Source organism: Ammospiza nelsoni, chromosome 2, assembly GCF_027579445.1.
Source record: "Ammospiza nelsoni isolate bAmmNel1 chromosome 2, bAmmNel1.pri, whole genome shotgun sequence".
NCBI classification, from domain to species: domain Eukaryota; kingdom Metazoa; phylum Chordata; class Aves; order Passeriformes; family Passerellidae; genus Ammospiza; species Ammospiza nelsoni.
The window spans coordinates 70,893,221-71,037,399 of NC_080634.1; the positions used below are offsets into that span (position 1 = coordinate 70,893,221).

Below are 144,179 nucleotides of genomic sequence, written 5' to 3' on the forward strand. Positions count from 1 at the left end.
TCAATGGGACTTTTCTCTTGGCTTTACAGCAGCCAGGATCTCACTTTTGATGCTTATCACTCATGCTTGACCTTGCAGGCAGGGAAGTCATTGCAATTTCAAGTGCCTCAGAAAAGAACCTGTGCCACATGACTGTTGGGCTGGGTATGAAGCCAGTCTTTATGTGTCAGAAAGGCAGAGATACACAATGCATCTGAAGTGCTTCAAAGTCAGATTTCTGTATCAGATCCCTGTGTTTACAGAGCAGGAGGAAAGCTGGGCATGTCTGGATTTATCCCACATGTTGACTCACAGCTCTCCTATTCAGAGCCAAAACCACTCCTAGTAACACTTCCAGTCACCAACAGCACTGCCAGCCAGCAAAAGCAGATAACAGCAGAGGTAAACTTCCAGTTTGCTTTAGCCTGAAAACTTGAATCTTGGTGGAAAAGGGATTTTAGATGTTGGAAGTAATTGGAAACACATCAGGCATCTTCTATTCAGTGGTCAAGTCTTCAAAGGCTTTGTGAACAGTGGGAGTTTCTGCATTGGAAAGCCCTCCTGAGCTACAGTCTTCAGTGCCAAAATTGGTAAGTCTGTGTTGTAGCAATAAGCTTACCTGAGGAACTTAAAATGGGAATGAATTTGAAATAAAAAAAGAATATCTGTGCTTGACTTGCACTGTTTTACATATAATCTCTGTTTAATTTACAAGTAGAATTTCCCCTGTACTCCTGCTATCTGTAATGTGGGCTCTGACTCTCCAGAAAGGTACTTTTTTCCTTCTTATTTCAGAACCAATACGCGAATTCTTTAAGTTGCTGTCATGAAACTTTTCAGTCATGTAACTAGACTGCTAAAAAGTCCCATTGATACAAAATCCAGTCTCTAAATACTTAGCAGATTTGGAAAAATAGAATAAATTGAATGCATGCCAGTATCTTCTGACACTATTTCAAGCAGAGATGATAGTGAATGTACACAAGAACCTCTTAAAGATGTGTTTAACAATTCCTGTACTTTATTTAGGAATTCATCACCTTTCAGTTGTAAGTAAAGGATGAATGACACTCTTTTATTATATTGCAAGGAGATTTTCATGCTATTTAATGTGTGTCTTCTCTAAAAGATAAACATAATTATAAGGATTGTGATGACCACCTCATGAGGGACAAAGGACAAAGTAGACACTATTTGTCTGATGGAATTTATTATTTTTTAAACTATTTTCAAAAATCTTTGTATAAAACATCTTTCACAATATACAGTGTCCCACTGGCAGGTTTAATTTAATGGCAACTGGCACTGAATTCCTCAAAACCTTTACACAACCTAAGGTTTTACTTTATAATTGCATTAATGTCTTGACGTATCTAACCTTCATGGTACACATCATGCACAAACTTCCTTCAGGACTGTGGACAGGAGGTTTATGCACCTACCTGATATTAGCTCTTAGAGTTTAGCTTAGCATTTGCTCCTACAGAGTTTAGAAAATGTGTTTGAAATAATTTAATCTTATTGAATATATTTACCCAGTAGAAAGAAGATGATATTTTCTTGGATCTGGAACAATAGTCTTAGTTACCCCCAAGCTTCAACAGGTTTCAAGTTCAGTTCAGCTTTTGATTTGAATTCCATCAGTATGAGTACTTGCTCTGGCATCTGAGCTGATTGACTAAGTCACCTCAGGCAGTTGAAATCTGCTTCAATTCGTAAAATTGGCTTGAGATATGAGTTCTCTGGCTTCTTCTTCATTAAAAGGTGGGCATAGATGCAGAACTTGGGCAAACATGTATAATGAAATTGAGCAGCTTATTGGTAATCACCAGTGTTTTATCTAAAGAAAAAAAAAAAGAAGAATTTGGAAGAAGTGAAAATGAAACAGGGTAGCAGTCACAAATGAAACAAGAGATGTCCCTTGCTGTTGTACCAGCTTCTTAATCCAGACCTTTCAGGCTCTGCAGACAGAGTGAAAGGGTGAGGGATGACCAGGTCAGGCTCTTTTGAGGCTGCATAAATCATGACTACATCCTTTCAATGGATCTCACACCACTGATCTTGGAAGTAACATGAGAAGGCCTGGGTGTCCCATCCTGCCCATGAATGCTTGGACCAGAACTGCTGTGGTGGGTCTCACTTCTGCTTTGTGGTTTCCAGTGTAATGCCACATCACTCCTCCTCATTTCTGTGGGCTTTTGCTGCAGTTGCATATGGACTTTTCTGTAGCCAAGTTTTCCACAAGCAACATAATATATAAAATATGGCTGCCATCCAAAGCTAAATATTGTTCCAGTTCTCTTTCCTGAGATGAAAAAACCCAAAAAACATTATGATAGAGTCTCCTAGAACTGTCTGATAAAAGGAGCAAAATTAGGGTAACATTTCTAGCTCTGATTTTCTTGTTGCATAAGCAAGTGAAAGGAAAGCATTACATTTCTATTTTCACTATTTTGTTGGCTTAGAATCTATACCAAGGAAATGGGAGCAGACAAAAGCAGCAGTATATGTTCAGCATAAAATCTTGCAACACTGCAATAGCAATAGAGGAAAGATTGCTTTGTGTCTAATTTCCATGGAAAAATTTGAAGAATAGTCAACAGAAATGTATCTGAGCACTCTGAATAATGGTATCCCAAAATTTAAGGCAAGAAACTTAAAAATCAATTTTAAGAAGACTAAGGATAAGATTTTCTCTCATTTGTGTGTGACAGAAGAGAGAATGACAGAAGCCCCCCACCAAAATGAAGTGGATTTTAGCTGCCATTCCTCCCTTCTGGGATCTGTCACGTTTGTTGAGAAAAGCTCTTCCATTTCTTGTGCAGAAGGGTCGATACTGGGTCTCATTTCCATTGCTCTGTTTCCACCTAGTGCTCAGAGTGCACATTGCACCAAGCTGTGCGTATGTTCTAGAACCCAGAACGGCAGTTCGGTGTCGCTCTCTGTTTTCGGGGAATCTGCAGTACAAATAAGCAAATGTGAGATTAAATATCACTTTTATAAAAAGCACCTGTTCCTGGAACAAAATCTGTCAAGCGTCTGTATGGTCTTTGCCGCATGATCTGTGCAGAAACAGGAGTGAGAGTTATTTGGTTTAACTCGTAGAATCCCTCTTGTGGATGCATTTTTTTGGTGGTAGTTCTCTTTTTAACTGAGGACAAATAAATGCATGTGGATAAAAAGGATCAAAATAATTGAGAGACATTCATTATGCTCACAGGAAAAAGTGCATGCTCAGGATGCAGACTAGAAAGGGATTGCTAAGACACCTGGAAGCTCTGAGCTGGACTCATCTGGATAGTCTTTCCCCATATAGTTCAGGGTATAAAACACCTTTCACAATTTATAACAATCATAACTTCTTAGTAACACAACTGGAGGATTCAAAAACCTGATGGTGTTGCAGGATGAAAAAACGGACAGATTTTGTGATGGACTATGAAATTTGTATTTTTTTTTCAGGAGGTTGAAAAGAGCTAAAGACAACTTATGGATTTACTTTGTCAAATGTAGCAGGAGGCTGATGGACAGATGCAAGCATGCACAGACAGGACAAGTGATGTTTTCAATAATTTTCAGGTTCTAAGACAAAATTTTTATGGTATATATGGTTATAAAAAGCAAAAAAGCTAAATAACTCCTAGCTGTACCACAGGCACCATCTGAAAAACACAGGATAGTTATTTCCCCTGATGTCTGATGTGTGGGAAGACGAAACCTCCTGTTCCACAATTTGTAGTTTGAACATTTTCTTTGGAAAAACAGCTTGAGCTCCTGCATTTCTGTTGTGCTTTCGCTTTGAGCATGTGCAAAATATGGATGAGGTAATGCCCAGACTAAGAAACTGCCATGTCCTTGGTTTAGGAGAGCGTAGTAAGCTCTGCTTTAACAGGTAGGAGGCAGCACAGCTGTGGCCATCTTTTCTTGGGTAAAAGCAGGGTACCAATCACAAATGAAACGTCTTAACTCTGAATAACTGAGAGGCCCCTTCGTACTACACCAGTTATGATAACATTTGTTTTATAATAAAGCTTCTGCATCTCCTCTGGTGTATTATGTGCCCAGCACTGACTGCTGCATTAAGCCACCCTGAAAACCTGTAGTGCACCAAACTCCTTTTAGGTCATCTGGGTACTCCTCTCCCAGTTTAGATGAGAGGCAGACACCAAGCTATTTGCTACAAGCCATGCAGATACCTCTACAGAGGCATATATGTATGTCAGTAGGGAACTCCAAATACAGTGAACTTCCTACAGAATTTACATTTTTCTGGGTAGAGGCAACAGGCAAGCTGAGGTTTTTTTACAGTTCCAGTTTTAGATTTAAATTTCATTTTACAGAACAGCTTATTTAATCTTACAAAAGACTAAGTGCGTAGGACTGTATAGGTGAGCATTTTTCTAGCAGAACCTCCTTGTTAAAATACTGTATCTCTTTTAGCACTGTGGACATTGCTATGAACTCTGAGCTACAGAATTGTTCAAGTTTCCACCAGTTTCTGTTATGCAACCTTCTTGCTCAAATAGCAAAATCAAAATTTATTTAGAGTCAAATTCTCCTTATTTGTGAAATAATATTAATTAAATAGTGTTTTTAATGGAGAATGCATGGGGAGGTATAAGTGTACTGTACTATTGTATTATACTGTTGCTACCTGAGCTCCTCATTCCTGAAAGAAAGTTTCCTGCATTGAAGTGTAGCTTTGGTTTGAGTCCTTAAATGATCTGGCAGGAAATGTAAACAAGGGAAGGGATTGCTGTGGATGTAACTGCAGTAGAGAAGACAGCCCTTGAAGAGGGCAGGGTCTGTATGTGGGGTCTGTGACAATGTCCCACCCCTCTGGAACCAGCTGTTCTTCTCTTGGATCATAGTAAGGCGAGAGGCTGTTTTATTCTCTACATTTGCCCAGTCAGGCGAAGACTGAGTCTTGTATTATTTCAGAGAGGGTGTGTCTTTCCAAGGGGATGGAACACATGACTTTGTTACAGGAGAAAAACCTACTGCCTGTGTCTGAAAGCAACTACCAAGTGGTGCAAGCAGAATAAATTAATTTTTTAAAGAATGGGATGCCTCAGTATTATCCAATATAATTAAAATTAGTACTTTTACTTCTAAATAATCTTTTGTAATAATATGCTTAGAGTTTCTTGCCGTATCATCTTTCAAGGAACTGCTCTTGGCAAAATAAAAGCTTATTTCCTTAGAGGACTGTATTTATGTAAATACTTAATAGATGATTAAATTAAATTAGCACTATGTCTCCTCTTCAGACTTGTCTATATAGTCCTGTCCTGTGATCTTTGCACTAATGAGTATTTGGATGAAAATGTGTTTTTGATTTTTTTCTAGAGAGAGTGTAGAAAATTAAATCAATTAAATTAATTATCACACTTAAAAATGAGGCGTAACCCTGCTTCAATATTTGTAACATTTCAATGGCAATATCTTGGTTTGAATCACTGTTTTCTGTTGCAGAGGGTGGTAGGAAGAAGCGCATTTCTGCTTTTAATGTTTTCCTTTAGAGAGGCACTGACACATTAGATTAGACCTACCCACCATCCAGGACAGTAATTTGTTTCTGATGGAGCCTGGAGGGAGATGCTTCAGAGGAAGGTGCAAGGACCTGCAATCAGAAGTAAGGGCACTGCTCTTCCTCTAATATTAAAATTAAAGTAATACATCTGTCCATACACCTTGAGCAGCCTCCTGAAAATTCATCTTGTGGTGCCAGAAATAATGAATAAACCCTTCACAGATTTTTCTGTTTATTGCACTGAGTGATTCTGAAACAGCAGAAGCTCTCAACTCTGATCCTTCTTTGAAGCTTCAGTGTTACAAAATGAGGTGGCTGCTGAGACTTGAAGACACAGCATGGGGCTAGGAGGCAGGGGCAACAATAGCTGGGGCACGTCCCAGTCCAAGATCTGTAAAAATTCACACCTGGACATGCCTAGGTATGTTTACAGAAAATCACTATCCACTGAGAGAGGTGAGCAGATATTTCCTTGTGTCTGTTCCAAGGGATTAATCTAATCCCTTGTGTTTGGTGTTGCGTTGTGATGATTTCAGAACTTGCACTTTTCTTGGTCTTAATCTCAACCTTCTCCCTGAATTTATGGATAGAACTTTCAAAGGTCTCAACAATAAAATTAAAGAAGTTTGAGGGAGGTCAGACATAACCAGAGGTTATGTGACCTCACCACACCAGTGACTTGTCTGCCACTTTACACTCAAACCTGAGTCAGGCCGTCTCCCTGCCTTAAATAATGCATGGAGCCAGAGATCCCTGATTATGGAGCCACCTGAAATTCCCTTTCCCTTTGTGCAGTCACCTAGGAGTGGTCAGTGCAGAATTACTGAGGGCAGAGGATGCCTTACATCTGGCTTGCAGGAGCCTTATTGTGAACTGTACCCATCTGGAACTGGATTCAGGTGGGTGTTCACCACCGTTTCCTCAAGGTATTATTGACTAAGGACCACTCCATTAACTACAAATTGATGAGAAAGTAATAGAAAGGGCATGTGGCCACCTTGGTGTCAGAGACTGCATGAAAGGCCCAGGGGCCAGAATTGGGACTCCACCCGATTGTACGGTGGCACAATTTTCAGGACAACTGTAGAGAAAGCTTGTCATGTGGAACTTTAATTTTGTACATGACCATATTTAAGCTCAGTAAACTAATATTTATATTGTACATACATTAAATTTACTGTGGAATTAAAACACATAAATAGTGCTTAAAGTTTCACTCATCTGCATACTATCTATGAAGTCTGCTTCTAGTGTGTGGTCATGTATTTACCTGAATGCATATTCTGTACCTTGTTGATAAATCAAAACAGTTGTTTATTTTACCTTCCATAGTACTATTGCTAATGAGATACAGTACATCTGTACTCTGATTAACTTGGATGTTCATCATGGAACAACTTCTCTAGTACTTACACAAAACTGCAACTGATTAAATACTTCAGTGGAAATACTGCAATAAAACATGCCTATTTATTATGTTCATCTCCTTTGCTTCTAATACAAATTTATGCTTACATTTAAACATCTTCCTCTGTGTGAATTTTGGATTTTGGGCTTCTAATATTCTTTCTTTTTGCAAACTTTTTAATAGTAATTTCTGTCATAACAGAAGAATAAAAATAAATCAGTACATTTTAGTAATTAAAAGAAATTATTTAGAAGGCAGTAGTGAAGATGGTTTACATTTAATTGACTTTATAATTATAGAGTTGCCAATATATGGGTGATTACCTCCTTCCTTCTTGTTTGTTATTAAATGAAGGGTTCAAGGAAGCCCTTAATTTTTTCTGCATGGTTGTCAGAGATGGGATGTGGCAAGAATGGAACAAAATGAGGAAGGAAGCAGGTTAATGCTGTCACATAAAAAGAAGATCTATATAATTAAAGAGAGAAAGCATGGGCTTCTTTTCAAAGTTATTAATTCTGGCTTGGTCTTCCCTCTGGGTAGTAGCAATTTATATGGTGTACATGCTGCTTAGGGAGAAGAGAAATTGGCTTTCATCACAAGAAGCAGGATGGTCACAAGTGCTTTAGAAGGTTGGATCTAATCTGGTAAAGGCACTAGTGCTGCATGCCAGGGCTTAGTGCTGGGGCTGATACTGCTCTCCATATTTATGAGGGATGAGGACAAGGGGCCCAGTGCACCTGCAGCATGTTCACAGCTGGTACAAACTGGGCAGACTGGCTGGTGTGCCAGTGGTGGTGCTGCCATTCAGAGGGACTGAAGCAAGCTGGAGAGCAGGGCAGAGAGGAATCTCAGCTTCAGCAGTGGTAAAGGCAAGCCCTTATATCTGTGCAGCAATAACCCCAAGCACCAGTACATGCTGGGGACATGCTGGCTGAAAAGTTGCTTTGCTTAAAAGGTCCTTGGAGTGAAAGTTTTCAGAAAATGGAAAACCAGATGATCATGAGCTGCCAATACACCCTTCATGGCAAAAAAGGCCACCCTTCCTGGGCTGCATTAGTAAGAGCATTGCCAGCAGGATGAGGAAAAGGATCTTTTTTCTCTTCAATGTTGGTGAGGCCACATCTGGAGTACTGTGTCCAGTTCTGGATTACCCAGTACAAAAACAGTGTGGTTCACTGGAGTGAGTCCAGTACAGTGATGATTAAAGTACTGCAGCACTTTTGACTACTATGGAGGTCAGACAGCTTCTTTTAAACCGCAAGTGACAATAGTTCCTGTCATTCAAATCCTATCCTCAAATTTTACCCTTCCCAGAAGTGCCTGAAAGATATCAAAGACCATTTATATGAAAAAAGTGTTGATATCAGACAAAGATGCTCCATATGGAAAAGGACATGAATTGGTAATAATTGGCAAATCACCCATACATACCAAATTATATTTTTATAGCCTTTCCCATACGTATGCATGTAGAGATCTGAACAAAATGTGATTTGTAGATGAAAGAAAAGCTAACGCAATACTTCAAGAAACTTTGGACACCGTCAGAAAGGCCACAGATGGTTCCTTCTAAGTGCTAGAAAATCCTTTCAATTGAAATCCTGTGGGACACCTCTTGTATTAAAAACACTGTAGCTGTTAGGGGAGGGAAATTACTAATAACAATCACTTATAACAATAGGACTGAATTTAGAGAGAGGTTAAAATATTGGTTTTGAGGGTTTTTTTTGGTTCCAATTGTTACTAAATTAAGGTGCTAACTTGAAAGAGCTGGTTTCCTGACTGTTGTAAACCACCCAAACACGCTCTAGCAATGGAATGGACTTGGTCTACCTGAAATATTTTTTTCTCCACATGCTTTGCTTCAGTCCTTTTGATTATGAGACTTGCAGTGAATTAAATCTTAATATTTGGTGATCTGACCAAAGCAATCTAGTTGGAGAGCACAGCCAAAGGCAGGACAGGCCAGGCACAACTGTTACTTTTGGTGGGAATGTGGTACTAGATCAGTTTAAACTGATAAAGAAACCAACCCTTGGTGTTCATTGCCAAACCTATTGTCAACACCCATTTACTGGATCACTTCTCTGTACAATTAGATAAATTATAGAGATATACTGGTTCATGACAATCTCTGTGGTATTTCCTGAACATGCAGTCCCTGCAGTGATACCTTTGGCTGTTTAGGAGGCTGACCTTGCAAAACCCTGAGAAAAAATTGTATTGAGAGGCTATAAATGCCCTTGCCCTCGTGCCCAAACTTCTGAGTATTGCTTGTTTGCGGCATTGTCTTCCAATCACTTGGTTCCCTTGTTTGTAACTCATCAACCCTCTTTCCTCATCCTCTGTGTTTGCCTTTATTTGCTCCTTCTACAACATAATTCAGATATTAATCTGTCCCAAACACAAGCCATGTGGATGGAATAGCTGACATACCATGCATTGTTCATGGCATAGTTCTCATGCTCATCCTGTCTCTCTTCATTTGATTGCAGTTTTTCTAAAGTGTACAATTTCCAGACAAAGAATTTTCTATTTTTTACACAAACATCTCTACCACTGCTTAAAACAGAAGGAGACATTAATCTTCATTTACAAGGATACTGTTCTTGAAACCCTTCATGAACACTGCCATGGAGGATTTGCATTGTCAGGATATGAAATCAGACTGATCTTTGACCTTTGAGATCCTTTCTTGCTTACTTCCATTTTTTCTTTGGCATAGTTTTCCTTCATTCTTATTTCAAATCCTCTTCAGTTACTTTGATACCTGCTTCCAAATTTCAGTCTCTCTCTGCTCTGTGTCTTCCCAGCAGTGGCACTTGCAAGGCACAACTCCACTCTCCTCTTTTCATGGACTAAGTGTTGTTCTGGCAAACAATGATTTGTGAGCTTGTCATGGTGCTCCCTTATTACCTTTGGAGGGAGAATTTAAAAGATGTATTTACTCAAATAACTAAATACTGAACAGGTTTCCTGGGAAGAGGTCATGACACAAAGCCTGCCAGAGTTCAAGAAGTGTTTGGACAATGATCTCAGTCATGGGGTGTGGTTCTTGAGGATGTCCCACGCACGGCCAGGAGCTGGACTCAATGATCCTGTGTGTCCCTTCCAGCTCAGGATATTCTATGGTTCTCCTGGACCTTCTGGCATTGAATGTTTTTATTTTATTGAATTTTGAATAACATTGCAAGTACTATAGCATAATGCCACAGGAGAGAGAAATAAAATTAATAGATTTACCAGCTTGGGGAAGAAAAAGTGGTTTCAAAATGTTGCCTAGAGAATAACATTGAATCCTTCCAAAACAAAGACTTCAGTGTTGTTTGCAATAACGGCAAATGGCTTTTTGTATGTACAGAATTTTGTATATACACTCTGCTCAGCTGAGTCTATTCTCCTACACTAAACAAGCTATTGAAATGGATATTCCAGACATCTCTTGTGAAATCTGTTTAAGAAAGTTTACTCTTATTTTCAATTCAATTGGAATTTTCCTTGGTTCCAGTAGGATATCCAGAAGAAGGAAATACCCACTAGGTCTCCAAGGCTCAAAATCAGTGCTATGTCTATAAAAGATTTAAAATTATGTCAATTCTCCATGCAAAGCTTCCAACAAACAAAAAAGATTTAGGTTCAAAATCATGTCACTTTTCCAAGGTTCCTGGGAACTTGCAGCCCAGACTTTGTACTGGGGAGTTTCAGACCTTGAAGTGGTGGCCCCAGCAACACTATCAAATAACTATTGTACAACTCTGAGCAGAGAAATTGTTTGATCCAGAAGCTGCTTGTCCTCACCACAGCTATTTTTTGCAGAAAACCACAAGATTTTACTGGCTGAATTCAATGGCATGTGGATTGAGCTCTCCAAGGAGTGCAGAGAACAGCAATTCTGGCAGTTTCGTTTCCCCGCTGATGGCAAAAATAAAGAAAAAAAGGAGAGCAACAGTGTGACACAAAACTGCTACACTGGATTTTATGGTATTGCTTAAACAGAGAGTCAGTGTGCAACTCAGCTGTTTGTAACCACAGGAACAGAAAATGTTATTTGGAAGGAGGGAGGATGCACACCAAATCTACTATGTTTCAAACCTGACAGTGTTTCTTTAAAATGTTCTTAAACCTGTTTAACACACCCCTACTTTTCACCACTCCCTGGGAACATGCACCACTTATAGCAACTTGTAAATCAAGAAAAACCAAACCCAGCAATTTATTCTCCAGTGCACACTGGATATTTTCACACACCCAGCTTGGCCATATAATTAAGTTACAACAAAGCTCACTGGCTTGGAGGTTTCTGCTTCAACCTAAAATGAGTTCAGCACTGTGAGTTTAGAATTCTCAAATATTCCGGAGCAGAATTGCTTATTTCAAAGTTATATTAAGAAAACTAAGAAAAAATTTAGAATTCAAAGATTGTGATTATGTACAATGCTATGAGGTTCTATTCACAAATTCACAGAAGATGCCAAAACTCATTTATACTGTTTTATCTGGAGGTCAGGGATGTGAACACAGTGAATATAGACACCTACAAGTAAAGTAGTTAAACACCAAAATTCAAGTTTTACTGTTGCTATAGCTAGAGGAGTCAAATGCAGAAAAATAGGACATACTCTTTCTAAGAATAAAAGTAATATTTCCTTTGTACCCGTGAGTGAAAGGGATGAAACTGTCAGGAAAGCACTTTTTTGTTTGTTTGTTTTTCTCTCTTCTCTATTCTCTCATCTTACAATTTCTTTGTGTGTTAGACTCCTACATGGCCAGATTATAGTTTTCTAGACACACTTTTTGTGTGAAGGGCTACAGTGCAGTAGGGGAGCATGTTTTTATAGATGCAGTACTGTTGAGGCTGCAGAATAAGCTTGAATTTTTTCCAGACAGAGAGAAAATAAACCCCTGCATCCTCATTTCTTTTTCCTTTTAATTTGACAAGAAGCCATTGCTTTCTGCAAGAGAAAAAAAATATTTGAAATTCTGCCATTACATGGAATTCATCTGACATGTATAGGTATCTACACTGTAGGTGCCTAAATCTGACTTGTCATTTTTAGGCTTCCTTTCAAAACAGTGGAGAGAAATGGTAACTTTCACAGCCCAAGCCACTGACCTACTTTAATCTGCTTTTGTGTGAGATTACTTTAGGGGTGTCTTGAGTGATGAATTTAGAGATAGGAGCCTAGCTTTTGATGTAGTCTAGCTTTTTTTGCTAAATAGGGCCTGTGATGGAAAGTCTCGCCCAGCTCTGAGGAAACAAGTGGTTGAAAATTGCTGTCACTGCTCTCTTGTCTCCTTCATTGAGTAGAATTCAAATTCTTTACTTACACATTAATTGGCATTTACCTCTCCCAGACTAATAGCCTGAGAGATCCAGAGAAGATGAGCTAATGGAGAGAGAGATCCAGAGAAGCCTACACCTGAAATTACTGGGTTCTTCATGTTATGCTCTTACTGCACTGTGGCAGGATCTGGAACCTGAGGAACTTATCTGGGCCTCTGTGATTACATCCAGATAATTATAATCATTCTGTTTTGATTCTTTCCCTTGTAATATCACCCAAATTATTTAAAAATCATCCCATTTCAAAGCCCACCCTTGTTTTAATTTCATTTAGCAGCAGCAACAAAAACAAATTAAAAACCCTTCAATTCTCTTTCATGTACTGAACATTAAAACTCCTGTAAAAGTTCTTTTTTCTGCCAACATTCTTTCCAAAGTACTCATAATTTGGAAAACAATTTTTAGAAGAATATAATTTACTCAAAATAAAAGGGAAGGAAAAATTGATATTTAAAATGTACTGAGTTTGATATCAGTCTATTGGCCAGTTTATATCAAAGGACAAGTTTTTTGAAAAGGCAGGAAGAAAACTCAGTTATTCCTTCAGCTTCCCAGCTCATAAGGCCCTATTTACAGATGTGTTGATTAAGGAAATGTATTCTCCTTTCCCTCACATAGTTTGTGATTGAAATCTGCACCTGAAGTTTATTCCTTGGAAGATGCTTGGAAATGCTACTAAACCTTCTAATTCTGTGGATAAGGGAGAACAATAAGTCAGCTGAATTATTTTGCAGGGAAGGGGAATGTGGAGGGCTGATGCCATTTCCATGGTACCACTTTAAATTTTACTCCTGCAGATGAACTACATAAATCTGCTTTGCTATTTTTTCTGTTATTTGAACAGGTGAAAAATTTTTACTGGATTGCAAAGGTATTTATTAGCAAGGAAAGTTCGTACACATCTTAAACATGTACGAACAAAGTAAAATTCTCTCCATGTTTACATATTTGCATACTTTCCACATTTGTCATGTAAACAAAGACAGTCTGAAGAATTAAAGTGACAATGCTCTATGACTCTCAGTTGAGGGACTGAATGATAAATCCTTCGCTAAGATTTGTTTTAATACCTGACAAATCAACATTCCACAGAAAAAATGGTATCACTTTGATTGTATTGATAATTGTTTGCATTATCATCAAATAATTAGGAAAGAATTTTAATGCAATTGAAGTTATGTGTGTTATACAACTTTTGACCATAGAGGCATAACATGACAGTGGCACTCCTTGGTCAGCCCCGTATTCTGTCTCCAACAGCTGCCAAAAGCAAAATTCTGAAATTAAGGAAAGAGTGGAAGAACAGGGAGAACATTTAAGTTGCTTTCCCTAAGTGTCCTTAGAGTCTCCATCAATTTGCTTCTCAAGGTCCTCTTTAGCCCAATGGAATTTCTGTTTATTTAGTAACCATCACTGCTTTTCTATTCCTCAAGCTTGTGTCTCATTCAGCTATTTGACATATGGGTACACACACATGCCTATATAAGTACATGCTTGCATACACACACACATGCACAAGTACAGGCAGGCATGAGTATAAATAAACTATTTCATAAACTATTGGAGATACATCTTCTTGCAGCAAGGAGAGCTTACATCCTACATACAGAAAGAGACACCTCTCTTTTTCCTTCTCTTCTCTTCTCTTCTCTTCTCTTCTCTTCTCTTCTCTTCTCTTCTCTTCTCTTCTCTTCTCTTCTCTTCTCTTCTCTTCTCTTCTCTTCTCTTCTCTTCTCTTCTCTTCTCTTCTCTTCTCTTCTCTTCTCTTCTCTTCTCTTCTCTTCTCTTCTCATTGATGCCAAATAGCTCTTGTACTGGGGAGAATTGAAATACACCCTTCTCATACTGTTTATGATGTTTTTATACTTACACCTCCTTTCACCACACTAAGACAGTCTTAGCTGATGCATTTGTTCAGTGTGGGGAGAAGTAATTATGCATCTTCAATCATCTTTTTTTTTCTTCTCTGAACCTTTTTAAGTTCAATTCTATCATTTCCGATTCACGTTTTTGGTCTGTGTCTTATTTTTGCAGTTATTGATTTTAGAACACATTTTCTACTAACTCTTTTAAAATAAGCTGTTCTGTGCTAACTATACCACAGCCAGCATCTTCTAGGAACCTTCCTTTCTTCCATGTCCACATTCAGCTTTGATGTGGATGGAGAAAAGGATCACAATCTGTAACATTTGGCTATCATGCACAGCAGATAAGTGAGCTGATAAAACCAGTATGGAATGTACATCAAAGGAAGATTTCAGTAAATAGGTGGGATATTGGTTTGTTGGGTTGCTTTGATTGGTATGGAATTTCCATGTAGGCTTTCAAATGACAATCAATTTTTCAGTCAACTAATTTGATCCAAATAATAAAAGAAGGAATTACAAGAGAAAGCTGCTTAGGCCTAGCAGAAAATTAAAACACAATACCAGGGCAAGGAGAGGAGAACCAGTCTATCAGATAAGTGTAATGTGAACTTCCCCACATGGATATCATTCTTTGGGGCAGATACATCTCCTTATCTGCACCATAAAAAAGAACAGCCTGTGGGGGTTGTCTCCTATGTATTTACAGTGCCCATGACAAATTAAATGCTATAAGAAAATTTCAGACAAGGAGCAGGAAAAAACTTTTCTCTTTTTAACTTGCCTCTTCGAACATATTTTAGAGATGTCTTTTCCTGAGATCTGCACTGTTTGTTCTTTCCCAGTGCTCTTTCAGTGGGGATTTGATAGAGATATTACAAAGTCACTTTTTAATGAAAAAAGCCCATCTAATCCTAATTCTCACACTCCCTCTACTACTCTAGGTCACAATCTGATTCTTTAGCCATCTATGTGAATGTCCTTTGTTAATTCAGAAACTGGTAACAAATTAACAAATAAGCTATTTATCAATGACATAAGCTACAGAACTGGTTACACCCATTCATCTGGTGCCACACAGATGTCATTGGACTTAGCCAGATTTTCAGCACAGTTTTCCTCAAATAACTGATCTTATCAGTAACTGATAACACAAGTAACTATGTTCTTTAGTTAAGGCAGTAATAGCAGTGGTGCAAGATCAAAATACTCAAGTTTAGCATGCTATGAACTAGACTTTTGGGGACTTCTGAAATATATTTTACTTATTTGCAGAGTCAGGACCTATTCAAATTGTGAGAAAATCAGGCCCAATAACATTAAAGACTGTGTACCTCCATGAAATGCACTGGCACCTGCTATGAACAGAAGACACTGCTCAGACATTTTCTGGGGCAACCAGAAGATGTGAAAATTTTGAGACACTTTGCATAATATTTATGACATTTTTTCTTCCTCCTTTAGTTTATGAACTTTGCCACACCCTTTTGGGAGAACAATGGGCTGCAAATACATCTGTATTGTGACTAAGGTTTTCTTAGCATTCAAAAAATGCATATGAAAAAGGTCTGACAGTGCTCCTTCCTGTATTCAGAAAGGTGTGGTTAAAAAAAGATTGCATGCCTTAATTTATCCAGTTGAAAGGTCTTCCCCAGGAACAGCAACCTACAAGAACTAAAGGAAATGGCTTGGCTGGCAAAAGTTAATCCATAAACACAACATTATCTCTGGTGCATTATGGTATTTCATACCAGACTTTATGAAATGCTGTTCTCACTTTGACAGTAACTTAATCTAGTGAAAGTGTTTATAAGTTCTTCTGCCTCTGTACAACAGCTGTTGCTACACCATATTACAAAATAATTCTTATGTCTACCTATTTTAATCATTCAAATGAGAAAGTGCTGAGAAATTTCAAAAAGAAAAAATGAGAAATCCATACATATTATCTAAATATTCATTTTGACAGTAGTGAGGCGAATATTTGTATGCCATAGTAAAAGGGCTATACCATTATTCTTTCTCCAGTGAATATTTAAACTTTCAGGAGGTAAAAAACCCCAGGCAATTGTGTTCCCTTACACAAAAAAATTATAACTCAGTGGTTAAGGTAGTCTGCTGGTAAAAATAAGCTGTTATCAAAAGCAGGAATTATTTGAACTTGGGTTTAGTCATATGCTAAGTGACTCTTCCAATTGGTGAGCTGTTCCTTTCTTGTCCTGTTCTTTGAGAGAGTTGTGTGTCGAAGAGTTAAAGAGCACAGTTGCCTGTCTCAAACACTGCTAGGCCACAGAAGGAACTTGCCATAAAATAAGCCACCACAGTGGGCAGAGAAGGGATGAATTTGAGACAGGAAGGCCCTAATTTCAGGCCTGGTAAAGGCAAGATCTGGTCAGCACATTCTGGTTAATGGACCTGGACAGAAATTTTCACCATGGCAAACTGTGTGAAAAGAAACAATGGCTAACAGGCATATCACTGGTCAAACAAGGATCACCCCAATTATGGGACAGATGGCATCTGAGACCACCAGTGGCCACCAAGGCCCCCCAGATATGTCTCTGTGGATACCTGGAACTTGGGCTGGATAAAGGTAGTACTGTTGTCTGTGTGCTGGAGGATAAATTACCTGTCTGTAGAACTTGCTGAAGTTTAGGGCTTGACACACTTCAGTGATCTCAGGCCTAGGGGGAGGTTAGCAAAGCTCGGGAAGAAAAATGTATCACTGATTGCGGACACAAAGAATGCAGAGTCTACAGGCTACAAGGACATTTGGCATACCTCCCAAGATAAGAAAGACTAATAAACACAATTCACAGGGGAGATCATGACAATCAACTCATAACCCACTGACCCATGAAACCCACCAACTCAAAAGAAAGACTGAGCATGCAGACTAATTTGCTTTGGAGTAGAGGGGATTGTTTAACCAATAGAGAAAGAATTCTAATTAATAAGAGATGTATAAATGGGGAAAAGTTTTGAACAAGCCTGGGACCCTCTCTCTAACTCTCTGTCTCTCTCTTTTTCCCCCCATCCCTCTTGTCCCCTTCACCTCTTTTCCATTTATTTCTATCTCTCTACCTCACACTCATTGTTCAAATAAATCTGTATCATTGACTTGCGCATATGGTCTCTGCACCTAAACCTGTGCAGAGGCATGTCTTAATCATTGGGTTGTAAAAGCATGAGCCTTGCACATGAATTAGGCAGAAGAATTCTAATTTTTGAGCATAAAGGAAAGAACAAAGTTGTTACAAAGTACTGCAGGTAGTTGACACTGCCAGTAGTTGCCCTTTGCAAGGAAGCCCAGGACATGGTTTATTTACCTTTAAAACCCATATCCTAGAAGGAGTAAGGAAGCCCATTAAGAAAAGGCCTTTCCATCTCATTAGTATCATTAGATCTAATGATAGAATCATATTAGATTATTTTATTTTGTCTTTCAAGGAGCACGAGGACCAGAATCTTCAGGGGGAATTTATAATGTTAGAATAACCGGCCATGGGAGAAAGTCATACTTATTTCTCCCTCTCCTTTGTGTTGCAGCCATGAATGTTGGGATTCAGATTCATAGAGACATTCATAATCTGGTTCTGAGTCACACATACCTCTTGGTAAGGTACCTATGCCTACCCATAGGCAATATATTATCTTGATTAATTATTTTGACCAGAGTGAAAAGTAACTCTGTATAAAGACCTAACACAGGTCTCAACCATCAGCTTATTTTATGCAGGGCTGGACTGGGAATTTAGGGAGGAGCAGGCTGTGTGTTAGTCACCTTCAAGAGGAAGGTGTCATCCTATGCATGAGCATCACTTCCTTTTCTATTTGCTGCACTGGGTTTTTTGCAATAGTGACCCCTTCCCTTTTGACTCAACCTGTTGGAACTGCTGTCTATGTACATAGGTGAGCTGACACTAAGCTTAAGCAAGAAAAATGTGCAGGTGGCACAGATGTGCAACCAACATCCCCAATAAAGATTACATTAACAAGCTGTGTTAGTTTGCTAAATGCTGCCTTGCACCATCCACTGCCTAAACCTATCTATGTGTTTCAGAGTGTTTAGTTTTAGTCATCTTTTGACACGAGATCTATTGAACACAATTAAATTTGGAGAAATCAGGGCCAATTATTAGGACCATACTAGTTAACTTAGTAGGAATAGGATCTGGACCTGAGCAATATCCTCTGTTTGTCCATATTATTATCACACACAGTCCTTGACACAGTATTGTTAATGACAATTATCTGTCTCTGAAAAAAGACTTAGGCATGGACAGATCTCCCTGTTACAAGCTCTGGATTGCTTTCAGCAGGAGTGTGGATGAGACCACACAGTTCTTTTTGAAAAGCAACTTTAGTGATACAGGTACAGAACATGCTGTGCTCCTTGTCCTCAGGCCAGATAATGGGCTTTGGTATGTTTCATTTAATAGCTTAAATGTAGCTGCTTTAACCTATCTTGAAACTAAAAAAAATGAATATTATTTGCTAGGCTGTCGTCAAATCTTTTGGACATACCAGTTATAGAATCTCCTAACCCATAACACCACAGTTAACCTATCCTTCTTGGAAAGTCTGAAGTATTACAGGACTTCTCTTCTGGAGGACTGAGTGTATTAAAAAATATATTCAGTAAAGTATTCTTCCCTTTTTGGGAGGAGTCACAGAACCTTATTTGTCTAAAAATTTTCTTCTGAGTCACTGCTCATTCCCAGCTCTGTGTTGTGAATCTACATAAAAGCTCAATAGAGCTAGGCTACACTATGCTATTTTCATTATGCTGTCTTATAAACCTTAACAAAGATGTGGAGGTAGCACAATATTTTGCAGTAGGGTTTGTACTGAAAAATGGAAAACCAACAAAAATTGACAAGAAAATAATGTAGAGAAAAATGTATTTTATTAGCAGTCAAGGGACATAGAATGTCTAGAAAAGTGGATAAGCTGAAGCTAAGAACACTGAACACAATCATCTTGTTCAGAAAACTGTGAGAGTTGGGAAGTATGGTAATGTATTACCACTGTAGGGTGCTATAAGCTTTTGACTTTAATGACACTGAATAAGCTACATGTTATACTGAGGTCCAAGGGCAAAGTTTGAGTTCCTCTGAATTTCTGAAAGCTGAATTTCTTCAGAGTATGAGAAGTTTTTCATGGAAAATAGTTATGTCATTTTCATTGTTATGGTTATGCTGAAACTGTTCAATTTCTGATATACATCACTGCATCATATATTCTTTATTCCCTAGGAACATTATTTGCATGTGGTTACAACACAGAAAATGAGACAGACTGTTTATAAGTAAGTCAGATTTACTTCAGTCTAAAAAAAGGTTGTATTATTTTTTACAGCTTTGAAATATTAAGTAATCAGCATAACTAACACCAAAAATTCCCTATCCAATGAATATAGTGGTTGTCACTAAAAGACAGCTGGCCTGCTTTATTCCTAGGCTGAGGTCAGCACCACTGCTGGAATTTCATATGTATGCATCTTCCTATAGGCTGTCTACTCTGCCACACCAGACACCAAAGACTTAGCAAGGACTGCCTTAGAATAAGCCTTGGGCTTATTTGGGGTAGCAGAACTGGCCTGCTCTGCCCCAAAGTTTCTTCTCTGTGTTCAAAGGCCATACATACAGGAAAATATAAATGTAACTTCTCCAGACTGTATTGTTTGCATCTCTATTTGTGTTTCCCAAACACTTTGGCGAAAGAAGGTAGTGCTGTGAGACAGGTTAAGCATATCTCTGATTTACAAGTGGGGCTTGTCTGGTTGAATGGAAACTGATAACAAATTCATATCACGTAGCACCTGAATTTTGAAAGAAAAGTGTTTCGAAAAGAAGATTTTCCTACTCTCAGGTGTTACTGTGAATAAAAGCTAGATGTCAATTTCAAATTAAAGTGTATGTACATTTTTTAAAGCTAATTCCCATTTAATGCTAATTCCTCATTTCTTATGGGGAAAGATATTTGTTTCATATCAGAGGCAACTAAATTCTCAATGTGTTTGTAAAGACACGTATTCACAAAAGTTTCTTCTTGACTGTAAAAAGATAAACACATAGTACCTGAAAATTCCAGGACTGCTGTAAGTATTTTTGACTTGAAGAGACACAGACCCTGAGATGTACAAAATTTAGAAATGTGTGCATGCTTATTTTCATTAATTCTGAGATTTGTGGTAGTTAATAGTTTATACTATTAGTGTAATATGTTGTATTTTCTTGTCTGCTGCTCTGCTTCATCAGCTGTCTTTTATCAAATAGAACCAATGTTTGGAGAATAACTTCATACTACTAAGTACCAAGCCTATGAAAAGGTAACCATTGAGAGAAATACAGGCTATTACTAAGTTAATTCATGCCAGTTTGCCTTTTTGTGTTCAAAGAAATTCTTAATTTTCACAAAAGATAATAGGACTAAAGGTTGCTAAATGATCTCTCACATATTTCAATTCAAAAGCTGCCCAAATATAAAATAAGGTGGGCTTGTACAAGATACATTAAAACCAGCCTCTGTATCTTAAAGAAAAGCACGGAATTGTACACAGTATACCTATAAGAAAAGTACTGATTTCATACTGCTGTGTTTACTAACAGTAAGGCAGTTCTTAGCCTACAAATCTATTTGCAGCCATTTTAAAGAAAGAAAAAAAAAAAGTGAACACAAGTTCTTCCCTCCTTTGTTTATTGCTGGCAGTACAGAAGGAGAAATGCAAATGTGCAGAGATAAGAGAGACATGCAACAAGATCTCACGTGGGAGGGATTTCCCCCCAGATCTTTTGCCTCTGCCCACGTACCCAAACGGTGCAAATAATGCAGATCAGATCCCAGCATGTGATACCCACGTAACACTTCTGCAGAACTTCTCTTTGGTGAAATGTGGTGTTTCTTCATGTTCATCCCTGTAAATACCTGCAACTCTGGCTGAGAGACAGCCCTATAGCTCTGCAACACGTATTTCTGTGGAAAAACCAAATTACTCTAGCATATTTTTCGAAATGGTAATTGTTTAGTTTTCTGTTTTCAAGGTCTGTGAAGGCAGTTCATTTTGTGAAACCCAGCCCTATTGCACTTGAAAAGAACAGCAAGCACAGAAGGACAACAACTCACCCGTACTCTTAATTGATCTGGTATTTCTACAAGGTGCCACCCTTTTCCACACCTCCTACCTCCTCCTTAAGTGACTCAGCCTCTGAAGGAGAAATCTCTTGACTTTTCAGACAGCTGGATGGGGAAGAACAGTTCAGCTCTCAGTCTGCTTTGATTGCGCCTCCCTTCCAGGCTGACTAACCACACTGAGCCACACTAGGACACGAACTTCTGCCATACCTAGGTAAGGGTGTTAACTGTTCTGGTTTTATACTGTTCCCTACCATGTTGGGAAATTCCTACGTTTTCAGTTGTTCTGTGATTTCTTACTGTCCAGTTTAGGATGCCATTTCAAAGGATCTGATTTTCAAGAAGTATGAAGAATTTGACTATGAAAATGCAGCTCTGAAAGTTATACAGTTTTCGTGTTCAGATTCCTGAGAACTTTCTGACTTCTGTCCAGACCATATTAATTATTTCATTATTTATATTATATTGCTAATTGTATTTTATTCTAGTGATAATTCTCTGATAAATTCACTGTTCAGACCACTTTTCATGAATTGCTGTTTTAATGTCATTTTTGCTCTTCGGTTAATTTTGTTTGTTTTTTTTCATTGTTTGGATTTTTTGTCTAAAACTAATGAGCATTTACTCTTTTATAATTTTCTTGAATTATTTTTATTATTTTGGGGGAAAAAAACCCCAACCCCAAAACAACAGTTGCCTTTAATTTTCACCTTTGCAAAAATACCCATTCTACTTAAATGCAAGGACTTAGCTATACAATGACCTGAACACATGTATAAACAGGAAGTGTTCTTCATCAAAAATCTAGTGAATTGAATGACAAAGCTGAATAAAGAAAATTAAAATTATCACCCCCTTTTCTACACTCTATTAAAAAAAAAAACCTATATTTACAACTGAATGAGTATTTCTAATTTGAAAATTCATACAAATTTGGATTGTGATTTAGTTGATTTTACATTAGTGACAGCTCCACAGCTTCTTTCAAAACAGAATCTCCTCCGCCCACATCTTGAAAAACCAGTTTTGACAGCTCTTTCAGCTACAAATACGTGAATGATTGCTGTCATATATTCACGTGGCCTCTAGTCCTATCTTGCCTTTCTTTCTCACACAAATACACGTTATTTTTGTTTTCTGTGTGAATTCTTTTCTGTATTATTAGTTCTGTGGAAAAAATGGTAGAGTAAAATATTTATTTAAACACAAAAATGTGTTATTTTCAGAAGTTCACAAACGTATTATATGGCTATTGCTCTGATGTGTAACTCTTGAAATAAAATCTGTCTAGGAACACATTTTTGTGATTGTTTAATATCTGTAAAATAAATGTAGCAATTTTTAAATGTAGTTTTCAGCAAAAGGACAAAAAGACTAGCTAATTGCCAAACAAACAGAATCATGTTACATGCAATTGTGTAGGGAAGAAATTAGAGCAACAGTTATATATAGAGATCTGCACCTGACAGAGGGGGCCTTTAAAGCTGTTTGAAAAGATCATATTCTTGTCTGTAATAACAAGTTCGGATTTATGAAGGATTGTACAGCCTTGAATGGTTCTGGCTGTGATAGTGATTTGCAAAACAGCCTCTATCTGCAATCAGGAAATACTTATTTGAGTGTAAGTGTAGGTAGGCAGATCTGACAGCCCAGTCACAGCACTCTTATCTGAGGGGAGAAAGGATGGATGTGAACAACAGCAAAATTGCTATTGACTTCCAGACCAGTAAGATTTTACCTCACAAAATTATGGGTACTTGTCTAGAAGAAAAGCTGCAATTATGTGTGTCCTCAGTGTCTTAGTAGGGCTTGGAAATCTTTATCCTGTATCAAGTCAGGATTACTTAATTCAGTTGCTTGCTCACACTAAATTCAAGAGAAATGAGGGAGGACATAATGAAGTTTGCTGACTTGAAAGTTGTTAACTGAAAGCAAGGAAACTCTGTTGTGTCTTTCATAACTGTGATTCAGACCAAATGTGATTTTCTTTAAACCATGGTATTCTCTACATTCAACTCACATAAATGAAAGATAAGCCACATACTATAGAATTGAGATTAAGAGTTACAAGGGAAAACAAAAGGTAGAGCTGAAGTAAGTCTTCAGTTCTAATGGAATGATTCTACAATTTTGAGTTCTGGTTTCTGACAGGATACTGACTGTTCAGCTTTGTTCAGAGCAGAAAAGTTCTTCAAGAAAATCAAATTTTGGTGGCAAGCTTCATATTTGGGATAAAGAAAGAACAAAGTATAGGCCAATTTTTATTTTCGCACGGCAAATATTAGATGCTTTCAGAAAGCTGGAACTTGAAGATCATGTCGCAAACAGCAGCCAGCAAGCTGTGGTTGTGTAGAGCCATATACTGAACCCGTTTATTCCAGCTGGTGTTTAATGTGCTCATGCCAATCCCAGCAACTTCTCTACAATTGAGGCTGGTTTAGCAATACAGCATGAGAAGTTGGATGACAGGCAAATTCTGGAACATTCCTTTTTTTAACTCAGTTGTTCAGTTACCACTTTTTGTATCACCCAGTTCATTAATAATAGTGGGAAATTTGACATTTTAGGCGTTTGAATTTGGCAATGCTTTATATGAAAAGTCTCAGTATAAAAACAAATATTTTGACTAAAAAGAGAAGAAGGTGTATCCTTCTTGACACTCCTTCAACATTTACTATGCTGAATTCCTTATTATACAGATAATGCAGAGGCCTCTTGCCTCTAAGCTGTGGAAATTAATCTTGTTTTATTAGAAGCAAAATACATATCAACTGTCTTCTTATGAATAAGGTCTTAATGACTGTCATAGCTAGAAGCCAAAGAGCAAAGATTTTTGTGTTGGAACTAGTTCAGTCTGATGTGGAAAACATGAATCTTACAGGAAATGCTTCTATTATTATGTATTTTTTAAATACAGCAATGCATATGTGTGAAGCCTAATCACACAGACAGCCACAGCCAAGAGCAGAAGGAAGGCAAAAGGACTCTGTGGTGGAGGAATGGGTGTGGTCAGATGATCTGAAAACTAGAAGGTCTGGCTTTCAGAATTTAAGGCAGGCCTGAGGTATTCTGCTGATCAGTCACTGCAGGAGATGAAAAGGAGATGCAGAAGTGTAAATATAGGTATTTGGGATAAAAATAGTATTAGAGACTTGTGCTGCTTTTGGAAGAATTTCTTGCAGGTTAGATGGACCTTTACGTTCCCTGAAGCCATGTCTGAAGTTTTTCTGAATTTCATTGGGATTATGTTTGGATTTCCCACAAAATGTTTGAGGATCTGAATCTAGGACTGGCATGTCTTAAAACCATTTAGGAGCTGCTTACTGGACTGGCCAGGGCAGTTTTAATTTTCGTTTAGAGTTTCCTGACGCTGTTTTTAAATTCAAATTACACTGGAGTTGCATTCCTGTTTGTTTCTGTTTTGCATTCCAGCTGAGTTGTTTTGCTTCGGTGGTTCAGATCTTATTAAAAATGTCTGAACATAATTTACTACTACAGCATAGTACAGAAAGCTATAACTCAGCTTTCTCACAATCTCATTTACAAAGTTAAAAACTTTTTGTTTATCTCCCTATGGTCTGAAGATGAGCTGTTCTCTGACCTATGTGAAAAACGTGACAGTTCCAGATTTTTATGAGCTGATATTTTTAAACTAATGGGATCCTCATAATCTCTAGTCCACTCCCCTTTTCAAATACAAACACACACAGTTCAAAATAGTGAAGGCCAAGGAAAAATGTTTTGATGAGCTCTATTCTGCCTCTTCATGCAAGATTCTTTTCATTTCTAAGTCCTAACATGTAAATCTTACCCTGATGATTCTTGATTGTCTGTGCTACAGATTAAAGTAATTTTTTTTTAAATTTGCATTTTAAATTTTAATGAATTAATCTTTGATATACATCTTGAAAGCTCAGAGGTAAGAGGAAAGCCTTAAGGACAAAATGGCAGTATTCTGTAGGGCTGAAATGCTTGGGTTTAAAATTTCAGACTACCTGGCACATTTTCAGTGCTGACTGTAAAAGGGAGTGTACCTGTTTCTTAGATTCATTTATGCATACTGTTTTTGGGCTAGGACACTATGCAGCAGTTTATTCTGAATGCTGTGCACATGTGAAACAGAAATATTTTTTTGCCCTAAAAATATTAAAAAATTAATATAGGATGAGAAAAAGCCCAGTATTAATTAAATGTTGGAGGATGAAACAAACACACTGGACTCTTATGGATACAAGAGGAGTTGCAAACCTCTTTATAGTTGCTTTTAATTTCGTTTAATTTTCACAAAAGAAGTCTCCTTTTTCAAAGTTGTATGATTAATTTCCCTTAGGAAATGGCTTTAAAAGTACTTAATAGAAAATAAATCCAAAATCCTTCTATGCAAACTACTACTTCTTGAGATGAAGAAGTTCTAATTCTCATTGCTTGAAAATGTACTGAAATATCAAACTTTCTATTATCCTGGGAATGACTGCATCAAATGTCCAGCTGTACCTAAGCTGAAAAAGTAAACCAGAGGCCTCTGTATCATCTTGGGACAATTCAGGAAAATTTATAGTGAAAGTGGTAACTACCTAAAAAAACTGATTGCTTTATAACCTACCTGAACAGTTTCTAGGAAATTCAGATCATATATGCTTAAAACCTTACATAAATATTTTTAAAAGGCATTTTATAACCTATTGCAAAATAAATAAGCCTCACCATAGCCCCGAGCATATTTTTATTGTGTGGGAACCCGATCCAGCAGTCACATGTTTTCTACACACACTGTGCCAATGCTTGCTTGATACCAACAACTAAGGTTAAAAAAAATGGAATGCGGGTAGGAGCCTTTCAAAATGCCAGAATTTTAAACTCTAAGAAATATTTGGAATTTCACAACTGGTTAAGATACATGCAGACTTCAGACTGCAATGTTAGTTTTTTTGTTTATATCTTTACTTTCTAGAAAGATCTCTAGTTGTTTAATACTTCTTTTTGTTTGTTTATGTTGGGATATTTTTTGAGATGCTATTTTTTGGTTGGGATTCTTTTTATGTTTTTTTTTTTTTTAAACCATAAGCTTTTTTTAGTAATAGTTGGGCAGCAAAAGAAAAATCTGCTTTAAGTTCAATCCTTTGTGGCATCCACAATGTTTTATTGTGGATGTAAGTGTAAGCATTATTCTTAAGCTTTTGCCAGAATCCAAAAGCTTCACCTTCCATCAGTAAAGAAAGAGCCACAGGCCTTGGTATCGCCACTCTATTTTACATATGTGAACAATACACTTCACATCTTCAAAAAGAAAACAAGGACAGCTCTGTCATCCAGAGAACCAGGAATGTTTCTGATTTTTAAGAACTGTTTCTGTCAGTTTTCTGATGCTTCTGTAAATTTTAGCAGCCTGACAGTGGTGCTGGTTGTGAGCTTTCCAGCACAGCACTGTTTTCTTGGAAAATGCTGCTTTACAAAAATTAATCCAATAGGTCAGTTTTGCCCAAACTCCAAAGTCAATGTTAGCATTTGGAGCTTTTTTAACTTAAAGGAAAATTTTCTGTCATTAAAATGTCGTCATGTTCTGCTTGATGCTTTCTCTAAGAATCCTGGTATTCACAATCCACTTTCAAAGCAAAACATTAAATCTTTTGAGTAGCTCAACTCCCAATTTTGATTTTTTTTTTAAATCATCAGTCTTGGAGGCTTTTAAGCTGATTTGAATTAAGGGGAGAAGTCAGTGACTTGAGCACTGTTGCAGAGCAGCAGAGCTGCTTTCTGTCCTGCCCCTTGCATCAGCTGCTGGCCACTGAGCCTGACTGACCCCTGAGCAGGGCTGGAGGAGCTCAGTGTGCCCCGGGTGCTGTGCCAGGGACTGACACCATCTTCCCCTGCAGCTTGTCACCTCTGCCCAGCCTGCACTGCTCCTCTTGCCCTGAGGGCTCCACCACACCAAGTGTCCCCAGGGCAGGAGCTCCCAACAGGGAAGGGGCAGGGTGACAGCAGAGGGGAAGGGCAGGGATGCACAGAGCTGTCACCAGGCAAAAGGGAAAAAGGGAAAAGCCACCAGATTTACTCTGAGCATGGCTGTGGGCAGCCCTCAGCCATTCCAGCCTGTCAGACTAAACTTGTGCAAGGAGATGACCAAAGTGGACAGCAAACCTGACCTGCCTTTGGGGCCGACTCCTAATGTGGCTGACAACGCTGACTTCCTTTCTTTGTCACTTTTTCTTTTAGATTCCCGCAAAAGGACGGAACAATCGCACAGGACAAATGTCAGCTTTCAACATACGGAAACAGTCTCCTAATCAAGGAGGTAACACTGAGTCTCCTCCATTTCCTGCTCCAGGGGCACTACAGGCTGAGGCCTCGCTCCTGTCCAGGCCTCTCCGTGCCCCTGGCACATCTCCCTCACAGGCAGTGGCAGGAGGGTGACCAGGGCCACCATGACCTGCTTTAGATGCCAGACTCTGGGTGTTGTGCATGTGGCTGGCAGGGATTGAGGCCACAACATCCCATGGGGTGTCAGAGTGTGGTGGAGCCAGGTGGTGAGGACAGGGTGGTGTGGTTGTCATGGAAAAGCTGCAGGAGCAAAGTGGCTGCAAGGGCAGTGGGAAGATCCACTGGTCTCCCCACCATCTCTTTGACTCACACAGGGAAAATGAGGAGAAACTGAGAAAATTAGAATGAAGGAAGGGGAGAAAAAAGCTGTTTAATCATTGTCTGGTAGGATTGTTTAGTCCTCTGGAGGAGTAAAACTCGAGGAGGGCTGGAATTTGCTTTCTGTGCAGAGAAATAACCAGAGGCAAATTAGAAACATGATGAAATTTTCCATTTTCCTGAACCTCCAAAGTATTTCTAATGACTGAAAGGTTTTGAGATGCATGAGGGCCTGGTTCGGGTGGGATATGCCAGGCTCAACTGCACCAAAATTCACATAGACACAGCAGGGAGCTGCTTGGCTCTGCTGCATTAAGGACATAAATTTTTATTGTCAAATAGAGACAGGGATGAGCTGCATCTGCCTGTGCTCGTGTGACCTAATCTGTTGGATCAGATCTATGTTTAATTTTTTAGCTGAAGCTTGGGAGAAAATTCATTAGGCCAGAAAAGAGTACTTTTCTGCTAGCCCAGGGCCTCAGGCATTAGCAGATTGCTTGCTAATCTGCTAAACACTTGTCAAATGTTTCTTGACAAGAAAACAATATATATTCCTACCAGCTGGGCTACCAGCTTTACACAAGGTTTCATGAAACATTCTTTGCATTTTGCAATTTAAAAAGCCATGATTTCTGAGAAATCCAAGTGATTTTTGACAACCCACTGAAGCTATTCAGGCAAGCCTGAAATGCTATCATTTTTTTGAAGTCTTTAAAATCGGATTTTAATAAATATTTTTAAGATAAAAACTAGCTTAATAGGCAGTGAACAGGCTGATGCAGAATTCATGCAGTGAGGATAGATTAGCTTTTGTTAATCTACCATGATTTTCAGCGCATTCTTACAAACAGCATTGTCCCTGATCATTCATCAATTGGCTGGATCTATGCTGCTTAAAAAGAAGAAAGCCAAACCTGGGTATCAAGGCCAAGAGATGGAAGCACACACCTCTGCTATCACAGCCATGGCTCCTAAAACACTTCTCTAGCACCTCAGTCTTGGAGAGAGCAAGTCCAAGACAGAACCAGAGAACATTTGTAACTAGGCAACATCAGTGATGAGTCCAAACCTTTCATTCCTTCTCTTTCACTAGGCAGGATGGACATGTCTATAGGGAATTGAAACAGGCACAGTTTGAATTAGAGACATTCATACATTTTTAGAATGAATTTTATTTCTTTTTACAGATCTGTTTTTATTCTTTTTACAGAATTTTATCTCTATTTTATCTACTTTTAGGAAAAAAAGTATTTAAAAATTCGCTCTTGGCTATTGTCACGAAAGATAATTGTTTTGATGTTTTATTACAATTCGGTCTTCCACTCAGTGTAGCTATTTGTCATTTTTTCATGTTATCACTACAGGTGAAGTTCTTGTATTAAATACAAGGAGTACATTTTCTTATAAATCAGAGCAGAATGCCAAAACACAGCTCTGAAAAATGATATATTACTGTCTGCATGTGTTTTCTCTGGAGCATGTTCTTTCTGCACACAATATTTACAATCTAGTTACTGAACACCAGATAGTGATGTCTCCTGAACTTTAAAAATCCTTTTACGTGAATGCTCAGAGAGTGAGGAATTAATGGAGAAATCCATGAGGGTCTTTAGAGGAAAACACAAGATCCTTTGTATTTTCCACATTTTTTTAAATTATTATTTGGTTGTATTAATAAAGGTTTTGCATATCTAATATTTCACCCTCTCTTCTCTGGAAAAATTTGGGGCAAATATAGCAATTAAAAAGATGGAATTTCTGTTTGGTCTTAACTTCTATATTATCATTTTAATAGGCCATGTTAAAGATATCAAAAAAATATTTCCTCTTACCTCAAACAGGCTGATGACATGAAACTTAGGTGGACTTATAATGCTAAGCAATAGTAATTGCATATTTTGCTTGCAAAAAGAGCCAAAATTCTCACGAAAAAAACAAAGGAGATAAACATCAGCTTTCTAATACACTGAAGAATCCATATTCTCCCAAAAAAAGAATCCAAAAGATTCTCCCAAATCAATTGAACATCATACTGTTACTTTCCCAATACACTAAATATCAGCCTTGTTGGACAAAGATATTTTAGGTTGTTTTCAAAAGTAAATAAGGCTTCCATATTTGTTCAGCATGTCAGTCTGTCTCTCCCAAATAACCTTTGAAATCATACAACAATTTTAGTTAAATTTGGTGTAAAGGTATTGCTTTGATCAAAGTTCAGATTAAGATTAAGTAACTGACTAGTAAAGAAACTCTGTTTATTCAGCCTTTGAGGAAAAAGCTTCAGAGGGAGTCTGACTCCGAGAAACATGAAAATCCACATATTTTAAGCTGGGTGTAGTAGGAGTGCCACGTGGTCACCTCAAGTTTAGCTGTCATTCAAAGTTTGTATCCTGTCTCACATCTGCAAATACAAAACCCACAGACAACACCCCAGGAAACAGGATTCATTAGTTTGACTTTCCTGGGATTACTGTGGTATGCAAATTTCATAATTGCTTTATCAGATCTGTGAAATGTGTTTACATTAGAAACAGGCAAAGCATTTTCATATTAAGGATGAAACTGAATTGAGTTTGCTAAGCTGGGCTTCTGCGGGCCCTTCAAGGTGAAACTGCAAACTTTTCAGGAAGCAATCTGGATTAAACAGGTGTGATAACTGAAAATTCAATTGGTTTTAAATTTCTACCTATTTCAACCGATGTAATAATAATTTAGATTGACAAAATTTTTCTACATGTTCATTTTCAAGACATGTTTCTCTGCATTTGCAGATAAGAAGAGCCCCTCTGTTGCAATCAAAAGCAGACAACAGGCTACTCATGATATTAATAAACGACGGACCCTTTTGCAAGATAACAGCTGGATAAAGAAGAAGCCTGAGGAGGAAAGGTAAGAAAAACGTGAAATGCATTTCTTCCATATTTAGTTCAGTATGCCATGTACCTTTGCATGGAGCATCTACTTTTGCATGGATGGTGTCAACCAAATTAGGGGAATTCAATCAAATAACTCTTATTTATTTATCTTTATGAGGTATTGATTGCCTTTTGGAAGTTTTAGTTTGATGAATATTCACTGACTGTTGTTCATTGGGACTTTTGAGTGCTGAGTATTTAATGAAATTCTGCCCTACAAGTAAAATCCTTCATTTTACATGCAAGATTATGATCTTTTTATAAGCAAGAGGATTATAAATCTTGGCAAGTTCTTTTAAGGACCCTAAGGCAGAATCAGTTTAAATTTCCTCTAGTGTAAACTAGGACTAAAATTACAGCAGAAACAATGCCTTGAGACCATGTTATCATTATCTGGTCCATGAACAGCTTGTAGGAAGAGATAACTCTTACTCCAAAATTTCTGGAGTTTTCTACTGCAGAGTTCTGCAGCTGGTGCAATTACAGTGGTAGTGGACAGCTGTGAAATCTGATGGAAAACAGAATATCTTTTGCCAAGAAAAAGTGATCTATTTTTAATACTTACTGTTTTCCTTTTGCTTGAAGTGCTGATGAAAACTACGGAAGGGCGGTGCTTAACCAGTACAAATCCCAAGATAGCCTACACAGGTATGGTGGAGTATCTGAGCACCTTTCTAATTATATTACCAAAAAAACCTGAGTATCCTTTTACTATATCATGAACAAAGCAAAGAACTTGCTTTGTTCAGTTTTAGTCTATACATATTTTCACTGTAAATCTGACTCCAGTGTCAATAAATGATCACTGCAGTGGATCCAGAGTTTGATCTGTTGACACCTGGATGGTCTAAAACCCTGTATGATACTTTAATCTGAGACATAGATAGTCTTTCATTAATGAAAGTTGCTTAATAAAATCAGTGACCAAAGTGGCATTTCTAAATTTTTTATTATAGCAGTAGCACAAATGGAAAGGAAGATCAGAAAGGTGTTCTTGGACGATACAGATCTGATACTACCTTGGACAGGTAGGACTCTTCTTCTGGATGTATTGAATGTTGTGATTGTCATACCAGTGAGAGGTCTTTAAAAGGAAAGGACGAATGAAGTCAGTGCATTTTTAAAGTTTTTTTATTTATTAAGCTTCTAAGCAAAAGACTTTGAATGATATTTGCATGAATTTTCAATGGAATAAATGAAAATGTGATTTGGGAAAAGGTTCTTTTGATATCTTCTTTTTTTGGTACCTGTTTCTGTGTATTCTTGTTCTTATAAATGCAAGTAGCTTTCCACAACTGATAACCACTCCTACCCAGTTTCCTCCTTTTCAAATTCTAAACCCAAGTCCTATCTCCAATAGCTAAGCATAAGATGGCTTAAACCATTGTTCTTTGCAAATACTATGATCAGTACCAATATCAGTCATGCTTGTCATACAGGTGCTTAATTTGAACTTTCTGTTCATCCTTGACCTCTGCTGAGTGAAGACATGACCATGCTTGTGTTTGCAGATTCTTTCTGTGTTGCAACTTCATAATCCAGCTTCCATTAACGTGTGGTATCCAGAACATGCTAGGGCTGTGAGAACCAGAACTTAAATGCACACTGTGGGAAAAGTCCACTTTATTTAGCTGGGGTTTAGCACTGTGTTATTTTATTTTATGATCCTTAATTGTCTTGTAAGAAACAATGCAATATTGTTACACAAAATTTACCTTCTCTACAGGAGTTTGAAAAAGAATAGGCTAGAGACCTGTACAGTACCATCACCCTGCCTATTCTTGTACAGCCCAGTGAATCCTGGTTCACTGCATTGTTTCATTCATCATGAGGAAGCCATTCTATAACTTCAATTTACCTGTTGCTCTTCTTTGTATCTTTTCTATTTCCATATTAGTTTTTTGATGTGGGAATCCAAATCTCCATGTAGGTATTTAAGATTTGTGCACACCTTGTATGTACACAGAGGAGTAATAACAATGATTTCTATTTCATTTGCAATTCCTCCCATTGTACTTCATAACATTGAGTTTGCTTTTTTGAGTGCTACTAAGAATTAAGTTTCAATTTTCACAACATTATCTGTGTAATTCCAAGATTTATTTTCTGCATGATAATTGCTGGTTCAGAGATCAGTTGTTTCTCTTGGCAGACATTACTTTGCATCTAAGAAAAGTGAATGTCATCTGCCATTTTAGAAATCTGACATGTTAGCAGATGACTTCTGAAAAGCTTTGCCAGTTGCCATTTGTTTTGACTACCGGGAAGTAATGACATTGGCAAGCAACATCATCCCACTCTCCTTTATTCCAGATAAATCATGAATGTATGGAAGAACACAGGTTTTGTACAGATCTCTCCTTCCACTCTGGAAACTTGCCATTTATTTCAAACCTTTGTTTCTTACATTTTAAGCAGTTTTTTTTCTATTACCCATGGGAGGTCAGTTAACTTAAGAACACTTAAAACAGACTTCTATGAAGTTTTTTGGAAATTCAAGTAGCATTATAGCATATATCACCTAAGTCACACCTATCCAAGTGGCCACTCACTTCAAAACAATTTTTAAAGCTTGACTTTCATGTCTCAAACCCTAATTGCTAATTTAGAAGTCATAGGACAAATCCAGTTTCTACAGGGTCACTGAGGAGTACTGTTCTTTTGTACTTGATATCTTTTTGGTTTATGCTGAGATATTAAAGTATCTGAATTATTTCAGGTTGTAAACTGACTACCTTTGTCTTTTCATACACACAAATATCTAACATAAAGGGTTCTTGAAATGCAACTGATGACAGAGTACACCAAAAGAGGACTTTAGGTGTAAATAAGAATTGTACCAAGTGGAGAACATCCTTCCCAAAGGAAACAGAAATATTATTAGAAGCTAACTAAGTATTTGACAAAAGATGAGACAAACCTTATAAGTCAGGTAGGGATGAAAATTACAATGCTATTTTTCCATGTACTAAATAATCCTAAATCCAGAATAGTTTCCAGCAACACTAAATCCCAACTGCATCTGCAGCAATTAGATCTGGATAGATGAGACAGAAGTAAATTACATACTTCAATTGTTTGCTTTATTAATGATCTAATACTTTGGAATGATAGAAATTACTAGGATTGGAGAGCAAACCAGAAGCCATTGCAGTGTGTGGTATGAACCTGCTTTCCACATCTTGAATGCTGCATGCATAATTTCACTGATGTGAAGAAACTACAATAGGAACAGAAAAAAAAATTAAAGAGGAAGGTGAGAAAGGATGGAATAGCCCTTATATGAAAAATGTCTAAAAAGACAAAAAGTCCTCAGCTTGGAAAAGTATAATATAGGGAAACTGAATAACGAAAGAATATTTTCTATTTGTTATACTGTAAGAATGGGGACATAATCTATAAATGTTTGGGTAATGAATTTTAAAAAATGAAAGAGAGAAAGAGCAAAAGAAAGAAAGAAAGAAAGAGCAAAAGAAAGAGCAAAAGAAAGAGCAAAAGAAAGAGCAAAAGAAAGAAAGAAAGAAAGAAAGAAAGAAAGAAAGAAAGAAAGAAAGAAAGAAAAGAAAGAAAGAGAAAGGAAAAGAACATTTATTTTTCCTTAATGCACATATTAATTGTAGGAGTCACCACCACAGGATACTGTGGAGGCCAGAAATTTAACCTGATTCAGATAAACATTACATGGGACCATTGATCCAGTGGTGTCTGTTGGAAACAGCGTCGTGGGTGAGAACAGAGGATATTCTTTCATTCTTTATCAGAAGCTCCAAAGTTATACAAGGAGAAGTTAACACAACGCCTACCTTTCTTTTACTTTTTTTTTTTTTTTAAGTAAAAAAAGTGCTGGCTTTAAAATAACAAAATACAAAACTATGTAAAACATTGTGCTGGAATTTTGAAAATACGAGATGCAACGTGAAAGAAATGCTGGTTCGCTGGCGAATGAGAGGGAAAGCTCGTGTTTGCAGCTTTCTGCAGCAGAGCCAGCCGGGTTAGTGAGACCTCTAGTGACCTTCCCGGCAACTGTAGCTGCTGTCACATCCCGTGCTGCCCTGACAGGAGAGGGCTCTTCGCAAAATTGCGCTAAAGATTTGCAAAAGACAGAGCACACGCTAGTGCAGATTGTGTCCCAGAACTCCCCGGAAGGCTTCTCATTAAATACAACACGATCCTGTGCTGCTTGAAGGCAGGACTCAAAATATTTTATATGTAACATCAGATTACAGTTCTACGATTAATTATTTTTGCATCTATGGCTTCAGTTTATAGATGAGAATAAATAATCTAAAAAATATATGTAAATGGTAGCTCAAGATGTGTTTCAGCTGATTTAATCCAATATTTAAGATCACTCTCTCAACTTAGTATTTGTCCTCTATTTCAGTATACATCGGTTTAAGCTTTTCCGAGTCCCCCAGTCCTTACTAAAAAATATTTCATATATAGGAAGTAAACTGGAATAAAATAAGAACCTAATCTGCTTCAGCTATGATAGCTACATGGTCTTTTCTGTGAAAATTTTGAAGGCCTTAGGCAACAACTGTAGCATACATAAAGGGCTTGAAAAATCATGTGGTTGTTTCTTCATGTAAATTTCATGGCTTAGTGAAATCAGTTCAAGCACAAAGAATCCAACTTCTTTGATAGAAATTACTCCTGTAGGTCAATACTATGCTTGGCCAGGGATTTTGCACTAGATTATTTTTGATTTAATTGATCTATTAAATCTGTAAATAAAACAAGACTGTTGCATCTCTCTAGGAATGGTGAGGCAGAGAAAAAGGCAAGAGTTCTGTGTGTACTGCTTGACTTAACATTGCTTTCTTTCCGGTATTTTGACCTAATTCAAAGGAGTTGTAATAAATTGTTAGCAACAGAGTGGTTTAATACAGAATGGTTTGAACATCATCTTGGAAAACTTGTTCAGTGAGCTACTCATAGTCTCAGATAATAATACACTAAATTTATATAATTTCAGCTTCTGTTCTCCACCTTTAGTGATACTGGGATATTGTGACACTGGGATATCAGTACACAGGGAAAAGTGGTACTACATATTTTAATTTAATTGAAAATGGATTAAAAAAATAGGGCGTTTATTATAAATAATTCCTGTGTTTCTGACAGAATTCCAGCCGGAAGTGATACTAATAAAATAAATAAGTCCCCAACTCTGAACCATAAGCAAAACAACAGGTATGAATTTCAGAACCATTATCATCTAAGTATTATGTATTATAATTTATCATGTATCATTGATCATGCATTATCATTTAAGTGTTATATATTACCATAACTTTAGAATTAATATACACACCAAGACTATACAGAGAAATTATTTGCATGGCATATGGCCTGGTTTAGGCTTCATTTGACCACCTGACCTCTGGAATCTAAATTATCTCTTTTTATTGTTGGTGAGGAGAAAAAAAAATCATTAAAACCAGAAGAATTTTCCTTAAAGAATCCTTTTTCTCCACACAGTTTAAAAGGGACACCACCTCAGATTACACATTTACTCAGCATAATGATTATTTAATAATTACAGGATTTTAATACAAAATAAAAAAGAGTATTATGAAATGTGTGTGTGTTCTAGAGCTCCAGAATTCCCTGCATAAAATCTACCAAATACAATACATAATTCTGAGGAAGATAAAGAAAAAAAATCTATTTAATGCTTTCAGTAGAAAATGCTATTGTACACTGCCAGTGGAAAACCTGAGTACCAAAACATAAAAAATAGGTTTTTGATAATTTAGCTGATTTTTCCAGTGGAAACATTTTCTTTGGTCAGAAGGCCTGTCTTTTGATTAAAACAGTTTTAATTTAAAAGAGGTTGCTATGACATTTTTGAGACATTATTTAAAAAGTTGCTATGATTCAGAAGTGATCACTTTATATATGTCATGTAATTCCACAAGAGTGAAAAATTATTTTCTAAAAAACTTCCACCTAGTACCTGATTGAAATTTTCATTATTTAAGGAAGTCAGAAGAGCTCAGCCACCATACTTGTAAATGCATCACTTTGTGTCTTCATCAGTGTCAGTAGAGTTGTGTCAGTAATAAATTACACAGAACATAGTTGCTAGAGAGCACAGCAATTAAAAGTCATCTTGTGGAGAATTGAGATATTACTCTGAAGAGAAAATCAGTACCTCTGGCATTTAAAGGTCAACTGAGGTCACTCTTTCAAATTATAATTTCACACCATTATGTTGTAAATCATGCTGATGATGACACATGAAGCATCATATAAATTGAATTTTATAGGGTGCTTTTTGGAGAGGGTTTTTACAGACCAACAATTAATTCTGAAGTGGGACTTAAGAGAGACTTAAATTGTATGTATTTTTTTTTCCTGACAGAGAGCAAAATGATTTATAAAGCACTCTTCTTCAATTACTGTTATTATGAATTGCCAATTACTATCATTAAGAATTGCAGAGGATAAGACAATAACTTTTTGATAAATGTTATAAGAAATCACCGGCTTGGATTTTTTATAGTTTAGTTTTACAAATATATACTAACCTAAAGCATTCTAATTGAACAAGAAACAAAATTTAAAGTAAGAAAATGAAAGTTTATTATTATAGTGTTTGGAGACTAAAGTATAGGTACAGAAGTAAAAATTTTAAGAAGTCAGAAATTACTTTGGATATCAAGTAAAAATGCAGTTGTGTAAACATCGGCACCCCTTAAGGTCTCCCACATCTTGTGTCCTTTGAAGTATATAAACATAGTTATAGCATTTACCATACCCATTTGTATCATTCTGAAAGCAGAAATGTGATATTTTTTTTCTTTTAATAATTTAAAATTATGCTTTTTCTGAAGATTAACTCATTAAATATACTTCCTTAACAGACAGTCTTGGACTCCTAATGCAGCATCCACAACCACTACAGTCGTTGCTCCAGTCAAGAAAAAGAGGTATTCATTATCACCACTGCTTGGTTGCCAGGGTGTCTATAGCACTGTGTTAAACCTCAGTAATGTATCACAATTACATGAAAAAATTACCTACTTCCTCCTTCAGCACGCTCAAACTCCTCAGCAAGCTTCAAGAATTAAACTTTTACATCCTCTGTCTTTTTCCATGGGATTTACAAGTTTTATCTCTGTAGAGCCTGTTTGGTGAGCTATGGCACAATAGGTGCTAACTCTTGGCTGCAGCCCCTAACTCAGCTGGTGTACTCATTTTCAGAGTCCAGTTTTAAAGCATTGTAGCTCACTGTAATTGTGAAATCTCTGATGCCAAACTTGACCCTGTGCTGTTGCAGTGCATGTGAATCACACAGTTTTCTTAATGATACACAGCTACCTTTAAAAATCTGGATTTCAGATACCATTATCTAAGCAAGAATAAAAACAGAGTGTGCAACTAAATGCATTTTTAATTTAAAATGTACTGCTGGTGATAGCCATAATTTTCTGCATCCTTCCCAGCTGCAAATTCTGTTCATTCATGATTTTCTATTTTATATTTAATGCATAAAAATGTGATCAGTAGAATAATGAATGTAGAAATGAAAATGTCTCTGTATTTATATTAACAGACCTGTTTAGTGGAAGTTTATGCTGTTTTCAGTCCAGTAGTTTTCTTCAGGCTCTTGGAAGATATGGAAGATATGCAATGAATTGCACTGCTTCTGGTGTAATTGTTTTTATCTTAAAAACAATTGCTGGATTGATAGTTGTGAGGGTAAAAAAAAAAAACCCAAACAAAAAAGGAACTGAAAGTGCTTGTGCTGTTTATGTGATCTCTAATAGCCTGATTGTGTTTCTTGTGTTGATACTTGACACCCTTTGTGCATTTTATGTGGTTGTCCATTGTTGTTGTTATCTTATTGTATTTCATATTTCTGGAGTCCCATCTTAAAGTCCATACCTTCTTGATGGTCCTATTATGCAGCTCCTCTCTGCAGCACAGTTCCTCATGGCTTCCATAGGGGCTCCTCCTGGGCTCTCGACCCAACCCCCTTTTATCCCAGAGGCCTTCATGAGCTACAGCTGCTACCCAACCAAGGATCCCACAGCTGTAGCTCATCCAGAGCAACAGGACCCACCTATCTAATACATAGGACTCTCACTACATATATATATATTCACAAGGACTCCTTTATAACAATACATATATTCAGGCCCCTACATTTCCCCCCTTTTCTTTTAACAATTTCTCCATTACACAGTTACAATATCCATATCTGTCCCAGCTCTCAGGCTGCCACAGCTCTCAGCTGTCCTATCTTCCACTGTCCCAGCTCTCCGGCTGCCACAGCTCTCGGCTGTCCGGGGGATTCCATACCTAATACATATATTCAGGCCCCTACATTTCCCCCCTTTTCTTTTAACAATTTCTCCATTACACAGTTACAATATCCATATCTGTCCCAGCTCTCAGGCTGCCACAGCTCTCAGCTGTCCTATCTTCCACTGTCCCAGCTCTCAGGCTGCCACAGCTCTCGGCTGTCCTATCTTCCACTGTCCCAGCTCTCAGGCTGCCACAGCTCTCGGCTGTCCTATCTTCCACTGTCCCAGCTCTCCGGCTGCCACAGCTCTCGGCTGTCCGGGGGATTCCATACCTTCTCCTTGGCTGCATGTTCTTTATCACGTCGGGGTCACCAATTGTTGTTGTTATCTTATTGTATTTCATATTTCTGGAGTCCCATCTTAAAGTCCATACCTTCTTGCTGGTCCTATTATGCAGCTCCTCTCTGCAGCACAGTTCCTCATGGTTTCCACAGGGGCTCATCCTCATGGCTTCCATAGGGGCTCCTCCTGGGCTCTCGACCCACCCCTTTTATCCCAGAGCCCTTCATGAGCTACAGCTGCTACCCAACCAAGGATCCCACAGCTGTAGCTCATCCAGAGCAACAGGACCCACCTATCTAATACATAGGACTCTCACTACATATATATATTCACAAGGACTCCTTTATAACAATACATATATTCAGGCCCCTACAGTCCTTTCCATTTATTTACAGCACTCAGATTGCAGAAAAAACCACTTTGAGTCACAGAACATTTTTCACAATAAATAAAATTACTGTACTATTTCCTGTTCCATTCACCTTTCTGTCAGTAAGATCTAAAAATTGTCAACATGCAGTCTTTAAAAATACTGATAATTTAAGAAAAGTTCCAGGTATTTTTACATCACTTCTATTCTAACATTCACAGTGTGCTGTTCAGGTCCAGAACATTAAACTAATACTGAAAAAATTATTTATTAAAATTTACAGGCAATCTTGGATGCCTCCCCCAGTTTCCAGTAGTAGGACTCCAACAGAAAGAGTGGAAAGCAAACGGTGCGTATCAGTGATCGCTGGCTATTTCCTAACTCTTGGCTAGAGCTCATTTTGGGAGCAAGAAAGCAGGGCAGTCCTTTGGTGTGGACTGAGATCGATGCAGAAGATGCCACACAAAGAGAAAGCATCCCATGCCTAAGTACCTGTTTGGGCTCTTGGCAGCCTGATGCCCAGCATTGACTGGGGCCTGGGCATATGAAAGGCCAGCAACCTCTGTTTACATGAGTGATCCCAAAATTTTTCTATCACGCTTGCAATTCTTTCTTCACGGTTTCACTTTGGACTATTCCAATTATTCTCCTCGAGGCAAATGTTTTGCAGAGAGACTGGCCATGAGGGCAGGGATCTGTTGGTGCCATTTGGATTCACAGTCAGGGCTCACCCTTGGCCCTTTTTGGTATCAGTGTGAACAAAACCTCAAAATTTACTAAGTATCCTGTCATCAAAGTATCCAAGAACAAACAATCAGACTAAAGTTACTTGCAGATAAATGTTTGATGTTTATTTCTGAAGTTGCGATTGTTTTCTGGGAGAGAGAAAATAGGGAATGTTTCTTGTGCTTTTATCTAAAAGCAGAATTTGGATGGTTTAAAATATTAATAAATAAACCTTCATGATCTTTTTTTCTTGTGCCCACTATTTGCTGCCATGTGGCCTTCTGGTTCCCTAATTTTAACCTGAGAAATTTCCAACGTGAGTCTCATTTGCAGCAATGATGAAAATTAAATGATACACAAATGAATGGATACACTATGATATTAGATATAAGCCTTGGTAGACTATTGCCCTAGGAGTTTATGGAATGTCTGGAACTTAAAACCAAGTTTAGCAATTATTTTTAATCTTATGCTGTGTTTACTACCCTCTATCTTTTTGGCCAAGATTCAGTCACTCTCCACCCAGAAGAAAGATGGCTCCAAGATGTTGAAGTTTATTTTCTTTGAAGTCTTCTCAATGTGTCAAATGAGAAGAATTTATCTGGCTTCCTTTCAATATCTTGCTAAGATCATAGTAATTTTGAAAGCATAGGATAATGCTCTATATGGCATCCACCCAGCTTCCAACAGCAAGCTGGAATTCCTGTGTTCTTCTCAACACTAATTATCCAGTTACTCCTCCAGTCTCACAGTTCAGAGAAGACTGAAAACAGGCATATTCTTTCTGAAGCTTTCATGAGCCTTCCTACATCCTCTAACAATGCTGCCACCACAAACAGCTGATAAAAAAAAAAGTGATGGGCATGTAATGATTACTTGGTTTAGCTTTTAAAAGTGCTTTGAAGATGTGAAAGCTATTTCAACTTGTGAATATTATAATAACCAAAAATAGTTATCAAAGGAAAGCCTTTTACTTGCCTGTGAGTTTCAAGAAATAAAGTGCCACACATAGATGCTAATAAGCAGAGTTTCTAAAGGTCACTATCCACCTTAAAGACTGAGCAAAGAGATATTTGCTATTTGTGTCTTTTCTTCATATTTGAGAATGGCTGACTGCTCTGCTATCCTCAGGAAGGGAGTCCTGCAACCATGGATATGTGGGTTTTCTTGGTCACGGTTTATGTACTTTTGTGATTCTGAGATGTTCTAGGCTTTTATAGTTAAACATGATATATAAACTTCCAGAGTTCTTTGCCTCAGTTTCAGCTGATTAAACACACTTTACAGAACACTTGGAAGAAATTGCAGTTGGAGCTACGACTATAAGCAGCTCACTGTATTTGAGTTTTATGGTTGTGGATTATGTGTTGAAAACAAAATACTATTAATCAAAGTGATTTATTGGAGAATGTTAATTGAAGAATGATTGTCTTAGTGATATAAAGAATATGGCTTGAATTTAGTATTATGTTTCTTAAGTTAAACATATCCTCTACATTTAAAAAAAATTATGTTGGAAGGAAGGGAAAGTAAAAGTAATTGCTGTTGCTTGAAATCTTGAATCTTAGAAATATACTAATCTTGCAAAGTGCTTCAGTACTAGCATTTGGCTACTTGGTTTCTGAAATGCTTACTCTTTTCTTTCTCTAGAACCGCTTCAGAAAATTCAGAGGCTCCAACAACGTATGTCTTACTTTGCTTCTTAGAAGGTTTAGAAATTTAACACGCTCCTTTGCATAAACCTCAATTCTATTTTACACTTATTTTAATACAAACACTGTATAATTTACCTGGGAGGGCTTCTCTGTAGCTGACATTGCAGAACTGCATGAAGAAGACTTCCTTCCCTGCAGAAATGCAATTATTTGCATATAGCTTAAAATATTTCACTGGATATTTATTCAAATTGAAAAGAACATAAAACTGCATAAAACATTAAAAACTGCTTTGCAGTTTTAGTTCCACAGTCATATATGTTGCTAATGCAAATACTCTTTTATATAGAACTGCTGCTCTAAAGTCAGTGAAAGAGTGTGAGCTATGCAAAGAAAAAGAAACTGTTAAAGTGTGTAAGCAATGTGAATAAACAGAAAGTTAATGCAAGAAGCTCTGCACATGCAAAGGCTTGTAATAGAAGGCATTAAGATGTATTGATGCAAAGTACTCTAAACTTTAGTATCTGCAAAGATTGCTCTAATTTTAGAAAATAAATTTATTAAATTAATTCATTCATTAAATGTCCATTTAACATGGTCTAAATTAAGAAAATATTACTTAACCAGCCTGCAATTTCATGACTTATAATTAAGACAGCTATGCAACTTGTCATGGTTTAGTTGCCATACTAATAGAAAAACACTCTAAAGAAGCAGGGTAACCCTCATTAACTCTATCTGCCACCTTCTCCTTTTCTTATAATTACTTATAATTTTAGTATCCCTGTAGTGACCAATTTGATTGGTCACATAAAGAAAAATAGGAAAGTGTAAATGTTTATTTATTTAGCTTTTTAAAAATTGGTACTTTTCTAGTTAAATAAAAGTTTTGTCTCTACTAAATAACATATATTAGGAAGGAGGTTTTTTGAGTTTTTTTACTACTAAAATAATTTTTGAACAGTAAAGGAAACTCCACTTTATTACTAGATCCATATTAGCCAAATAACTAGTCCAGGGATATTCGTTTTTCAAAAGGCTCAGTGGATGTGGTAATCTAGTGAACTAAAGCATTACATTTATTTTTTAATAAATGTATAAGTCTTTATACACATATTATATATAGATAAAAAAATTATATTTAACAAAAAAAACAGAAAAAATTTCTCAAAGACAATGTGAACTCCTTGTAGTTATACCTGAAAGAAGGTGTAGTATCTACAATGATAAATCATTTAAGTGATACAATATTTTCAAATGTCTTCTTGTGCCTTAAATATGTTTTCACCATTCCTGTTGCAGGGCTGCCCCTTCATCAGAACAGGTGATCCCTCAGAAATCAGGGACTGATGTGGACAATCAAGCTACAGCAAGGTAACAGAAACAGGATAATCAAACCAGTGTTTTCATAAGCATTGGTTATTGGGATATTAAGTGCTCAGTTTGCTTTACTTCTATATTTGATACCTTGTTTGGACATAATGTGTGATTAATGCAACATTTAAACAGTCCTAACCATTGGCCTGGAAGTCCAAACTCTGAATTCCCTCTCATTGACTTGCTAGGTTATAGCTGTTTAATTTTTTAATCTTCCAGTCTGTCCAGCCTGCATCCTAAAAAGCAGCATGTTTCTTCAGTTGCTGTAAATGTTTGGAAACAGAAAAATCAGGGTAGTATGGATTATACAGTGTATTTTCTTTGCATTTCAGACATTATGAGAGGGGTAGTAACTATACTTTACTATGTATCTAAAAATACCCCAACTTGTGCACTGTGGTGTAAGCATTTTGAATAGTGAAAACCCAATATATACCCTTTAGAGTGACAAAATTAGCATGTCTCAACAGATGGCCTTGTTTCTGAGGGATAAGTTAGATGCCATATCAACTAATCCTTGAAAGTCTGCAGAATACCATAAAAATTGTTGGTGGAAAAGACACTGGGGCTTTTGGGGTTTTTTTAAACATTTTTAAACTAGAATTTCAGGAAATTGTAAGGTCCTGTACTGATAGAGATGTTACATTTTTCAAAGCAATCAGTAATAACTGCCCCATCCCTGGAAGTGTTACAGGCCAGGCTGGATGGGGCTCTAAGCAACCTGGTCTAGTGGAAGATGCCCCTGTCCAAGGGAAGGGAATTGGAATGGGATGTTTCTTAAAGTTCCTTCCAACTCAAAGACATTCTATGATTCTATGATTCTATAAACATGCAAAAAATTTTACTCTGTGACCCTGATCAGAGTAAAATGCCTGAACATGCAATTATAAAATGAATTAAATTAGAAAGAGATTTCTAGATATGCACTGAGAATTACAATACCTCATTTGCAGTTTTTATGTGGAAATATTAAATGGTGCAAACATTAAAATTAATTTAAATTAGTTAATTTTATTTAATTTGATTCATAAAGCTCAGTTTTATGAGATCTGAAGCTAGTCTTTACTATTTTGAATCCTGTTCCCCTTCCCCAAAGTCCTAAAAATGTAAAACCAGTACAAAATGACTAAAAAAGCATCCCAAAGATGTCTGACAGTGTAATCCATAGGAAAAGAGGGAAAAAAAGGGCAATGTTTCTGTGAAACATTTTCCTGTCAACAAACGTGGAGGATCTTAGAGAATTAAATATGACTAGTATTAAGTAGGGAAGTCACAGCCATTCTTCACTGCTAAGGGCTTGTTAGGGTCTGACTTAATCCTCACCCTCAATCAGTTCACATTAATCATCCCCTGGTTGCTCTCATTACCATACCAAGCTCTGTATTCCTGCCCCTTCATTGGTGAAGAGCTGGAGGAATATTTCACTGGTCTACAAGTTTCTATGGCAACACTGCACTGCTATTTGTGTCAGTATATAAACTGTAAGTAGTCTGTAATCTTAGTGGGCAAAATTCAGCCCTCTCTACTGCTGCTATAATTCCTTTACATTTGGCTGGTGCTTCAGATGTCATCCATCTGCTGCTGATGGGTTAGCTTCCCAAAACTACAGATTTTTGTTACATTTTTGTTAGACAAAAATTGCATTAATCAGCTGCCAGTAAAAGTTACCCTTTTTTAAAGATGTCACATAAATACTACATTTTTAGCAAAAATGGTTGTGTCACACAGGGCAAGTAAACAGTTACATGAAGAGTATATATAGTAATATAAATGTGTATTAGAATACTGTTTTAATTTACATCCTTTAGTTACCTATAGTTTTACTTGGAATAGAAGGATTTTCAGGTCATGATTTTAACACCAGACTTAATTGATTAATTGTCTATCATTCAGGATTTGGATAGGGATGTTAAAGGAATGAGGAATTAATTTCAATATAAAATAACTGGAAAATGGCAATTGGCTTTCTAACAAACTGTTCAGTGATACAAGGAAAATCTTTCAGAAGGGATTTACCTGAAAAGGATGTCAGATACTCTCTTCTGGCTAAAATTGCAAAAAGAAAAAAGCAATTAATGCATTAAGGACAACACTTAGACCTGGCATCCATCTTTAAACACAGAGAGTGTGTGTGTGTATAGTGTGTGTGTGTATATATATATATATATATATATATATATATATATATATATATATATATATATATATACACACATCTCACATCTGAAGGCATGGATTTATGGACCTTCACCTGTTGGATATGATTAAGAGAATGGGCATCTCATGACTAGTTAGGGCATCTACAGATACTTTAGGCAGCAAAAGTAGGCTAGGATGCAGAAGAGGTGGAGATTACTGCCTAAAAATTGTGCACATTTCAGAGCATAACAGGTCAAATCAGGTCTCTTGGTATCTCACAAATGCAGCAGGAGATGAGAACTGGATATATACAGAGACATTTTTCTGATTTCCTCAATGGGCCTATTATTCGTGGCTTATCAAGTTCTTTTTGTGCTTTTTTCCACATCAGTGAAGATGCAAGATTCTCACTCTGCCTTTTTCCTTTCCATAACTGTAGTAACCATTAAATGCATGTGTTTAAAATTGGCATTTTTTAAAACAATGTTCTCTAGAAAATCATGTTAAACCACTTCAAACATTGAGGGTGTTTAACACAGCTTTAGTTAGTCTTTCAATAATGATGACAGTTAGGATACAAAAATATCTGTGTTTCTATAAAAAGGCTTTTATAATGGTGTTCACATGTATTGAACTACACATAGTTACAGAAAGTAATGGTGTGTAGCACAGTGAGGCACATTTACCAGGGCATACAAAATATTACCACCCAATAATGCAGAATAATCAAGAGGTTGCATTTCCATAAGTTCATAAACTGTAGAACTAATTGATTTATCCTTTATTTTTCATGGATATATCAGAATTAATTCATGTTGGACATACCTTAGGAAAAGCTTTGAGGTGATAGTAACAGGGGCTATACAAGAGATAAGAGAGAGATCTCACTCAGCTCTTAAAGCATCTGTAGTGAGATTGTCTGCTAGCAGGGAAAGATTATTAGTCTGTGGGGACAAAGGGCATATTGCAGAAACCTTTACAAAAGATGTCTTTTTGGTATGGCAGCTACAGAAGTTGTCTTGAAGCAAATAGTTCAGCTGTTTATTTTTAAGTATGTGGGTGAGAGAGGCAATTTCTAGGGAAGAGAAACAAGGGACAAGAATAAATTTTTCTAGCATAATTAAGAGAATCCTATGTTTGTGCTCCTGTACAAGTTTTTTTCCCTAGTGTACAGGATAACTCACTATTATTACTCCTCTCAGGTAGCAGAAAATTCAGACAATGCTGTAAATCTTTGTGTACTATGCTCCTTCTTAATGATATTCCTGTTTGACCCAAGATGCGTTCTCAGTTATCATTGCAATAGATTGTGAAAGAAGAACACATTAATTACCTGTGCTTATACTAACTCCTCTAATAAGGACTAACATTGCTGTGTCTATCAACACCGGGGAACTTGTAAAAGCAGAAAAAAAATAAGTTGCAGGGGTTCTATTAAAAAAAAATTAGTGACTCGTTATTGACTTGAAATTTTCCAAACCAATGGAATTAAAACCATGATGTCAGGTCTCCTAAACAAACATTTATTGACAAAACCTTTCTTACTCTAGAGCTGTGTAAAGCACAAAATTGAAAGAACGTAGCAATGCATTTTGAGACATTGGCTAATTATGTGCTATCATTAAATTGCCATCCCTGGGAGAGTTCAAGGCCAGGTTGGATGGAGCTCTGAGCAACCTGGTCTAGTGAAATGTGTCCCTGCCCATGGCATGGGCGTTGGAGCTGGATGATCTTTTAGCTCCAACCCAAACCATTCTATGAGTCTGTAAGATATGCAATTCCAAAGAGCCATGAGAAATGTTCAAAGGACTTATCTTAGGTTGGACTAAAGTTTAGATCGCCAAAATTTAAAGGCATGGCTCCTACATGAGTAATTCCTGTATGAATTTTCCTTTGGGATGTCTTTTATTTGCTTTGAATTTTTAGCTAGACCATGTAGAGACCTCTAAAATGTTCTGGAGGTCACCTGTGCCCCTCAGAAGTTGTTGGAAGCAAGGATACTGAAACAGAACTCAGATAAGCACACCCATAATTCACTAGCTTGCTTTTGCTACAATGACAATTGTTTCTTTATGGTAAAGTGAAGTTGCTTTGCACTTTCTAAATTGTTTGATAATACAAGTCAATATAGTAATTTTTTAAAATTTATTTTAGCAGAAGGGCCTTCCAAGTGACAGGGTCCTTTTTTCTCTCAATTCTGATAGATTTGGCATTCACTGTAACACTGGTTTGCAGTTTTTCTGCATGTTGATACAAATGATTCACTGTTGCACAGCTTCTGTGAAGAGATCCAAGCCCCTTATTCCTAAAGGAAATTTTAATACAGTGTTTACAGGGTGATACATATCCTTCCAGAAAAACAGAGTAACTTGTCTTTTCCCAGTGATCTTTCCCAGTCTATCTCCTATAAAACATTCCGATCAACAGCTTCTTCCTCTGTATTTAACTCCAAATTCCTCTGGGCTAAGCATTACACTTGTTTTGGCACATTATAAATTGGTTTTCACAGTTGACTGCAGTCATCTTCTGTGCCCTAACTCTCAGCTGTTATTGATGAAAGGTCTGAGCGAGGGCTCCTGGCACTGATTAGTGAGCATAGCAATGTGAAAGGAAATGTACCCTGCTCCAGGATAAATGCCAATCTTCTCTGAAAAAGTTCCTTTATTCATCCTCAGTTATCCTTGACAAAAGCTGATGGACAGGGATTTACAGGGACAGTAAAGCAGCCATAACAGAGGATCAAAATTCAGCTGGGCCCATGATGCTAAACTTTACCCAGTAAAATGGCTGACTTGTTTAATATACTCGAGACCAATTCTTTTATTTCAGCATTGGAAGGCCCTCTTGGCAATTGGTTGTTTTTTCTTCTCCTATGCTGATATGACCAATTCAAAAATATCCTTACAGTTTTAGCCAGACTTTCTTATCGTGTTCTTTTCATATTCCATCATGTCAGAAGAAGAAGCTGTTGACCAGAATGCTTTGTAGGTCAACAGGGAGATCACTGAAGAAGGGACATCAGATGCACCTTGTTTGGTATCACATTTAAGCGTATTATATATATCTTATTATATCATATATTAGAAATAGGGAATCATCTTGGTAGTTTTTATAATTCTGTTCAGGGCTTTTAATCAAAAAAACAGATGCAGATCTATTAAAAATACGGTAGATGATTCCTTTAATAAAGCTGCCTCTTGATTGCTCATGATTATGTCGATGATGACAGAGTGACTAAATTCAAAACCTCACTGAGTATCCCTGGATTTCACATCAAGTGCCTCAACCAGTCTGAACTAGGCGTGGTCCTTTAGTTTTCTATTCCATAAAATAACAAAGTATTGGTGCTATTGGTGCTTGGATATTATGTCAACTGTTGGAGTAGCTGCAAAGATGGATGGATGATAAAATTCTAGGCAATAGGGAAAGAATGCCTTCAAGAATTAGGGAACATTTGGAACTAGATAGAGGCTCAGGACTTTTACAGGTTAGGGAAGTATTCACTAAATAATGAGAGAGTTGTGGGATCATACTCTGCTTCCTGAACGTTGAGGTTCAAGAGTTTAGCTGGGGTCTGTTTAAAATTTTGTTTTTCACTCCCACATGTCTAGGATCAACTTCAATTTCACCTCAGCATTGCCTTCAGAATTTTAAATGCAAATATTAAAAATATTTTCATTGCTTTCACTAAAGAATAACATCACTAAATCTTTTTTGTAGGTGTGATTCATGTTTCCTAATTGAAGCTTTATCTCTATGTTTTCAATATTAAAAAAACCCCAAGAAATCAGAAAGAACTAGATGTGCTTGAATGTGTGGATCAGATTAATTTTTGGGGTTTTTTTGATGGTAATCTGACTTGTCACCAGATACACCAGAATTTCAAAACTACTATCTGAAATAAGTGAGATTCACAAGAACAGACCACAGAGCAGAACCGAAAAGTATTATGTTATTGCTCTATCTCAAGTGAACGGAGTTAGAAATCAAAGGCAGACTGAAAAGCAAAGCAAAATGTAGACAATTCAATTTCTCTAACTTTTTGATACAGACCATAAAAGGAAAAAAATCACTCTTTGTGATTACATATTACATTAATTTTTCTGCTTTTAAAGATTGCTTTCAGAAGATGTCCATAGATCTTTCATACATTTAATCAAGGAAGGCATTAATACAATCAGGTAATGCAAACCACACTTGTTCCATAAAGAAGGAACATTTTGATATTGATATAGGATCAGAGATATTAAGCTTTTGGAATTTAGCTGACTTCTATAGAATTTGTCACACAAGCCTTATATAATTTCCCTTTCTGCTTGTGTCTGAGGGGCATAGGGATCCAAGATAAGGCAAAACAGGAGCAATACATTTTGCTGACTAAACAGCAACACATTTTGCATGCAGCCTGCCTTGACAGCTTTTTTAAAACCTACTTATACTCTTTGCTACTCTTTTATTCTGCTGGACTGTCTTCATTAGTTGTCAGATTTCTAATCCTATTTTACACAGGCAGCTAGAGGCAAAATAGCAGAGAGCAGCAGCAAATTTCATGGCTAACAAGTCTATAGCATAAGGCCCACAGCAGCACAGCTGCACATGAGCTTTTCTATCATTCAGGGTGGGGCTTTCTTTGGATTCACAGTGCTATTTTGTGCATTTTTTCTGCAAAGATGTTGTTAAAGACAAAATAGGCTTTTTTTTTTTAATGAGGTGGTCACTTACAAACAGAAAAGTAAATGAATCAAGAGAATTGTCTTCCATACTTTAACAATAATGACAAGCATACCTAGGTCTTAATCCAAATCTTAATGTTTCTATTTTATAATAAATTAATTTGTTTTCTTCAGTACTTGAGAGCCTTTTGTACAATATGCAATACAAAATCTTCTGTAGCGCCATTCTAAGTACTTTTATGTAGAATGCAAAAATGCATATTAGCTGTCCTGAGTTAGGTGCTCCTAAAAACTTCCAGCCATATCCTGAGTCTTGATTAAAATATTTCATCCTATTAAATTTGTCAGCAAACTATATATTCTCCTCCTGGCAGGCTGTCTGACCTACCTCATTCTCATCCATTTCAAAAATAGTCACCCTAGGCAGAATGTTCACAGGGATTTAATGGCTGTCTCAGAAAATGCTATACTTCGAGGTGGCATCCTTTGGAATGACCTATGAAAAATGTCAACATCTATTCCAAGTCACCTACTGTACTAGAAATATATTCCCCCTAGTTTGTCTAAACTGCTTTGTATAGAAGTTTTATGCTGCTGTTTTCCATCATCACCTATGTTTTAAAAAGTTGTTGACAAATGTAAGAAGCGTGAATTCAGTTCAGCCAGCCTTGGACACAATAATAGTTCATTTTTTCAAGTGAAAATTAAATTATACTTGCAACTGGAAATCCTTTTCCACAGGATCCTTTCACTGCATCTGATACTCTGATATTCAAGGTGCTTTTTAAATGTATGAATATAGTTTAGTCTTTTTCTAATTTAATAGTTGTCCTCTCTTTTAGAGGTATTAAAAAAGATGTAAGTTATGTTGCTGATTTTTAACACACTAATAACTCTCAAACGAAAATTTACCTGAAATGCTGTTTAAGCTCTGTAATGCAGATCTACTCTAACTTTCAATGTAAGGCTGAATTATGTTCTAATATCAACACTGGTTGATAGTACTGTGTGCTAATGCTACAGCAAACATAGCTTTCTGAACAAAGAGAGATGTAAAAAGTCAGCAAAAGTATGCCCTGAGCACAATCAGATAAATTCTGAGTCATGCCCCATGTCCTACAGCTTGTTCTACCTTACATTTTGTCCTTTTTGTCAATAACAGCTCTTTAATTTCAGTTGCTAATAACCTGAACTAACCTGAACCAGTAGCTTGCAGTTGTGTATCCCATGACTTCTGCTTTGCACCAAGCCAGCCATCTCAAGGCAAAGAACTTGCAGGACATCAGTCCTGGATACTTGCTGCAGTCATGTCAAGGTGTTTCCTGGGGCTGAAAGTTTGAGAACTGTACAGTAAATTACTATCTTCCAAGGCTCTCTTTTATAGAAGTTCTCTTTCATAGGAGCCATAATGTGTAGCTGAACAGGTCAGTCTGCTTGTATTTTTGTGCTGCAATCTGCAGCAGCAACTGTTTCTGTTCACTTATTAGGACCCTTCACTGTTGTTGCTCTATGAATCAGGCTGTAGATAACAAGGAGTGCACGTGTAGCCTCATCTAGATAGCAAGTAAAATCTTCCTTGCAAGCCAGTCAGTGCACTTTTGGGATACCCAAAGCACTGACAAGAACAGAATAATGTGAGAGGAAGTAACAAAATGCTGTCAGCGACAAAGTCAGGATGATTTAAAGATTACAGAAGGGAACTAACTCATCTATCCTTCAAGTTGCACCAAGGATTAATGTGGGCTAGTACATGCAGGAATAAATCTTAAATTATTGGAAATTTCTTTCCCCACTTATTTCCAGTAGGCCAAGTTTGAACTATTTTAGATAACTGTCATTCTTTTTTTGAAAGCTCTGTGCAAAGTGAACAGAGCAATTTAAGGTAAAGAAATGTGAAGTTATGTGGGAAGAGCGTTAAAATACATGTGAAAACTTTAAACAAACATGTCTTAGAGCCAGAATCTTTCCTGCTCATTTCAAAGGAATTTCTTGCACCCCTTTTGACAGAAAGCTACTACCTAGAAGAACAAATATAGAGGTGATACAACTTCCCAGTGCTCTAAAATATATTTCTATAGCATTATTCATGCAATTATGTAGTATTTGATACAATATTACTGACATATTTTAACATTTTTTACAAAGATTAACACAGAAAGTTCTAGTATTTGGACCTTGTGTGAGCATATTTTATCCGCATCGTATTGGAATATTTTTATAGGAAGGCTTCTTCAATTAAGGTATCTAATTCTGAAAGAAGAGCCCACAGGAGTTATTAAAATTATTACATTGAAAACCATACAAAATTGAATAGAATATTTTACATCCACAACATGAGTAACAATTCCAAACATATCTGTATTAGTGAGCAAAATCTCATTGGAAGCACATTGGGATTTGGTTCTGCAAATGCTTACATGCTTTTGACAATCAGACATGGGAGGATGCAGACACAGTGGCCTGCAGGGCACAGCTTTGCTACTGTCACAGTTTTTCCATTGCTCCATGCTGGGAAAGGCAGCAGAAGTCAGCAGAAAGGGTACTGATAACTGTGCTGAGTAAACTGCACATAATCCTGTGATTGCAAGCAGAATGTGAACAGGAGCCTCAAATCTGCTTCCTGTGTTTTGGGTCAATATACAATACTGAGGCTGGCTTATATGTGCAGGTTGCAGAGACCATAAAGATCATAACTGAGATTGCTGCAACTTCAAAACTTCAATAGACTTTAGAGAAGACTTGAAGTGAATATTTAAAATACCTCTAAGAACAGAAAGACATGGAGGATGCAAGAGACAAGAATAATAACACATACTTACTCAAGCCAGATATATGCACAGCTGGGTTTGGCTTTTTCTCTTTTTTTTTTTTTTTCAATAAAAGTTGCAAAAATGTAAGTTAAGTAACTATCTGGGCTCTTATTTACTCTTACTATAATTTTAGTGTTGCTACCTTCACATAGTGAGGAAGCAATTTGCCATCCAGTTCAGCAAGGAAAGGATATTTTTGGATAATTGCAAGGCTTCAGCTTCTGAAGGAATACTCTGAAAAGTGTTAAGTCAGTGATAATATAAAAATATTTTCCACAAGTATATAGTTTATTAATGACTAGTATGGAATTCTAGCTAAATGGCAGTTGACTCTATTTGCACTGAACTGTTTAATTCCTAAAAAAATGGAGATCTTGATAATCTTATCAAAGGCAGCCCCAAATCTCACCAATATGACCGAGAAGAAACCTGAAATGGCTACTTTTATGTTCCATGGAGATGTTGTTTCATGACAGAACAGGTCAGAATGAAAAGTCAGTAAACAAACATATGAAAGGAACATTGTTGACTGCCAGGTTATATAACAGGTTCTATAGGACGTCATATCATTAAAGGCATCATTCTTTCCCCATTCCTTTCTTTTGAGGAGTAAAATTATAATTTTTTTGTAGTGAGCTAATGTTATAGACGGTAGCTTTTTAGGTAAAGCTGCTGGAAAATTTTCAAGTAGAGGAGTTTACCTTTTGAAAATGCATTTTCACAGAAATGAAGTACTTGACAGAAATGTTAACACTAGTGCAATACTTTGAAGGAAAATAAAGGTACTCAAAGCAACAGTCCATGTTTTGCCATGATACTTCTAAAAGTTTAATTCAAAAAATATAAAATACATTAATTTACATTTCTATTTTTAATATTGTCATGGTTTGACACTGGCACAATGCCAGTGCCCCCATGAAAATACATTTTCCCTATAACTATTTTCAAATAGTTTTGTTGCATTAATATATTTTTAATATTAGTATATTGGAAAAGGGAAAATAACCGACAAGATGGAATTCAAGGAAGATTTTTTTTGTCCTTACATCAGATATTAATGATAAATGACATTCTATCCCTGTGTGGAAGGGTAAGAATCAGTGGGTGTACCCAGATCTCAGCACCCCTCAGTTTATATATGACATTTCTTGTGAGAAGGGAGAGTTTACTTGGGAAGGAGCTGGTCAAGATAGCCTACCAAACAGACAAAAGAACTTGTTTGGTTTTTTTTTTTATTTAGACAGAAAGACTTAGTCCATAATCACTTTTTAGGTAAGATATGATTCACACACATATCAGGAGTACTTGGTTTATTGTGCTACTTGGTAAAGATATTTTCTTGTATCATAGCATGTTTGAGGTCAGACACTCTTTGAAGTTGTCCACAATGCATGTTCAGCAGGAAATATCATTTGGACAATAGCACTAGATATAGCCTTTTGTTTCCAAAACATAAAGTGGTCTTTTTATTCCGGGAAGAGTATGTGCTTAATGTGCATACGGTGGGCATATTGCTGTATCTATGAATACCTTTGAATTACTAAAATGACTGTCATCAGTTAATTTTTTTCTTTCATAAAGAATGTGTCAATTATAACATTTTTTAAAATGAGTATTTAATTTGACTAATTGACAACTGGCTATACTAACTGTGTTTTGATCTGGGTTTTGTTCTGTCTCTAAAGGAACCAAGACCTCAATAACCTCAGCAAAGCGATTCCAAGTTCTTCCGCAAGTGACAAAGAGTAAGTGTTCAAAGTTCCTCAGGCCCTACTTTTCTAAGGCAGTGAGTAGTTTGCAACTATGAGAATGTCAGGAAAGGTAATGTTGCTAACCTGTAAATTGTTTATAGATTAATAAGTAGCATTCCTTATACAGAAAGATGAATATAGTAATCTGGATTAATTCACTGGCATGTGCATAGTCAGCAGAACAAGTACTACCTAAGGCAAGCTTTCATGCATGCCTCACATGTTTCCACAATTGAACCATCACTGAAATATTTTGATATGGTTAGAGAAGAGGCAGTAAGCAAAATTTGTAGAACTCATGGATGGTAAGTGTTGCCCAGCAAGGTGCAACAATGCATTTCAATCAGCAAGGGAAGTGATCCATAGAGAACAGCTTGAACTTTCTTTTTTGAACAGTGTGTCAGTTCAACGGGTTTCAAGCCGATTTTCTGGAGGTCTGCAAGCAGCCCTTCAGCACAGAGAAAGAGAAGAACTGGTGGAGTACTGTGCTAGTGAGAGCACTGTAATATTTGTCTCATTGAGCACTGATACTCTACAAATAATTTCAAGAACCATGTTCTAAACAGTAAGAGCAGACAAATGTTGCTAACCTGTGATCATCTATTTTATGGTAGACAATCTTACATTTATGCACACATAGGCATATATACATTAGATATGTATAGAGTTTAGTATTAAATGTATATATATATACATTTAATACTAAACTCCAAGTTGGGTATCTTTTTTAAAAAACCTGTTAATTTATAGAGAATTTATTAGGATAGAGTCCAAGGCTTTGAGATACTACTGAATTTTAGTAGTATCCAAAGTGTTAAGCCTATCATGAATTGAAGAGACCAAATGAGGAGTTTCACAGAGCTAACTTGGCCTTCTGTTTTGCTCTCTCCTTCTACCCAAAGAGAACCATGGGGTTTTTCTTACAGTATTTTCATAAGTCATTCCATTCCTGAATTCATGGAACCATTTTAAAATAGTAAAGAAAACAGAAAAAAAACCCTAGCCTCTAATTTAATTACATTTAGAAATCAAAGAAAAGGTTTCCTTATGCGTAAAATATGCAAGTGTTCAGATACTAAATTTTCAATATAAATACAGACATGATCAGTGCTTTAATTGTTAACCATGATGACACACAGAGGTAACTTCTTGTCATTCCAGGAGTGAAATTTTGGACATGTGGCCATATATTTAGGTTTTATCTTCAGAAGCTGAAGTTTCTTAGTTTAAATAAAAATTTATTTTTGCAAATAAATGATGTAAACATGGATTAAGCTGCTTGGAATCTGTAAATTAATTATAAATTCTTTGAAACTTCATGTTTCTTCTTCACTGTCTTCACTGGCATAAAACAATCTTAAACTATGGAATTAATACAATTTAAAAAAACATTTTTATTTTCTTGGATGTACTAGATAATAATTTTTATAAATAAATAAATAGTACAGAACTTTACCTTGCTAGGGGAAAATTACAAACATATTTTTTGAAGAACACTCATTTTTGCAAAATTTTAATATAAAATTAACTAAAAGTTTACTTTTTTTCTTTTAAATGTGTGCATATATATTTCTTTCTTTTATGACACTTTATCCCTTCCTAGATAGAGGGAATATCTTAACAGTTCTATTTTTTTTTTTTCAGAGGAAAAAACCTTTCAGATTTGACTGAAAAAAATACTGCTGATCAGAAAAATAAGAGGTAAGCCTGTCATAATCTGCCTCTTATATACTTATAAAATAGTTATGGTGGATTGGATATTGGTATTAATAGGTTCTGTTCAGCAAACACAATTAGATTTTTATTTGTTTTCAAATGAGGACAACTGTGACCTTTTTTCAAACTTTAACTATTTGTCAATGGGTAATATTTTTACTATAGAGCATTTAATATCTGATATGAAAGTAAAATTATATTTTATATACCTGACATATGCTAATACATGAAATTTTTTATATTAAATCAGCTTTTTCAGAGCCAGTGATTGGTGAGTTACTGGTATAAATGTGACCACATGGACCTAGAGATTGTACACAAGCCTAGATAACAGCAGCTGGAAGAGAGATTTGGACTGGATATGATAACAAAGCAAGGGACACGCTTTCATAGCCATTTCCAAAGCTCATGGTACTGATGCATGAACTGAATGAAAGTCAGTTACCACGTGAAAGTGACAGAGCCGCAGTCAGTTTGGAAGATGTAGGCAGGACCTTCACTGGTAGGGTGGCACCATGATGTGACACAGTGGCCATGAGCTGAAACATGAGACATTCTGACTGGCTGTGTGGACAGCTGTCCAGCACTGGAGCAGCTTGCTTGGAGAGGTAGCCATCTGTGCCATCTCTCTCCTTGCAGGTTTTCAAGACCCAACTAGACAAATACTGGAGCAGCCTGGTCTGGCCTCAGTGCTGTCCCTGCTTTGAGCAGAAGGTTGGAACAAAGAGGTCCTGAAGTCCCTGACTTAAAACCTGAATTATCCTACAATACTATGATGGACTTGACATTTCTGAGCCATTTGTAATTCTTTTGCAGTGTCACATTGGAAAGAAACTGGAAAGTATTGAAGCCTGAACAGATAACTTACTTATAGTCAGGAGTCTTACCTGGGAAATGCATACAGTTTTTTTTTCTTCTTTAACATAAGTAATTTAGTCCATTTAATATATTTAGATTAAAGAAAATACTTATATTAATTCTGAGGTCTTTCTCACTTTCAGAGATGAGTACCTTGGGGATCACACTGAAGTAAAGTCTGCTGATGGCCAAAGTAAAAAGTGGTGAGAATCAATGCATAATTCCTTCTAATGTTTAATGATCAAATATCAAGACTTGTAGCTGTTTAGTGGAACCAGAAAATATGAATTACTATTACAGACAGTAATTTGCCCAGTGTAAGATATCTGTATTATTTCTAAATGTGCCTGATTAATCAAATATAACAGTAAAGCTGCATGTATTTTGATAAGCAATGAGTCAAACATGTAATCTCTCATGGAGAATGAAAATTACTAGCGACAAGATCATCCTAAGTATTTTGTGCTTATCTAAGTGTTCTGTGAATTCAGCTGCTAGCATCTCAAGCAAATATAAGAAAATACATTCCTAGTATAAAACCTTTACTGCTACTAGACTTCATTATTTGCAAAATCTAGGATCCATTTTGACAATTAAAGTGAGATCAGTACTATGTTTGTAGGTACAATTCTGATGGTGTCTTTTTTGAGTCTTCAATTTAGAAGTATATCCACATGAAGAGAGAGAATGTAGTTATCTGTATAGATAGGCAGTTCTTATATTTTTAATAGAAAATATTTTTATCCCAGTTCCACTGGACGGTCTGACCAGGGAAGCATGTACTGAGCATCTCCAGTGAATGAGTTTCCCTTTCAGTCCTGGCAGGGGCCTGCCCCATCAGGAGTTGGGCACAAAGGAGGTGCTGCTTCCTGCAGCCCCGCTCTGCATACAAAGCACCACGAGCACTGAGGGAGGGTCGCTCAGCAGAGCCTCTGTCCTTGGCAGGCTCACTGAAATAATCAAGCTGCAGCCCACACACCCAGAGTTAAGGCAGATAATGAGCACGTTGTTCCAGAATATAACTTCTGGCAGAACCAAACAAGAGCAGCCTTTGTCTGAGCTGCTTTGTAAAACATCAGAAACATTATTAGTACTTATTCCTGATATCCCATAATTTGTATGACAAGGTCTATTTTTTATGTTTGTTTGCCTGTCATGTTTTGTGGCAGGGAAAACTGCAGGAGGAGGTTTCTCTTGCTTCAATCATAGTCCTGCTTTTTAAAATTAGTCTACGTATCTACGTTTATTTGGTCATTTCTAATTAAAACATAACAGTAGTACATCCAAAAAAGAAAATTTTGAACTAAAAGCCTAAGAATACAACATTATGGAATATGGACAAGAAAATGTGGGATGCTATCAACAACTGAGAATTATTGCACAGCTGAAAACCCCAGTGGGCACTTTGAGGAAACTAGAGTTCAATTAAAGTTAGATGAAGTTTCCTATATGAATATATATGAATATATCAGCATAAAGGAGGACTAAAAATTGTAGATCAGTCACTGTATTATTTTTCACCAGCAATGATTTGACCAAAATAAGCTAAATTTATTTTACTTGCTTTTTCTAGTCCAAACTTCTGCATTAATGACTGTAAGTGTAAATTAAAACTGTGTAGCTGAAGAAGATTTCTAAAAATTGTTTATTTTCTTGTTGTGTGGTTTCTTTTTTATTTTAGGATAATTGAGAAAGCATATGAAAATCCTCCAAGGGCTCAAAATAATCTCCCAGAAATAAAGTACTCCAGTGACAATGAAAGAAAGACCAGGTACTGTGGAAAGTTAATTGGGTACTGTAATGGCTAAAGTGCCATTTCTTGAAAATTATTCAGAAAAAGGTTTTTTCATAAATAATTCATAAAAAGCAGGAAATTCTATGAATTCTTAGAAGGCTCTCATTGGTCTCTGGAATCATGGCAGCCCCACTCCAAATCTGCTTCCAGGATCCCAGGCACAGAAGGTCACAAATCCTAACTCAAGTGCACAGAGTGAGGAGAACAAGACACACCCTATGTAGCTCTAGAGAGAGAGCTGAAACATAAAATTTACGAGGGCAGCTAAGCCAGAATTCTTATCTAATCAATAGAGGAAAGGCATTTCTTGAATGCTCTTATTTCTTATGAACTTCTTATGAACTTACCTGTTCCCTTAAAGTGCCCTTTTAACTTCCCACACCTATATGGGATGAATCTGAACCCACAGAGCATCAACCCAACCCAATGCCACTGACACTGTGGCATGGGATTCTGACTTTCTGACCAAGAACAAACTATTTTAAGAAAAAAATTCTCTTGCAGTATTCATGCTCTAGCTGGATTCTGCCTCTACAAACCCACATATTGCAAACCTGACTGGAAAATGTGACGTAGGGATATTTAATAGAACTAACTGTATACCATGTCTATTGGTATCAGGAAATAATTGAAATAAAAGGAAATGTTATCTCGTTCGTCACGGTCAAAATTATTTTCACAAAATATGACAACAAAAAGTATAATATATATAGCTCTTGAGTGAAAGACCTTTTTGGATTAAGAGAACCTCTCTTCAGCATCAATCTACCCATCTATATGGATTAATTATTTATGTAGGAAGGATTGTTTAAAGACATAACCTAGAGGTTTGTATTGCTGTATAATAGTTGCAAACTGCCAGAGCCAGGGTTGATGACTCAGCAGGGAGAGGAGAAATCTATTGAGTCTTGCTGACAGGGAAAGTAAAAGGTCACAGTCTGATACTTAATAGGAATTATGGTCAATGTCCCCATCCTTAACCTTATGCACACCTGATCCTTGCTGTAGATATGAATGGGCACAGGATCTTTAATCCTTCATATTCTTACATCTGCAGTTGGAATACAGTTGAAATCTGTGTATTCTGAAAATTCTGCATGACCTTGAAGGACAGACCCATAAATTGGCTGAGAATAAAAGCAAAGGCAAACAGCCTACAATTTAAGATTAAAAATTAATATTCAATGGAAAAATTAATTAGCATTTTTCAGAATTTTGTGCACATAATGGCTTTGAGTTTTAATATTCTGATTATCTTTGAAAGTTAAAATAGAGATCAGTAATAGAAGAACGACAGGGCAAAGAATGTGCTGCAATATGCAATGTTACCTTACACTTGATAGACTTTATAACCTCTACCTGAACCTCTAATCCCATTTTAATTCATGAAAACTTATTAAATGAATGGTCTTTGTAGGTTATTCTTTCAGGTTTTATGCAATAGGTTCTACAGAGTATTTTTGTTGAGTAGTTTGCTGTATGAACAAGTCACACCATAGCAAGTAAAGGAGCGACTGATATGAACTGAAAGAAAGGACGTGATCACACGCACAATTCTCAGGCTGCACTGGGACTCAGTTTTCACTTGGTGTCTCATCAAGCTGTCAGACTATGCATTTATTTAAATGTTCTGAGTTTCCTTACACTTTCAGTTGACAAGGTTAGAAACTGATGCTTTGAAAATATTTTTGCTGTAACTTCAGTGTTTTTTGTTTTACAAACTCCAGTTGAGGTTTCCTACCTAAGCTGTGATTATATATCTTTTTTGTGTATTTCAACCATGACAGAGTTAGTAAAATCCAAGGGTTGCTCTTCTCTACACTAGGACACTTGATTTCCTGTAAGATAATGTTACTTTCAGGCATGCAGCATGTAAATACCCATATTATGTCGAGTGTCCAATGCACAGTACTCACTTTCCCCAAGATTCCACAGTTAAATACAAGTGGAATGGAAGATTTGGGAAAAAATAAGCTTAACAACAAAAATAACAAACAAAGACTCATACTTTACAGGAACAAATAAATCATATTCCTTTGCCACTTTTCACTGTAGCAAGAAACTTTAGGCAACTGCACTATCAACATGTTGCACCCTGTGACATGTGTTGTGCACATTCTTGGTCAAGAGAATTTCTCAGTCAGAGAAACCCTTTCAAAAGGTGATCACTTAACTTTAGTTTGCATTCCTACTTAGTAAGCTTACTTTCATCTCGCCGGAAATGTAAATGGAGGTCTAGGTGTTCATGTGAGGAGATAATTCCTCTGTGGTGAGCAAACCCAGGTTTCTTACATTCTGATTAAATAACAAGCCCATTGTTATTTCTATGTTATATTCTATGAAATATAAATAAAACATTTATCATTTCAGCTTATCAGTAACTGCAATTTAAATACATTTCTGGTGCTGCACAGAAATCAAATAAGATATATGTACTTTACAAAATACAGGTATGTAGAAAAGAGTATCTGAGCTTCGTAACACCTTACACACACGTTATCAATCTGTTGTATTTCCTGGAAAAAAAAAATCAACATTTGGTAAATACACATGATTATAAACAATTGCTCCTAATGTTGCAGAGCATTAGTCAGGAGTGATATGAGACATGTAATAATTACTATATGCCTTAAGAATTTTTGGAGAATAGGATAAATAAATCAATTCAGATATCTTCAAAACACATATAGCAAGATAACTTCTTCAACTGTCACATACATGTTCATCCCTTCCATGGAAAAAAACTGACATTTAAGTAACTTGGAAATGGGAGTGTTAAAAATGGAAGATTTTATTCCCTGATAATTAAATTCAGTATATTCCTTTCTACTCTGATATAAGGAACAATACAGTTATTGTAGTGAACACAAATCATACACTGAAAAGCCTGTATTACAAAGACTCTCACTCTAATTCTATGGACATATTGTAATTTTGTTTGTCTGTTTGACAGCTCTTCGAGGACAAGTGAAAGAAGAAGAGGAAAATGAAAAAAATGTAGTCTGTCACCATTTTCTGATGTATCATTTAGGCTGAGATATCAGCACAGGAAACCCAGTACTGTTATGTAAACTTTGCTCAATGGGCTCATGGATTTAATTTTGAAGAATCATTCAAAAATAGAACACAGTCTAAGGACACTATATTACATATATTACTAATTCACACTTTTTATTTGATATATTATTCTTGATTGTTGTAAAAAAAACAGAAAAAGAATTCATCATCAAGTATGTTTTTTACAAGGCATTTTGTCTTGTTTATTTTGCATATTATCATCAATGTAGTGAAGCCTTTAAAAAATGTAGTCCTGTTTAGTGATAGCTATGTACTCTTTGCTTCACAGCAAATCATCACTTGGTGGCTATGAAAAAAATATAACTGGAAATACCATCAAAACTGTTTATTCTACTTCTGATCGGTAAGTACACATTAATAACATCGTAGAGTAGCAAAGGACACAGACATTTACATAAGCATTCAAGTTTTCAGACAAAAGAGAGCCCTGGAAGTCACCATCATGAGACAGCTTTTCATACAAAGCTCTCTTTCAGTGAAATCTTGCCATCAAATCATTACCACAGCTCAGCAGCCTAATATTATGTTAGGCTTGTCACAGCTGACATTTGAAAATATCTATAGAAACAAGAGCCAATGCCTTAAGTGACAGAGTTGGCTTTGTGATTCTGTAGGTTTCTATCTCAGGCAGCCACTTACTCTGCAAAATTTCCTTCCTTTGTGAGAATGGTAATGATCAAATTTATGTACAAGCATGGAGGAATAGGTTCACGTGACAGTGCTGTTGAAAACTATCTTTTCACACCAGTAAGTAAGTATTTCCCAAATATAAGCAGGATATTTGCTCAAACTGTAATAACTTACCTCATGGGGAAAAAGAAGTTAAAAGTGCCCACAATTTTCAATTCCATTTGGACAGCTCTACTACCTAGAAATACCTAATCAGAAAAACTTGTATCCGTTCCAACATAAGGATAAGGAACTCTGGGGATGATTACATATTAGTACAGCAGTTTGTCACTGACAGCCAAGGAGCAAGAGCCATTGATTTAGTAATGCTAAAACAACACCAACAGTTGTATCTAGACAAAGTACAGAGTGATGTCACAAAGGAGTGCAGCAAGAGCTGAGAAAATTATTTTAAATGTTATTGTCATGAATACCCTGTAGGCTGTTCATACATTAATTTGCTGTAATTTCCAAGAAGGTATGAGTTCTGTCTGCAGTGCAGAAAGTCAAAAATGTTTTCAGGCACCTCTGCATCACAGAGAATTCCGTGAACCAGACTGATCAAATTATGGCACTTTGAATTCAACTACCAGTTTACTTTTGAGATTAAAACATTAAAATTATTCCCCTCCACCTTATCCCTGTTTAGTATACACATTCCCAAACATTCAGCAACTTAATTCAGTTTACCAGAGAAGACCATTCTGTCTACCAAGGTATTTTTGTTACTTGACAATTATGCTCAGCAATTTGCCCATCACAGGAGTACATGTATAACACCTGTCAACAGGAATGGAGAGAATACACAAATGACATTTTCCCATTATGGCCATTGTACAGTATACAAATGTCTTTCCCACACAGTGTGCTAACCTTATCAATTTTCTGCTTGAGATTTCAATGGCAGCTCTTTTTCTGACAGCTGATGTTATATTATATACACAGGAGTATAATTGGAAAAGATATATGTACATACTGCAGGAAGCCCTTGGGCGTAGATGCCAAAATGATCTTAGATGCCTTGCAAATTCACTGTCATTCGACTTGCTTCAAGGTAAGAAGATTTCGCCTGCTATCAAGAAATGAAATTTGATTGTAATACCTGCATTATAGTACGCATACAATAAGAGATTATTTAGGCCTTAGGCCTTCTCCACCTGTGAGGATAAGAAGTCTTGAGACTGGAGGAGATGATTAACATAGGAAATACTAATCTCTCTGTTTGCCTCTCTTCTCTACACAATCCCTTCCTTTTTCTTTCTATCTCCCTCTCTCCTTCTCCCTCTACTCTCCTCACTTGCAACCATCAGTAAGATAAAGGATGCAGCTGAATGTATTCTTAAAGTCCTACACATTTATAAGCCTTCACTTCAAATCTGATACAGTGAATTATATCAACTTACCTTTTCTTCATGTTGTAAAATTTTATTCAGTTGTTATGAAGTTTTTTAGTTGCTCTTGATTGACATCTAAAACGATCTTAATTATTAAAAAGTAGGTAATTTTTTCTTATTTCCATTAAGAATGAAAGCACAGAAGAAATTTCTCTTTTGTTTGTAATTCCAAATCCTAGGCCTCAGCCTAAAATTCACTCTTAAACTTTTCTCAGGGTATGCCTGGCAGTGCTCAGTCCCATAGTCTATTTTCTTTCTGCTTCATTTGTCTTATTTCTGCTTGCATCTACACACAGAGTTTGTTGTTCTAACAAACAATACTCAGCAAAGTCACTGCATTAGCACAGCTCATATTTCTGCCCAGTCCTGCACAGCTTTTCCTTCTGCTTCTGACAGCAGTCCCTATTTACTACAGGAAAAGTAACACAAATCAGAATACAGCAGTAAGGTTACATTTCACATGTATGAAGCTTCATACATGTGAAAGCTTTTTGTTAACTGTGGACATTTTGAGCTCTCTGAGCACCAGAAAGGCATTTTCTTCCATGGGAACTACTACGTAATATGTCCTCAATACTGTTATTGCAAGTAAATATAAGTTCTGGTCTGCTTCCACTCCTTTTAGACAGATCAACCCACATAAAGAAGAATGGGCTTTTCATTTGGAGTATTTATATGTTGGTAGTGGCTATAATATCTGTTAAATACTTATGTTTATTTTTTAAACTATTTTCTTTTGTTACCTGTTATCAAATAGGGACCTGTCTGTCCAGGAATATTCAGCTTAATTTTTATATAACTACAAACTTATGAAAGCATTGGCAAAAAAAATTTAACAATTGATGTAGGTCTGTGGTTCATGCTTGTAGGTATATATTTAGCTAAGTAGTGCAATTTCTTATAATTTATATTCATTTAGTTCCTAACAAATACCCTGTATCCATTAGAGATTTGCACATAGCTGTCAGCAGTACACCATCTTTATTTCCTTGTAAAGGTATATACCAAATGCCCATTAATTAAATAACCCAAATTTTAGATTTTTTTCCTCTGTGTAAAAATTCTAACCAATATTGGTGATCAGAGCTTTGAACACATGTCCACCCTTTTACTGATTTAAACAAAGAAACATAAAATCAGTGAAGACAGCAGATTGTTTTAACAGCACCTTAATACTAATGCTGATTTTCACTTATCAGTGGATAAAATATGCAAAGAACCCAGAATTTACTATTCTTTCATCGGATTTAAATAAATAAATAAAGTTATCTGGGTATCATGATCCTAGTTTCTGTATCAAATTACCATGCTTCTTGATCCACTGTAGGCTTTACCTGTGATCTTGGTAAGTCAGCCTCTGTGTGTATGTGTGCATTTTCATATGTGAAACATGGGAAATGTTTCACTTCTCTATCTCAAAAAATTAACTTTTTTGAGATGTTTGTGAAAGCAGTGTCCAGATACTGCAAGAATGGGAAACATAGTTAACCGTTAAGATAAAGTGTCATAAGATATTTTGAAATAAGCAGATCTAGATTCTTTAAGATCTACTCTGAGTTAGATGATTATGTGTGATCATTCTCCCTTTATTCAGTGAAGAAGGAAAAGAATCTCAAAATGGTGATTCATCTTATTGCAGGATAAACACCTAAGCTAAGACAGAGAAAGTAAAAGTACCCTGGGGAAATGTCTGGAGGAGGGACAGGGTTGTTGAGTGTAATGAGTACCTAGGCAACCAGTTGAGACAATGGTATCTGATTTTTAGATATCTAAAAGTGACATACTCAGATATCTAACTTCTTGTTTTCTAAAACTACTCTTTCAGAGTTCATTTTTATATTGCAGTACTAATAACTCCTATTCTAGTCTGGGGTTGTTTGTTTTCTTAAGGAAAGCATGCTGGGTAAGAGTATTAGAGAAATGTTTCATTTTAATTTTTCTTCATTCTTTGACTTGTGTGTTGAAGTGTGAAGTATGTAAGAGACCTCTGGAAGATCTAAAAGCAGGAGACAGCATTTGGATTTACAAACAAACTGTGCACTGTGAGCCTTGTTATTCCAAAGTTAAAGGTAAGGCACAAGATGTATAATACTGAAGATGGGAAAAACCATTTAGTGAACTTCATTCAAAAGACTTCAATTTATGACAACACAGCTGTTGCTTTTGACCATCGGTGTGTACTTAAACCTTTCCAAAGCATCTACTTCAGTAAGTTTGGGTGCTTAGGATGATATCCAACCCCAGGTTCTAGACACAATTATTCTGTATCTGTGAGGGAGATCTTGGTCTCATTGCAAGGTCATCTCTTCAAGTCTCTCTGTAGAGTTGTACCTGTCAATAGAGACCCCTAGAGGGAAGCAACGGCATCTTGCCCTGGAAGTGAGAACAAATTACAAGGCCATCTGAGAATCAGATTGTTCTACTGAAACAAGCCAGGGTGCAGAGGTATTTTCACCTAGTGGAGTAATTGTGATGAGAGAAGATACAAAATCTATAAAATCATAATGAAGATATTACATGTGATTATGATTCTTACCTTTGTGAGGAGCAAAGTGAGTAAAAAAATGTGCAAGGCAGGGACAAATAAATGTTTTGTTTTATTAATTTTTCTAGAAGTTGCTAGATTTTAAGTCTTCTCTCTTCATGGCAATTATTATTTCACAATACTATAAGTCAGCACCTCTGTACCAAATTAATAAACAGAAATGTAGATGAAATACTCTGACAAGCTGGTTTTCAACTATGTAATTCTGAGATAACATGATGTTAACTAAAATTATATTAAAAACTTGTTTTCTTAGAATGCTTTTGTTAACTCATTGCAAAATCTGATGGGAATGGGGAATTTTGCAACTAATCAGATCAGAAAATTAATAAAGCATACTAACAGTTATAAAACTGTATAAAGACATAGCAAGGATCTCTATATTAAACACAATAAATTGGCATGTCCTATTTCATCAAGTTACAAGACAGACAGACAGACTTCAGTAGACATTCTAAAAAAGAAAAAAAATGTGAAGTTTCCTTTTAGGACACTTAGAGTATAATGATTTGTTTGGCATCTCTGACCAATCTTTTCTCTTTTGCAGAAAAATGGATCTACTAATTTTGACATACAGAACGTATGATGAAGAAATTACTAATGTTAAGATAACTGTATTGGCCTGTTAATTCAAAACACCGTGGGAAGTTATTCATTTTTACTGCTGGGAATTCTCTGAACAAAGTCCTACTGCATGGTTATTAAAAGAATTATTTTAATGAGAATTTAGATGCATTTTCATACACACATTGCAGGAAGCAAAACAAGATATTGGTCAGTATATATATCAGATCTGTGAAACCACTAAATTTTAAGTCAAATCAATAATAATTTATTGAAATTTTCTGAATGCCAGGACATTCCTACATATTTGTTTTGAAGGGGCTGTATTCTCTTTTACTCCAATATAAAGACCTGTTTGCTTAATATAGCATGAATGGGATTTTCCTCATCAAGATTAGCCATTTAGAAATCACTCAGTTTAAATGACTGTTTTTCATGCAGAGGGAAGTAGGTTCATATTGCACCTACAAGGGGAGACATCAAACTCCAGAGAAAGATTCTTCCTAAATAACTTGAACAATAAGTTTGAGATGGAACAAATAATTTTTGGAAAATGCATCTCTACTACTGCAGAAGGAATCTGGACAAAAATTGCTAGAGGGTTTTAAGAACTACCCCACTCCATGTTTGCAATTCTGGTAACTATTTAATCACCATTTTTTTAAGAGGTGTGCACTTAATAGTTGCCATGAAATAATCAAACACCTACTTTGCATGACAGTATGTTGTATTTATCTTTCCTACTTTTATTAAACTGACTATCAAAACACTTTGGATCGATTAATCTTGCCTAAATTTATACATCTACAGTGTAGATTTCTGTTTCTGAGTTACTTGATTTATTCTATCCTATAGAGAGAAGCAGACATTTGTAGGAAGCAATTCAATTGGTCAGATTGCAAACATCTATTTTACTGTGACGTTAATCAATGTTCATCTTTACTTCCATGGTTTGTAAAGGAACCTGGAATGAACAGCTCAGATTTCTAGACATCTACACTATGTCAGTCACACTCCTTCCTTTGAGACTACCGTGAAACCTTTTTATTTTTCCTTTTGGAGAGAATATAACTATTGAAACAGAATATAACTGAAGAAGAATTCATGCTTTCTTATAATATGTTGTCTGAAATAATCAATAGTTCAGGAGCTTACTGGACAGACAAAGGTATTGACTACTAGTCTTTGTCATGAGATGCTTTAGATTATGATTTATTCAGAACGGATTTTTCTTCTTTACATCTCAGCTTAAGTGGACTTCCTGGATGTGACAGAGTTAGTGTTTGAAGGCTGCTGGACCTAGGCAAGAGGTTAAAAGCATGCAAAGTATTAAAGCCATAGGTTAATAATAGACTGGTGAGTAGCTGTCCCAGTCAAACTCTCTCCTTGACTGCACATTTCATAGGGGAGGCAGGAGATATGGATGTCTGTGTAATTTAAAGCACTGGGCCTGCAGCTGAGTAAGTATGTTGTCTGGCTTAAAGGATGTTCAGACTGATTATGCAATGGAGACATGAGACAGCAGATTTTTTTTTGTTAATTTTATTAATATCTTATTAATTAATGTCATTAACTCTAATAAATCTTTAGTTATTGATAATTTTTCTGGTGTGTGTCTCTTGCTGATGACATGTCCTAGTGAAACAATAATTATTAAAACTCTGTGCTTCACCAGTAAAAATGGTTCAACGGGGTGAAAAAAGTACTGGCAAAATTTTAATATCACAAATTTGGTCCTGTTGAGAGACCAAAACTTATTGCTAAAGCCCAGTTAAATGGAAGATGTTAGACATTCATTTGAGCCAGCACATTAGAATCTAGAACTTCTTAGTGTTTGAGGGGATGAGAGATTTCAGTTCACTCCCCCAGAGACCAGGAGGTCTGGATGAAAATATCTGCTACTTAAACACTCACTGACAAAGAAGTAGCAATAAAAAACAATAAATAATAATTCTGTGTTCATTAAGTCATCCTCACTGAACAGCCTTGGTAATTTTGCCATGTGTTTTTTTGTTGTTTTTTATTATATGTTGTAAGTTGGCTAAGAAGAAACACCAGGTTTGTGATTTACCATATCTGGCAGAGCAGTACTCATTAAGAAAAATCATATTAACATCTCAATACCAATGTATCAAAACTTAAATGTTTTTTGTCCTTTTTGCATATCATTAGCCTGTACTGTTTAATTTCCCTTTGACTAGTCCTTCCATGAAACAATCCAAATGAAGAATTTGCTGGCAGCTGTTTTAATGAACGTGTTATCTTCAATAATGCATTAAATTAGACTGAAAAGCTGTATTGAGAGATGATGTACTAAATTATGTGGAGGTTTGTGATTCATCAGGCCCATTTTTTCAGCGTGCAATGGATATTTTATTTTACAAAGCTGGGGCATTGCTCTACGGGGAGGGGAATCAAGCAATCAGTGGAAAGGAGTGAAATAATGCATATAATGCATATTGATGCATTTAAATATGTAGATTGCTTCAAAACTACTGATACTTACAAGAACAAGGAATGTCATAAGAACATCTTTGCAGTGTTAATATATTCTGTTGTATCCTGTGTAGGGTCCCACAGAATGCTCAGCCTGAGCATCCCTCCCTATCAGTGCTTGACACAGAGGGATAAACATCTGTAACACTGTCCCCTCATCCTCTTCCTCTGGAAATAAAGATCCTTGACAGTTTGACAAGACACAGTCTCTGCTACTTCACAGAGTCTCCTTACCTAGGCTTGTAAAAAACATCAAATAGATCTTGCATTTACTCCATAGGCCACCTCTGTTCGTTGCTTCTTTGTAAAGGGATGTGTGTACTGTTGGGACAGCTTCAGGTGTTCAGTTTATGTACTCACAACAATAAGGTCAGAACTCTGCTTGCCTTCCTTGATACTTGATGTTTTAACATAATCTCATTGCTTAGAATGAAAAGTACCCACTTTCTTGGTTGGTTTTGCTCTCTGACCATACTTGAACATTGCTCATTGTAGCTAATCTATTACATCAGAAATTGATTTCAGCTTTCAGACTAGTTGATGGGAGAAATGCCTCCTTTTCTTCCTTCTGCTGCACCACAACACCTCATTTTTCTTCACAGCAGCAGAGACATCCACCATTCCATAAAGGCAAAGGATAAAGAGACTAAATACATAGGTAGATTTGATGTGCTGAAGTCTGAAATTGTTGACCATAACAGCTCTGTTTAGCTGCTTAATTGATGCAGAAAAACTGAGTTCTTAACCTGATAAGGTCCTTCTTTGACTTCAAAGGCCTCCTCTTCTGTTTTGTGCTTTGCCTGGTCTGAGCAACTCAACTCTAATATCATCAGCAAAACTAGGACTTACAAACATTCCTTGCATATCAGAGAGAAGAATCTGCAGGTATTCTCAAATAAATATGTTTGGCACAATCTGCTAAATGAGACCATTTGGACACCTGAATAACTACCACCTTTTAAAACCATGGACATTATGTTTTCTGAACAGAGAAACGGCCCAGAAAATGGGAGTGCCAAGTTCAGCGTCTCCCCCAACATACCTAAGCAGGTTGTGTAACACAGTGGAACAGCTGGATGTGTGGAATAAACAGGATGTTCCTGGTAGTCTTTTTGCCACATTTCCTGCCCAGAGCAGGCTGAATCCTTAAGGCCCACGTTCCACTGGATAGCCACACTGCTTGCACAGTCATTATATGCTTATTGATAGCTCAGGAATTACTCCTGAACAAAAAATACGTTGTCTTGGGACCAAGGACCAAATCCTGGAATTTCCTCATCTCATCCAACTGGTCTAATTAAGAATTAAAAGCAGTGTCAATGATTAGAGGGGTTGTCTACATTCAGATTTGGTTTGAGTAGGACAGTGAGAAAATGACATTTTGGGAGTTTTCATCTGAAGACTATTACAAATACATCTTTATATGATAATCTCTTCTAAGCCTTAGTGTTTTCTTTGCCTTTCCAGCCTCTGAGCCCTTTGGGACAGGAACTCTTTCTGGTTTGTGCAGTGTCCAGCACAGCAGTGGCCTCTGGGTGGTACTGCTGCACCTGTATGAATGACCCAAGAAATATCCAGAGTATACCTCCCTTTCCAAGAAAGCTGCTTGGAAATGGAATATTTTTTAATGGGGTTTTTATAATTGTGTCAGTTATAAATTGACAGCTACAGTGTGACCGGTTTGGTCCTGTTAGAATCAATATCTGAATATAATCATGCCAAAAGCACTTGTCTGAATCTTGGCATTGCTGTGCAGTCATTAGACATCTGTTTAGGGGGCTTAGACAGCTATTGTGGTCAAAACAATTGGCAGCCAACATTTTAAAACTACTTACTCAGGAAAAAAGACGACACAATCAATTCTGGAAAGGAAGGACAAACTTCTTCTGTCATTCAAGCCATTTTTGAATGTTTACATACCAAAAGAAGCGGAAAAGGGAGAAAACATGAAAAAGATGAAAGCATTATGCAAATAAGTCAATTAAGGAATTTTAACAGTACTAGTGTTGTTGTAAATAATGGTGCCATTGAAATTAATTGTCAAACTTGACTGTAAGATGAATATTCCAGAAAACATTGGTCTGTCTTCATATCTTCTCCAAGGAGAAGATATAACTCCTCCAGGGAGTTTCCACCCACAGAACTTTGAATTATATTATCCTTGCATGTAGTTCAAATCTTGGAATTAAGAATGAGAATCCAGCTAACCACACTTGTAGCACTGTAATTTCAAACAGTTAAACAATATTTAGGAAAGCTACAGAAGTATGTGACTGATAATGCATTTGAACACTGGTTTTAGCTGTTTTCACAATTGATAATGCATTTGAGCATTGACTTTGTCCATTTGCCCAAGTAACATATGTGAAAGTAACAGAAAAGCCTTTTCAACAAAATACCAGTTTTCTCACACCAAAATTCTGTCTGGGAGCAAGCATACCAGTTCTGACATGACTGACATCTGTGGAAAGCTGAAGGACAAAAGCTGGGAAGGAACAATGTTTTTTTCTGCCTCTTCCACTCTAGTGAGAGACATCCCAAATACCCAGTCATGTACCCAGGAGGGCATATGCTTTGAGAACTGTGGTTTCTGGGTTTTAATTTGGAGATCACCAGGACTATTTAAAAACTCCCCTGCCTTCTAACTGAGAATCAGAATCTCCTCAGTAGAAACATAAATGAAAGTGAGAGTGAAGATAGCAGGGACTTTGCTTCTCATAATGAAATTGGAGCAAACACAAGGAAAAGATCTAGCTAAGAACAATACACTCCTTTAGTAAAACCACAGTTCATACATCCTCCATCAATCCAATGAAAGTACTCAAGAAATACCTTTGCTGTACTGCATTTTTTCTATTTCCAGATTGTCCCAGAAAGGGCTGATTTTAGACCAGCTCTCCCCCCAGCCCTGGAAGTGTGTCCAGCACTGACTGCACATCTCAAGGATGGACAAAAGGGACCCAGAGGGAGTAAGACTGATAGATCCATCACTGCCTGTCATAGATCCATCACTACCCAGACCCAGGAGCTCTGGCATGGCAGGAGAAAGGGCAAGGGGTTTTGTGCCACTCTAGTGATGCTGCAGGAAAGATATCAAGTACTCTGCAAGTTGTACAGTTTATGGAACAGTGGGTCCATAAGTTTTCTCACTGTCCCTAAATTACCTTCTGGGTATCTCTGCCATTTTGTGATTCAGTGGGTTATAGATAGTGCAATGACAAGTTTTTACCCGCAAAATTTTTATACACTATTTTTACAGGCTTTTTTTTCTATCCTACCTGACACTAAAAAATAAATGATAAAAATAAATTACATGAACTTTTCTGGATAGTCAGCAAAGATTCTTGCTCAACCAAACTGAACCTGGATGAAAGTTCAGGTAGTTATTTTTTTAAACAATTCCCTATCTGAAAAGCTAACACGCCCACTTTGACACAAGAAAAGCCTTTCAAGCAACTGCAAATTTCCCATGCTCCTTTGACATGGTGCCACTCAGATGTGCCTTCTCAAACACAATCACTGCTGGCCTGAGGATTTTTTATGATTTAATTTTTTTCCTACGTACATCACATAACCAATGCTAAGCACATTGCTGTTTATTTTTTTAGGATGATAACTTCTAAACCAATTTGCAGCATCACAAAGTCTTGAGTCTGTTGGCCTACACTTACTAACATTTTGCAAACTGTAAATATCCCTTATGTATCCACATGATGGACTTACTAACATGGATAGTAATTTTTTTCCACTTTTTTGCAAAGTTGATTAACTCCTTCAATCTCTTTCCCCAACTATATGTAAATAGAGAAAAAGTAAAGATTACAGAAGATGAATAAAAGGAAAAAAAAAAAAGAAAAAATCATAATCAGGATTAGATGATTCCTAGAATCATTTTATCAGGAAATAAGGCATTTTTCCTGAATCAACCGCCACTGTTCCCTGAAGATAAGTCGAGCTGAAATCTGGAGTCTTGGCAGAAGGTGTGTCATGGATTTTTAGCCTTCTGGAGAGAAGCTGTATTTCTGTCATTATGATCTTCAGCATTTCACACTCAAACAGTGTTTCAAAAACTTTTAGATTATCAGCTCATTTATTAATAACCTTGAACACCCCATCTCCCCCTCAACCTTCTCTTTCTTATTCATCAGTGGTAAACCAAATTATACTCCCCAATATCTTTGTATACTGGAGACAATGTAAATATTCAAACTTCTTTGAAAGTCTAATTAGTCTTTGTTATCGATGAAGATCATTAGAAAGAAACCCATCCTGATTTGCAAGATTCACCTTGACGCTTTCAGTTTATAATAAACAGAAGGGATGGGAAGGGGGGAGGGAAGGGAAGGGAGTCTAAAGCATTTGAAAGTCAGAGTGATTTGATAACAATCAAATAACAACCCCTTGAACAAGAGCTGTCATGGATAATTCTGTCTAGATGGATCTATGAACTAGCAGAGCCTGAGTTTAATTCACAGAGAGTATCTCTGGATACCATAAGCGCTGGAGCAATTTGAGCTCACTGAAATGATGCAATTTTGGATTTGTACTTAAAGTAAATCCATTCTAATGGTGATTACAATGTACTTCAATTTAATATTAATTAAATAAGCAAAAAGCCTGAAGGAATCATGGTAGTTCAGAGAAGGAATCAGTATAAGAAAGAAAAAGTCAATTAGCATGAAATTAGCAACAGCTAGGAAGTCAAAATGTTTGCAAGACACACTGAGAATGAAGAAAACATGCTGTAACTTCAGGAAAGTGATTAATTGCTCAAATAATGCAGAGTAAACATATAAATTTAACAATAACAAATTGCTAGGTCTAGGATCTATGCAAAATCTCTATGGCAACTCACGTGTGACAGTGTTGAACTTCTCACAAACATTTACCCTACCGATCAAAGCAGGCTTGGTGCCAAACAAATTGGAAGCATTAGCTGGGACATCAGCCTTGAAAAAACCACGAAAACTGCTCTGGGGAACTACATTTAATTTAGTCTTTTTTTTTTTTTTTAATCAAGCTAATTTGTACAAATCGAAATAAATATCAGAATACAGAAACTATGGATATGTATGATATATTGGAGAAGAATCTACAGGAGGAGATGTTTTCAATCTGTTGGAGATTTTTTCAAGCAAGGCATGCTCATTAATAGATGAGTGTTTCTGAAGAAGGCAATATGCTTTTGGTTAAGCTGATTTCTTTAACTAAGAAAATTTGGCTTTATAAGAAAACATGAAGTGAGAATAGAAAGAAAAAAATTGGGTTAGAAAATTCCATTTTCATTATGGAGTGAGACAGGAAACAATGGGAGGTTTGGCCTGACTTCTGTGGGGATAAGGCTATATAAATTAGGGCTTGTCAGCTGGGAAGAGAAGTATCTAAATTTTATGTAGTCATGAATGACAAAGAGAAGCTGAATAGAGAATGATTAATCATTCTGTCTTTCTCAGAAAACCAGAACTAAGGGGCACCCAATCAAATTACTAAGCAGCAGATTTTAAAGTAGATAATAAGAAGCAGTTTTCCTAACAATACATTATTAAATTGCAGCTCTAATTGCCACAGGGGGTTGTAGAGCCCTCATGTTTAAATGGCTTAAAAATGGGTCTCAGCAAATGGAATATTATTACACATTGGTTGCTATCAAAATTAAATGATCCAGATGTCCTGATTCAATGACTTCTGAAAGAGGGAAAATATCCCTCAATATTTTTCTTGTTTCTGAGATATTTTCCTTACAAAGCTACTATCAGCCCTTGCTAAAGGCAGAATACTGGATAGGGTGCACTTCTGCTGGCATGATAGTGGCTCTGTTTTTATAAAACAACTTTCACAGCCATTTTTCAGACTGGAACTGCACTTTAAAATAATCTCACAAGACTTGAAGTTTACTGTCCGTGCTCTGACCTTATTGTTACACATCTTTTGTATAGCCCAGACTGGATTACACCAATTAATTCTTTACTGGCTTGCCTGAAAGGCAGATCCAGCCTGCCTGCAGCTATTGCAGCATAAAGCAACAAGCTTATTACCAGAAAAGAGCAGATGGGATTTGCGGACTTCCTGCTTCTTTGTTCTCTGCATCGACACCCTATGAGTGACTACACTGATTCAGAAATTCCTAACAGAGGATACAGTGTAAGTAGAATTCTATGGTAGGTTTCTACTGATTTAGGGCATATGATTTCCCAAGTCCAAGAGTAACAGGTTTCATGGCACATTAGGATGTTTGGGGTTGGGGTTAGACACATTTTATCAATGCCTTAAAAAAAAAGAATGCAACCATCAAGCCTTCAGTGTGGTTTGTAAAGTGCTGATGAAGTTCTGGGTTTATCAAACTCATCATTTATTGCTGACATACTGAATAGAACTCATTAACAATTTATTAGTAATGTCAATATTGGGAGGAGAGTAATTTATGTTTAAAAACCTAAACAATCAGGTTAACTATTTGAATGACTAAGATGTTCAAATAATCTTTGCAGTATTCAAGCTGACCAACCTGAGTACCATGGGACAGTGTATTCATCAACACACATTTTACCTGCCAGCACCTCCGTGTGAAGCTATGTTCTTAGTGGAATTATGTATTGGTGAAATTACAAGTACACTTAAAATAGAGCAACAAATACAACACAGTGAAATGTATTTTTATTCTTTACTAAATCCACTTGTACAGGAAAGGCCTGAAAAAGACAGTCTCTCATACTGACTGTGAGCATGGTAGCTGAAGTATGCACAACGTCAAGCTGCTTTCTACCCATACTACTGGGTATCTCACTTAAGAAGTCCCAGTCAAGGAGGAGCCAATCTCTGGGCTGTTTTCTTGGTGATATGATGTCTGTGATCAATGCATTTCTCTGGAGAAGATGCATTTGTACCCATGCTAGGGCACGACACTGAGTCCTAAGCTTTTTCTCTCTGGCAACTGAGTTCTGAAATGAATGCCTGCAAGCAACATTTGTGTAAGTGGCACAAACAGTAGAGGGCATTTGAAAATTTTCAACTGCTTGTACTGGTAACTGAGGACAAGCACTCCCATGGTGACTCTTAAGATCCTGTGCTATGATGCTACATGCTCTGCCCTGTCTTCAAATGTGTCTCCTGATGTATCTCCAAACTGGTGTCTGCATCAAGATTTTTAGTGATGCAATATCCAGATCACACTGTCATATTCCTGTTATGAAAACTGAAACTTTAAATAATAAAAACCCATTTAGTGTTTTTTTTTTTTTTTTTGCTGCACTAAAAGACTTTGGATCCTTGGTTCAAATTAAAAACAAAAACCTCCATTTTGAATCTCTTTTGATATTTCACAGAATCATCAGGGTTTGAAGACACCTTCAAGATCATCTAGTCCAGCCATCAACTTGGCACCACTATTATCACCCCTAAACCATATCCCCAGCTGCCACATCCAGACACCTCTTGAATGCTTCCAGAGAGAGTGGTGGAACCACTAATGTAATAAATTACATGGGCAACTTATTGCAATGCCTTACTACTATTTCAGTGAAAAAAAATGCTATGATATATAACCGAAGCTCTACTTCCTCATTGCATCCTCCAGGACTGATATTATAATAAACTTCTTCTTGGCTTTTTTTTTTTATTGTACACTAGGGATGTATAATAAATTCAATATTACATATGCTGCTAATGAATCTTTTTATATAATTTTTCAATCTTGCTGTAGTAACAATGCACATCTAAGAATTAAGGCTAGTACCATTATTAGTGATAACAAACTGAGAGACACACATTTTGCCTGGGACTAAACATGTAGAAGCTCAATTCTCCATTCACTTGTGCGAATAAAAATTACAGATATCTGTAGTAGTGAAAACTGGATTATGTTACTCATTCTAATAAAACATGGTAGAATTGGGGTCAGATGGGATGGTTTTTACACTCAACATTTTCCCCTTCTTTCTTCCAAAGGGACAGAGAAGACAAAACCAAAGTTTTGTCTTTGCTATATGGTTGCAAAGTAGCACACTGGGGGCTACTGAGGGTATTTACTCTGTTGACTCTGATAGATATTATATCATCTGGAAGGCAATGCTTTGTACTCCACTCTAGCTTCCTTTCTAGTCATTCTTTTAGAACTGGTTGTTATTATCTATACTAAAAGAATGCTTCCAAGACTGACAAACAATAGTGCTGTTGTCCTGTGCACATGCAGAAGAAAGTTTCCAGATTATAAACAAAAGAGACAAAATTGTGACAGGCTGGATGATTCCAAAGTTGACTTATGCCCTGAACAGAGAATCACTGTCAGTTCCTCCTTACACCAGAAACCTGAGACAGCACCGAAGCGGGGTGAAGGCAGCAGCGGCTGACAGTGCTACTGCTCTGCCTAAAGCTGATGTTCAAGAGCTGGGTAGTGACTGACCAATAGACATTTTTAGTGGGCAGCTGAGCAACTTACAACCCTTAGACCCACGGAATCATTTAGGCTGGCAAAGGCATCAAAGATCACTGAGTGTGTTAACCCAGCACTGCCCACTCCTCGCTAAACCATCCCCAAGTGCCACATCTACACATCTTTCAAATAGATGAAAGACTCAACCACTTCCCCAGGCACTCAATTCTAATGCTTGATAAAACTTTTGGTGAAGAAATATTTTATAATATCTAATCTAAACCTGCCCTGACTTCATGAGGTTTGTACCTGATTTCATATCAGAGCCGTGGGAGACACAGGACTGTGACTTAGAAGGTTGTCCCCTAAAGCTGTAGCCAGAGAAAATGAACTGAACGAAGGTTGTGTGATGCTTGAGCTGTCCAAGGCAACACTGAATCCCTGCTCACCTACCAGGTGACACAAGGGACACAAGCAATGGCTTCCTACAGTGCTGGGCAATGAAAGACAACGCAACACCACTGCTGTAAGTGAACCCTACTCATACCGCTCTCAAAGATCTGCAAGCTACAAGCCCACCTATGTACCTGGATTGTGCTAAGAAAGACATTTCAATACGAGGGCATCTTTCACCTCAGGAGCTCTCCTATACATAACCAAAATACAGTTACGTAGTTTTTAGCAATGTTCGATTCAGTGTTTGCTTCACCACCAACGCAACTTCCAAAACGTGTCGCTTTCCTCGCTTTGTGCCAAAACTCCCAGAATCAGCATGTTTCAAACCTACAAACGGCGGTTTGGCTGAATTACCTCCTTTCAAGCCCAACAAAGCCTCTATTTGTGATTCCCATTCCCCTCACACTCTCAATCTGCATAATTACAACCCTGACACCACCAGGCTCTAATTACACGGCTCACGAGAGGCGCGGCGCCCTGGGCCGGCTCCAGGCCGAGGCGGGGCGGGGCGAGCCGCGCTGGGGGCATTGGGGGAAGGCACTTTATTCTTGAGGCACCCGGGGCTCCCCTCGGAGGTGGTCCGTGCCGCCCTTCCCCGGGGCTGGATGGCGGGGGCGCCGGGCGGCTCTTTGTTCCTGCCGAGTGCGTGTGCGCGGCGCTCGGGCTGCCGGAGTGGGAGGGGATCCCGCCCGCGCCGCCGTTAACGGGAGACGCAGGAGCGGCGGAGCGGGGCCGGCCGGGCAGGCGGCTCAGCGGCGCAGGGCCGGACCCCGGCGCTGCCAGTGGCGCTGCCCGGCGCTCCCGCCTCTCCCGGGGGCCGGGCGCTGCCCTCCGGCGGCGCGGCGGAGCAGGTGCCGGCGGCGGCAGCGGGCCGGCAGGATGGAGGCTGCCTTGCTGAAGCCGGCGATGATGGCGGAGGTGAAGGGGAGCGGCGCCGGCTCTGCCGTTAGCGCCGAGCTGGAGGTGAAGAAGCTGCAGGAGCTGGTGCGGAAGCTGGAGAAGCAGAACGAGCAGCTCCGGAGCCGCGCCGCTGCCGCCGCGGTGGCCACCGGCCCGCCCAGCCCGCACCTGCTGCTGGCCCCGCCGCCGGCCCCGGGCGGGCTGCGCCCCGCCAGCCCCCCCGCCGCGGGCCCGCCGTGCGTGCCCAGCCCGGTGCCCACCCTGCTGTGCCCGCCGGAGCCCCTCGCCTACTTCAAGCCCTCGCCCGGGCCGCCGGCCGCTGGCGGCGGGCAGGAAGGCGGCGGCTGCACGGGGGCGGCGGCCACGGTGCTGGACGAGGTGGCGGTGCTGGAGCTGGAGGACGGCTGCGGAGAGGACGAGGATACATGGTACATGCGGCTCGGCCCTGCCCTGCTCCCCGCCCGGCCCGGCTGTGTCCCCCGGCCGGGCCTCCCACAGCGGTCTCCCGGCTCTGATTAGCGTTAGCCCCCAAATCCACTTGATCTCCCCGCTTAGACTGAAATCTGCTTTTTTCTCCTTTTTTCCCCCCCGTCCAAACCGTGCCGCCCTGCCGAGGGAGGGCCCCGTGTACGAGACGCGGCTCCGGTCGGGGCTTCACCGCTCGGCTCGCCCCGGGCGTCGCGCCCTCCGTGGGGAGCAGAGCTCGTTTTCCACCCCGAGGAATATCGTTCAGATCTCAGCCTAGTTTCAGCCCCGTGTTTACATAAGGAATTAAAAATAGCGGAATTTCGTTCCGGGAAAGCCTTGATCTGAGCAGCGCTGCCTGCTCATCCTAAAATCTCTGCCAAATTGACTCCCATCTTCAGGGATTTGGGAGGGCTTTTGTCTTTTAGACTTGATCTAAATTGTGTATCTTACGCGCCCATGTAGCTTGAAAAGGCACGGCAGGGTGCTAGGAAATGGAATAAATCGGAAATGGATAGAGCAAAAAATGAAATCGACCTGGTCTGGTTAACGTGTGTAACCCGTAATGGTTACACTCCCGTAAAAAGAAACAGAAGGGGAGACTGCAAGGTAGAGGTATAAGTAGATCAGTAAAGCTGGTGCCTCAAAACCTGTTTCAGCAGCGTGGGCGAGCATCACAGGGGCAGTGCTGGAATACTGTATTGGCCGTTCAGCCATGTGGAACGTCAATTTGTTTTCAAGTGTCAATAGCAATATATAGATTACCTTTATTTAAATAAGTTTTAGAGTATCTGTTTAAGCTTCTACGTAGCTTTCCTTTTAATGAGGTTAGTTTTTGAATCAAGCTATAAGTTAATGTCAGATGAGAATAAAATGTAGTATAAAAAAGCTGAGATGTGTTCAAATATCCTTAATTTTGGTCAAAATGTTAAAAAATTAATATCAGAAATATTTCTGATTGTTCTACGTGCTTCATGGTACACAATATCGCGTTTCTGGAAATGGCTTTTGAGGACCATGTACAAATTGTGTGGAAATTTTTGTCAGCGCTGCTTCATTGTGTGTGTGGTTGGTCTGCAGGGCTGGCTTGGGCTTGTCAGTCCAGACTTAAATCAAATTTTACATAGGTTCCAACTTCTAGCTTTCCTAGCATTAAGGAATATCAGATTTGTTTGATAATGTCTTGTTAAGCAAAATGCTTTCCTTGTTTACATTTTACAGTGGTAGTCAGTCATTGTGTGCCATAGTGAAATTTCCAATTTGATTTCCTCCCTGGGAGCAATCCTAGATTTGGGTGCCAAAATTTACCTGTATGTCACATATGTGTGTGTCCACCGGCAGAATTTCATGACAGCAATTTGTTAACAAATTTATTGCACTAGGAGTAGTTGTTTTAACTGTTGAATGTTTTCAGTTCAAGGATAAATCTCTGTCATTGTCCATGAAAGGTCGGGCGTGTGATGCCAGTTGCTTGGGGCTTTTTTGTCATCTCAGTCTTTAAAGCAAACTGCTACCTGGAAAGCCAAAGCCTTGAGTGCATATCCTAGTTTTTGATTTGCAATTTTAGGCCTTAAATACCTTTGAGGTTTTGTGTTTTGCTTGCCTTTTTTTTTTTTGTTTGTTTTGTTTTTTTTTTTTGTTTTTGACTGCAGTTACAAAAAACCCCAAGACCAACCAACCAACCTTGTCAAACTGCAGACAAGTGAAACTACTTTGTAGTGTTCATCTTTTCACAGGAAAATCATCAGTCAGATGTTTAGCTTTTGAAGCACTTCTGCAGGTTAAAAGGAAACCTGAAAGCTTTTCTTTTCTTTGCTTTTTGATTTTCTCAGCATCATTTTTTAAACGTGTGGTCAGGCACTGCAGGAAGTCTGGGGAAATGAGTCCTCTCCTCAGAGCAATTCAGTAGTTGATCTCTGCTGGGATTGCCAAGAGAGGGAGATGGCAATGGCAGTGAGGATATTTGTTCCTTGAGAGCTGGATAGACAGTGCTGATTGACTTCAAAGGCAAAGAACTCCATGGAGCAGCCACTCCATGGAGAAGGGGTGCTCTGGTGGGACTTGGGTAGCTCTTGAGCCAAAACTGTGAAGGTGAAAGGCTGCTGCTACCTGTTAGTGACCCCTTGAAGGGCAAAATCCTGCTTAGTTTTTGGTCTTGGCTTTCACTCCCCCTTTGTACAGGCCAGATCCCTTTAAGGCATGTGAAGTGTTTTTTTGTGGTGCCTTGAGAGTCTGGCTCTGGGTGTCCCTAGCCCCATGTCTCGGAGGGGGTCAGGCCAGGGAGCTGTGAGTCGGCGTCTTGTCCAGCAGACAAGAATAGTTTGCTCCCTGGAAGATTTGAACTCTCCCAGGTGAGTTGGCTGGGCCTGTTAATCTGCTGTGCCTGTTAATCTGCCAGGGCGACAGCAGCAACCCAGATCTCAGCCTCAAGAATTCTCCCATGAAATCTGCTTTGAAACCTGCTTTCCTGATGTGCAACTGATCAGTTGCCAACTCTTGTCTGAGAATAATGCACGTACACTACCTTTTTTTGCATATGTGCTTTTTTTTCTTTTCTTCTGCTGTTGAATGTTGAAAATAGATTTTCAGTGTTTTCTCATTGAATGTTTTTTAATCATTACAAATATGACTTGAACAACATCTGGTTCATCTGTGTGAAGATAAGTTCAGATGCTGAAATTATCTAAATCTCCAGTAAATATAAGTATAGGGAAAAACAAGAGCACCTTTGGTGTGTGTACAGCACCTAATACGTTTGAACTTTGGGCAGTGCTGAAATGTAGACAGTGGTAGTGATTAGATAGAAGATTTTAATGTGTAATCTACTTGGACTTTGTTTGGCCATGCCAGACCTGTAGAGTTGATATTTTGCCACCTATTTTTCTGAGGAGGGAAGAAAGAAAAGAAATGTAAACTCTTCTACTTTAGGATGTTTCTTTTTATTAGATATCCTCTTGCAGGGCTCTGGATGCTATAAATTATTAGTGATCTAATAGGAAAGTGAGCATACAAAAGCAAACTTTGCAGTACTGCATATCTTGCTGATACTTCTGTGTGTTTTGGTTAAGGTTGTACGTCTTGCCTACCAAGACTCGCACTCCTCAAGAGAAATCACTGACTCCTCTGCAGTGGTGCAGACGTGTTCTGGATCATCCAACTCCTGAGATAGAAGCTGCAAAGCGTTCCCTATGCTTTAGACTGGAGCAAGGTAATCTTACTGTGTTAATTCTGTTATTAGGAGGTTGGCATTTCTGGTCTTGTGTTTCACTCCTCTTTGGTGTTTTCACAGTTTAGCAGGCTTTACACATGGCAGATGTGGAGTTTCTTCATATGTATGCAAGTCTTCCTTCATTACATAAATGCTAACAAATGATTGATTTTTTTTTTTTTTTGTTTCTGATCATGCAGTTTTGCAAGTATTTGCCTCCTTTGTTATCCATTTTTTTTCTCCTGCACAACTTGTTCTAACTTGTCAGTTTTCATCCAGGGCTTAAAATAGAGGACCTCCTGGCAAGGAAATAGTGATGTTAACTTTACTGTTGGTGTATCTATTGAGATTTGGAAAAGGGTGATTGTAGTTTTTTGTAAAGTCAGAATTATCATGGGGCTATAAATCTTTACAGACATATTTATCAACATATGATGTAGTGTTAGAACTTTGCTGAGTTTAGCACCCACCAAAAAGAGCTGTAACTTGACTGTGGTGCTGTTTTGTTGGCCTCTCTGTAATCTCTGGTACTGGAATCTGTCTGATGGCTGATCAGTGCTGGTGAACTTCTGGAGTTCTCTGTGTGCTCTGACTTTTGTTTTAAATAAATATCAGACAGCACTTTTCTTATTTTTGTACCATCTGGGGTCTCATTAAGATTGTATTAAGTGGTGTTGAAGAAAGCAGTTAAGGAAGTATATTAAGGTTTGTAACTCACTAGGAAAGAAGAGGAAAATGAACAATACATGAACATGACAGAAGAAGGAATAAAGCTAATGACAGCATGAACATATGGCTGTATAAGTTAGCTACAGCAATCATTAGGAGAGATTGAGTATGTTCCTGTATGCTTTGGAGGAAATGGGTAGCTGGATAAATCTTATCCAAAATCAAGTGTTTAAGTGAATCAGGCTCTGAAGACATTGGCCTCTTTGCATTGACTGCAAAAAAAAATGAAAGATGCTACAATGATTATTGATCTGGAAATACTTAGTTGAGCCTATTTGCCTCAAGTTACATGGGCCAAACTCTGGTTCCTATATTGGTGATCATCCCATCTTGTTTTAGGGTGGACTTTGGCTTGTTGATTGGGTGTCTGAGTTCAGGTGTCTGTAGGGTGAGCTGAGTGTCATGTTTGAATATCAATGGAAGATTTGTGTGTAGAGTCCGAGGAATTTGGGGGGCTACTCAGGTGACAAGATGTAGGTGCTGACTGTGGAATGAATTTAGTAGCTCTCTTGAGTCTGCTGACAGTAGTGGGTGCTTGGCACTCAACCCCACGTTTACCTGAAGGTGCTGCTGTGTGGTGTTGGGCATCCCACAGTGGGGTGCAGTCTGGTGTAGGAGCTCTGCTCAGATTGCCCCACATGGGTTACTAGTGCCCTTTGAGATGGCCTGTTACCCTGTTTTCTGTTCAGGGCAGATGCAGACCTTCCAAAGGTCCTGTGCTTTTAGTGTTCTTTAATGACATCTTGGCCTCCCCAAGGGCCTCTCAGGTGGGCAGGTGCATCCAAATATGGACAGTTGAGTCAAGCCTGTAATGTCAGTGTAGAGACAAGCAAGAAGACTGCATGGCCTTTTTTCCTCCCCTGAAAAGGATTGATTTAAATTGAATAGGCAACAAAGGTTTCAAATTAAAATCGTGCTATGGTTATCAGTTCAGTCTCTCTCTGCAGAAGTCACAGCAAATGGCATATGTCACTGACTTGTGTTGACAATGAGTTACTCTGATCCATATGTTCTGCTCAGAGAAATTGGCTCATGAATTTCCTGAGCTCTGTAAAAAGTTTGAGAAATTATATGCCATAAATAAAACCTATTGTGGGAGCAGTATGTTCAAGGAGTGAATAGACTTGTAATTTTACTGCATCAATTCTTTGGTAAAATTGCTTTAATTAATAATTCAGTTAAGACTTGATTAATACTAGTATTTCTAAATATTTTCTATTAGCACCTGTGTCTTTTTAAGTAATACACAATCAGCAAGCATCATCCTTCTTACTCTTAAACTTTTAGAAATTGATTTCATTATATTTGTTTATTCCTTAGTTTTTCAACCAGATATGAGATTTTTGTAAGAATATTATAATTTGGTTTTTGAAGTAAAGCAAACTTTCTGTAACCTGACTTCCCCATGTTTTGTTTTGCAGGGCACTCAATCAGTATTATACATGTAAAAATATGTACACATAATCCATCCTAATTTTATAAGTGACTCACTAAGTATGGCATTCTTCCTTCTGGTGCTAAAGTTTCAAACTTTGTACTTGTAAGTTGAATGCTGCTTTCCCCTTTTAGCCATATGCCTTGCAAGGGCATTTTCAAGGTATTTTGAAATCTACTTGTGCCTCTTCTGCTTGGCTCTGTATCAGTGGTTAACACTGAAGTACTTGAGAACTATTAAATGAGCAGTCAGAAAACATTTGTAATGTACCAGAGTGTGATTTCTGAAATGGCTTATTGGTAGAATTCGCTTAGTGCATGGTGCATTAGCCAAAAATTAAACCAGTTTAGTTGTTACAGCTCTTCAGACACCATGGTGCACATGGAAATAAAAAGCAATAACAACTGATTTTTGACTGCAAAGTCAGCATATCTGAATAAGTTCATGCAGGGAGAAGAGCTGTGAGCCGAAAGGAAAAAAATAATTGCGAGTCTTATTTTTGAGCTGTAACTTATTCTGATTTTCTTACTGAGATTTTTAATTCTCCCTCATTTATTCCTGCTCCGGAAATTTTTTTACTGTGTTACATCCTGATTGTCATAAAAGTTTTAATTTGATTTTTGAAATATCCCAGCATTAGGATATCTCATAACAAGGCTGAAAGTCTGGTGAGAGACTTCTGCCAGGGCAGTCCAAGGCAGTGAAATAGTCTAACAGCTACTTGGTCTTTCAGGCCAAAAAATCACTTGAATGGTGGTATTTTCTTTTCACTTTGCTGTGCTCACCAGCCTGTTTCTTTTCTAGTCAAAATGACTGTTTTGAGTATTTCATGGTGGAAGTTAAGAATTCATTTTGGCATAAATTGTTAGGGTTTATTACAAACACAGAGGTGGTCTCCAGCAGGTGGTTTTTCTGTGAGCCACTCTGAGAACCTGGGCAAGCTTCTCAGCATTCCTCTGGTCTACCACTAAATAGGTAAAGCTTTTATAGTGTTTATAATGAAGCAGGCTTATTACAAACCCTGTTTCTGTGGATTAGGCATGCTAGCTTTAAGGAGAATGAAAGTTTAATGTAACCTCCTATGATAGGATCTTTGCTTGGAATTGTGCCTGTTTTCCATGAGCAGTTACAGTGTTGAGGTAACATTTGTTTGCTGTTTGTTTCAGTTGTTTTATCTCTGTGGGCTGGACTGGATTGCATCTTTGTTCTCACTCTTCATCAGTTATCTTTTGTTTGAAACCCTTCTGGTGTGTTATGCTTGCAGCAGTTCTTCATATGTTGTAGGGTCAATTAGCTTGCTGTTTGGATTTTAGTCTTGCTGTCTTATTTTATATTTTTAGGTTAATTGAAGTAACAGGGCCACCTAACAGTCTTAATGGTGTGGTAGAGCCTCTTCTGTGTCTTCTTAGCAGTAGTTGAAGATGTTGGGACATGCATTAATTCAGTGTGCAGAGAGATGTGACATACAAACTTCCTAGCTGATGCAGATGGGTGTAACCTCTCTGAAAGTGATGAGATGGTGGTGACTGACACCCTGGATGAAGATACCCTGCCTAACTTCACTTCTGAACAAGCTCTGAAGCAGGAGGGTGGATAAACAGAGGACTTAAGAGGCTTAGCAAGGAGTCAGTCTGTAGGAGCTCAGCTTTTATGCAGGGCCTCAAAGTGTAACTCATCCAATTCAGCCTTCCAGAGAGGAAATATTGGCTCAATTCAGAATTGTGCTGAGATGAGTTCTTACTCAGAAACACCATTTCAGATGTTTAAGAACAGTAGGCAGCTCAAGTCTGTAGGTTTTGCAGTTAGCTGTAACAGTTCATAGTTTTAAGGAGGTAAACTCTGTTTTCTTTCTTAAATTATTATTGTGTTTCAGGATGAATGCTGTTATGTCATCTGTGGATGACAAGATTTGTTGTGAAACAGATCCATTGCAGTTTCTCTCCTTCGCTTGAGATTCCACTAAACAAGGATTCTTTTTAGAGGAATTTTATTTATTGTGCTGTATCCCAATGATGCATACCAGTTAAGGTTGATAGCCAAACATACAACATACCCAGAAGAAAAGCTGTGTGGAGACCAAACAAAATGATTTATTTTTATAGTACTGTGTTCTTTTTACCTATTAAAGAAAAATCTGGTAGGTTACTGCTGGTAGGGCCCCAGTCAGAGGGTTTTACCTGGATGTATAACTTGTGGCTTATGCAGGAAGAGGCAGTGTTCTCTCCCCTGATCCTAACTCTCTTCTGCTTTCCATGGGTTCATAGTGAAAGAATGAATCTTCAAGATGTGGAATACACTTCAACTGTTAAAAACCCCGGTCATAGGGAATTTTTATGCTGTAGTTTATTAAAACCAGAAACAAGCAGAAAATATTGTGAGGGAAAAAAAAGTGAACAAAAGTTTTTATCTTGTATGCTTGAGGTGTATCCTGTGCTGAAACAAGGACAAGGCAGATTTTGTTTGGTTTTTTTTCCTAAGGTAAATTTTTTAGCTTTAATTTTATTTGTCATCCATTGATGGATCAGATATGTATGTTGTGATACTTAACTGGATTAATAAAATTTCATATAGCTTTCTTGATCATATAAAATGCAGGTTAGTTTTACATAAAATGCTTTTGAGGCAGGAAGTAATAATGTGTAGAAGCTTACAGATGATTGTTGTTTCCATGATAAATAAAGTGTTTAAAGCTCTAAAAAGTATGAAAAAATTGGCATGAAGTTTTGGTTCCTCTTTGTGTATGTTTCTGAATATGAAAAATGACAAGCAGCCATAGCTCTTATCCACATTTCAGCACCTTTTGAGGAATGTGACATCTTGGAGGCATCTTCTGCTGCAGTACAAGCTTTGTGCTTGGAGTACCCCTATACATGCACAGCACTTACTTTGTAATAGATTCCATTTATTTGAAGTAGTTTCTTGTAACCGCTGCATAATTCCAAGCACTTCTTGGAGGTTTTGCAAATGCTGATATCTCTGGATCTTGCAGCACAGCTATTGAGGATTTGTGTATTTCAGTTTGGGAAAACTCAGGTTTGATACTTGACTTGCATTTCAAACAGAATATTTCTCTCTGTCACTGTAACATTGCTGCTCTGCAAGTGCACTTGAAGATGGAAGTGTTTGGTTTAAAACCCTTATGGCAACAAATTAGTACAAGATCAGACACTTAACTTTGGATTAACTTCAGAGATATCTCTTGCCTTTTTACTACAGCTCTTCAATATGATTTCTACTTTTTATTAAATTACAATCTACATACTATTTAAGAGTTTATTTTCATATTTGGGGATTGATTGTTGTGCAGCTCATAATTATTTGCTTAGAATAGAGTTCTGGTTGTCATTTTACTTGCAAGGGGAACCTGAATTCTGAAGTGTCTGTAATGATAGGTGGTGTTAGATCATGCCTCAGTTGAGAAGACACCCATCCCATTTTAGAGTGTGGTTTTTTTTTAATCCATGATTACTACTGAGCTGGGATTATCATCTCATCATGAGTGGTTAAACAGCTAGAAACACTGTTAAAATTCATGTTAGGATTTCAGTAGGCTTTTTCTTACTTAAAATAATTTATACTCGCAATGTAAGTTCAAAGCCTGTAATGCAGTGTGTGTCTAAAAGCAATAGAAGTAGCATGAACACTGCTTTTTGCTAAAAGTACAGGCACATGTAGTGTTACCTAGCAGAGTACTAATCCCTGGGTTGGCTTCTGAAGTGTGCAACTACTTTCCTGGATAGAAATTAAAAAGAAACCTAGGTTTTAATATTTGACTTGAGGGCATTTGGAAGCCTATCCTCTGGAGATAGTTTTTCTATTGAAATGAGAATCTTTTCAAAACTGGACTGTTGTGGATGCTGTAATTTCATTATTGCTTCTGATAGTCTTATGTGCTTACTCACTGTTTGTTAGCCCCCAAATTATTGTTGCAGCTTTTGTCTTTCATGTTGTCTTTCTTTCACAGTCTGTTTTTTTTAACTTCTGCAGAAGAGAGCTGGGAGTAACATTTCAGAATGTGATAGAGGTAGCATTGCTTCTTTACTAAAAGGTTTATTTCTGTATTTTCACTTTGGCTGTTTGCTCAACTTAGCCAACCCTGTATGCCCCTCTAATGCAGAGGGGGGCATTGCACTTCATGCAGTGTGACTTGGAACAAGTCTCCTACTTCTCCTGCTATTGGAAAGAAAGCTTCTTTGTGTTCACTTGTCTTTTCCCATTAGGTAGTACCAAGTACCAGTGTTGATTTTGCTGCCTGCCCTGTATTAATTCAGGGTGAGGAGACTTGTGCCTTGAAGTGCACAATTCTGAAATGGTTTCTCAGAAAGTTAGGGGCAGATAACTTGGAAGATATCCTCCTGCAGTCAGATAAATTCTTCTGTAAATGTTGATGAATTGTGTTCTCTGCTGCATAGGAGAGATCAGTTGCTCTTTCTTAGTTTTGTCTGTAGATGATGGAGGATGGATTGTTTCCAAGTTAAGTACAATAAGGATTTGTAAGAGCTCTTTTTGATACTAAATGTTACACATAATTTTACGGAAACTTGAGTCATTTAAGCTAGATACTTGGGAGAAACAGTCTGTCCACAGATGCTGAAGAAGCCAAAGCTGCAGTCCACCCAGCTGTTCTTAGGCAGTTGGGTGAACTGAGTCTGGAGATGGTAATTTCTCTCCACTAATTAGAAAAAGACCTTGGAGTAGTTAGCATCAGAAGGATTTCAATTTTTAACAAGTTTTGAATACCTTCTGCAGTTTGCAACAATAGCCCTGATGCCTTTCATGCAGAGATAGTTTCTCATGGTCTCCTATTTCTTCAATCAGGGTATTTCTGACCTTTTTTGTAATCATTTGTTTAGAAGCTAAGCTCATTCTCCAAAATGAGGATGCAGGATGCTTGCGGATCTTTTTGTGTTTTCACATACCAGTAGCTATCTGTATCTTTCTAAGAAATGCACAAAAGTTTTGTTCCACATTCCAATCACTGGTGAAATGGTGTAAATTCTACTGTTTTGTCTGCCAGTCTTAAGTTAGATACATGGGATATTGCTTTGTGTTGTGTCTATATCACAGGGGGACATCCATGTGATTGAATCTTCCTTGGACATACAGTTTGTGTCTCAGTTTCCATCTCCAGACATGGAGCTTTTCCTCTTGTGTCTGGCTGTAAGGACCTTGTTGTTGGGTCTCAGGTGTATATGTGAATTCATAGAATATGTAATGGTCCAGGTTTGTTCAACCTAATTTTAGGTTTATGTCTAGTAAATACACAGTTTAAGGTTCAGTCACTTTTTGACTCTGATCCATTGATCTTAGCAAGGGTACCAAGAATAATCTGACGCTCTTTTGCATCCTTGGCATATCTAGGTGGGCAGATGGGTATGATACAGGATCTGCACAACAGCCTTTCTGAACTGGACCAGCTGGAGCACTAAAATGACATTACATTCTGGTTTTAGATGACTGAATCATGCCCTTGCTGTTTACGCTGAAGGATTGGTTCTGCTCCGGACCGTAGGTGTTAAAGTGAGGCTGTCTACAAGTAGGCTCTTCTGTGTGTATGTGTGCATTTTTTTGTCTTTTCTGTTTAGATATGCTTTTTACATATAAGAAAATACAATATGCACTTTATATTGGTGCTGTCATTTCATAGAAAAATTAACAGTACACAAGAAAGTAAGTGCAAGATCACTCATGTGGTGAAAGTATGCCACTGCAAGTTGACTTTAAGTAGTATTAGCTGCTTGCCACTTCATTTAAAATCACTTGAAAATCATGTAAAGATTTGTGTCAGAATATAAAGTGATTTCTTAGGGCTAGGGGCTCTAATTTGTTTTATTCTTTAGGAGTGGCTCATAAAATGTAATTCCAGTTTCATTGGGCTCAAGGCCCTACCCCACTGTAGTTTTAACAAAAGAGTAGGATCGAGTATAGGTCTTTAGAATTTGCGTCTGACTGGCACCATATATTTTTTAATTATTATTGTATTTTATTTTAGAGTTAGTTGGTGCTTGATGTATCTGTCACTTTTATCTTCAGGCAGTTTTTTCTTCATAACATGTTTGGAGTCCTTGCAGGGCAGGGTTTTGTGGCCTGCTGTTACGTGGGTGATAGCAACTGAGTCATCTGTTGCGTTGTTGCCTTCGGATACAGAGGACTTGGCTCAGCATCCTACTGTCCTTTCTTCCTAAAAGTCCACCATGTCCTTCAAGCAGGTCTGTGAAATGCTAGCAAACCTTTTCCATGTTCTTTGTTCCTCCTTCCTAGCCCATAGGAAAGGGAGGATATAGAGTGATTTGCAATCTAGCATGAAACAGGGCAGGGTGGAGGGGTCGAATCTTGGCTTCGGCATGTTCCTCCATGGTGTCCTCAGTTTTCTATTTTGTCATTTCTGCTTCATGCATTGTAATTGTATAGCCAGTATTCAGACTGCCTCATGGTTGTTTCTTAATGTCCTTTGAAGCACTGGGTGTGAAAAACTTCACTATAACCACAAATGGATCTTTATTTATAATTGAAAAAAATAATCTCAATTTGTATGTAGGCATCTACATTCTTGTAGTGGATGTAGTCCAAAAAAATATTTTACCTGTTTCTGGTTTATGTGGATGCTGATAGATCTCTAATAAATATTTGGAAGAAATAAAATGTTTCTTTCTAGAGAGGTTTGAGGGATTAGCTCAAATTATATTGTCCAAGCCCATTTCTCTTATTGTGGACATGACAGGTTCTGATGATGGGAACACTTAAAAGATGCTGCAGAGTACCTTTTATCCTGAACCGTAAGGCAGGGCAGAAGAATGCTGCAGCAGTGTAATAGTTGTGCTGATGGTGCTTCTGCAGTTTGTGTGCTTTTGACTCCTGTCTGTGTGCCATTCTCATGCCTTCCCTGTTGTACCATGTTCTTGGGTGATGTTATACTCCTCTCTCCTCTGCCAGCTTATAGCTGTGTTGCTTGTTAGTGAGGAGGAAAGATTGCCGCTCTGTTACATGTTTGGACAGTTCTTGGTACAGTGCACATCTGGAAGGTACTTGCAAGGCAAAGTTTACCTAGGGAGTCTCTCTTGAGATACCTGAAATCACCCCAGGGAACTTTAAATGTAGGAATGTGCTCTGAGTTAGTGTCAGGAGACATTGGTCTTTCTCTAGGGAATCTGAAGAGGCTGGTCTGCTTAGCTTCAAAATTGTTGCAGAAGCCCTAACTCCTATGACAGTAATGATAACGGTATTTTTTATGTTGCTTTACTCATTTTCCTGGTAGCAATTTTTTGGTTAGTGCTTCTTAATTTGGCTCAAGGTTGTTGTTGAACCTTAATTCTATATGAGAATACGTATTCTGAATATATTATTATATTTAACAGTCAATTAAACCTCTATTAGAACTTTATTAATCATAAACTCTCACAGATTTTTTCCTGTATGGTGTTTTAGAAGTATGAAAAATCTGTTTCACAGTAGCTTTTATTTTTTAAGTGTATCTTTTTTCTGCTTTTGGTAATAGTGTTAACAGTTTCCCATGATAATGACATAACTGTGACACCTGCTATATTTATCCAACAGCCACAGGGTTCCTGGAGGGTAAGTGCTGCTTTGACCTCGACTTGAGCCTTAGATTTAGCTTTTTCAGTCTGCCTCAATATAGACAGCAGATACACTTGAACAAAGAAGGGAGTGGGGCATCTTGGAACAGTACTGAAGTCAGAAACTGTAAATTGGGCTCTCTGGCAGAAGCCTCCTGCCAGAAATTTAACCTATGAATACAGATGACAAGCAGATATGGTTATAGGGGAGCTGTAGTGTTTGTGTAGGTGTTGCTGGGATGCAGAGGAATTTCAGGACTAAACAATAATGATAGGAAAAGTGCAATTAAGGGTTAATCCTGGACTAGTTGGACTAATTTTTTTTTGTTTTTTCATCTGTCATAAATGATCAAGAGAGTTATATCCCAACAGACACAAATATTTGAATTCTCACTGGTATATAACAAAGATACTGTTAGGAGAAGAATGGGAAATTGTCCTTTTTTGAGTCTGTTTTTAACAGAATGGATCCCCTACCCTTTATTCTTGTCTGTTTTGGTGATGGTATTGCAGCAAAGAAAGAATCATGTAAGCTACCAGAAAATTTAAATTTAGGAAATGTAATTATATATTTTTAACTGTATTTTTCCTCCAGCAACTTGTTCAGAGCAAAAATACACCTTTGATTCAAATTCTTGCTATTCTGTCTGATTAGCAGTATAGCACATGTCCACTTAGAAGTGTTGTACATCCTGTGTGGCATGTGGAGATGAAATTCTCTTTTATTAACTGGAGTTACTGTCTCTGAAGAGTCTGCTAAACAGTTCATAATAGCATTTTTTATACTTGTTCAATGTATAGACTAAATGAGTAGTGCGTTTTCAGCATGAGAGTACCTTGTGTAGTAGCTGAGCTCTGATCTGCAAGGGGAGTTGACTAATTCCTGTTCTTTAAATCACACAGAGAAGCCTTGCTCCTTATCCTAGAGGATCTCCCTAAGCGAGGACTTAGAGAGTGACAGGGCAGAGGCACCCTTCATCTTCGTTCATTTTGTCAGTAGCAGTTGAGCTCTTCTTGAGATATATTCAATGCTTTTCATAAATAAAATTTTTTATACTACCATTGCATGTTTGTCCTGATTATTACATAGTGGTGATTTGATCTTAATTTGTTTTTCTGCAGTGGTGCTGTTACTATTGTCTTCTATCACTTACTCGACTTTGAAGACCAAAGCTGCAGAAGGGGAGTCTGTTCAGTAGAGTTCTTTGGGATTGCTGTGATTGCAATGACTCAGCACCGACCAATACAAATGATTTAAATTACAAAGCAGCTGTTACTTTCTAAGGATTGAGAATATTTCTGAAATAGTGGATGAATTGCTATCAGGATTTTAAATCTGCTATTGGCTGCATATTGTGGGGATGTCTAATAGACTGTTTTAAAAGAGTGTGGAGGTTTATTTCTGCACCAAAAAAAGCCTGATTAGGCTAAATGGTCTTGAAAACAGGCCTTCTCAGGCTGAAGTTAAGAAAACACTTAACTTAAGACTCATAATTTTTTCGCTATGTAGAAAGTAGCTTGCTGATGAGAGAAGTTTCTTATGTTCTTAGTAGCCTTGAAGGATACAGAGCATATCCAGGCTCACAGAAGACCTCACATGTTCTTGTTGTGTTACCAAAACATAAGTAACCTAACAGGAGATTGTAAGAATTGATCCTGTCAGTGCACACAGCCTTTCTACACCCTCCAGAGCATGCCAGGCTCCAATATATCTGCACAGCTCAGTGCTGCATGGATAATGCACATTGGTATAGCTGTCACTGGTATCCAGCGTGAATGAATGTCATGATAGTGCTCATATTTTGGTTTTCAGGTTTCTAGTTACCATATCTGTTTCTCTGTGTGTTAAACATTGTTAAACATGCTTTAAGTGCTTTCAAGATGAGGTTCATACTACTTTATTTAAGCCATCTTAAACTTCAGGCTTAAAATTAGTTACTAGTTGAAAAAAAGCAACATCTTCAGAGCATGAGATCTCTCTTCCTCCAGTGACAGAGAGTAGCATCATTGGTTAGGTAGGACTGGAGGTCACCTTTGAATATTGTGTGCTAGTTGAGATGAATACAGGTCACAGTTTCTTAAAAGATGGAGGATATGCTGTGTTTTGCCAAATGTTCTCCTTCTCCTCTGTGACTGAAATTCAGATTGGCTTCTGTACTGTAACTCCCATAAGAATTTTTAATCATCAAGCAAAATTAATTTCCAGCTTTTACTTACCCTGTGGTATACTGGAATTAAATCTGTTGAAAACAGGCTTTCTGCAACTTCAGGACTAACCTGAGGCAAGAATCAAGTGTCTCCAGTTTTGTGGTACAAAGGAAGGTAACTAAATAAATACCATTTTAAAAATCTTCTGTGATTGTGTCTAACATACTCTAGATAGGAGTAGAAAACTTAAAATCATAGAAATGTAGTAAGAAAAAAAACTGTATGGATTCAAAGCCTGCTGAAGTCACTGGAAGTCTTTAAGTTACCTGGGATTTGTGCATTATCTTTATATTCCTCCAGATATTTGCCAATGAATCATATGCTTTTTGGGATGAGTGTCAGATAACTTGGAGAGGAGTCTTCTGCTTTATGTTTGAGGTGGTAAAATGTGGTAAGCTTTCCACATGTGTATTGTTTCCAACATGACTGAAAAAGAAGTAATTTTATGCTCTAAATTTGACTGGCAGTGATCAGTACAAATTATGTCAAACTCTGGAATTTGATGCCCTATATTTAGAGATTTTACTATAGGGGGACTTTGCAAAACTTGCCTAGACACCATGGGATTCTTCTGACTCATAACAGAGCTACATGTGGTATTTTTGACATTGGTAAAAGTGTTGGGAAGGTCAGGTCTGTGCTAAAGATGTGAATGCAGCATGGTTTTGTTCATCAAGAATGTGAAAAGCTGTACATCTGTGACCTGCTTTGGCCAAAGTCCCTGGTATGAACCTACATTTGTTCTGGGACGTTTTCCTTGTATTGATATAGCCTGTCTAGTCCATGGCAATGCTTGTGGAGTGTTTTATAAAGAGCAACTTTGCTCAGTGGTGTAAAAGTCATTTACAGATGTTATTCTAATGTATTGGCAAAATGCCTCTTCACCCACAGGCTTATTTGGTTTTCATATTAAGGAATCTAAAGAATTGAGTGGGTGTGTGGAGTAGACAGGTTAGGGGAAGCCACTATCTTCTAGCTGCAAGGCAGATGCCCAAGAAAGCAGCATGGTCATAAGCATATTCAGGGAGTTATCTGACAGAGAGCTAGCCAAAAATGAATTTACCAGCTTCTACTGCAACTGAAAAAAATTGTCACTACAACCACCATGATGTGTGTGAAGGTGGATGAAGCCCTCTGAATAGGGGGCATGAAACTGCTTCTTCCTCTTGGATGGTGAGACAAACTCCTTATGTAAGGATAGCCACAAGGCACAGAGCTGACTGGCTGGGCAGGAGGACGACCTCTAACAAAAGTCACACAACCAGTGTATATACCAGATGGGTTTCCAAAGAAGCAGCAGGCCAGATTCCTCTCAGCTTCACCACTGGATAAGTTTTAGGATGATGAAGGGCTTATTTAAGTGCACAGATTTATGATCATGGGCCTACATTAGAAGCAACTCTCACTCTAACATACATTATTAATTTTAAATGTAATACCAGGTTTCTCTCTTCATTGATCCAGAATCTTGGCTATTGAGAGTTGTGAGTTAGAGGGCTCAGCCTGCCCCAGGGAATTGTGTCCAGAGAGTTGGAGTGCTACAGCTCTCCTGTTCCTTTCTGTTAAGTGGTTTTCAGTCTTGCAAAATAACAGCTCTGGTACCTATTTTCCGTATCAAAGTGGAAGGAATTTGGTTTTTTGTTTTTGTTTTTTTTTGTTTGGTTTTTTTTTGTTGTTTTTTTTTGGGTTTTTTTTTTTAATATCTTGATTGGGGCCTGACTTTAGACTTTAAACTTTCTTTGTTTCTTTATACCAGACCTGAAAATCAGTGGCAAACCCTACAAACAACATGATTTCAAGTGAGGTTGCCAAAATTGTGCCTCTTTCCTCTGTGAGGATATGTCATTGATCCAGTTACAGTCAAGGCACCTCTCTGCAAGATGATAAGTATAGCAGTTTTGAGCCAGAGAAAACAGATCTACCTATATCCTCATAATTCTGGGTAATGGCCATAAGCCACAGAACTGTGCTGGTAATAAATCTGGCACAGTGCCTGTGAAACTCCTGGTCACCAGAATTTTACCACGTGAGCTGCATCCTGGGCAGCCATGTTCGCTGAAGATGCTGCAAGTTTGGAATTGTGGCAGCTGTGGAGGTGATGGCCACAGCCACATACTTCTTGCTGCCGAATATCTGCAGACATTCCCTTGACTGTTGCAGACAAGAATATGTCATACTGATCTGCAAAGCAAATCTCTACTGGATTTATAAGCAATGAACTATATGGTAGACAAAGTCTGCTAGCGCTCTGCAAGCAAGTAGGCTGTGAAGAGATGTCCTGAGGCCCAGACATGCTGTCTCTTAAACCTGGGAGATGCCACAGACCCAACCTGCATTTAAAGAAAAAGACAAAAAGACCTTTTTCTGTTCAAAATGTACCTGTTTTTGTTGCTTGTGGAATGTTGTGGCAAGCAGAACAAACCAGGTCTGAGTGATTGCAAAATACTCTTCCCACAGTATTCTGTGGGATTTTGCTGTATCACACTGTCACTGAAATACAAACAAAGTAGTTGCCAAAGGTAGCAAATTCAAGAGAGAAAACCAGGTTGGGTGAGTTCCGCAATGTTTATGCAAAATGAGTATGAGACTTTGGCTTTTGCCTGTCATGTTGTGGTAACGTGTGCATGTGTGTAGTCAATGATAGACCTGTGTTTCATTAAGGAAAATATAAACTCTTTAACAAATTGTGCCAGCAGAAATGATTTCCCTTTGGATTAGTAGGCAGTGAGTAAAATGTGATTCATGATGATCACAACGCTCCAACAATGTTGAAGTGATATGATATGACTTGTGGCACAGCTCTGCTTGAATCTTAGTGCCACAGACTGCAATAGCAAAGTCTTTATGAAGACACCCTTTCCACATTAGAGGAGTAGGGCCACAACTCCGAAATTAGTGTGGTATGGAGGTTTGGCAAAGTTATTTCAACAGATTAATTTTCCTCTGGGGCACAGCTGGCTGCTTTGAAGGTACTCTGATTGTAGAAGAGACATTAGTTTCTTGCTGCAGTTCTACCTTCCTCTGGTTGATGCACTAGTCTTCTCAGAGCTTCTTCAGAGCTCTTCATTTGTGCTTACAGAGGTTGCTGCCCCTTCAGATCTACTAGCTGAGATGATTGGATGATGCCCAATTCAGTCTGTACCTGCTGGGTGTACCTTACCAGACACCTGGGAATTTACAGCCAGAACCAGCAGAGTCAGGAGGTCCATCCAGCTGGCCCAGAAAGAGTTGGGGGAAGATATTTCAGTGGCCTGAGGTGCATTGTCTGCACATCCTGATGGTAGATCTTTATCCAGTGAGTGACATCATAAGGTGGTTACAATTTTCTTTTTTGTTGCTAATTGTTAAAATACGCTGAAAATGTCTTGCTTTACTCTGTGCTTTTACTCTGTGCTGTGTGGGTGTGTGAATGACTGGATTCAGACATGGAGTTCATCTCTCCTACCCTTACGCACACCTTGGAGTCTGTTCTCTGATGTGTTTCTTTTGGAGGCAGTGTTACTTCAGCTGTCCCACCTTCCTGCCACTGTTCTCTACTTCTCCATCTCTCCCTTAAATGCGATGATACAAGTGATCTTCATCTTCCTGGTAAAGGGGTTTGAGAAACACTTCCTTGTTTAAAAAAATTAATTAACACAGAGGTCCCCTTCCAACTGGAAGTGCTGCTGAGAAAGTTGCTTGGTGACTCCAGTTGAATACCAGCTGGTTTCAGGAGGATGTATGCAAGCATTGCAGTGCTCTAGTGCTGCAAGAGTTGTCTTTTTCAGTTGTTTAGAAAAAGTGAAAACTGAAGGCAGTCTTTGAACTCTGTTTTTAAGCTCTGTTTATTGTTCTCTGTAATGAATTCAGTCAGAGAGTTTAGTTTGTATGCAGAGATCTGTATTGGAGCCAGTCACACTGGGCTGCCATTGTAGGCAGAGCAGACAAAGGGGTATAGCTCCCTTTGCAAGGGGTGCTATACCTCTTTGTCCTTTGCAAGCAGAGGTGAGATGAATCATTCCCTCTCCTTCCTCTTGGAAATATAGTGTCCTGAGGTGACTAGGTCAGCCATTGATGTCTGTACAGAAGAGCATCTTCCTTGTGGCTGGGGCACAGGATCCAGCATCCTAAAGCACCATGAATAGATACTGGAAGAGAGGGAATGTGGGAAAGTACTGTATATGACTGCACTGACACCATGCTAGCTGTAGAGCCAGTTCAGTGACTGACAGAACCAGATGTGAACTCTGAATTAGATGTGATTTATTAACCTTTGGTGGATTCTTCTTTAGTGAGTTTGTGTATTCTTCCTGTGTTAATTTTTGCATTCACAGTGCCCTTTGGTAAGAATCCTTACCAAAATCCTGTTTTTGAAGGCTCTTAAGGCCTTACTTGAAGGCTTTTAAATTAAGTGGAGTAAACACGCTTCCTAATAATGAGATATTAATAGTTTGGTAGAAGAATCTGGGGCTGTGTATTTTATTCCAGGTTACCGTGTGTATTGGTACATGAGAATGAGTCTTCTGCTCAGAAAGGTCTGTCTTACTTCAAACTAGCTGAAATGTGAGCTGCTCATGTATGCTCATGGGTTCTGGTCAATCCACCAAATAGAATGGAAGTGCATCAGACTGACTTTTGTGTAAAAACTGGGAGCTGGGGAGGGAACAGATATTTGGGCCCTAGGTCATGCCTAAGGCTTAATATTTCAGCATAGTATTTGGCCAAGTTCTCAAAGGAGGGAAGCCAAGTTTGGCTGTTAGCTCTAATCAGAACATTTGCTTTTGGATGTGTGAATGCAGGTAGAGTTTTGCACCCAGGAGGAAGATGAATGCTGAGAGAGTTGCATTTTTCACAGAGCCTCTGTGCTTGTCTGTTTACATAGCTGTACAGTAAAAGGCTTGCCTTAAAAAAAGAGCCAAGTTAAAAAAACCCACAAAACAAGACTAAACCCACAACCTTACCCTCCAAAGGGCATAGCTAAAATCCTTCTTTGGGATTTGTAGGAAGTAGCTTGCACCTTGTGATTCCATTTCCTTTCTAGTCTTTTGAATCCTTTGATGTCATAAAATAATTTTTGTTACAAAATTGGGTCAGTGAATGGTGTTTGGAGTTTCCATGCTCTTCAGCATGCTGCAGCTGGGCAGTGCTGTGGGTGTGTTTTCAGCATTCAGTGTGTACAAAAACAATTTTCAGGTCAGTCTTTCACTGGAATACATCAAACTAGAAGAGTAATTTACATTTACCTTTGAAACTTCCCTGCTCACACCAATGGGTAATCACTGGCACAACTAGACTGTGTCATGCAAAGTATTAGTCTTGAATCTTAGATTTACATTTTTGTCCCCAATAGCAGTATGTCAGACACCACTGCTGATTGCATTCCTTGCTGTGCTAGCTGAAAGTGACAGGAACTGCTGCAATTTAGACAATCTTTCTGATTCTGCCTTTAAAAGAGGTCTGTGCTATTTTTTCTGGGACAGTTCTTGAGGTGTATGTTGTAGCTGTGTATATCAAGCAGTTTTATACTAATTCATACCAACTGAACTGCTTTCTCATTCTATGTTAATACTAGATCAGTTTATGTGAATGAACTGGGAAACAAATTTCTCAGGTACTCCCAGTTTTCTCACATTTTTAAAACAGAGGCTCTCACATACTCTTGAAGTTGTTTTTCAGTTTCCTAGGCTTAGGGACAAGTGGACACTCTTCATTGATTTTCTCAGCTCCTCCTAATTTATCACTGTTTGTCCATGTGGTGCATTGCCCCTAGCTAGACACCAGCTGCCCACCAAAACTCTGCTATTGTTCCCATCCTCACCTGCACAGGGAAGAGAGAATTTAATGGAAGGGTTGTGGGTCAAGATGAGGACAGGGAGAGATCAGTCACCAGTTAGTATCACAGGCAAACTGTAAATTTCATTTTTCTCCCGGCTGATTTACGACCGGAGATAGCTCCGGGAGGCCGCTTGTTGGGTTTCTCGGCTGTTTTGGCTTGTGAGGTTTTCTGCTGCTGTTTTAGGCTGTTTAGGAATTCTCAGGGAATTCCCAGGGATGGCCTTGGAGAGCCGACGCTTCAAAGGACGAGGAGAGACTTCTGGTCTTGTCTCGGTCTTGGTGTTTATTAATTGTTTATCTAAAAGATTTTCTTTCAGCCCGACAGAGGTCTGCACAGCAAGTCAGCCATGGGCACACTCCCGAAGCCCCCGGGCGGTCACTTATCTTTATACCCTAAGTTACGTGTACAATATTTATCATTTTTCTCCAATACTTTCTACTCTTATTAACCTGTGCACTTCTAGTAACAACCAATCCCCAAGTGCCACCACCACCACAGAAGATGGAGGCCAAGAAGAAGAAGGACAGGACACGCCCCAATTCCTCCATCTTACTTCTTTAGACCCCCCTGTACCAAAATCCTAAACCCTGTGTTTTACACTTTAACTAACTTATCCCTTCACCATTCACCCAGTGGAATCCTCCCAGTCTTCATACAGGTCTCATCTCCTGTGTAGGATCAAAATCCTGCCACCAGACACTTCTGGCAACATTCCAGGATTCCCGAGCCCCCCAAGGGTGGTCTCGGCCTCTCTGCACCTCCATCCTGAGGTGCTGAGATCCCACAGCAAACCAGACTCAGCTTAGGGAAAAATTTATTTTATTGCCAATCAAATCAGAGTACTGATAATGAGAAATAAAACCAAGTCTTAAAACACCTTCCCCCCACCCCTCAATTCTTCTGACACTTGAAAGGAGTCCCTTTGTGCAGTCTATACTGGGAAGTTTCTGTTCTCATTGGAGTTGGGAATGAGGGGGTGCTCTCCCTCTCGTGATGGAGAAATCAACAGACAGAAATGACAAACAAGCCTCAAGCATTTTGTGATCTCTGTGTGACAGGGCAGGGAAATAGTTCTGGGCAATGACAGTTTCGGTGTGACTGCAAATGTGCATTAAGCATATGAGGTGTGACTGACTGATAGGAAAGTTTCTGCCACTAGCAGGATGGCTGGCTGAGCTCAGCTGTGGTTAGGAAATCAAACTGGAATAAGCTGATGGGATGACCAAAGCTGATGGCTGTGGGAGACGGGAACTAGGAGTGTGCTGCTTGAAAAGTCAAGAAGTTTGCTGTATAACATTCAACAAGATGGGAAAATGGACGTGTCCCAAACTAACTTCCAGATTTACAGGTACAACTCCATGCTTTTTACTCACAGTTATTAGAACTGAAAATGTTGCTGTCTTAAGCCCAGATTTTACAATCTTGTAAATGATAGACCCATAATTTTTTCCAAAAAATGAATTTTTAGGACTTGAAATTGCAAAGGAAAGCTTTGAACACTGTGTTTTGAAAAACTGTGGAAGGTATTACAGTCATTCTGAGCACAGGACTGAGTGCGTCACCCTGTGAAACAGACCAAAGATTGCACGTAGTTTGAAGGTTCATGTGTTCAGGAGCTACTGAGGTACTTGAAATACAGATTCTGCTTTTTTGAAAACTTGGCTCCCTGAAGTTCTTCTATTGGATAGGAGCAACAGTGTTGGTTCCTGGTATGTATCTAGCAGGATACTTACTGTCTTGTATCGCTTCAAGTTCTCACATGAACTCTGGGTTTTCAAGTGACTCAAGTAAATCTCTACAGGCTGCTGAGTAGTGGGAGCCCATGTTCCCTGCTTCTTGAGCCAGTACGGTTATTGCATAACAGCACTAATGAATGAGTAGTGGGGAATATTTTCATGTTTTCCTCTGTCAGTCTTTTCAGGCATGTTAGACACACAGAGATTCCCAGATGTATATCTGACTGCAGGAGTAGTTCTCAAACTCTGCATGGCTTTTTAACAGGGACCAAAAGTGAAGGTAAAATACCTGTCTTCAGGAGGGAGAAGTTAGTTGTGCTTCACGGAGGTGATGCCTCTTAGTTGGCTTAGGCATTCCTATCTATGGTAGAGTGAGGGTTATGAATTCCCTTCCAGCACTCTGGATTTTCTCCTGTGATCAGCTAAATGCTTCTGTTTTCCGTGTAGGTCTCTGTGTTTTATTCCCATGAGAGAGATTTTTCTTTTAAGCATGGCTACTGTGCAACCACACATATTCAGAATACACCAGGGATTTGGTTTGGGTTTTCTGCTCTAAAGAAATTGTGTTGGCAGAAAATTATTTGCAGTGCTGCAGATTCACAGTATTGTAAGTGTTCCTCCAGTGCTGGCTCAAAATGGGAGTTTGTTCAGGCTTTGTAATTAGAACCCATATTCAAATGTCTGCATGTATGCTATATAATTTGTTTAAGCATGAACTTAAAAGGTATTTTTGAGTTTGCCTGGAGGCCTATACAAAAATTAACTAATTGAGTGGATAAACAAGACAGATGATGCCTGATATAATTTAGCATGTTTAGTCAGTAGTACAACACTGATATATGTGATTTTATTGTTTTCTGTCTTTATAGCAAAAAAATATTGTTTATTTGTCTTGCTTAGAGTGAAAGAAAGTTCTTGTCTGGCAAACTGAGCTCACTGAGTTTCCTAATGGAGTCCTGAAAATGGGAAGGGGTTTAAAATGTGCATGTACTTGGTTTGGTTTCTTGGAAACCCTTATACCCTTAGCTAATATGACAACAGAATCACAGAATGGGTCACACTGGAAGGGACCATAGTGGGTCATCTGGTCCAATCTCCCTGCTCAGGCAGGGCTGTCCTATAACACATTGCACAGGGTTGTGTCCATAGGGCTTTCAAGTACCTCTGGTAAGGGAGCCTCCACAATCTCTCTGGGCAGCCTGTTCCAGTGCTTGGTCACCCACATGTCCTGGATATATCACATGTGATGTTCCAGGTGTACCTGATTCCTCAAGTAGAGGATCTGTTCTTGAGCTGTCCCTGTTCACATCAGTGTAACCCCTCATAACTAAAACAACATAATGAGGATCTCTACCTGTTACTCCCTTGTGTTCCAGCTGATGAACATTCCCATTAATTTAAATAGCAAATTTCATCTTCCCTTTCAAAAACATGCTTCTGTATATGTTTAGGACTTCTTTTTTTACCTTATGTGGCTTAAATGAGGAATTAGTTTTAGGAGGGGGATTGCTTTAAAAATGGTACAGAATCCTGTGGTTTTGCAGGGTGTGTGGTTCCTTTTGAGTGCTGTGGATGTTCACATGTTCAGGCTTTCATGTGAAATTTTGCAGCAGTTCTTATTAAATACTGATTATTCACAGGATTCAGTATGGTGAATATTTTTATTTTTAAATTACTTCTTCATATTTTCCTATATGAGTTACTGTTTTCATCTGTTTTAGCATTTTGATATCACCAGGGATGTTATAAAAATAAGATTAATTTTTAAACCTTCAGTTCTATTAGTAAATATTTAAAAGGTATGAGCAGTCTCACTTGTTGCTGATTTTATTTTTGGAAGGAAAGCTTTTGATTGCTCACTTATGTGGTCAGTTTGAAAGTCCTTTTTAAACATATTAGAGTAGGTACTGTGTAACACAGTGCATTATCAGCAGTCTAGTTATTAAGAATTTATCAAAACTAAGGAAATAATATGCAGAAAGTTGGACACTTCTAATAGCTGTAGACTTAAGATGACTGGGACAATTTATGCTTATTTTATTACAATATTCATTCCACCACCTTAATGCATCAAGAAATGAAATTTAAAGTGTTTTATGTCTTTGATGTCAGCAAATGAAATGGATTTTTTGGCTTCTTTTCTCTTGGTTGCTGTTTTAGATGCCTCTGCTTTCCTTTTCATGGCTGAATCCCTTCCTTCAGTGCATCTTCAGTATAACTTACTCAGAGCAGAATTATCTATGTTCCTATTCAACTGCAAAGATTAGAAACTTACTTTGTTTTTAAAGGGTACCTGATAGTCTTACTTCACTGCAGATAACTGGCATTGGAGCTTTAAGAAGAAGCTACAAATACTGTAAAATTCAGAGCTGAACAGCTAGGAATTTAAACTTAAAATAAAGGTCTTAACAACATTGTCTCATCCATGCACAGCAGACTAGTGCCTATCATGCTAACCAGGACAGTCTCACATTCAGTTTGGAGCAAAATAAGTGTTCTGAAATGACTGACTATTGCACAGGTTTGGGATTTTACAGATTTTACATGAATTTACATATTTGCTTACATGTCTGTAGCGCTCACTTCCTACGTAACTTTTTATGGTTTTGGCATTAGCACAAGACTTCAGTAAGTCTTAATTTTGCTGTCTTTCTTAGTATGGTAAAGTGCTCAATATGTACGTTGATATTCCTATTTGAAACCTAATGAAAGCTGATTTTTATATTTGATCCTAAACAATGGATTAACTCATATGCCTAAAAAGTATCCATAATTTCCTGATGTTTAGACTAGAAAGTTTTATTTTAGGCAGAGAGGCAGAAGTTTGTAGGATTGGGAATGTTTTACATTGGTGTCCCTAGAGATTTTATATATATATAGAGGTTAGTGTAGATAGAGCTTCTTGGCTCCATCCATCCATCCATCCATCCATCCATCCATCCATCCATCCATCCATCCATCCATCCATCCATCCATCATCTTTCCTTGAGAACACATGCTGTTTGAAAGAGGAGTTTGAAATCTGGTTAGCCATAAATATTAATTAAATTCTTGGTGTGGGTTCTTGCTTTCAAAGTCATAATAACTGTTGCCTTGTGCTCAGTGGGCCAGCTCACAGTGGTTATTGTAGAGGGTAATGAATGATGTTTATTTATGCTGTGTGCCTGACCACATCTGGGGGTGAGAACATGCTGGCAGCTAATTGGCTTGGCAAATGGTCAGGCTGCTACAAAGCAGTAGCTTGTCCTAGGCAGGAAAATAAAATCTCAGGCAACTGTCATCCCTTGCTCTTATTGATGGTTCCTGGTGGAAATGACAGACATTAGCTGTGGATGTGATACTGAGATCTGCTCTTAATGTATGGATTTCTTTCAGTGAATACCTTAGATCAGTTTGCTGTTTTTAACACCTTGTGAATTAATCTCATCCCCAGGGACTCATGTTAATTGCTAGTTTGTAGAGTTGCGTTCATCTGTGTTTGCTCTCCTTTTTGTCCTGAGACACTTGCATGCTTCACTTTAGAACTGATCCTGTTAGTGAATGTTGAGGACAAACAGTCCAGCTGGGCAGTCTGTGTTGTGTGCCTTGGTTGGCATTGAGCAATTTCCTGAAAGTGGTGCTGATGCTGCCTTTAAAGATCTCAGAACTTTGGGTGTCTTTGAGTTCGAGGGAACCAGAATCACCAAAAATGAGAGAATTGCAATAATTCTTCAGTGAGGGGACAGCAAAGAACACAGTTTGAATTTTTATGCTACTTATGTGTACTAAACTACCTTTTTCAGAGCCTGAGCCGTGCAGGTACTCCCTGTCCCTGCAGACTGCTGTGTGCCTGTGCTGGAAGCAGGCAGTTGTCTTCATTCCAAGCTTAGTAGCACTTGTGGGAGGAGTTGAAGAGGCTTTTACTCCTTAAAAACCCAGGATACATTTAAGTAGGTCAAAGCAGAAGGAATAGGAGGAGAAATGACGCTGTTTGGATTGGTGACAAACTGATTGTTCCAAAAGTTGTGAGGATGTGATTGACAGCCCGCCAAGACATCCTTCCCATGGCTACTTGAAGTTGATGTTAGCAGGAGGGAGGAATAAAGTTTGTATGCCCTGCTAAATAATTTTGGTGTGAAAACAGAAAACTTGATTGTTATTTGAATGGCTGTTAGCATGTAAAATGACCAGATTAACAAATCCAGATAACACAGCAGATTGTAGTATTAAGGTTATGCCATTGATTTCAAAGCTAGGTGTAAGTATTTTCCTGGGTCCCTCTGTTGTATACATAACATCTATGAGTAGAAAATAGATTCTATTTAAAAAAAAGCAATTCCATCATATGTTTTTCATCTTTCCTTGTATTTGAATGAGTTCTCTGAAATTTATGTATTTTTAAATTTTCCTTTTTCTTAAAACAATTTTAGTACTAATATTTATTTATTTTTGGAAGAGCATGTGAATGTTGTTTAGTCTACTTTTTCAAGGTATGTAAAATAGGCAAAGGACAGTTGTATTAATACTGGGTGGGTAAGAAAATGTAAATTAAATAAATGTAAATGAAATAAGCCTTTAGCTTTATTTTTGCCAACTCTGAGTGCTTTGTGATATTGCTTAGAAAACCAGATGCCTTGCAAGCTTTTTGTAAACAAGGTATAGAAAAAGGGATGCCTTGTTCTGTTATTCAAGAAACAGTGGGGAAAAAAATCATGCTTATGCAATCAGGAATTTGGTGGTGTAAAAAGAGAAGGGAAAATATGGTAGCTTAAAAGCTTGATATGGGATTACAGTTGTTTTTAGCACTTGATGGTTAAGCGTCTTTTACTGCTCTGTCTCTGAACTCCCATAACTCATAATTTAGCTGCTGATTCAATTGTGTGATGATTAATTGTCATGAACAATTCCTTGAAGAGCACTATAAATTTCATTTTCATTTATCTGCTAACTGTAGCAGTTTTTACTTCCTGTTATTTGTGTGTTGGTCACCCAACCAAAAGGTGCATATGCAAAATATAGTCAACATATACCAAAACGGTGCATATGCAAAATATAGTCAACAGATATATTTGCTAGAAAACCTTTTAGAGCTCACTTTTACATGCAGAAGACTGTGCTGATCCTCTGATTTGCTGCTGAATTTTCACCATTTTTTCCTCTTGTATTAAGTAGAAAATGTATGATGAACAGATTAAGATGAGATGATTTTTCTCTCTGACAGTACTGTTCTATTAATAACTGTAAATCTTGTTTTCTCCCCCTCCTCCCTCGCATCCATAACAGCTAGCCGATGGCGGAGCCTCTTCTCTACGCCTGTCTCCTTGGCTTTTCCCTATAGTCCTGTTGCAAGACTCACCCCATATACCAATGGCTGTAATAGTCCCAGCTTCTCTAAAACTTCCAGTAAAGCAATACTAACACCTGAGCGGACAGGTAATGCTTATCTTTTTATTGATTTACAGTGCTTACAAAAGTGCTTGATTGTATCTAATCCTGCTAGCATTTAACAACAGTACTCTTTTAAAATGATTGTATATGAACTCATATCTCAGAGGGAAATTGGAGTTTTGGGCATTTTTTTAATGCCCTAAAATTTGGCTGTTAACTACAAGTGTTACGCAGCATGTTACGGGAGAGTGATGCTAGTAAATACCACTAATGATTTACCCAGTAGTACAGTTGTGACTGTGTCAGCTTCAACAGTCCCCAGCTTTGTTGCTCATTTCTGCCCCATGGTGCCCCTTCCTTGTGTCCACAGAAACATATGTACAGCTGTGTAATGAAATTGGCAGTGAGAATTTATAATAAGAAGAGCTGGCAGAATCATGCCTGTTTTCAAGCTGATATTGTTGCTTATTTTCAAGATTTGTTTTATGTTTTACACTATTTTTCAGGGTACACATAAGTTCTAGGAAAATAGAAAACTTTCTGTGGTCTGTAAATTGCAAGGATTTTCATTTTCCTTCTTCACTACAGATATCAGGAGTCAGTTTGTATCTGTGACTGCGCTTAAACTGCAGTGGCAGTGGAGAAAACAATCTTCTGGGTGAAAGACAGTTATGTTTCATTGCTGGCAGGAGCAGGCATGGGCTGAGGATGGGCTGATGATCAGTGTCACACCCATCTGTGTGCAGTGTTCCTTACAATGCTTGAAATCACTGCAGAAATTCCTATTTTAAGGGATATGAGCACTGTGGGTGAGAAACAGCTCCAGACAGAGAGCCTGCTGTAGCTGTCTGCGTGTGAGTGAAACATCTTCCCTATTCAGTGGGATGAAGCCTAGTTCCTAAATGAACTCATGCTGTTTGAGGTACCCTCAGGTACCTTTTCTAACTTCCCTCTGCAGCTCCAAAAGAGCACAGCTGTTACTACCTCTGCAGAACCTCAGGGACTGCTGTAACTTAAACATTTAAGAAAGCAAACACATTTACTCCATGCAATCCTTCCAAAACAAAGTAATCCCCTGCTTATCCTTTTCTTTTGGAGATATTATTAGAAAATAGCTGAATTGAGGATGAATTTTAGGTGGCTGCTTTCAGCAGTGCTAGAGGATGCAGACACACCTGTGATACAAGCACAGCTGGTGAGCCATAGTCACAGCAGTTCTTGCCCTGCAGGCTCTGGGTCTCTGGTGGTCCACAGGACATTAGAAAATTATTTACTGTTTTAGTTGATGGGACTTTTCTTTAAAGTTGGACAACAACTAGCTCATGCAACTAATTGCAGGTTAGTTTATATTTTACTATTACACTCAGGGAAAAAGTATAATCCAGAGCCTTTCAAAAAGGTAGCTCTGTGAAGAAAGTAATGCTTTCTCTGTTGCATAATGTTCAACCCTAATTGTTACTGAGATTGAGTTACATGATAATTATATATAGTTTAAAAAAATAATAGTAAAATTTAGCTAAATGGCATTTGAGTATTGAGCAGAAGTCAGTGACACATATCCACTTGTTTTTCAAAACAGAGTAGGGAGAACCATAGTTCCATAAGAGAGATGCAAATGCAGATTTTGGTTAGACTATACTAATCTGAGCTGTATCAGAACAGTATTGGGTAAATTATTCATTGTCTGGGCTATGCAATGCTATTTTGGGAACAAGCCAAGGAATTCATGATCCATTCATACACTTACTACTTTTCATGAATATCAAAGCTCTTTGCTAATTGTTAGTGAATTGCACTACACTTCTGTAAGTTTTTATGTGCTATTCAGAAAATGTTTTAAGCTACTGTAATGTAAATTCAGATGATTCTGAATGAAGTTGGCCATATTTGTAGCCTAAAGTGTATGCTTTCTTACTTAGGGTACATTTCTAGGAGTTCCCCTTTGAGTCCACAGTCATCGGTAGACAGTGAACTGAGCACTTCGGAGCTGGAGGATGATTCCATCTCCATGGGATACAAGCTGCAGGACCTCACTGATGTTCAGATCATGGCTCGTCTACAGGAGGAGAGTAGGTGGCACTTTTTTGGTTTTCACAACAGTCTGAGGAAGACTTCTTATTATAGTTAAAACTGCTCCAGTCTGGTCTCAGTGAAGTAAATGTTTTTTAAGTTTTATTGCCTCTTGAGTGGCAAGTGGAAGTACTCTTCACCTGCATGGAGAAGGTGTGTATGTTGTTGGGTTCATGTTAATCTGAACTGGTACTGGATCTTTCAAAATCTGATGTTTATGTTTTCCCGAATATTAATTGAAATAATTCTATTTCTGGACAGGAAAGATCCTAAAGCATTTTTTCTCATACATGCATTTAATGAGAAAGGTAAAAATAAGCAGCTCTCTTGGCATTCTTTGCCTCCACTTCAATTTTCAGATGAGTTTTGAAATGAAATCCCGCTTAAATACAGAATTGGGGCTTTTAAATTCAATATCTTGGTTTAAAACTAGTAATTATGCACAAATCTGAGTCTAAAGTCTTCTTTGACATCGATTTTAGTTTGGCTTAATAGTAATTTTTGTAAAATGTCTTTATTAATAAATAAAACGCATTTGACTTAGAGGTTACTGAGACATTAAGTGGAGTATTTCTCCTGTATCCTGTTAGTGCCAAGTGAGATATCAAGGAGGAAGTGATGAGATTAAAAGCAAGAGAAATTCACAGACGGGGCCTGAATGAAAATGCTAAGTAATAAGTGATTTTATAAATCAAAAATAATAAAATGAGAAAAAAAAATTAGAGCCATGATCTGGCTGAAGCCACCAGACTGGGCAGGCAGTGTGATCACCTGCCAGCAGGAGAGCTTGCTGAATATCTGGTGGGATGCATCATGTTCAGCAGAGAAATTAACAAGTGTTCTGATTTTAAAAAGAAAAAAAGTTATGACTGTCAGGGTTACTAAGGATTGCATTATTTAAATGACAGCTGTGCTCATCTCCTTCAGAGTGAGGTTTAAAAAATACTTCAGGTACTGAGCTCTTTAAGGAACCAGGGCATTGGCAGACTGGAAAGAAAAATGCTGGTTTCTCTTCAAATCTGTGTCATGTGCAATTGATTGTATGTCATCCTTGTAGTAGCAGCTGGTGGACAATGTTTGAGCACGTGACAGTTGTTGACCACTTAATCCTGTGGAAAGTGGCAGTTTATGTGCACACAGGCACGCTCTCTTCACAGCCACAAATAGAAACTCCCACTTGAGGAGAGGGAGAGGAAGCATATTAAGAAAGTTTGCATTATGAAGCAAAGACATCTGTTAAAAATTAGAGCTTCTTGAAGGTCTAGGAAGGTTGTTATCTGCAGCTACTTCAGAGTTACTTGTCTCCTGGAAGTGCAGTGTTTTTTCCTTGGTTGCTGGAGAAAGGAGGGATGTGCAAGTGATGTAAATGTTTCCCTCTCACTTGATCTGGAGCAAACAGGCTCTTACAGGGTAGTGCTTATTGTAAGATGGTTTTCAAAACCTGGCATTCTGAGAGGGTGTACTGTGTAAAATACAGTCTGAGAAGGTTGTGTACCTCTGTAAAATGCAGTTGTGTTACCGCTAAGCCTTGTCTATGGGACTGGATGCTATCAGGAAGTAATTCTTTTTCAGGGAGTTCGGAGACCCAGAAGATTTAGGTGGGTTGTAGGCTTAAGAAATGTCATTGTAAGCATTTTTGTTGCACGAATACAAATGTTCAATAGCAACAGCTTGGAAAACTAATGTGTGTGTAATTCCTCTGATTAAGAGTATTGAGAAGTTAAAAACTTAGTACTCATGTAATCCTTATTGGCAGAGAAATATGTGCCTCCTGAGAGTGGTTCTTCTTAGGAAAGGCATCTCAGACATCGTCTGGGGACTCTTGTATTCTTTTTTAGTATTTTATTAAAAAAAAAAAAATTCAAGGAGAGAATTCAGGCTTAGATGCCTGAAAGGTGGATCAGATGAATCCTATATCAGATCCTCAGCCTGATTAGATTTTAAATTCAATTCTTGATGTAAAATTCCGTCTACTTACCTGTGTAGTTTCCAAGATTGAAGTGCATATTTAGAGTTAATCACTTAGCAGAAGCTGAATCATCCTCCTCTTGGAATTTACAGGCCTTAGGCAAGATTATGCTTCAACTTCAGCATCTGTGTCAAGGCACACTTCCAGTGTTTCTCTGAATGCGGGAAAAAAAGGGACATGCAGTGACCAGGAGTATGATCGCTATAGTCTTGAGGATGAGGAAGAGTTTGACCACCTCCCACCTCCGCAGCCACGTCTGACTCGCTGCTCCCCCTTCCAGAGAGGGATTCCTCACTCACAGACTTTCTCCAGTATCCGGGACTGCAGGAGGAGCCCTACTTCCCCACAATTCCCTACAAATACCTATCAGCAGCCCTTCTGCTCTCCTCAAGCCCAAACTCCAGAGCAGCAACCAAATAGGATTAATGGAGGTGGGTTGCATGCTTTTCTGAAAAGTGGTCTTTTCTCTGCCAAGTGCCAGTGCCATTTTAAAGATGAATTGTACACAAATTGTGACAAACATTGTGACAGTTTAAGCCTGTGTAAATGACGAAGGGATGTTATTGTTAAGCGGTTTTCTACAAAATGTAATCTGTGACCTGGTCATGAAAGTTGTGGCTTTAGTCTGTTTTAAAATGCTGCAAAGATGACCACAAGTGAAGAAAGAAGGTAAAGCAGAGCATGTTTTAGCAGGCTAATAGTTGGCTAGAAGAACCTCTGGGGCTTTCAAGCTTGATGTACACATGTCCATTCTGGATGCAGTAAAATAGAGATCCAGGTTTTCAGATTTTAATTTTATTTCTTATTCCTGAGTTTGCTGTTAATGCAGCTGTGCTGTGATGAGTGCTTATGGCCTTTTGCTTCTGTTCCAGGTCTGATAGGGCTGATTGTTAAAATAGTTGGAGATAATGTCACTCCCAAACTATCCTGAGTTATTGCTGCTTGTTTGCACTGCATTTGAGATGCATTCCAGAATATGGAAGATTTGTATCTCGATGCTTACTCACGATTTAACTTTCCCTCCATTTTTGCTGTTAGCTTCTTTTCTTTCCTTATTATGATCACAATTTTTCTTCTTTCTGCTGCATTTTACTTTCCTATACCTTCAGTCTTTCCCCCAAGTTAATTTTTAACAATCCATTTCCATCCAGGGTCTTGTTTGTAACATTGCAGGTTACAGCTCACCCTTGGGCAAGAAAATAAATGTGTTGTTCAAAACAACATATAGTTGCTATTTATGGTGCTACAGGTATGCATGTTGCTTTTCTGACAAACAAGACATGACGGGTTGGTGCCCAAACCACTTCTATTCAAAGTAAGCCCTGGCATGGAAGTATAATTGACAAGTGACAATATAGAAGGAGAGGTGATGTTAACAGAGGGTAGAGCAGCGTGGGTGTCTGTTGGTACAGCATTTGTGCCATATTAATTTTAATGTTACTTCTCTTGTCAGGGAGGTACAAGAGTGGGACAGCATTGCTGGGCTTGCAGAAATGTTGGCAGTTTGAAAGGAAACCTTTGGGACATTTTTGTTCAGGAATAAGAGAATTATTTGTTGCTGCCATGTTTTTATGTGGCTCCCAAATATGTTTTGAATGGTTTTTTTAATGTTCTGTGTCAGTGGAACTTAAGCATTGAATTTCCTGCATGAAAACCTTTAAGGTACTAAAAACATTAGACTCCTAGTTTATTAACTGTGAAGTGTATACATGTAAAAGATTACCATTTTATCACCTAGTTGACTTTTTTCTCAAGATATTTGAGGTGTTGGATAATGTGTTTGGCATAACCCAGAAGCTGGGGATGTGACTTCAGTTACCTGTTTGCAGGATTAACAAACATTGCTATAATAGTACCACTGTCTTTAGGAGGGAATGATCTCCTCAGCTTCTACACCTTCAGCCTCTAACACATGAAACTCTGATCCATGTAAGTGACAAATACTGATGGTGAGAAACATTTGTTTGACTGTGTTCTTTTGGCAGACAAGGAGTCAAGTGTTCACTGTACTGAGGGTGTCTGTGTAGTATTACATCTTATCAGCACTTACCATCTTGGCAACAATTTCATTATCTCTCAAGAATTCCTGCACATTGAAATGGAGGTAGACTGCAAAGCAAGAATTTGTCTGTAGCTCTCTGTGATGGATGGTGTGTTCCACACTGTTAGTTTACAAGGGCAATTGAAAAGGAAGGATGTGGAAGATGGAAAAACAGAGCCTTTAGTTTCTGCCTTCAGTATATGTGGAAAGCATGATCCATTATTAATAATTAAGTCACACATACCACATGCTGTACTGCTCTTGGCCATTCCAGCAGTCTTCCTAAATTTTTATCCCTTTGTCTTCTCCCAAAGAGATCACTTTTGCTCTTGTATGTGCAGTCAAGGGACTGGCCTCTGCTTCATCTGGCATTCACAGAGCTTTTCATAAAAGAAGAACAAGCAGCAAGTAACTGTTGAATTTTGACACTCAGTCTAGGGTAAAAAACCCAGTATTTAGCTTTGAACACAGTATTTCTAGTGTGTCATAGTCTACATATTTAGCTTAATTACAGTTTTTTGCCTTTAGGCAAATAGTTTGAGGGATGCTGCCCTAGTTGCTTTTGGTGAACTTGGTTTGGCATGGTCCTCTAGGCGAGGTACTTAATTACCTGCATGTGAAAAATATGGTGAAGGTGTGGTAAGCCTGGAAAATTTCCATAATTCTTTTAGGAGTATAATATTGTTTGCCTGATGAGAAGCACCTACATTTAAGTGCTGAAATGTGGATGCCCACGTCTGTATGAAGGGCCTGATTCAGCTGTGCAGGTAGAATTGCATGAGGTACTTTGCTGCACCGTGGCTTCCCCATCACCCTGTGTCAATGCTGTTGAGCTTCCATAAACAGCCCAGGATCTGTGGGATGCCATGAGGTAACCTTCACATAGGCACTGACTTGTGCACCAGGTGTCTGGTCTCTCACTTTAGCTTGTTCTTCATTCACAGGATTATATTTTAGGTAGCAAATAAATGGTTTGCAGTTTCTGCTCCTCTAGTGATCTTCTTTCTGCCTTTCCTGGGAGTGAGAATAGTCTCTCAAATGTTTTCCAGCTGTGTCTGAAGCTATACTTCAGTGAGCTCATACATTGTTCTTGCCAATGTATTGTACCAAAGTGCTGCCCTTGCTGTAATATTGACACTCTGCCCTGTTTTAAATTGCTGTACATCTATTTGATGATAAAATTACGTACTTCTGGACCACACCACACCATGTTACCCCCACTCTCAGGTCCAGGTTCTTTATCTCACCTTATTCCACTCATGCCTGAATGAATGGTGTCAGTCTCATTTACTGCCAGCCCCAAAAGCTTGCTGTACTGGAAGGCTCCTGGTAAAACACTAGTGTAAAGTGGCAGGTGTGTGCCAATCTTAATATGTTTAGATGTGAAATACATTGCAATGTGTTTAAGGTGTATGTGGGGCACTCCCAGCATGAGCTGTAGGTGTACTGGTTGTTACTTTTAAACAACATTTTCACAGCCATTGTCTGTGGAGTGTTTATGTTATCTTTGCTTTCTAATAGGTTTTATTGCCACTTCTGGCAAGAATATAAATAAGCTTTGTGTGAAATCTGTCTGGATTTGTTTTCCTTGTTGAATTACACCTTTCTAAATCAGCTGAATTTTCTGTAATGATGAGTTACATCAGAAAAATTACATTTGTAAACTTTTTAAGGTATCCTGATTTTTGGGGATTTTGTAATTGGTCGATGGGTCAGAAAATAGATAATGTAAAGAAAAACTGAGACATAGTTCACAAGCTGTTCACACCCTATCTGTTTCAATTAACTTAAGCGAATTTGTCTAGTTAGTGAGTGTTTTATACTTAAATAATTCTTTTAATATGTTTGCAGTGGAAAGATTTATGCTTATGTCTCTCTCCCCTTAGTCTAATTTGAAGAAGTTACTATTTAGCAACTTAAAATGCTGCTAACTATTAATATCCAGAATACTTTATATATAATCATTTTCATAGAAGAAATACCACAGAAAGTCATAAAACCAAGCTGATTTCTGCTTTATATTGTCCATAAGTATTAATTCTTTTTGTTACTTTGATGCAAAAGTAACTGCCCTCTCTTCAAATTTTAAAATATTTATTTTATTTCTGTTAATTAATTTTATTAATTAGCTGATAATATTTTTGCCCTTTATGCTTCTGATTTTCTGAAACCAGAAGTAATGGTTAACTGTAGTGCTGGGAAATCATCCAGAGTAATCAAAACCCAGATGACAAGATATTGAAAATGGAATTGATTTTCTTGTGTTCAGGCCTACTTTCCATCTCTTGAGATCAGCTTGCTCACAACCTTTTATCCTGGCAGACAAAAGATATTGTAGATATTTTATGTAGATTTTAAAGTGTCCATTTTTATAATAAGTGAAAATTAGAAACTTTGTATTTTGGATAAATTATTCCAGGTAAAGAAGGAGTTTATTATAATGCAGTAAGAAGAGGTGGATGAAAAATATATGGTTCATAGAGTCACATCGCATTCAGTCTGGTTAATCTTACTGTACATTTTCTATTTCCTTTTCATGTTGTTTTTTAAGTTTTTGGCTTGGCATAAACCTTCCTAAAAAAGCCACAGATACCATTCACTTGAAAAAATTCGCTTTTCCAGAAATTACTAGTTATGAGTAACTTTCTCGCCTACGCTTCAAAAATATTAGGGACATCATTGGCAGTTGCCCCATTTTGAAAGCTGCAGTTGTGGTTTCTGTTTGTTGGTTGGGATTTTAAGCAAACTCCAGGCAGACATAGAAGAGCAGCAGTACGTTGTGTTTAGATAGAGGTTCAGCATAGACTTACGAGGTGTTCTCTGCTCATAACCTTTCTTGCTCAATAAGAAAGGAAAAATTCTTTCTAGGAGATTGTTGCAGACTTTATTACAGAAAAGGAGTAAAACAGTATTACTTTGCTGCCTTTGGATTATATTGAGGACAGTGATCAGTGGGAGAACTCATGGAAAGCTAATGGAAAAATCTTTAATTGGCTCTATCTGTGGCGGGAGACATATGCGTGTGGAGCCAGGATGAGATGAAGTAATAATTCTGAATAAAATGGAGGTATTGACATTATTGAGAATGACATCACTCACTTAACTGAAGGTCTTGCTTTAATCTGTATCTGTGCTTTTACACACTGATGTCTCTGTTGTATCAGCTTGTGATTCCACAGACCATTAAAGAGACCCTGGTGTATTTGGGATGTTACAAATGCTATAACTGTGATAAATGTAATGCAGATACTCATCTCACGTCCTCAGAGATGAGGAAGAGAAATTATTCCCATAAAGTGAAGTTGTAATAGAGTCTACAAGAGAAGTCTACAGATTTATTAAGGATTTCAGAAACACACTCTGAATGTCTACATAGTATAGAACATAATACTTAAAATCAAGAAGCACAGGTTTTTTCCTTATAGCTTTATCCTGACCTATTTGTACATACAATACATGTAAAGCAGAATTGAACTTGCAGGATTTCTGTGAAAAATTTAAATATGTGTGAGAAACTGCTAAGGTAGCTCAGACAGTGATACAGATTTCTCTGAGACACCAATACTTCTGATTCACTGTATTACATTTCTGTGCTTTTGGTGAGGTTTGGGAGTCCTTTTGTTCAAATAAAACATTGACAACACTTGCAGAGAATAACTGTGAAGGAATAAAAGTGTTTTAAGAAACTTCACTGTAGAGTCAACTTAAGCCCTCCCTGCAAGGAGAACCTCATTGGATGAGGCATTTTCTCAGACTGAAGATGATACTGACCAAGGACTGCTACAGAAGTCCCCATCTGGCAGCCCACCAAGAGTGCACTTCTTCTGGAGCAGCTTTGCTCTGAGGACAAGGTCTGTTTGCATGCTACATGGAATTAATCTTCGGCCAGTGATAGTGTCAGGTCAGGGAAGGGAAAAGGAAAGCAGCGGTGGAACGGGGACAGCCACCAGCGGTGCGGGGATCAGAAGACAGAAGGCAGGTGCTGCGTGTTCTGGTGTCCTGCCAGAAAGAAGCTGGGCCCCTGATCCTGAGCTGACTTCAGAGAAGAAATAGCATCAGAGGAAGAACTTCCTGGCAAAAAATCAGAACTGAGGCAGCAACTGGGTGAGAGGCGAACTGTTGTCTTCACTGGAATTTTGTGGAATGTTTGACAAAGGGATGCCTTTTCCTGCTTTTTGACCTGTTTCTAGTAGTAGTGAATACGATCTGTGCTGTGGGGTGACACCTTTTCGTGTATATTTTCAGTTGAGGGCATAGGATCTGTATTTCACAGTTCCCAGCTTTTCTTGTGCTGTAGAGGCAATGGGCTAATTCAGCATGGATGCCACATATCCATGTGTGCATGTAAACATGCAGTAGGCAGTTCTGCTGCAGATATGTGAAAGGGCAACGTATGCTGCTGAAAGAAAGCTCATGAAATTACAAGCATGTGTGTATATGCATGAATTATTCTTAGAAGGTGGTAAGAGCCAGGAACCAGTTATTAACTCCCCTTGCATGACCTATCCTTGAATTTTCTTCACATGTACAAATACCTCAACAATACAATCAATGTCTGTAGGTCATAGTATTTTATCTCAAAGAAGGCTGGGAAAGGCAAAGATACACCTGTGTTGCTTTATATGGCTGCATTCTACTTAAACACTGTATTTTTTTCAGCCTAAGTTATAGTTGAGACTCAGTAGTGGGTTACAGTAACAACTATGGATGCTGTTGGAGATCATCAACTCCAGTCTTTGACTGACAACCACCTTGCCAGCTAGACCATGGCACCAAGTGCCACATCCAGTAATTTCTTGAACAGGTGTAGGTCCTTTGAAGTCTCTTACTGGTGTTACTATCCACTTCTTCCTAAAAAACCAGCTGCAAGCGACTGATGACAGTTTTAGGTTTGTCACTGAACCAGATTAGCGCAGAAGAGGTAGCAGAAACTGTAGCAAATTCCAGTGTTCATCACAAACAGGATGTTTGAGCAAATTAATTCTCAACTGAGAATACATCTCTATTCCATCTCCTCTCTATTCATTTTCTCATCAGTCTTAGGACACCGAAGAGGTCTGAAAAGTGAAGCAGCTTGGAAAAATATTTTTTTTCTTCTCATAAATTTTCAGCAAGTTCATATCTATTCACATCTCAGTGGCCTGAAATTATATTAAAATCACATAATTCCCACCTTCTGGTTCCATATATTAAGCTCACAAGAGCCATCGTTTAATTTACAAACAAAACGTCTCTAAGACTCTTTCTACTGTTCTTAGGAGGGAAGCAGGTGACAGAACAAACTTCAAGAAGAAGATGAAAGAGGATGCATCATCCACAGAGATGAAAGCTGCAAAATGCCATCAAGGCGAACGTTTCTGGGTTTTCTCCAAACACAGAACTGACCCGCTATTTTCATTGCTTTTCAGGGCCATTTATCTCAGCAGACACAAGGACCCATCAAAGAAGTAACACAGCTGCTTGATGGATGAGAATTTGCAGGTGCAGCAGGAATCTGCTGCCTGAGGAGTGAATGAATCAGCAGCAGAGCAAACTGCTGGAACAAGAAGGGACTAATGAACAGGAGGCAAAAGACGTGGCCACCCAAGACATGGAGGAAATCCAAGCTACTTCTGTACCTATTTTTCTGCTATTGTGGCTGCATCCACTGGACAGTTCAAGGCACAAGTAATGCCTGGGCTGGCTGATGCAGTCTCTAAGTGGAAGAGCATGTAGAGTCCAAAGAATTCTGTTATAAAACATGATACTTAAAAAGCTATTTTATGCAGTGCTGTCTTTCCTACCGCCATCCTGCTGCTCAGACCTTTCTTTGCCAAGTTCTGTGATGTTGAATTAGGATTTCAGAACCTAGGACTTCGAAAGGGTAGGCTAGGACTCCAGAATTAACTGTAGCTACGGACATCCCAAACTCATGATTTTTTTTTGTCACTCTTGCCCAAGGATTGCATCACAGGGTGACAGTTCCCTCTTCAGTTTGCAGAATTCTTGAATATTTTAGAGATAGATACATACAGCAGCTGTATGGGTGCTATTGTTTGCGTCCCCAGGACAGTTTTGGAAGCCTGATAACTGTTTTATCATTGTTACATCACTGATATTAATACTCACTACCTGACTGCACCACAGTGGTGATCCCCTTGCTGTTCATTGCTGTACCACTGACAGTTTCAGTCAGTAGTTAGTCACTGAAGCACAATTCTGACTTGTTTGGTGAAAGATTGTCTGTGCTGTAGTTCTTTGTTAGGATTTGACTGTACCCTGGATCACAGGGATTCAAACCTTATATTTCCTTTTCCTGCTGGAGATACAGCCTTTCTGTGACACAGGTTGCTAGAGTTATGTAGGTATCACAAATATTGAGGCTACTGTCAGTGACTCCTAATAACTTGTATAGATAGAACTGTACTGTCATGTCTTACTACTTTTCACTTGTTAGCAGCTTTAAGGATTAGATGAGCTAATAATGGTGCTAAATAGGTTGGATATTTATGTAGACTGATGAATGGAGATTTCTAAATAAATATGCAGTTTCTGTGAACTGAGCCAGGAGGTTGACCCATGCCAGCAGTTCCAGGGAGTGTGCTGTGTTGATCCTGTGCATAAAACCAGAGCATCAGTCTGGAAATGCCCTGCTCTCTGTGGGAGAGAGCACTTGTAGCTGCTGTGACAAGACAAGCACACACCTGCTTTCTGTTGCAGTGTGAGAAGTGTCTTTCTGCCAGCCTGTGGAACCTGTGTGGAACAGGAGCTGGTGATCTCTGTGCCGGCCATGCTGTGAGGGGCGACGCAGCCACCTCGGCAGGGCACAGCACTTGTGCTTCTGAACCTGGCCAAGAGGCAAACCTTGGTGATGTTGTCAGTGACAATTGAATAAATGCCCCTTGTTTTCCCACAGCAGTGCTTTACTGAAGTCTGCCATGTCACAGGACCAGGTCCTTTAGTCTGTGCCTTTCTCCCAGTCCCTTCTGATTGCACATAACTGAGTCATCTCCCTTTGGCCGGATGGCAGAAGAGACCAGAAGAGTTTTCCCTTAGATTCCCTCATGGTGGTGTGGTTGGGAAGATGCCTTGAGATGTCAGGAAGGTTTCAGTTCCTCTCTTCAAATGAGCTGGTGTGACTGGGATTGAAGATGTCTTCTGACCTCTTTAGACACTTGCTTAGCTGTTGTACCTGCCCCAAAAGCATCTGGGGCATTTGCAGCTTTCTTTTTGTGAAAAGTCCTACAAAAAACCTTACTCTGAAAATGCCTACCAAATCAGGTACCACAAGTGAGGTAGGAGGGAGAAACACCAGATTTGAAAATTCTTATATCGACACAGGGCTCCAAGCAACTGAGCAGAATCAAGACTCTGCAGTTTTTGCATGTGGCTGCCTGCAGAAACTTAACATGCTAACAAGGTTAGGTTCTGAATGGAGTTACTTAGCATCTTACTGGCACCTGAAAGCAAGACTTCAGTCACTTAGGATAGATTTCTCACCTGTCTTTCGACATCCATAGAGTACATAGCTGTGTCTGACTGCCAGTGCAGACTTGCTTTTGTCTTCACTGCAAAGAAACAGGCACATTTAGGGCATGGTTCACCTGACCTACTTTACACATCTATGTGAAACTCATCATTATTTATTGTTTAAATCCTTGCAGTTCTGCAAATGTACTGCCTATTGGTGTCTTTAAAATGACTTGTGAATAATCATGCTGTTACAATAGACATAATGGTTCAATTTGAAAGCTGTCAATAACATATTCATGTTCTTCTGGTAGAGCAAAACCTCTCTTTTTGTTGAAATAGTTTGTTATAATTCTGATTTTCTGCAGGAGTGATGCTGAGGCTGCTTGTGTTTGTTGGAAGTTCTGACCTGACTGTGGGTGTTGTCTTCTTTTGCTGCAGACAAACTCCGCAGAAGCATGCCTAACCTCGCTCGGATGCCAAGCACCCCCACCATCAGCAGCACCCCTGGCTTTGCTGGTTCTCCTGTCACTGTGAGGAATAGTCAGAGCTTTGACTCCAATTTGCATGGAGCCAGTAATGGGATTTCAAGGATGCAGTCGTGTAGTAAGTACCTGTGTTCTTCACCTGAGCACAAGAGATGGAGAAAGTGGTAGAATACACGTCCTGGTCACTGATCTTTTGTTCTATGAAAAATTAAAAGCAAACTGCTCTTTTGCACCAGATTTTAATAAACTTCAGGATTTTCAAAGTTACTGTTTTGGAAAGCAAATTCTGCCAGTCTTGTTATTGAAAGTTGTTTCACTTTTTTTTCCTTTGCCCATTTATTTTGTGCTAGCCTTAAAACTGAAATAATAATAATAATAAATAGTAATATTGTAGAAACACCAAAAATGCTATTAATTCATGTGAGCTCACATTTCTAGTTTTGATACTACAATTAAAAACTGCTTTTCTTGGTAATTTATACAATGCTGGTTGTACAGTACTCTGTGTAAACGCTGTCTTAAAATACATGACCTCTCTCCTGCTGAAGTTGAGCCACTTTCTTCTGAGGAAATGCAGTAAAAAGAGGGTTATGTTTTCAAGTATAATATACTTGTTGAGTGGGGGAATTAAAATTTCTCTGTAATTGGTTTAATTTAGGTAACTTCTTGAAGGGGGTATGAAGGAAGTATTGATCTAGTAGCTGAAATATTAATTAATTATTAAATAGTATGTGTGCAAGATAGATCAAGATCCAAACCCATCTTTTCTAGCACAGTGGTTGAGGTTCTTGAGTGGAAATGGGAGAAGTGGATTTCACTGGACACAGGCAGAAGCCTTGAAAAAGAGGAAGAAATAAGTAATTTGGGAAGAAGGACTTTAACTTATGCTCTCCATTTCCTGTGAGGTTTTGGAGGGAGCAGTTGGCAAAAGCTTGTTGTGGGTGTTTTCTTTCAAAGTTGAGCACAAGTTATGAAAATCTTCAATTAAATTGCTTATTTTCTGGAAAATATTCTTGACTGATGGGTTATTTTGTTGTATTTTTTCCTGCTTGGATATGAGAATGGAAATAGTTAAGGTTTTCACATGGATTTTCATGGTTGTGCATTGAAAATTTAATTTTGTTTATTATTTTAGAAATACATATTTCTTTGTGTGTTCGTGCTCTTATATATATGTGTGTATAAAATTCCATTTTTCTGAAATACTTTTTAAAAAAACCATTCTTAGTAAGTGGCTGTGCTGGGGTATTTTTGGAGCTATGTGATAAGTGTTCCTTAACAATATATTGACTGTATAGTCTAATTAAATCACTCCCCTGCAATTTTTCCTGTGACTTTAAATGGTTTGAAGATGTCCTTTTTTCAAAGACTTGAAAAAGGATTGCTCTAAATGTAGTGTCTTAATTTATATGCTTCAGGCTATTGACAGTGGACTCAGAAAGTGATGCCTGCCAAATGCACAGCAGAGGGCAGGATTGGGTAGAAAAATCTATATATATAAAGCTGCTGGAGCTCCTAGCCTTGATTTAAAATGATGGTTTACATAACATCAGCTGTGGAATATGCTGTTACATTCAAGACCTTTTATAGCCTTTTTATTGTTTTTCTGCATAGAGCTTAAACTTCTGTGATGTTTCATAATGCTTTAATGCAATGTTGCTTGAGCAAGATGTGGTGGTTGCATGCCACCTCACAGAAATCAAAATCACCTAACAGTGACTAATTTATACCTTCAGCAGTTTCTCCTGTTTAAAGCTCTAAGTGTGTAGGTGGATTTAGTGTGCTTATAATGGCTAATTTAATCTCTTTGAGGGGAGGAAAAGGATGAATATGGACTGGGAATTTTTTTTCAGGATGGGGGTGGAACAAGATATTTTAGTTCACTGCTGTGTTACTGGATACAGTATTGGATTCAAGAGGTTTTCCAGCAGTTTGTAAGCAGCAAGTAAATTGTATAATGGTGTGTTTATCCTTATTCAGATCTATCTTGAAATGAGCATTACTACCTGGTCTAATTTGTTGCATACTGATCTTGTTGCTTTGTTTTCTACCATTCTTCACAGTTCCATCACCAGGACAGCTTCAACACCGAGTTCACAGTGTGGGACATTTTCCAGTGTCTGTCAGACAGCCTCTTAAAGCTACTGCCTATGTAAGCCCAACTGTACAAGGGAGTAGTACCAGTAGCAGTATTCCAGTGTCCAGCAACTCACAGCTGTACTCCAACACTGGGATCCCAATGCCAAACAAGACTGCTGGTCAAGGCATCGTAGGGCGCAGTGCTCTTCCAAGACCATCGCTGGCCATCAATGGGAGTGGCATTCCCAGAAGTAAAATTGCACAGCCAGTTCGAAGGTGAGGGTTAAACAGGCCTCAGTCTCTGTGTAGATGGCTTAGGCCTAAATTGTGGAATTTTTTTACCTCCTGAATATGGAACTATAAAACAAAAGCTTCTGTCTCCCAGTGCTGAGTCACTGAATGGGTGAAGATGGCTTGCCAGAAGTAGTGATGGACAGTGCTGGTAGCCCATAGTAATCTCTGATAATGGATAGTGTGTAATCACATGTGACTAGGAATGAATTGCCACCTGTCAGTAAGAAATCCAAACAAACACAGGCCTCATATCATTAACTGATGTGGCTTGCCTTCTCCCTGACTTGTGCCTACTGCTATTTCAGTCACAGCATGAGCTAATCTTAGAGTGCTCACATAGAAAGAGCTGCATCCCTGTTGTTGTAAATGGCAGTAGTCTGTAAAAATGCAAGTTGTACCATTACAGCATTGTGAAAAAGGAAATACCCTGGATAGTGCAGTCATGGGTTGAACCAGCATCTTTTCAATTCCAGCTGGGAGACAATAAGCACAGGGAATCCTGGAATATCACGTAGTTGAAATAAGCTTTACTGTAAGCAAATGCAAATTTTTGCATGCAAAAAAAAGAGAGAAATTAATCTTCAAATTAGTTATTTTTAGGTCAAGCAATAAAATAGTCTTGAGGAAAGATGTGTTTTAACCACCTTATCATAGCTGGGAGTTAAACTCTTAGCTGCATGTTCTGTAATTAATAGGAATTAAATCTTCTCAAGGAAAAACTTCTCTCAACTTGTGTTAACTCCTCCAACTATTTCTTTGCATTGCACACATCCCTCCTCATGTGAGGGCCTGCTGTGTGGCCGCTTCATTTTCTGTTGGATCAACTGTCACTGTTTAGCTCTCATCATTTCTGTACTTTTCACTACATACTGGCTAGATCCAGAATAAGTTCAATTGTTCACATTCTCTCTTTGGTTGAGTTACTTGGGGATTACACTGATGTGACTAACAACAGACTTTGACCAACTGTGGTGAAACTTTGATAAAGAGCCGTCAGGTTTCTTCTTTGATGAAGACTGTACCATGAGATTTCTATCATAACCTTCTTTGCTCTCAGCAGGAAGCTCTCTCAGTTAGACTTCTTTATAGCTAAGGGTTTTCTTTCCTTTTTTCTTTTTCCTTTCCTCTACTTCATGTTCTTCTGCAGAGCACTTAAATCTTTCATAGCAACATGTGAGGAAGCCTTTCTGGGTCATGAAGACCAGTCCCTTGCTATTTTGTAACTTCTCATACAACAGACAATATTAAAGAAAAACAAAATTAAGAGGTTTCAGTGGGAGACTGAGACACTGTACTCTCAACACTGTTTTTATTAGAAGCTGATTCAAATCAGTAACAAAGCTATTTACAGTCCAGGAAGTCTGGGCTCCTGTCTCCTTTCCTACCAGTGTGCCTTAGCAGCATCCTGTGTTGCCATAGAGCCAAAGCAGTGATGGTTGAAGATGGATGGTCTTGGCACTGTAGGAGTGCGGAGTTCACGGGACTTGAAACCCCCAGGTAGACTGGATGTCAGCCTGCAGTTCCTCAACACCCTTGTTCAGTTTTATAGATTAATTTGGAAAAACACAAGTGGTTTCAGTTTTCATACAGACTTTTCTTGGAAGGAATTCAGTTGTTATTTTTTTTACTGTGGTATTTTCTAGTTAATGGCATTTCTGATTATCAGTTTAAGAGTCTTCTTTCAAACTTAAATTGTGTTTGTAGTCATGACTTGATTAAAAATAGGTTTTTGTTTTTTTAAATAAATCAGATGTTTAGGGAGAAGTGCACACTCAGAGTAAATCTGTCTTCCTACCTTTGGCCATACTGTTAAGTAGCCAAGTTACTGGTATTTTAGATACATAAAATGGGTTCTTAGACACATTATATTGGGGTGGATTAGGGAACTTGAGTATTTACTGCATAGAATAAAACACTGGCTGAGGGAGTGCCTTTAATAATTTATAGTAAAAAAATTATAATAGTCAAGATAAATAACTAAATATTAACTGGTTTTCTCCTTATCATCAGTGATTCAAGCAGTGTAAAAGAATTGTGATAGTGTAACCCATCTCTTCTTAGCCTTAGAATTCAGACAGCACATTTGTTGAGTGGGTCCACACAACCCTTATCCCTCTCCAGCTCCAGCTGTGGGGCTTTTTGCAGGCCCCACCTTCCAGTTCTCTGTGTTTTACCCTTATGCAGTGTGAACAGCAGAGGGGGCAGCTGCCCTTAGGGCAGGGTGAGCAGGGAGCTGAGTGGGACAGCTGGGCTGCCCTGGAGTGCCCAGCCTAGAGCACCACTGATGGTGAGCAGGGTCAGCCAACACTCCCAGTTTCCAGACAAGGCCGCAATGGTGAGACAGGTTCCAGCTAAAGCCAGAATGTCAGTCAGCAGCTCAGAGTCTGGGTCGTGCCAGATACCAACCACAAGTGTGGTAGAAATGTAAGCATACCTGTGGAGCCAGGGCTTGCTTATTCATGCTGCCTTGTACTTGAGCCAGTTTCTGCTATCCAGCTGGTGATGGAAAAGTAGAAATGCACTATGGCCCCTCCAAAACTCTGTTGTCTCAAACCACGTGATGTCATACCAACAGCTTGTGCTTGTTTGAAATTATTTTCATTGCTGACACATTTTTCTGTCAGTGCCCTGTAGCAGAGATGCCCCTCTAGATACATAGCAGTATTCTTACAAATTATTTTTAAGTTAGCTTTTTTTTTTTTTTCCCCTCTTTGCGTTGGGGGTGTTTTTGAAGATTATTAAATATACTTTCGTTTTTCTCTGGAAACAAAAGCAGCAGTTGCAGAAAACAGCAGAGGCAGATTATGTTCTTAGTCTCAAGTAACTGGATTTACATCAAAGATAAATGATGCTGCACTGAAATAGAGCTGCACAAAAGCAGCTTGGCTGAATCTAACTTTAACCAAGTGTTTTTACTTACATGCAGTGTTTTTGCTACTAGAAAAGCAGTGTTAGCAGAGAGTTGAAGCTGCTCTGTCAACTGACTTACCGACCGCCTGCTTTACAAAATATCTCTGCCTTTTTACAGCAAAAAGCATTTGGAAGGGAGAGGAGGCATCAGTAACTTATAATAAAAGCAGAGTAACGTGAAAACAAGGCTTGAGGTCTGCTTTTATATGAAATTGAACACATTTTTTCAGCAAATTGGGGTGTGACATAATTATGGCTGTGGCAAATTAGGTACACAGCCTGCTGTGTTACCAGTAGCTAGATCAAGTCAGATGGTTGTTTTTCCTTTGTTTAGTTTTACTTGAAATAGTTCCCTCAGTAGTACCTGGAGGGTTTGGAAGATGGTCAGGAAGTGTTTTGGAAGTTCTCGTTTATGAGTGAGAGATGCAGCCCAGGTATGAGGGTGGTGACCCAGGGGATGATGAGTTCCCATCAGGAGTTGCAGTGCTGGAACTGGTGGCTCTGGAAACACATCATCACATGTCTTGTGACAGATAAAACAGGGTCTGGAGCAGAATTGGTGGAGTTCTCCAGCTGATAAAATTCTTTGCTGCTTGCATGGTGTTTTTACAAACTGCTGGTTCTTCTTGAGCATGCTGAGCACAATAGCTTTTTGGAAAGTGTTTCCCATTAGCTCTCTGCTGCCCATAGTGACAAAAATATGTTTTTACTATCTTTATCCCTGAAAACGAAATCTAGCCATTTAGAGACATCTCATTCATGACTACAGGTATTCACTCAATTCCTTTTTACAAATCTTTCATGCTCTTCTCATTGGAAGTGCCCTTAATTTCACCATAGATCTTTATATGTCCATTAATATGTAGCCAGAAATGCACCAGAGGGATGTCTCTAAGCAAGCCCCAAAGCCATTGTTACTGCAGAAGTAAATGATGTGTTTTACCTTGATCTTTCACAGGAATTATGACCTCCTTTTCCTTTTTTTTTTTCCCCTTGTCATTTGGTTAATACAGTTTCCTTCAGCCTCCAAAGCCCCTGTCATCTCTGAGCACGATACGAGATGGGAACTGGAGAGACGGCTGCTATTGATGAAGGATGCCCCTTGACAGTGGAGAACACATAATGTGGATTTCATTACCCAGCTGGCTGGGTAACAATGATTTGGAAAAGGAGGGTCATACAGTATTATTTTCCCCAGGATCTTAATGTGTAACCATCTAAAATGCCATGTCATTTTTAAAAAATGAACATCTTAAAGTCAGATACTAAATATTGCACTTAATCAGTTACCTGAACAGCTGCATTGTTACCAGACTAACAATGGCAGTGTTGGCGTTTGGAACTGGAGAAAGTATTATATGTGTGCAAAATAAAGAATATTTCCTTGGAACGAACTAGGAGATTTTGCTTTTGGGTGGCTTTGCCATACTGAAGTTCTGAGATAATTTATTCAGTGTAAAGGCATCACACATTTTATTTTGAATTTCGGGGTACTTAAGTATGTGCTTGAATTTTTTTCTAGTGTTTTCAGTACATTTTATTTTGTATACTTAAGTTCGTTTAAACTTGCCTGAACCTTGAACTACAGAGAGATAATTTAACTTTTTCTGTGCCATAAATGATATTTTTGGGGTAATGTACTTTTTTAGTGCTAGAAACATATCTTACAGAATCTTACCAATTGGCAATACAAAGCAGTATATTTATGTTGCAGAAGCACAAAAAAAAAAAAGGTAGCATTCACTGGAAATTGCCATCCAGCTGGGTCAGCATGGTTTTGTTGGTCTATCACCATTTGTTGAATTGTTAATTTATTGTCATAGTGTTTTGTATTTAAATGGCAGCATAAATCACATTGCACTTACAAAAGGTACAGTGATCTCTAAAACTACTGTTGATTTTCAGTACTTTATTACAAAGAATAAAATTGTAATGTTTTATTAACAGTTGCTTATGGAAAATGAGTTTTAATGCAAATAAATCTTTTTGATAGATCTTTTACAAAATCCAGTTGCACTAATCAATGCTTTCTTATAATGGCATATGACTTAATATTTGATTACAACTGTGTATACTACTGTTTTGGAATGTTTCAGGAAATAAAGAATCTATTTCAGCAATAATGCTGTTCTTCAGTGTGCCATGTAAGCATTGTGAGAATTTAGCTACTCACATCTACTTAGCTCCATAAGTTTTTACTTAACTTTTATAAAGATTATGCTGGATTTTTGCAGATAGGAACTGAGTTACATAAAAAATTATTTTTTTTTATTGTGTTCGGAAGCCATGGTATGGCTAGGAGACAAATACGTATTATTCTCAAATCAATCTTACTATGATCTTAAGAGAGTTTTTGAATTTAATGTTTAGAGCATGCAAGTATGACTTGCAATGGGAAACAGAGATTGTGTACCTTTCACTGTGGCTATGAATTTGCTCTCAGTTTTGCTTCACAGTTTCTTGAGGACCTGCTTTTCTGAAAAGGGCAAGCTAAAATAAAAAGCAGAGGGGAAATACTTGTGAGTAAAACTTTCATTACACTGAGAAGTGATATGTACTAGTGCACTAGGATCGCTGCACAGCACAGCGTTGTTTAACAGAAATAAACAGGTAATTTTTCACACTGAAGTTCTTTTAGTACAGTTAAAATCCTTTTTTTTTTTCCTTTCCAAAAGAACAGAACTGTTGAAGAGGGTATCAAGAATAATCAAAAGAAGAAGTTAACCTGGCACAGGTAAGTATTTAAGCAGGAGTGTACTAAACACACATTGTTTGTTAGATGCTTTAATTGGAAGAAATTAATTTTAGTTAAAACAGTCACTCATTTGTGTACAATCTGTGGTTGTGGTGGGGTTCAGAGGCAGCTTGGGGGTGTTTTGCCTTTTGCCTGTGGGGTGTTCTGCAGCTCTCATGGCTTCTGGTGCTAGGGATCCAGCATGATCTTCATAATAGATGGATGAAGGCCCATGGCAGTGATCAGTTTCTCATTGATGGCAACCCTGGTCTGAACTGTCTCTTCAATTTGTTCCCTAGTGCCAGGATTTTACCACTGTTCCTACATTATCTGGGACACCATAGCACCACATTATTTTCAATTTTTGAAATAGGTTGCCGCTGTTGTATTTAATTCCGAGTTGTACACAAGAGGGCAGTATATACTTTGAAAATATTTTCTTTTTTGTAGCTAAAGCTGGTCTGTTTTCCCGGCTCTGAATATCATGAGCTCTTTGAGAAGATCCATTTGTTTTTCCCTTTTTAATTACCCTGTTCCCTTGTAACACATGATGTCAATATTTGGTAACCTTACAGCTTTTCTGTTCTAAGTGTATTTTGTCAAGTATCTGTCACACTGGATTCCATCAAGCTCTAGAAGGAAACCCAAGGTGTGAGCACCTGAATCTAGGAATCAAGAGAATCACGCTCGTTTGTACCACGGGCTGTGGTACTGCTGCTGTTTGCCTGTAGCTGGTGGAGCTGGCTGTTTCCCCTCAAATTTACATCACTGAACAGGGTACTACTGCAGTGTCACAGACTTTACCACAAGTCTCAGTGGGAGCAAACTGAGTGGAATATGCAGCACGAAGTCACTTCTGTCAGGCTCCATTTTATGAGAGGCAAAATCTCCTTCAGGGCAATGGAAAACACAGTTATCTTTAAAAATAAAGACTCAAACTTACTTTTCGCAAGGAAAAAAATAATTTCTAAGTGTAAGGGTGCTTTCCTTTCTCCGTGGTTCTTCTCTTTTGGTCCATGACTGCAAATCCTGCTCCTGCATCCTTGTTGCTGCATCCCAAAAATGATGTATCTCCTTCAGTCCAAAGTGTACTCTTGTTACTCTTGGGCTCACCTCTTGAGCTACTGGGTGAGTCGCAACCTTTTTCTTGAAGGTCTTTTCCCCTCTCTCTTTAGTCAATGGGAATAAAACCCCTATGTATCCAGTCTTTGAGCCCCATAATCTGGGGCATTGTCTTTGATTTTTTCCACAAGGTAATGGTCTGGTTAAGTTGAAGTCCTGCATTGAAGATACACATTTCTTTTTTTCACTCCTACATGTGAAATTCATCCATTACCTCCTCACCTGAAGTAATCTTTGGCCTTGTAGTGGCTTCAGTATGTGAAATCTGTCCAAAGTAAAACTGCTAAGATAATTTTTCTCTTTGCTTTGACAATGTCACTGCTTTGACCATTTCATGTGTGTTGCTGATTTTCCCCTCTCTATTGAAAATAATTTTTGTGATCTAGTACTCTTCTGCAAAGCCATGGTCACTATCCCATCCCCACTATTAGTTTCTCATTGAGTGTTGAAGTGAAATTCCTATCAAAGTCCATGACGCCAGCCTGGGTTGTGCATGCTGCAAGCAAAGCCCTTGCTAGCTCCTTCTGTGTTGTCCCTCACTGTAGGGAATTGCTGGGCATCTCCATTTTTTAATTCATCATCAAATACTTAAAAGATTTTTTTCTTTGCCAAACAGGATAACAGTTAAATTATCAGTGTTGTCATCTTTTGCTTTTAAGCCCATCATTTAAAATTTGACTGGTGATTATAGCTGTACCTGAACTACAGATTGTTGGAGACATAGACTGCTGTCTTTTTCCTTTGGATTTTTCAGGCATGAAGCCCAGTAGGATTTCGGGCCCACCATTACTATGCCTTTATACTAATACACACACTAAAAATCAGCATTTTCATACAGAACACACTATTTAAATATCCACTGTGAATGATGGGTGAGGTTTCATAATTAAAAGGATTTGGGGTGGTAGCACAATCACTCTTGAAAGCAGATACGTGGTTTTAATTTTCAGGCATGACTTAGTAACTCAGAAATACTGGTTAAAAAAGGAGATGACTAAGCCTGGGTTACTTTCCCTGTCACTGAAAGTGAAACGGTATGTTCTGCTTAGTCTGATTTAATTTTCCTGTTTGACCAGCCCATCTACTCAGCCATCTTTCCCCCTCATCAATATTTCTACCTCTTGTGCTCCCAAGATTCAAACCTCATGATCTCTCAGTGATTACACATGCTCTTTGTGGCTTGTGTGGCTGGTGCAGTTCTTGACCAACCACCTGCAGATTCCCACCCTGCTATTCTGCTCCTTACTCTGCAGCCTGGGGAGCAGTGAGTGCTCAGTGGGCTTCTGTCTCCATGGGTGGGACTTTCAGCTCTTACCTGCCAAGGTAAGCAGTTGTGCGTAATCTGAATGAATGTCTGTGAGTAGGGGTCACACCTCTGCATTTGGATGTGGCCAGGCTGCTTGGTTGTTGCAAGGGGAATTCAAGGGATTATCTTTGACCTGAAGAGGCCCTAGAGGTGCTGTTTCTACATGTGCAGTTCAACAATAGTTTATATAAAGTATCTCATGAAAGGAAGGGAGTGATTAGATAAGCTTATTCTTGAAACCTCATTCCTCTTTTAAATAAGCCATTTTATATAAGCCCTAATTGTTTAGGTGACTTAAGCATTATGAATCCCTTACCTATAAGCAAACAAACAAGAATCCTTTGGTACTCAAATGTTGATTGTGGCATAATCATGGAATGGTTTTGGTAGGAAGGGAGTTCAAAGATAATCTAGTTCCAGCACCCCTCACCAAGGCAAGCATACCTTCCACTAGACCAGGGATCTCCGAACCCTGTCCAACCTGGCCTTAAACATTTCCAGGGATGGGGCATCCACAACTTCTCTGAGCAAGTATTCCCATTCCTTACCACCCTCTGTAAAGAACTCCTTCCTGACATCTAATCCAAACCTACCCTCTTTCAGTTTGAAGCCATTCCCCCTTTTCCTTTCCCTGTATGCTCTAGTAAACATCTCCAGCTTTCTTGTAGGTTCCCTTCAGGTACTGGAAGGCCGCAATTAGGTTACCCTGAAGCCTTCTCTTCTGCAGCCTGAACAATCCTGATTTTCTCAGCCTTTCCTCATGGAAGAGGCGCTCCATCCCTCTAATCATGCTCCTGGCCCTTCTCTGAACTCACTCCCACAGGTCCATGTCCTCCCTGTGCTGGGACCCCAGAGCTGAAGCAGCCCTGCAGGTGGGGTCAGAGCAGAGCAGAGGGGCAGAATCCCCTCCCTGTCCCTGCTGCCCACGGGGCTTTGGATGCAGCCCAGGGTGCGTATTGCTTTCTGTTACTTGGCCAAAGGTTGTATTCAGTCATCTTGGAGGACTTTTCCAACCTTGATGATTCTGTGATTCTTGGTTAATTGTTTAAAGAAGTAAACACATTTCTTAATTCATGCATTACCTTTAACAGGCATATGATATGTATAAAAGCAGCTGGTATTCTTGTTTTTCACTGGTTCATGTGAACAACAGACATACATGTAAATTTGGCTGTCTGAACTATAGTAAGAAGTTTGGACAATGAATGTTAGTTGAACTTTAAACTTTTTGCAGAGAAATACTTCAAAAGTGAACCTATCTTGACCTTTTGGAAGTAGAGAGAAGTTCAGTATCTAACACAGTCAAAAGGAGTGCACATTTCCCAGATGCAGATGTCAAAATTGTATGAAACTCTGTGGCTAGATAGGCAACAGAAAATATTCACAGACTATTAAGTGACTTGTACTTGAAAAAATATATAACAAATACACAAAAATGAAGGCAATTCTGTTAGGTATTTGTTGCTGCTTTACTCAGTTTAGCTTTCTTTGAAGAGGGATTGAACATCTGAAAGAGACTGAGCCGTGTAAGCTGTTTTTGAGGCTGGTCAGAAAAAAAGCCTTGTGGCTCCTAGCCATGGAGTAGACTTGGCCATGCAGTGTGGATCAGCAGGACAGATCCATTGCTCTGCAGTAGCCTCATTGTTTCCCAGAGCACAGGTGCCCCCTACACAGCTGGCACCCAGATGCAGCCCTGGCTGCCCACTGCTTTCTGTGGAGGTACCGGAGAGGAGACATTCCTTTCTTGCTAAGATTGAGTGCTTAAAAGAGTCTGATTTCTGTGGTAGAGTCCAACAAGACACTGATACTCAAACATGTTATTTTTGTTCTGTGAGCACAGCTAAAAGATAATGTTTTGCCTTTTCAGAGATGATCTTTCTGCTCTGTAGAATTCTTTCACTATGCTCATGCATTTGTTGTTGTGGTTTTCTATTTTGACTAATATTTTTAGTTAGAAATATTAAAATAATGTTTCTTCTGTGTTAAAAAAAAATGAAATAATATTTCTTCTTTGTTTCTGTTCACTTCTTGCCCCTGACATTTCTGTTGTTCCCCTAGAAAAACAAAATATTCTTTTGTCTTTGTGGCCAGACATATAGAAAGAATGAGCCTGTGGCCAAATTCCCAAACTGAGCTCTAGCAATCCAGCCAACCCTTAATACTTTGCAGTCTGCACGCAGATGTTACTAAACAAGGTATATTATCTGTATCCAAGACTGAAATTTTCAGTAATAGAAGCAGCAGATAACATGATGAGGATGTCAACTAAAATACACCTAATCTGAAATTTTTGGAACCATTTGTTTTGCAATAATAGAAAACAGAAAAGGTACTTCTAATGTTTCTTTTGCTTTTCAACCCTTCCTGCAGGAGGTCATACTGACTTCAACTTTGGAACCCTTGATACATGCTTTTTCTTTTCCTATTAATTTCATTGAGCCAATACAAATGTGTTGAATTCAATTTTAGCAGTATGTTTAATGAATACTGACCTTTTTAGGAGACTTACATTGTTTCTAGAACTGAAATATTCCAATAGCTAGCATCAGGGTATAATACAGTTTCTTTACATAATGTTGCCAATATCCCATTCAGTTCCTTTAAAATGTAAATAATTGAAAAGAAAGTTCAGGAACTCAGAAGAAAAAATATTTAGAAAAACTGATATTTTTTTAAGCCAAAGAAAATCATAAAAATGTGTTTTGATTTAATCCATGTTTTTCTAGGCAGTCGCTGACTGCAGTAAATTATGCAGGTCTGAGTAGGTAATACATATTCAATGGAAAGAATTTTTCTGTATATGAAAGAAGGAAAAAAGCATCAGACAAAAATGTATAGCTTTATCAATGGCTCACTCTTCACCGGATCTCAATTCACATTAAGCAACCTACTTCTGCCTCATAAAAAGGAACACTTCTAGCACCTGATCCTTCCAATCAATGAGAAGCAGCATTGATGATATAAAATGGGTCCCATCCCACTTAATTTACAGATGCAGCTACTTGGGTTGGTGCAGCTGGGCTCAACTCCTTTAATTATGCTCTCATCTCACTGATAAGTGCAGTCTGATCCAGAAGCTGTGTGCGTGTTAGTGGAGCTTATCTTGCTTCTGAAGACAGCTTATTGCTTTGGCTCGTTCCGTGCAGGAGGAGCTCTGGGGTTGGGTGGCTGGGGTGGAGGGAGACCATGCATCTGCCTCACCATGTTCAGTACTATCAGCCTGGTAGCTGATAACAAATCTGTGGCTTTGTTATCCAGCCCTGTGGTTTGTGTGTGAGCTGAGTGATTCTCTTTGATGAGGAGCCAAATGTAATTATGCACAGTCTGACAACATGGGCATGCTTTTCTGAAGCACTGAGTACTTGCAGCCCCAGCTGCATCTAGTTCAAGTGGTAAGAGCTCTAGCACCTCTGAAATTAGACACTGGGAGAAAATGATCTTCCTGATATTGTCTTACTAACGTCCCATTTAAAATGAAGTTTCATTACAGTATTTTCACAGGTCAGTATCTTAAAAGTTTACTCAGAAAGCAGTTTATACAATGGCATTGAATGAGAATGGCTTGGAATAAAATTCAGTGTCTGGGCATGGATATTTTTTACTTCTGTGGAATTCCAAACTCACTAACAGAACATTCTGTTAGAAGTAGTGGTTTAGATTGTTTTGCATTGTCAGTGATCTGTTTTCCAAAGGAAACAGGAAGAAATGTGCTATTTATTTGGCAAGCTATTCCAGACAATTGGGATGATCATTTTCCCTGGCACATGTCTTTATACAGAATTGAGTGTAAATGCCAATATTGATTGAAAAGTATCAGGTATTCATAACAATCCATGTTGACTTTATGATGTAGCAGAGCAAAAGCTACCCTTAAGGACATTAACATAATGGAGGGCTCCATCATGGAAGGCCTCAACATCATTCCCAAGAGTAGACTTACTCTTTCCATATAGATTAAACCAACAGTTTGCTCCAGAAACTGATGTCCTGCTTCAAAATACAAATCACAGGTGTCTATGGGGTTTACATAAGCACAAGCATATTTCCAAGAAAGATAGGGAGATGTGGAAATCTTGGAGTGTTTCAGCAGTGTTTTGGAACATAAGCTGCTGAAAAGAGCCTTGTTTCCTGCTGCATCATTTCATAGCCTCCCTTGATATCCTGTCTACTTTATATCCTCCGTGTGAACAATATATGATAAGATGAAAGGCAGTTTACATAAAAGCAGGCCATCTCCTTGAAGAGAACTTACAAAGTACATCTCCTGTATATTCCTTTAATCCTTTGTGAAGCAGTAAGCAGCGGCTTTGCCCTCTGTTTTGAAACTTTTCCTTAGTTCCACAGAGCGGTTAAGTTTGTTGTGAAATAGTTTGGGGTTTTTTTTCCCCTTTCCTCTGGGTAGAAAAAGTGATATGGGAAAATCTGTCTCATGGCATGTGCTAGCCTGCGGATAGAATCACAAAGCAGTAGAAATGAATGCGTTTTCTTGAAACCTCAGTAGTACCAGAAAACCTGCCTAACATGCTCACACTTGAGTAATGGGATTAAATGTTTGTGCTCTGGTAGTGTCTGTGGGCTGCAAGCAACTTGGATTTCATGGAATAAAGCCAAAAAGCCTTGTCCAAAGCAGCTGGCAGTCTAAGTGAGGGCATTGCCTAAGCTCTGTGCACCTTGTCATGTGAATAAAGCTCTTCCAGCTGCAAGTGAATTGCAGAACCGATTCCAAAACAGGAACAGTCAGTTCAGTAACTCAAAAACAGGAAACCTGGATTCTCTTTTCTATACATTTTCTCTAAGGCTGATAATTTTTGTGTTCTTTCATAATAGAGTTTCTCCTTATACTTCTTGTTTTAGCAAACGTACCGTGTACACATAGAGTTGTTTAGGTTTTATGGGAACTACAGTGAAGCAAATATTTTTTTTTACTCTATTGAACACAGGTAGCAGTGAAGAAGAGCAGCAGAATAACAGAACTTCATAATTCAAATTTGAAAATAAATTCTTGTAGATTCATGTATCTTGTAGATATATGCTGTGTAAATGGGATTATTTTGTTTTATCAATGCATTTAGTCAATGAGCAAAATCTGGCTAGCAAGTTTAGGAATCCATAAGGAAGTAATTATGCACAGCCTGTTGGGTTTTGGGATTTGTTCTGTGTGCTGATGAAGTCTCATATTTTCATATAATGCAAAAACAAGACAACTACAAGTGAAAGGAAAGGGGAGAAAGAGAATCAGAAATAAAGGTAATGGAAGGAAACAGCACTTGTTTGAAGACAAGGAGACTTCCATAGGAGGTACTGATCTGTCTTGTGCAACAGTTGAAATGCCACAACAGGGAGCCACTTAATTGTCCCTATGCTGTATCCTTTGAGCTGTAAACAGAGAGCTGGTTTAAAAAAATCTCCAGAGACATCAAAAGCACTCATGAATGCTACCCATCCTTAATCTCACACGTACTGATTCTTACCCTGAAGGATAGTGGATTTTCCTGGGATGTTGGAGAGACAAGATGAGAGAGGTACGACCTGAATTCAAGTAGCAGAAAATGGAGGAAATATTAGTGTTCTCTTGTTTCCACTACTACAGGTGCCAGCTCCTAATCCAGCTGTCAAAACTGAGGAGAAGAAGGAGAGAGGATGGTAGAAAACTGAGATAATTGCAGCTCATCTGTATTTGTTATTATATTACATTATATTGGGGTGGCTCACAAATGTGAACCAGAGCATCTGGGCTAGAACACGTGGTGTTCTGATAGTATATATTAATTATGCATTCACTGGCCTTTCCATCACAATCCAAACACTTTGGTGTTTTGTGTGTTGAAATGTCTAAATACAAATACCATTTTGTTTTCTCATACTCAGGGCAGTCAGTGTTAGTTCAGAACTGGAGCCATTCAGCTGCTGTGCACATGTTGTTGGTCAGGAGGTAAAACTGGATCAAGTCAAGAACAGGTTCCTGCCTTGAAGAGTTTAAAAGTCTGAAAAGTAAGGAAAAAAAGAAATATAATACTAAACAAAACAAACCCTGTGTAATTTTATAGAACAAATCAGATATGGTTTAGATTGTTTGTACTTGAAAGGGAAAGGTCTCTGGCAACTTTCTTTGGCATCCTCTTTTTTGGATTTGCCACAGGAGCTGGGCTTGAAGTATTAGTTCTGAGATCAAGGACTCTGAGCCAGTGACCACACGACTCAGTTATCCCTGAGCTGATGTTGACCCCTTAAAGGAGAAAGGAAGAGCAGGAGTGATAGCATCTATGATGGCTTGAAAACCAGCAGAGGAAAAATAACATGGTTTTATTATTTGATGTTATAAAATCTTGTGACACTCTTTTTTTTTCCCTAGTGTGTGAAGTTCTGTCCTGCCTGGGCTTTTGACCACTCCTGAGCAGTTCCAACCAGGAAGCTTCTGTTCTTCATTTGAATTTGCATCAGCAGAGGCTAAATGAGCAGAGATTAAGTCTAAGTCTGGTGAAAACCTGCAAAAGAATAATTCTTTGTGGAGAAGTGTAGGGGTGGATCTGATTGTGGAGGTGGGTTTCCTACATGGTACAAAATGTGATGTCTACCTTTGGCATTCCTGTCCTAGTTGGCAATCCAAAGTACTAAATAAAGTTAGGAAGCATCCTAATTGCTGAGGGAAAGAGAAACACCTCAGAGGAGTGCTCCCATTAGGGTTAACTAATAAGAAATTCTAATTAAATCCTTCCTTTTTTCCAGACTGCAGGTGCTTGAATTAAGTCTTCAGCAGAGATGACTCTGCTCACTTGGGATTCACAACCACAAATCCTCTAATGAGGGTTGACACCCACATATGTTCTTTGAAGAGATGTTTATGCTGCTAATTAAAAAGGGGCCATGAGCCAACCCCCGGCCTCAAAGCCGAATGGCACAAACTGGCTCATGGCTGCACAGCTGAGGCTTCTTCTGGAACTAAATTTATCATGGAGAGAGTCACCTGAACCAGCCTGAAAAGGAACTGAATATTTAAATATTGTGCATTATATGTGGGCCTGCTGCTTAACCCAAATTCTGTCTCATATTTAGCAGTAAAGATGTGCCTTGTGAGACCTGAAAAGAACTACCAGCCTTAAAAAAGATTCTCCAAGACAACAACCCTCTATGCAGCCATCAGTGGTTGTAAGGTTTCCTGAAGAAGTGGTAGACCTATTTTATAGGTTCCAAAGGAGTGCCACTGCCATTAAGTTCCCTCAACCTCTCCTCTTAAACTGGACAGAAAAGACTACTGGAAACTTCAGGCCAGAGAGAGAGAATAACTCTGCATAACTTTGAATGCTAATAGTTGCTAATAGTTAAGGGAAAGAAAACACTGTGTTGGTTGGGTTTGGTTTGATTTGTTGCTTTTCTCCCGCAACTATTTCTGTAGATTAAACAAGTATTAAATACAGGAATTACTATGCAGTTTAAATGCCTACAGTTCCTTTTATTTGTTCTATTTCTTTAAAAAAAAAAGCTTGGAAAATCCCCAAAGAGGTTTCTGTAAAGCAGTCATGGCAATTGTAGGTACAAGATGTAGATGCAGGCTGTGTATATTATCACAGAAAGGACTGTGTTCAGCAGGAGAATCTGAAAAGCATCTGTTGTAATAGAGCCTTTTTCACTGCTTTTTTCTGGAAGAGGCTGCAGCTGTTAGATGTACTCAACATTGCAAACCTCCGTGCAAGTGGTAGTAACTAGCATCAGCAGACAGAACCTGTGGTTTCTGCCTCTTTGGGTTTTATTCGTGGCCATGGCTTACAACAGTTATTTCAAAATGTGGCCAGAAGAGGGGAGATCATGGTGGGGAAAATTAGCAGTCTTAAAATTCTAGTAATAGGATTATTAATTGCCTCAGTGTTTAGTTGCTATACTTAAAGCCATAAGCCAAACAAACACTTTTTTTTTATTGCTCTGCAGATGCAAACTGGAACATAATAGCCAAAGGCAAATGTATCCATCCACAAATACTTTGCAAATACCTTTATGGAGTACCCCTTTAAAAAGGTTGTGCTCAGTTTTCAGAGGCTTTCAATGTGCATTGGTTTTGAAAACTTTCCAGAAAAAAAATATTTGCAGTTTGTATGTCCTGGAAGAAATCAAGGAACATTTTGCAACCTAAAATGGTGCGGAGTCACCACCAAATCAAGCCTAATGCAGTCAAGCTGTTGCTGAGCACTGGTTTGTTTCTAGCATGATCCCAGTTCTCTCTTTTGACCAGACCTCTGTGTCAGCCAAAATACTAGTTGAATATTTCAATGGCTAAAAACCAATAGAGAGCTGAAAAGTTTTCTTTTTTGTTCTCCATGGTTCTGACACCACCACAAGCACTGATAGGATATTGGGAAACTTCTTGTTTCTGAAAAGTAGAAATTTCACAAGTAGAAGAAAATGGAATCAAAGTTGTGACTGAAAATAGTATTGTACAATATAATTCCTCAGTTTCTAGGGGCCCCTATTTGATTAAATAAATAGAAACTGGATCCATATTTCCCACCATCCTAGAGCCTCTGGTGTCTGGGGTGTCTTTCATAACTGGCTTGCTCTCCTCACTTGTGGGTGGAACTTTACATAGTGGGGTGAACATAAAACATTGCTGAGGTGGCAGTTACAAAGGTGGTTGTGGAAGAGCATCTCTGCCCAGTAAAGTCCTCCAATTCGATTGTTAGAATTCAATAACAGGTTTAAGCTTATTTAATGCAGTACTACTCTTGCCTTTTTTTTTTTTTTTTTCCCATTTGGCTCGTCTTAGTATGCTTTGCTTTTATGACTCTATGTTGATTAAAATCTTTCCTGTTCTCTACAAGTTTATCCTCTTATCTCACCACTGACCTCTGTATTTACCTGAATCTCTGGGAAGTTACCTAGTGATGATTTGAAGTGCTCAGGAGAGAGAAAAAGACAAGAATTTTTCCCTCATAAAGTTTTCTTTTGCTAATTGTCCTCCTCACTGGCAAAAATATGTGCCTTGTTTCTCACTTGAGTAATGTAAAAGTCATTGACTATCATTTTGATCATTTAGGAAAAATAGTTCAGGAAGTTTCATGTCATGTGCTGCAACAAAGACAAGTTACTACAAATTCTCAGACTTGCCAAAAAATAGTAGGGGGTAAAACTTCAGGAATTAACTGTAAAATGCTAGAAAGATGAAGAAAGTGAATGTCCAGCTTAACACATCTAATGGATTTTTTTTTAGAAGCACCAGGAGAATCGTGCATTGCTCTGAGCTTGTCATGTGGCATGTCCTAACATCATCAAACATTCTTTGCAGTATTAAGCTTCCCTAGTTCAAACCATTTTATCAGACACACGCAGACTGGATTTGCCAGTAACAAGGGAAACTACCCTAAGGATATGTTTTTGAACATTTATTCAAGATGTATTTTGAGTGCTGTTTCAGCTTTCATTCCAGGTATTGGCAGAAACATTATTGCTTTTCCTGTAGATGAGCAAGGCTCTTTAACCTCTCCAGATACCAGGGAAATGAACACTGTGAACATACAGTTGAAAATAGTTTAGAGAGCTTGTATTCTGTGAAATGAACATTAAATAGATAGTGTTTCACTACACACAGGGGACATGGAGTTCTGTTTTGAAAGTTCAGAAACAGCCCTATCTATCTGATTGTTTTAATAACTGCAGCTAGAAGAAACTGACTGAGAAAGCTCTTAAACAACACTGGTATTGCTCCTATTCAAGAAAGCATGAAAATAGGTGCCTAACATTAATTGCAATGTACATTTAATAAACTTAATTGCAAACTCTGTATGGGCTCTTCTGAATCTGAAGAGCCAAAGCACTCATGCAATCATTTCCAGTTCTCAAACATTTTTAAAATGCTACTTTTTAAAAACACAGGTCCATACATTTTACTGAGCTACATCCAATAAGTTCAGCAGGCTTCAATAAAGCTGCCATTCTGAGGATCTCATTCTGTGTGTCTTAGTACTCCTAAAAGAAAATTTCATTTTCTAAGATGGAATTGGAACTCTGCATTGATAGCTCTTTTTATGCTTTTGTCCCATTTTCTTCTGTCCCAGGGAACCAAATACTGTGCTGTGAGAAAGCCTTAGTGTACTTTATTAACAGTGATTAGTTAGGTTTTTTAGAAGCCATTCAAGGGAGAACAGTGGCAGTTCTTAGCATTTTACAAAAGAGGTCGAAGGTACAGATGGTAATGTCTGTGTCTCATGCAAGTCTCATGACTTTTGGGTTTGTGCCAAGTGCTCTGCCTTCTGGTAAAGTAGCATTCACATCAGAGTCACCACCAGACAGTCACAGTGTCTACCTGAGAGCCTCTATGTAAATAAAAAACCTATTTTTAAGATATGTTCAGTTGTCTCTTGCATCTCTGGCTTTCTCATCACTAAAAATAATTGAGCTTTTTTCTATAGTTCTCAAATTTTCTTTTACAGATAGCAGTTTGCTTAATCAGATAGCTTCATTTTAAGGTATGGAAATTAATTATGGAGTGGAAGTGCTACAACAGTGTAACTGAATTATCACAGTGGAAGAAGGGATGCTATGGGCAGCAGCTCCTGTGGCTTCTGAGTTTGCAAATATGCATGGCTCTAAATCTCCATTCCACTTGGTGGCAAGATTGCAGATTTATACAGGCTAGCTCCTCAAAATCAGGCAGGCATGTGAACAGCTGTAGAATCCCTTGTTTGTTGCTGTCCAGAGCTTTACTTTGTACCATATTTGTTGCTCGTTTTCGGGAGAGAATCTCCCTGTGAGTGAGGAGAAAATCCATCCCTGTGAGTGTACAAGGCAGCACAGCTGAGTCAGTTTTGCTCCTCCTCGTTACAGTGGCTGAATGCAGAAACCCCTAAATGGGGACATTTGCACAGCTGTCTAAAATACTGGAATATCTTCCTCCTTCCCTGAAGGAAATTTAAGTGCCTCAAAAGATACATTCTAAAACCATTTTAAAACCCAGAACTGGAAACAAAACTTTTTTTAACTTGAATGACAAGAACTTGCTTGAACTTACCAGGGTTTTTTCGTTTTGGGGGTTTTTTGTTTGGGGTTTTTTGTGTTTGTGGGGGGTTTTTTGGTTGGATTTTTTTTGTTTTGTTTTGTTTTGTTTTGTTTTTTTCTCCCGTTGTAAGTTATAGAAATTAGATTTCAAAATCATTATAGAAAATAAAGGAAAAAAGACAAGGTTGGATGGGGTTGTGAGAAATCTGGTCTAATGGAAGGTGTCTCTGCCCATGGAAAAGGGGTGGGAAATAGATGATCTTTGAGGTCCCTTCCAGCCCAAGCCAGTTTATGTTTTTAAGAAACACCACAAAATAATATGCACACACAAGGTCACCTAATATCTTCTTGTTCATTTTATGGAACCTATTTCTTTCTAAAAAAATATTTTGGACCAAAAGCAGATTATTGTATTTCTAAAAAAAAAAAAAAAGATGCAT

The 144,179-nt window shown here is 38.2% G+C and overlaps 2 protein-coding genes across 9 annotated transcripts; both read left to right on the forward strand.

Moving 5' to 3' along the window:
* Positions 1-345: 345 nt before the first annotated feature.
* SCEL (sciellin) lies at positions 346-69,137 on the forward strand. 8 transcript variants are annotated; one of them, XM_059466688.1, is made up of 22 exons: positions 370-569; positions 17,679-17,746; positions 19,388-19,440; positions 21,176-21,290; positions 21,368-21,480; positions 27,480-27,558; positions 30,674-30,791; positions 31,403-31,465; positions 31,774-31,845; positions 35,945-36,013; positions 37,690-37,755; positions 40,071-40,136; positions 42,164-42,196; positions 43,471-43,542; positions 54,853-54,912; positions 56,563-56,619; positions 57,636-57,695; positions 59,174-59,263; positions 62,634-62,708; positions 63,980-64,088; positions 66,395-66,497; positions 67,521-69,137. In XM_059466688.1, exons 6-22 carry the CDS (start codon positions 27,516-27,518, stop codon positions 67,535-67,537), a joined length of 1,173 nt encoding a protein of 390 aa, XP_059322671.1. In that variant the 5' UTR covers positions 370-569; positions 17,679-17,746; positions 19,388-19,440; positions 21,176-21,290; positions 21,368-21,480; positions 27,480-27,515; the 3' UTR covers positions 67,538-69,137. The 8 variants fall into 8 exon arrangements, with proteins under 8 accessions (XP_059322673.1, XP_059322672.1, XP_059322675.1 ...); XM_059466693.1 differs by lacking the exon at positions 42,164-42,196; XM_059466695.1 differs by lacking the exon at positions 35,945-36,013.
* Positions 69,138-79,736: 10,599 nt separating this feature from the next.
* Positions 79,737-129,717, forward strand: SLAIN1 (SLAIN motif family member 1). The gene is made up of 8 exons (XM_059465853.1): positions 79,737-80,185; positions 83,291-83,430; positions 108,190-108,339; positions 110,214-110,363; positions 112,426-112,764; positions 122,265-122,429; positions 124,375-124,666; positions 128,608-129,717. Exons 1-8 carry the CDS (start codon positions 79,737-79,739, stop codon positions 128,681-128,683), a joined length of 1,761 nt encoding a protein of 586 aa, XP_059321836.1. The 3' UTR covers positions 128,684-129,717.
* The last annotated feature ends 14,462 nt before the right edge of the window (positions 129,718-144,179 follow it).

Bases quoted from the DNA above. Each gene is read 5' to 3' on its own strand.
- SCEL (XM_059466689.1), top strand. From the start codon at position 27,516: ATGTCAGCTTTCAACATACGGAAACAGTCTCCTAATCAAGGAG. The intron at 31,846-35,944 runs GTAGGACTCTTC...TGTTTCTGACAG, and splicing joins TCTGATACTACCTTGGACAG to AATTCCAGCCGGAAGTGATA. The intron at 43,543-54,852 runs GTAACAGAAACA...CTGTCTCTAAAG, and splicing joins GACAATCAAGCTACAGCAAG to GAACCAAGACCTCAATAACC.
- SLAIN1 (XM_059465853.1), top strand. From the start codon at position 79,737: ATGGAGGCTGCCTTGCTGAAGCCGGCGATGATGGCGGAGGTGAAGGGG. The intron at 108,340-110,213 runs GTAATGCTTATC...TTTCTTACTTAG, and splicing joins ACTAACACCTGAGCGGACAG to GGTACATTTCTAGGAGTTCC. The intron at 124,667-128,607 runs GTGAGGGTTAAA...TGGTTAATACAG, and splicing joins ATTGCACAGCCAGTTCGAAG to TTTCCTTCAGCCTCCAAAGC.